This window comes from Anser cygnoides, chromosome 10 (assembly GCF_040182565.1).
Source record: "Anser cygnoides isolate HZ-2024a breed goose chromosome 10, Taihu_goose_T2T_genome, whole genome shotgun sequence".
NCBI classification, from domain to species: Eukaryota; Metazoa; Chordata; class Aves; order Anseriformes; family Anatidae; genus Anser; species Anser cygnoides.
The window spans coordinates 6,495,054-6,636,964 of record NC_089882.1 but is presented as its reverse complement, the minus strand read 5'-3'; the positions used below and the strand labels follow the sequence as shown (position 1 = coordinate 6,636,964).

At 49.5% G+C, this 141,911-nt stretch overlaps 4 protein-coding genes across 5 annotated transcripts; 1 reads left to right on the top strand and 3 right to left on the bottom strand.

The window, feature by feature from the left end:
• Positions 1–1,608: 1,608 nt before the first annotated feature.
• Positions 1,609–22,766, bottom strand: EIF4E3 (eukaryotic translation initiation factor 4E family member 3). Of its 2 annotated transcripts, none has more exons than XM_013180350.3 (7): positions 22,647–22,766; positions 12,238–12,310; positions 10,243–10,337; positions 8,207–8,267; positions 5,053–5,119; positions 3,538–3,693; positions 1,609–3,012 (listed from the first exon to the last, which is right to left on the bottom strand). In XM_013180350.3, the coding sequence occupies exons 3-7, from the start codon at positions 10,266–10,268 to the stop codon at positions 2,966–2,968; spliced, it is 357 nt and encodes a 118-aa protein (XP_013035804.1). In that variant the 5' UTR covers positions 10,269–10,337; positions 12,238–12,310; positions 22,647–22,766; the 3' UTR covers positions 1,609–2,965. The 2 variants fall into 2 exon arrangements, with proteins under 2 accessions (XP_013035804.1, XP_066859244.1); XM_067003143.1 differs by lacking the exon at positions 22,647–22,766 and adding an exon at positions 20,170–20,362.
• Positions 22,767–34,009: 11,243 nt separating this feature from the next.
• GPR27 (G protein-coupled receptor 27) lies at positions 34,010–36,670 on the top strand. Its single transcript, XM_048072694.2, has one exon. It carries the CDS (start codon positions 34,476–34,478, stop codon positions 35,616–35,618), a length of 1,143 nt encoding a protein of 380 aa, XP_047928651.1. The 5' UTR covers positions 34,010–34,475; the 3' UTR covers positions 35,619–36,670.
• Positions 36,671–44,824: 8,154 nt separating this feature from the next.
• PROK2 (prokineticin 2) lies at positions 44,825–53,666 on the bottom strand. The gene is made up of 3 exons (XM_067003146.1): positions 53,409–53,666; positions 49,997–50,122; positions 44,825–47,539 (listed from the first exon to the last, which is right to left on the bottom strand). Exons 1-3 carry the CDS (start codon positions 53,502–53,504, stop codon positions 47,414–47,416), a joined length of 348 nt encoding a protein of 115 aa, XP_066859247.1. The 5' UTR covers positions 53,505–53,666; the 3' UTR covers positions 44,825–47,413.
• A 6,893-nt stretch (positions 53,667–60,559) lies between these two features.
• On the bottom strand, positions 60,560–133,451 carry LOC106035480 (uncharacterized). Its single transcript, XM_067003145.1, has 8 exons — positions 132,304–133,451; positions 125,038–125,142; positions 69,996–70,473; positions 68,874–68,961; positions 66,433–66,692; positions 65,047–65,329; positions 64,435–64,661; positions 60,560–64,090 (listed from the first exon to the last, which is right to left on the bottom strand). The coding sequence occupies exons 3-6, from the start codon at positions 70,062–70,064 to the stop codon at positions 65,324–65,326; spliced, it is 423 nt and encodes a 140-aa protein (XP_066859246.1). The 5' UTR covers positions 70,065–70,473; positions 125,038–125,142; positions 132,304–133,451; the 3' UTR covers positions 60,560–64,090; positions 64,435–64,661; positions 65,047–65,323.
• Positions 133,452–141,911: the final 8,460 nt, after the last annotated feature.

The following is a 141,911-nucleotide window of genomic DNA, read 5'->3' as shown; positions in this document are numbered from 1 at the left end:
GTAACACCACCACACACCCACAGCCTGTTGCAGTGCACGCAAGCACAGCGGCTCCTGCCGAGGAAGCTCCGCGGGTGCTGCGTGCAGGAGCAGCTCCAGCAGCCTTCCTCCCGCAGAGGAGGGACATCGGTGGGACGGTGACATGGAGGGAGGGCTTCCCGGCAGATGGGGCAGCAGCTCCCAGCTCAAACAACGCTCATTTGTCACCTGGGCATCCCCAAGGTGTAACAGCCCCATGGGGACCCGAGGAGGACACCACCACCAGTTTGGGAGAGAACAGCATTTTGGCAAGACAACACAAACGCCGAGTGTGCCAGAGATTACTGAATTCACAGGGAAATTAAAAACAAACAAAATTCCCAAAGCTTTCCAATCTCTTAGAGCAGATACAGTCAGTTATAAAGAACCAAAAAAAAAAAATAAAGGAAGATTTCAGCAGCTGCAGAAGCAGCAGGTGAGGCAGGAGATCTCAAGACCCCAAGGCTGAGACAGCCCCTGGAGGGACCCACAGCTGCTACAGCAGAGGAGCTGCTGAAGGACAGCAACAAAAACCAAACCAAATTGAGTCAAAAATCTTTCATCCTCCAGCAAAGATGTTTAAGTCAGAGCAGCAACTGGTTGGGTACAAGCTTTGGGGCAAAGTCGCCCTTCCCTTGCCTGCTAATTGTTATGCCTTCCAAAGATCTCAAACAAGTTATGTTCAGCAAACTGCTATTTAATTACCAGCACAGAATCCTGTTAATTAGCTCGCCCCAGAAGGCAGCCCTTCATCCCTGTTAAGTGAAATTCCCAACTAATCCCCACAGTTGTGCTGCAGCCGTGTGCTTGGAGGCTGCCTGGGAAGCTGCAGGGCAGCGCAGAGGGGTAACACTGAGCTCCAGGGAGGCGAGGGCAGCCACTGCAAAAGTTCTTCAGTTTTTAAATTCAATGCTTGCAAAATCCCCAAATGCAGTTTGTCTTTTTCCTTATAACTTGTATTACATGTTTTGATCCAAGCCCAGTTTCAGATTATGGAATATATGTTATGGGGCAAAATGTAAGTCGCTACTAGTATTTAAGGGCAGGAAAATGTTTCAAGTGAGAAGTCTTGCTCTTCGAGTTGTTGAAAACTTTTTCCTGTCCTGAGTCTTCCTCCAGCCCTTCTTCCCTGGAAAACGAGGAACCCACTCACTGCCCATAGAAATGGGGGCCCCTGAGTGCCCACTTACACTAAAACCCGCTCAGTAAAAGCAGTGTTAACTGAAGTCCTACTCAGTGCTGCAGTAACGAGTCCACTTCACCATGGAGGTAAAGCACCTGCTCACATTCTCTTATTTATTCTGGGAAGTTTATCTGACATTTTACATTCACAGTAATAGTCTTATTTATTTTGAAACCTCAATCTAACTGCCCCTCAAAAATACCTTGAGTACTAACTGAATACATACAAGAGATAGTACTAATGTACTTCAGGCCTCCTTTCTGGTTTAACAAAAAAATTAAATTTTTTTTTTTAACCTTCAAACAAGATGTAGATAGCTTGCAAGAGAAGTTTTACTGAAAAACACACAGGTTTACAAAAGCAGGTCTGGTAACATTTTGTCTCAAATCAATCACAGAAGCAAGACATTTGATCTAAGAAAATTTCTTTATTTCTTTAATTAATAATCTCTAACTGCAGTTTTAATTCATAAATACAAAGTTGTAAAAAAACCTCATGTGCAATCCTTACTTTTAAATTTGATTCTAATGGCTGCTTCTTAATACTCTAAACATGTGGAAATCAGTGCAATTTGAACAGTCGCCAAACAAGAACTCTTACCAATGAAGTAATGTTGAGCGGAGCACACGTTCTTCTCTATGCTGCAGCTTCTTCTTGCAAAACAAAGTAAATCTTTGGTAGTATAGTAAAGCAAACCGACACCTCATAATTAATATAGACAAACATTTAAAGAGTAGCACAGTTAATGTTCACATTCATGCTGTAAAGCGAAATCCATTTCTTTTCTTTAAATTAAAAAAAAAAGACCTAAGGAGCCCTGATAGCTTAAAAACTGTGAGACAGAATTTCTTCTTTTGCACTGAAATCAACAGCAATTCTGACCTGACCCTCCACGAGTACGGGCCCTAAAATAACTGCAGAAGTGTGAGGGATGGGGATCCAGTTAGTCAAATGCATTAGAAATGATTCATGACTTTTTCCCATAGTGTACAGAAAAATATCATACACTAAAAAAAATAGACACAAACCCTTCTTAAACAGGAGGTGTAGAGTTTGCAGGGTTTTTTACCTTAAGATCTCTCAATACTAGCATGAACAAGAGTTGTTTTGAAGTCATCATACTTTCAACACTCGTTAACGTTATCTCAGAGAGGGTTAGTTCCAATACAAACGTGTCTCTTTAGTTGCTCATTCAGTGAATACTTCACTCTTTACTCTTACAGCATGCGTGCTGTTGTCAGTGCAAGACCAGATTACATAGTCCATTAGGATAATGCAGTGCAACTCCTTCATCTCTTGGGACAAAGACAGTGAGTAAATCTTAGCATGATAGGAATGTCTCAAAATGAAAATTGAAAACACATTTCACCAAGCCAGTATCCCTCTATGCACAGCACATCTAGAGAAAGCAGCGTATCATGTTTGTGCACATTTGCATTTAACTAAGTACAGTACAGAAAAAAACCCAAAGCATTCTATCTTAACGAAATCGGAATAAATATGATCTGATTGAAAAAAATAGTGGCCAAAATAACTTTTTAAAGAAACAATGAAGAACTAAAAACACAACCAAACAAGAAGTAATGAATGGCACATTTGGCAGGCAGGGTAACCATGTTTCCTCATTTTCAGCAGCAATAGCCCAATCTGAAGTGTTAGAAACTCAAGAGGGCCACTGCACGTAGTGGTTCTGCAGGACTTCCAGCCATCCTTCTGCTCGTTCAGACCACCTCAGAACACTAAGTGTCAAGCACAAGACTATGCTTAATGTTTTCCACGTCTGCCTTCAAAAGCATGGTGCTCTCTGTGTGCTAAGGGAGAGAGAAGGGGGGGGGTGGAATAAAAAGAAAACGTAAGTTTTTTCAAGGGGTTGAAAAGATGAAGAGGAAAGACAGTGATGCACAAGCAGTCTAGGAAGACACAATGTGCCAAAGAGTGATTTTTGGGAATACACTATTCTGATTACACATTTATCTAGTCTAAAGAAAGGGATCCCTTAAAAACCTGTCTGTAACTGGTTCCACTAAATCAATACCCACATTAAAAAGCATGCAGTCTTGGCAGCTATCAAGATGTCTCTCACTAACTTTAGGAATCAGGTATATTAAGCATAAAGCTGAATACATGCTAAAATTAAATCTGAAATATTCTATGCTTTGAATGGTAGCTAAGGCACAAGACCATCTGTAATTCTTAGGAAAAAATTTCAGTGCAATGAGAGATGCTGTGTTTCCAAATGGCTAATGAGGAACCAGAGAGGTTATTCCCATGGAAATATCCCACCAGCATCTTGTTTCTCTAAGGATGGTGGAAATTAACGAGTGAAAAATACTTACGTTTATAGAACACCGCTTTAAAAGAGGTGTGTGGCAGAAGTTTATATATCTTTTCTAAAACTTTAGCTTCACTTGCTAAGGAAGCGTTCCCATTCCAGACTTGTATAACATCTTCACGGTCACGAACGCTGACGCTAACCCCTATTACTTCATCATCTGCATAGAAGAGGAAGCATCATTAAAAAAAATACTTGAAAAGTGAGACATGTCTAATTCGATACTTATGTGCTGTGCAAGTGCCCAGAAGTTGAACAAACTGAAGCAACGGAAGAACAATCTCCAATGCAGGGAATACAAGTGTTCAATCCAGACAGAACAGTCACCAGAAAGAAACAAACGCTATTTATAGAAGCTATTGCAAATATTACCTCATAACGGTTTTAATGAAGTGCCGCAAGATTATTTATTAACACTTATCCTTGACCAGGAGGTAATCTTGGGATTCCCTTCAGTATGTTTAGCAATATAAACTACTAAGGGAAACCTACCTTCAGTAAAACACTGCAAGCAAAAGCCTGCAGTGGCGGATTAGCTGCATTGTGTTTTTCCCTCAAACTCTTTTTCCCCCTCTGTGATAAAGCAGTGAAGGAACACTTCCTAACTGGTTGTTCAGTTTCATTTTAACAGCTAGTTTAATCTGGTATTTGTGTTTAGGAGAGGTAAACAGGGTCACAAGAGATGACGCAGAAGTGCCATTCACGTAACCCGGACAGAAGAGCCAGCTCTGTAACTGAGCCTGGACGCACGAGATGGTCACAGGCTCATACTCGCTGCCCGTGACTGAGCAGCAGCACTTGCTGATGACCTGAGGCATGCTGGCATTCCCAGCGCCTTCCTGGAGTCCATTTCCAAATGAAATGTGTAAGCACAGAAGAGACATTTATTCTGGAAGTGATTTCATTAAATCATTGCATCTGAACAAAACCACATATGAACTTCTGGATAATTAATGACTGTTTCCCGGTAAGCCAGCAAGGTATTTCAAGAATTTTACGTAAATTAAATCACACTACAGACTACTTTGACCTAAGCAATGCTTTTAAGTGATAATGAAAGCATCACCTTTGGCTAGAGTGCTAAGCTGGGGTTCAGAAGACCCAGGTTTCCATTACAGCTCTGCTATGGGTTTTAACATCACCACAGGCAAACCACACAGCTTCTCTGTGCTTCAGGTCTGCGCTGGTGCTTCCCCCAAGCAGCCCGTAACCAGAAGGGACCATGAGGGCTAATGGGCATCTAATTTAGTTGCTTCCAACTGTGACAGCACAAACAATCCGGTATAGAAATGTGATTTGGTGTTCCAGAATTCTGGCACTGTAGAATTTAATATTAATCATTTTAATGCTGGCAAAGAGATAGACATTTAAAACCTTGATAATCTGCTGGCTTCCCAGGAACACAGGCTGTTGAGCTGGAGTCTATAGGTAGCTCTGCACTGGAACAGCTGAAATACCTCGTCCTCCTCTTCCTGAGGGTAGGTATGGATACGATACCAATATCACTTTTAAAAGTTACCTGCTGCACAACAATCCATGAACTGTTCTCCAATAGTTGCTAACAGGAGCTCTTTCCAAACTGCTGCCTAAGAAGAAGAAAAAAAGTTACTTTTGCTTTACTATCTCTTAATTTAAAAGTTAGGTTTGCTAGCTCAGTTTTGAGTACGTTCTCTTTCTGAGGTTGTCTAAACAAGAAAGTATTTGTTGCAATTACACGCTATGTGATATTAATAATTTCTTCAATATAGTTGGAGCAAGAGTTTAGACCCTGGAAATAAATACTGTAACAAAGAATTGTTAAAAATATATATATTTTTTAAACTGTATTTACTTTCTCTGTGTCTGTGTCTGTGACGCATCCTGAATGCACTAATCAACGTACAGCATGAAAGTAGAATTCTCCCAAGAATTTCCCATGATAAAAAAGTAAGGCTTTACTTGTGATCATTTGTTTCTGTGAAAATAGAATTACTACCCACATTAAGAAAAGTACCAGAAATCCCTACCAACAAGTTAAATGGATTTATTATTTAAACATCAAGTCTGATTTGCCTTGACTATGAAATAAGGCTGTCTTTCAACAAATTCAGATGCTCACTAGAGAGTTAAAACAGAGGGGAATAACAACTATCTGCCAGTTTTCTTTGGCTCTGTTAGACGAATTACACTGTTATTTGCTTTTGGCATTTATTACCTAAGCAAAAGACCATACAAATTTTGGAATGCCTCTGGATCAACACGTTCAGTAATATGCTCCAAGGTGTGCATTTACAGGGACAGAAAATACAGACGTTGATGTATTCTGTAATATATATATATATTGCTACATCACCATAAAGATTTTATTAATACACTTCTTTTAAGGAATGCCTTTCTGCTATTTGAAATTAACTTGAATTTTAGTACTATTAAAAAGAGGGAGCAATTAAATGCACCAGGGTTAAAACAAAAGCAGAAGAAATAGTAATTAAATGCACCAGGGTTAAAACAAAAAGCAAGCAGCTACAGAGATGACAAACCAATAAACTGCCTTAATGGAGCTTCCAAGTACTCCTAAGCCATCTTCTGGACTACAAAGGACCAGATGTTCCTGTGACTCATTACCACCTCATCCTATCCATAACATGAAGCTATGCTACAGGAAGAACTGCTGCCATGCCTCACAAGGCAGCTTGAGGACGTCAGTGTGAGCCTGCGAAATGATGCCCTTGCCTGCCGGCGTCCAGTCCGTACATTAACGTGCGATGACCATGCACAGTCATTACCGGGCGCAGTGCTCGCTACCGTGAGTTGTCCTCACGGCCCCATGGGTAGGAAGCACTTCATCCAGTAGTAAGCAGTTGCAGGATCAGGCTTATAAGGATCTAAAAAGTATTAGTTTTCGTATTAAAAACCAGCATACAGAAGGGTCACCGTACGCATGCAACAACATTTAAGTGTCAGTATTCTGTCGGTCAGATTTTCACACCACTTGGAAGACTGATATCTTTAGGAAAAAACACATTTCCCTCCCCCCACACCCTCTCCAAGCACTGCTCTTCCAGTGAGGGCTGTACAAGACGGCTTGTCTTGGCCAAGGAGACGAGGTCTGGGCATGCGGTGATTAGAAGCATGAAGCCAAGACTGAGAAACAGGCATAAATAATATATTATGCCATTTACAAAGGTACTAAAAGCTGACTCAGGTTCATCTCCAATTAAACCTTTCAGAGGACACCAGGGACATGCGGTACTTAATTTGAGGTATCAGAAAGTAACCTCATGTCAGAAAGTGGTGACCATTCTACGAAAAACAAGGCTTCTTCGGGGTCCCTAAATTCACCACACAATAACGCAGGCTCCCAAAACCACTTGTCACTGATGACAATCTTCACACCTTGGGTTATAATAGGAAAAAGAAAATTTCAGAGTTTTTTGTGATCACTGGGGATTCCAATTCCAAGGGAAGAAAGCTGCAATTCACATATGGGAAAGAGCCCACAGGCAAAACCAATTAGCTTTTGGCTGAAGTTTCAAGTACCATCTTTCAGCATTTAATGCCTTCTGCAAGGCTGTCACATTTTTCTTACAGTTCGTGTTTAGTATTTAAAGGCCTGATCCAGACCCCACCTGCACACACACAACATGTGAATAGGTCAGACCTCGTCCCTGTGGCAGGTCACAGGAAAAGGCACTTACATGCATCTGACAGCACTGCAACACTCAGCACACAAAGTCATTTGTTTCAGCAGGGCTAGAACGACGACATGCCTGTACGTTTTATCTTTTGCATTTCTAAATTCCAAAAAGAGAAAACTAAGAAGCACTGCGTTCACAAGATGTATGTGTGAGGTGACTGACAACCTCAAACTCAATCTTGCCAAAGGGGATGATCCCACTGTTCTTCTCTCCTTTACCCCACATAGTCATTAAAATAAACTCTCCTGGCTACACACTCAAATTAAAAAGTAAGTTTTTTTAAAAAAAGACTTTCTGACATCATAGTGTGCTAAATTGGCTCACAAAACAGTTTGGTGAGTACCAGAGCCATCACATGGGGGATGAGGAGAAGAGAATAAACAAGATCTTCCCTCTTTCGAGGGAAGACAGACATTAGATGGGACTAGCTACCTGTGGGGATAAAGCCTTAGTCCTCATTTGTCCTGAGAAAAGCACAGCACTCCTCACTCCCACACGCAGTACATACAAGCAGTGCCAAGCACAAGCAGTCCTACTAAGTTCGACACAAAATTTGGGAGCATTTGGCACTTTGTGAAACTCTAGAAGTTGTGCTGAACCATGCGTGCGGATTGCTGAAGAGCATTACTGAGGTTCTGGCTGTAATATTATCAGGAGGAGGTTTTTATGTTTTGCTCTGCACGCCTGTAAGCAAACTGAGTCTTGAGAACAAAGGCGTTTATAGAATACCATCTTTGTCAAATGGAATACAACACTGCAGCTTCCATTTGATTTACAATACCTTGACAAATGTGATCAAAAACAAGAGATACTAAATTAGCTGAAAATAAACTTTTGCTCACTGTCTTAAAGCAAAAGATTACAGACTTTAAAATGGCATTTGGTTGTTGTATCGGATGATGTCAAAACTAGAAAGTCTTACAACAGCTTTATCACATGGAATTTAAGGGAATCCCCTTCCAAACAAAATCCAAGGAAAGAGTCAGTATTACATACCGTACTTTCTTTAGGGACCTTCATTTTCCATATACCTCCCTTGGCGTTGCTTTCCTCTTCCCTGGTTATGGGAAATAGATCAGTGAAATAAGCATTCAGATCCACATCACGATAAGCCTATGTTCAGGGGTTAATTTTCCCAGAAAAACCCCATTTGAAATGCAATTACTAACTCCGGGTAGCATGACTCAAATTATGACTTCTGACATCAGACATAATTCTTCCATTGTTCATATGAACTGTACCTCTCAACACCTAATCCCTCTCCCAAGTTTTGTGTGTTGGAAAATATATACATTTTCCCTGGCTACAGACTAGCTTTGAAGTGGCTGCACACTATATGGGAACAAGCCACAAAGCAATTTTATGTTTTACTATGGTAACCTTTTATTTTGGAAGAACTCTGGCACGTATCATTTTCACAGAAGCAACTTGTTACTCTCAAGTTTATCCATTTTAATAAAAACCACGAGTACACTTCATTTCAGTTTTGTGACAACTAGAAATTAATTGTCTTTAAAAAAAAGAATGAAGTTGTCTGGAGCCAGGACAGACATAACCTTTAAACTGTCTTTTAATGACAAAGGTACAACACAGAAACTTCTTAACTTTTCAAGTTTTCTGTTACAATTCTTTCTATAAAATTTTAAATTTTAGGGCTTTTAGCTTTTTGTTAAGGCTCTGTAAAAGCGAAGTTAAAGGCACAACCTAAAAGTCACTTTTGGAGTAGCTATTATGAAAGCCACAGAGACTCTCCAGGTCAGTGATATCCCACTGGTCCATACAAACACCTGTGGCAGAAGGAGGGAAACCTTTGCAAGTCCCCAGTTCATTCTTCTGAATTTGTTTTTCCTCCTAAAAATCAACACTACGGGGTTAGCCAGTATACTGTAACTGCAATCTGAGAAAAGCTGCTCAGCAGTAATTACCGTTAAGCCAGGGGGCTACCAATGGTATTAACCTCTTGCAATCCCTCCCCTACAAGGCAGCGCATACACTTACTTAGTCTTAAAACCGATGTATCATTTTCAGGAAAAGCCTTTGCATTTCACACCTCCAACAGTGATTTATCAAACCAAAACTAAGACTAGAAGAAAAAAATCCGTTCAAAAATATCAAGGAACTGCACACACTGGCCCAGCTGATTTATACAGACACCAACATTTTGTTCAAACCCAATTTAGCTATTCTGGCCAGTCACTGTATTTTTTTTTTTTTTTTTTTTTAGAAAACTAACAGATCTTCAGATGCGTTTCACTTTAAAGAAGTATTTGCCTCTTCAGTAGATTAGGACAGAAGCCTCCTGTAGTAACTCAACATCCAGTCAGAGACACGATGATCCAGTTAGAGAACCCTAACCCAATTACAATCTAGTGCAAATGATGTCAAAAAGATCAAATCTCTTCAGCAAATGTTTAAGATAATTAAGATGTGAAGGAACTGGATCAGGAAGAAGGTATGCTAAACTCAATTTCTGAAAGGAAAACATCAATGATTTATACTTGATTTCATTACTATCCCACAATCAAGTAGGGACTTGCTGCAATGCACCACTTCATAATGCCTTAAGTTGGTTTTAACCCAAGCCTGTAAGTACATTTTAATGCATGCTCCATAATTTTGTACAGGTGAAGAACAGTTAAGGACACACCAGTTATTTGCATCATTATTACGCTAGCTTCACTGCAAAGAAAAATTTGCAAGGTAATAGCGTGTTTCAAAGACAAGTAACATTCTGCGCAGTCTTGAACCAGATTTCAAAGGCACATTTTAATTTCTTAATTGTTAATCCATAATTTAATTTCTGACATTTATGTTCAAAGGTGGACAATTAAATTACAGCCTGCACTTTTAATAATGGTTCTCTTCAGTACAAGTCACTTTTAAGCTTAACATAACCCCTAGGATACTTTTTGCAAGGTCAGGCATTTGCAGGCAACAGAAAGGTGACGCTCCTGGCCCACGCCTGCCTCCTTTCCCCATGTCAGGTTTTCCCAGTGCCCGCTCCCAGAAGTGTCTGATCATAGCACACTTACCAAAGTGGCCGTCTTTCTCCCCGCATTAAGTGGTAACTACATCTCAGGGGCAAGCTTGTCACAGGAGGAATGTTGTTGTAGACACTCCAGAAATTCTTTATAAAAAACAAACAAAAAACTAGCTGCATTAACACAAGAAACTACATTTCAGATGAATTTACTTCCTTGGTCATATTCTCTAAAACCATTACATCTTACTCCTAGAGACCTGTCATCTTCTGTGTTATAAGTAAATGAAACTTAGTGCATTTTAGTCAACTTACTGCAATTTCACTTGTGTGTTTACACTAAAGTATGTCCGAACAAACCAGCACACTAAGCTTCCTTAACATACTAAAGATATATACTTACATAAAATCTCCACCTTGTGTCACTAACGGCTAGTCTAAAACTTCACTGGGATCATCCTGAACTACAAAGAAACAGCAATAATTCTGTTGCACTAAATCCCTAACTAGCTGTCCAACTGCTCTGCCTTGATCACAGTAACAATTTTCATGAGACAAAGAACTTGAGATGCACGTTAATACAGGAATGGGGGAGAAATGAAAAGATGCAGGATCCATCAGAATACATCCCAGCTTTTCTGGTAGTAAGAGCAGCAGCTGTCACATGTGCTTGGGGTGGATAAAAGGCACCCAGAGGTGGTGGTGAGCAACAGGGAGGGATGATTGAAGGGATCCCAATTCCCTTTCTTCTTTATCCAACAGCCAGGATGAAGAAAGGATTTTAAAGACTTATGTTGCATCAACATGTAGTGATGCAACATTAAGCACTAGTACAACTAATTAAGTATTAGTTCATCTAATACTTAATCATTAGCACAACTTAGAAACAAAGACTGCAACATTATGCGATAAGATTTTGTAGCCCTTGGCAATTCCATCTAACAGCCATTACCATTATCCAGTCACAAGAAGAGAAGGAAAACTATTAAAAATATAAAAGTGGGTATGAAAAATCTGTGAGAAATAGGAACGTTTACAGTAAGTTCTGGGCCACCGTGCAGTGCTGCTCCTCTCACCGATGAATATGGAAAAAGAGGCACAAACAGTGGCTCCCATGGGAGAGCCGACACCAAGCACTGGCTTCAGCTTTCCACTCGCGCTTACCTGGCCTCGTGCCTGGGTCTTCCCAAAGGACCTAGAGGGATTCTTTGTATTTTCAACCCCAAATCCATAGAAAAAAAAACTTAATTTTTTTGAACAATAAAGCCCAATAATTTAATGAATAAAGGCTGGATTCAGAGTGGGAAAATGGCCATTACCAGACACTGTGTATACTGTTTTGTGGTCTTATGCTGACCTTTTTCCAACAGTTCAGACAATAGCCAGAGTAGCTGGTTTTGAAACAAACCCGCTGGTGCTGTCAGCTCAAACTTGACAGAGATGTTCCGCTGCACGGCTGATGCAACCATCCCGCTAACACAGGCATGGTAACTCTGGTATAAAACAAAAATGCAATTTACTTGCAAGAGATGCCCGCTGATGGGCACTGGCAGATGACACAAACATGCAGAATTTCTCATTGCTGCATGATGTAAAAGCATTTTGATGTGTCAGCTGGATAGATTTTTGTTTTTATTTAAAAAAAATTCATGCTCCAGGGTAGAAAGAAGAAAAAAACACAGGCTGTAACATTTAGCCTTTATGCAATGATTTTCTGCATTAAAACTTAGAGAAAAGTCAGGAAAAATACTTGAAAACACATCAAGTATAACAACACAGCACAGGCACAAGTGGAAACTCTGGAAAGTTTATGGGTGGGCTTGCCTGATCAAGCCAATATTTCCTCCTTTTCTGGTCTGGAAAGCCAAGTGAAATTCAAACAGTGACTAAGTAATACCACACACGACCATGCACAATAACGCTTACACTTCCTACCACAGGTGAGCAAAGCCATGAGCGTGACTCATCCGTATGGGTGTTAATGCTGCTTCACGCCTTAAGTTCTGCTTTTCTCGCGTGGCAGTTGCTAGAGCAAAGCCAGCCTTACCTGCACTGTTTGTACTGTATAAATCTTCTTCAAGTTTGAGGCACATTCAGCTGCTGTAGTACCAGGTAGTGACCTTGGGGGGGGAAAAAGAACGTAGGGATTAATAAAAATGTATTTTAACAAGAGGGAAGAAGGGAGACAGATAGGGAGAAGTGAATCACACGAGTGTGAAGATGAAATATCCACATATCAAAGCTACACAGAAAACTCCAATTCTGATTATCATTAACCATTTAAAGAAAAGAACTCCATTGTTTTTATACTTTTGAGTAAGTAGAGATTTGCCAGGTAAATTGGGATTTTAGAATAGAATAGAGTTGTTCGGTTGGAAGGGAGCTATAAAGACGCAGCCCAGCTGCTGTTCTATGAAATCACTTCTAGTAAGCAGGTAAAATTAAGATTTTAAACCAAAAATTTCACTGCTCCTAACTGCCACGCCACACTTTTCAGCTGTTAAGACATCAGGGAAAAAAAAAAGTTATTTGTCTGGAACCTGCAGCCGCTATGCTCGCATTCCCGGCTTGTTTGCCAGTGCCTCCCAAGAGCCAGGGGCACCCCGAGACCCCCGGCACCCCCAGACCCCGGGCACGCCGCAGGGGGGGCAGCGGCCGCCAGGTGGCAGCGGGCTCCAGCCCAGCGCAGCACCAGGAGCCCCCGGCCCCGCTCCCGCATCCCCCGGATGGGCTGAAGGAGAACAAGATGCAGGTGTATCTAACTGGTGTATCGCCGTTATACTGAGCCGATCTCACCGCAGAGCGCTTCCAGCGTTAGTGTTTTATGGGAGACGCGTACGGGCTGATGGGAATGCAGAGTGCCAAGGGACAGCTCCCGGTTTCGGTGCTGCGAGCCACCTAACGCAATCCACGTGGGAAATTTGGAATTTCAGGCAGTCTTTCCACCAGCAATAATTAATTCTTCAAGCCACGTCTGCTGCTGGCACTTGCCACAAAGCCAAGAGGTCCTTGGGCTGGTCTCACTGCCAGGGCGCAGGGCTACGCTGCTGCACACCGGAGATGGGGTGAGCTTCTCCGGGTCACCCTCACATCGACCATTCCCAACCTCCCACCCCAACCAGAGCTGCTGCCTGACGGCACCGCAGCACTGTGCCCTTTTCAGCCTTTGTGCCATCTCTCGGGTGTGTGCAACGCAGGACAGGACATCCACCGTGTCCCCAGGTGTCCTCGCTCCATCACCACCCACCCGACAATCCCAGCACGCACCCTCCGGCACACTTGGTGGGAACGAGGTCAAAATTTCCAGGGCTCATTCAATTTGTTAAAACCACAAGCATTTTCTCCCTCAGTAGCTAACGCGGGTTTTCTAAAGCAGAACAAAGATCACAAAGCAACCCCCCATTGCACAGGAAACATGGCACTCAGAAGACTGAACCCACAAACAGAAGTAACAGAGGAGACGACAAACGGAGGGGATACAGCTGCTGCTCGGGTACCTGCTGAAGAAAGATCCAAGGGGATCTTCCTGGGCAAACCAGACCCCAGTAACCCTCCTGACTCTGCAGCTGCTTGTCCCGGTACATCTGATCAGCACGTAAAACACTACAGCAACTCTCAGTTGTTACAGATATAATTCAGGCTCTGGGGCAGAAAGGGGTATCCACACAGAAGAAAGGAAATAATTAAGCAAGCAAAACTGCTGAAGCAGCACCAGATCTTCAAAACTTTGATACTGGCCCCCAGGTTTCTTGAGGGGCTCCTATCAAAGCAAATGACTTAAAAAAAAAAGTCACAAAAGCAGCAGAGAAACCCTTCTGTCTTTTCCAGCATAGGACAGACTAGCTAATGATCACTGGACACAAGACTACGTCACTGTGATGGACTCGACAAGAAAACAGGGCATTTGATGCCCCAATTTCAGTAATTAATTTAACTAGAGGTTATAAAAAACAGACAAGAAATCAATATAGTGCAGGTTTGAGTCCTGTGGTTCATGAACTACAAAAACTCCCACGGGAAGACTGATAATGTGAAAACAACAACAAACAAAGCTTTCAGTGTGCTCAGAAGGAATTATTATTGTGACTGGTGGCATCTCTGCACTCACCATTAGAGAGCAAAAAGAAGAATCCACAGTACTTAGCAGAACCAAAGTCAGACAGCTTTCGAACACACAAAACAATGAAAGCATTAAGGGGTTAAAGGAGATGGAAAACTCAGCAGGGAGGTAACTGTCAACGAGGAATAGTGGATTTACAAACTATCACTTACTTTTTCCTTGCTGCTGACCAGAAGCAGCACATCTCACTTTGTGTCACGTATTATAGACCTTTAATAGGCAAAACATGAGAAGATTTTGCCTCTTCTTGTTTCATATCACCGTTCAAGAAATTTCTTCTCTTACATCCTACTGCCGGTTTGCTAACTGCAGATCACCGATACCTACGGGGTTAACTTTGCTGTACAACGTGTGGCATCTTCTCAGCACGTTCACACTGATACTGCTCCCGAGATGCTGCCATGGTAAGGTCTACTCAAATGAAAGAGAAATCCAGTCTGTAATGATACCTTTCAAAGGTTACCTAGATAATCACGGTAGCCATGTAGTTATTATAACGCCATTTTAGAGATCAGCTAAGAATGAAAGACAGAATATTCCACTCCGAGGTCATCAAATGGTTCATTTTGATAGCTGCAGATCACATAGTTTGTCTGAAAAAAAAACATTATCAGCTGGCAGAAAGCACCAATCAACCAGCAAATTATTTGTTTTAGAAGTTAAGGTGACTGACTACTCATTTATTCTTAGTAACCTGCCTGGCAAGCACTTCATGCCCACAAGATTACCCTGCATTATGTCAGCCTCTCACCCAGCTCTGAGAAGTGCCACTGATTTATGGGTCTGAGCGTGAACCCCTAAACCTTATTAAGCAAATACTACTGAAGGGACTGTAAATGACAAAATGACAGCATGCACCAATTTAAAAGTTTCAGGACCATTTGCTGCAGAAGTTACACCTGCACAAATTGGGTTTAACGCATGAGTATAGGACAGAAACGGTATTTTAAATCACAGACAGCCAGAGAAGGAAAAGTGCATTTTATTCAAAATTACAGATTGCTGACAGCAATGAACTGCAGCTGTTCTGCAATAGCCACCCAGAAACTCAGCAGGTAACAGATGACAATTGAGCGGGTTTTGTGCCTCGAAACCCAGGAAATAGCGATTTTTTAACCAAGTACAGAGAATAAGTTTAATCTAAACTAGCACAAGTGTTAGATGACTTTCTAATGAAGAAACCTGTAGATACTCCTATTTCTGTAACTATTCCGACAAACGCTTGCAACATAAGCTGGGAGTAATAAGATGTTTGTGTACCTTGCTGAAAAAAACTCACTACACACACACTACTACAAAACAAAGCTTCGTTTAAGGGTCTGTATTTGCAGGTCATTATGGGGTTCCTCCCTTTGGGATAACTTTGCTACCATCAACAGTAACATCAAGCTGATGCGCCACAATGAATTTTGAATTATTGCCATGGTGCTGTTTTGAATCGACTCAACAAGCACTGCAAACCCCTAGGAGCAGGAGGAAAAAGGCTGTGTCAGAAAGCAGCTGGACACAGCTTTTGGAGGTGGGCATGTCAGCCCACGGGCCACCAACCCATTAACGCACACCCAGCTTCCCCACGGAGCCTGCACATGAAATATTCAGCAGCTCTCCTGCTCCATGCCCTGCGATTCCCAACACCTTCCTGCACCTTCAGAATATTTATGGGAGAAGTTTCAGTGCAACTTCTGGAAGAACTGAGTTGCCTAACGAGGTCAGGCCCACCCCAGTAAACTGCAGGGGCATTAGTTAGAAGTGGAGCATGGAGACAGAAATAACCTACCCAAACCGAATCCTACTGCCGGCTTGCTTAGCTGCTCCTTTATTATTCCAGCATGAATAAAGAACAAGAGACACAAAGATAAATTCCATTGTTTTATGTATGAATAAACCTCCAGGTGGTTGTGCTTATGTTAATGTGACGCTGAACTGTAGCTCTTCTGTTTCCCTGCAAAGAGCCAAGGATAGAAGTTTTTTTTCATATGTACTCACACTGGCCTTTGTTTCCCAGCGGGAATCACTCCATGGCTTTAGCGGGAGCTTTAAAAGCCGCCGAGTACTTTTGAAGATACCACTGCCAGTACTTCGACACAACTGGTTTGGGTACGAATAAGCAAAATATTTACTTGCAAAGCATAAACTCAAAAACATGCTGTGGCAACTAAATCAATCTGGCAATCCATCCTGAATACAGACAAAGACTGATTTCAAGCCATCAAAGCCTGTCAAAATGCATTTACCAGGTTGAACGTTTTTATAATATTAACCATCATTTTTCATTGTAAGCCACCTACTCATGAGCTTTAATAGATGAAATAGATGATTCTAGATAAATAGGATTTTGTTATAGGGAAGAAGGGAAATTATTAAGTTTAGTTTCCAATATTTGACGTGTTCAGTTATAATGATTCACAATTATTATGAAAACAGCTCAGTTGTCTACTAAACATTATTTATATAGATCTCATCGCTACAAAGTGGAGAGAGAAAAATCAGCATATAGGGGTATATTTATGTGAGAATGTTTTCACTTTCCTGGAGTTGTCTATTAACATTGCATTACATTTGACAACATTCATTAGCATATTCTTCCTCTCAAAGATACAGAAGAGTTGAACCATAAACAAAATTACCTAAAAAGCACCGTTGAAGCGAGGCAAGAAGAAAAGGCAGACAGGCCCCTACAATGAAACCTGCACTGTTGCGTGCATACACTCGCACACACACTTCCACTGACACGAGCACATCTTTGACAGCGCTGATCTGGAAAGGAGACTTCTGTACTAGGCTTTTGTGATCTGCGTTCAATTTCTGATAGCAGCGATTTGTAAAGAAGGGTACCCGTATTTTCCTCGCTGTTGACTGAAAGCGGCACGTCAGCAAAACTGTCAGCTTAGATGCACTTAGATCTTCAAAAGATGTCTTTCTGCAAGGACGTGCAACATCTTCATCACTGCAAGTGCATACACACACTCTGGACCACAAACTGTAACCACCGACAAAACCTCCAGCTTCTCATTGAGAGGCTGAAAAAAGCAGACAGCTATTAGTACAGTACTAGTATCTTCTATTATTTTAGCAGGGAAAGGCTCACTTAGTGTAGCTTTAATCATAAAAGGGCATACAACGCCAGGTAAGATACTTGCATTGTGCCCAAAAATACACATCAAAAGGAAAATCAGTTTCACCATCTTTGTATTTACACAAAGATTGCATCTAGATCTACAACCCCATTAAGGGATAGTTTCAAGTGCCTAACCTGGCTTGTTATCCATGACATCCCAGCCTTTGATGGTCATTTCGCTTAACTTCTCCTTTTGTGTAATCCCCATGATGAATGCCCTACACAACATGGATATAATGACCAGATTTCTAATCCCTGTTTTCAAATTATTACTTTCACTGAGGCATAATCACACTTTGTTGTTAAAAAATAGACTGCACAGTATTGCAAAAACTTGAAATGCAATCTTTCATTTAAAAGCCAGAGACAACTATGGCAGAACTGTGCACTAATTCACAGCCACACTGAGATGAGCAGGAGTGTGAAGGGCCACCAGCACGAATCAGCTTCCCAAGGTGGTACCAAAGGCATCCGCAAGACCTGCTGAAATTCCCCAGGCCTTGTTACATCACCAGTGCACGGCACGCAAAGCACTACGAGTAAGACATGCAGGTATCAGCTCGGAAACCTGCAGGATGGACACACAAAACAGCAGATCTAAAGACTTGGTCTTAAAACATTTGGTACCATTTGGTAACATTTGACCTTTAAACATTTTAACATTTTTTTTTTAAATCTCATTTCTTTTAACAGGAAAAAAACAACAGCTTCTAGCTTCTGTCTTCGTATGTGAAATGGCTGGCCTGTGAGCATTTGAAGATCATTCACGGGAACTTACCTGTCAAACTAGTGAATAATATTTTCCCAAACACTTTCATCATTCTCACTTTCCTAAAGCATATATGGGGTCAGATATAAGAAAGTGATGTCAGACCGTTAATATTTTAGACACGTACTAAGAAAGAAGGCTTAGCACTTACAGGAAATGCAAATGGCCCATGACATGCGTGAGATAATGACAATGAACCAGAACCCGGTCACAGGACTGCAGCCCTCAGATGTTACACCTACGCCAAGGCGTTTAGAGAAACAAGTGCTAATGTGGATAAAACAAAGGCATTTACTTCTGAGGTGGGAGATGAATCCGGGACACTAAAGGTAAAAATGAGGGCATTAAACCCAAGTGAATCACTTGGAAGCATGTCACAAGCTGGTAGAAGAAGTGCTGCTTCCTGGACATTTACTGTAAGAGTGTGCCTTAATGAAAAGACACATGCTGGAGATCTCAGAATGTATGCCACGGATCTCTCACCATAGTGACAGAAAGATGCCGACCTCTACATATCCATCTCAACATCTACTTACCCTCAAGCCCCACTTCCTCCTGCATTTCAGCCCCAAACCAGTGTAATGCGTAGACGCACTCAGAAGCAATACCATCTCGTGGCACAACACCACTGCTCCACACTAGGAGTTACTGAAGTAAGTTAAAAATGCTCAGCTGTATTCTACAGAAAGTTCATCCCATACAAGCCCAAGCACCAGTCCCCCAGCAAACCCTGTGGGTGTACCAGTAAACAGTACAGATGCTTCGGTGGAACTGTGTAGACACACAAACCTCCACACACTGCAGTAATCGAAGTTCCTGGTCGTGCATTAAGAGCTCTCTCGTGTGCTTTTTAATGACTTACATTTAAAAAAATAATAATGTTGCTCCCTGTCATTATTCTGCTACTGTTGCTGGTAAACAAAACTGTGCAGAGTGTATATAAGGCTAAAGACATGTTGGTGCCTGGTCACACTTTTTTTTTTAAAATATACATTCACTTTTGGTTTTGTAAGGTAAGGAAGAACAACACTACCTAATTAAACGCACTTAGAAGGGATCAGAAAGAGGGAGAACAAAAAGAGAACAGAATAACTGAGTTTTAAAGTCTGAAATGCAGCTGAACCAGGACTTGGGGGTGGGGGGGGATCATGATACAGGTCAGTAACTTGAAATGGATTTTAACTTCTGGCATAAATTATACAAGCAGGACACGCTTATCTCCACGTGCCCGTGTAAACAAGCAGATCTTTGTGATAGCTTGCTTCGGAAGTGGTCCAAATCCTGTTTTTTAGAAGTAACCAAACAGAAAACACGATTCCGACCCTGAACCTGGCCGCAACTAAGTCACGGTTCAAACGGGCGAACCGCGAGTGATTTGTGGGGTCACTTATAAGGTTTGTGGGACCTGAGACCATCCGCATGCTTTCGTCAATTTCATGCTATTTCTCCATCAGCAAATAAAAAAGGGACAGAGGAGGGGAGGAGAAGCTCAGGGCAGTGCGAGGAAGGCGGTCAGTCAGCCTGCGGCAAGGCTCGCAGGGGAAAGAACTTCTCTTGGTTGAGGGAGAGGAGAAACACAACAGAAAGTAGAAGGGGTGACACAGAAGGTTAATAACAAGACAAAGGCACAACCCGGGAGCAGGCCGGGATTTGATCTTCAGTTTCGGCCTGGGCCCGGCACGGTGACCCCAACCCCCGGGCAGGCCCGGGCCCCCTCCCTCGCCTCCCCCTGCCCCGCCTCACGTCTAAATTTAGGGCTTAAAGCAACAGCCGGGGCGCCGGCACCGACAACTACAAAAGCAAAACTGGCTCGGAAAGTGACTTTATTAATAGTGGGCGGAAAGTGTGTGTGTGTGGGGGGGGGGGGGGGGGGGGGGGCAGCCAGCAAATTGATCCGTTACATCCAGAAGTTCTCCCCCCCGAAGGCAGTCCCCCGTTAACCAGCCCCCCCCCCCCCGGCTCCCCCACTCACTTGTCGAGCCAGAAGGTCCAAGGCGAGTGCAGGGGCAGCGGCAGCCCCGGCCCCCCCGGCCGCCCCTCCGGGGAGCTCGGGGGCTGCGGGCCCGGGGGGCCGGCGGGGGGGCTCAGCGCCATGTCCCTGCCCCGGCCGGCCCCGCAGCGCCGCCCGCATCGGGGGGGCGGGCCGTGAGAGGGCGCGGGGAGGGGACAAGGGACGCGGGCAGGAGGAGGAGGAGGAGGGGAAGGGAGGAAGGACGGGAGGGGACAAGTCGGGTGCCGGGGAACCACCCCCAAAAACCAGACCCCGTGTCTGAGGGCGGTGCCCAGACGCCTCTTGAACTCAGGGTTGGGAGCTGTGACCGTGTCCCTGGGCAGCCTGTCCCAGTGCCCGACCACCTCTGGGTGCAGAACCTTTCCCTAACCCCCAGCCTGACCCTCCCCTGTCCCAGCTCCATGCCTTTCCCTCGGGTCCTGTCGCTGTCCCCAGAGAGCAGAGCTCAGCGCCTGCCCCTCCGCTCCCCTCGTGAGGGAGCTGCAGGCCGCCATGAGGCCTCCCCTCGGCCTGCTCTGCTCCGGGCTGAACCCCAGGGACCTCAGCACTCCTCACATATCTTCCCCTCCAGACCCTTCATCATCTTAATAAATCTCCGTTGGACAGTATTATGTCTTTCTTACATTCCGGTGCCCAAAACTGTACACATTGAGGGACACGGGGACCAGAGGAACACAGGGACAGAGAAGTGGTGACAGACAGCGATAGATACGACTTGAGCACACAGCTGACTTGGACAGGGTGATATTTTTCCATCTTCTAATCTTCTCTCCCTGCTATTTAATTTACATGCTTGTTTTAAAGGGAGAAGTTTCTCATAATACAGCATGGATGCGTGCTTTAAAATCTCACATTATTTTTATAATAGTATTTCTTAATTTAAGATTCTCCCCAGTGGGACTATGCACAATAGTAAAGTTAAACACCCACATAAGCGATAGCAGGATCAAAGACCATGAATCACATAGGATTCCTTGCAAACACATTTAGTAGGATGAATAATTTTATATGTACTTCTTCCTAAAAGAAAAATCAATGAAGCCACACTCCTTTAAAAAATGAAATCTAACAGTAAGTAAGGGCAGAGATCACCCATAAAAAGCAGTCTGTACAGTGACAGTGAAGAAACAAAAAAAAAGTTAATGATTATGTTGTGCAGATGGAAAATGCTAACTGCTTAGCCAAATTAAATAAGATCTGGAAAACCAGTTGCACCATCTCTCACAATTTAATTTACTGCTCTTTAAATAGAAGACAAGATAATGACTGCTTGGGAAAGCTTGGAGTCTGAAATTCATTGGTATGCCCACTCCAAGCTTTCTCCCGCTGTGTTAATGCTGAGCCCACCAAAAACGTTCATCCTGAACAAAATACTACAATAAATGGTTGTACCTAGGCACAGCAGGCCTCGGTTTTCACAGGAGAGCTGGAGAAGAAGAGAAGGTATGAGGGTGCTGACTTCCTGAAGGGCACACCTCGCCTCTGGGCCTGCGGCAGACAGCCTCCATGCCAGTGCTGTTTCCAGTGTCCTCCCACTAAGGTTGCCAGTGCAGTGCTCGTTTTTGTCTATGCAGCCAATCTCACTGGAAATAAGGCCAAGACCACAAGCATGTACTACGCAGCTAACTCCCTTGAATCCACCGCCTGCCTCTGACAGGAACCACACGCTGCAGTGAAAGCCTCCAGCTTCCACCATCAGAGAGCAGCTCATCATTTAAAGCATTATAGCTCAGGTCGAAAACAAATTACCATGTTACAAACAACCTGAGCTGTAAGGAACAATATCAAAGTACAGCTCCCACACCTCCAAGACACTGAGTGAATACCAGGCAGCAGTGCCTGTATCATTACTCCAAATAAGACATGTAAAGCCTCTGTTTGTTTCTTGTTTACAGCAGTAAACACCAGGCCTCGCAGTGGCACAAGGTACGTCATGGGGATCTCAGATAACAGTAAATTAATCTGGTTGTGGAGGAAGGGCAATCACAGGATGCATTGAATTAGCACACTCAGCCCTTGCATACAGACATTTCTAAGAAGTCGTGACACAGAAGCAGGAACAAGTCTCCTGAGGTGGATCTCACAAGGAGAAACAGTGGTGAGAACAACATCCTGATCCTGCTCAGCCTCCCCACATTGCCAGCATGCCTTGAACAAAAACAATTCGGAGACTGAGCCCCAGGAAATTACTAGCACTTTTAGACAGATTTATGAGCTTTAATTAAAAATGCATTTCATTGATATTTGCCTCATATCTAGAATGTTCATTTTTAAAGAAACCCTGCTGATGCCATCTCCTGTGCTTTTGTACCTTCTCAAGCAGATCTACAATACACAAATTGTGTTATGGTGCAACTCCATACTCCAAGGCAGCACAGAGACAAGGTGACTACAACTCACCACCACAGCAGGACTGCCTGTCTCTATCCCTTACTTACTTGTCCCATCCCAGCCACGTCCTCACTTCGCTTGCAGAATCTCTAGGCAAAGAAAAGAGTTTCTGCCAGGAAAGGTCTTATAAAGCAGAACCAGGCAGCCAAGAGCAGGAGTCAGCAGGCAGATCAAATCAGCTGATTGCAGATGGGTGACAGCTGAAATGTTCCCAGGTAACCACTGGTGGGAAAGAAAAAAAAAAAAAAAAGAAAAAGAAAGAAAAAGGAAAAATAAAATAAAATAAAATAAAATAAAATAAAATAAAATAAAATAAAATAAAATAAAATAAAATAAAATAAAATAAAATAAAATAAAGTGGAGTGGGAAATACCATTCTGGCCCACTCCGAGTGGGCCACTGCTTTCCTGCACTGAGTTTTAAGCACGTGAAACTCTTTGCCACAAGGGTCCAAGTACTTTCATGCTGGGGCTATTTAAAGCTGAAGCAAGCACACTGTAGCTGGAAGAAACACTGAACATAACTCTTTCCGTGGTCTCACTTGACATTTAACACCCTGCCCTTATCATCCGTGCTGATCCCAGAGCCTTGGCAGCGCCGGCTGTATCACACGTGCTTGAGACGTTATTTCCCTGCTCGGGTGGCTCTTTGCACAGTCCCTGCTCCCAGCTAGAGGGGAGGATCCCTGCAGCGTAACGTGGCCGTGGCTGGAAGGGGCAGGCAGCCTCTTCAGACGTTCAGGACCATCCCTTCCCTTGCTGGCAGTTGTATAACATCGCTGTGGCAACTACAATGCCTGCATGCGCCAGAAATATTAGCGAAGCATTAGGCTTATTTTAGCTATGTTTTAACACAGTTTAGCACCTGCGAGCGAGGAAGAGAACAAGCGCCATATGAGCAGTCATGTTGCGCTTCCACGCTGGAAGTCTCCCACGGCTATTTCCGAGGCGATAGGTATGGCACCTCGGCAAACGCCCAGTAGATAACCTGCTTTTGTCTATTCGGTGCTCCTAATAAAAAAAAAAAACATGTGAAATGTTGGGAAAGACCTCTGCCTAGCCGAAGCTGGTCTTTTACTTCGAGCCAGAGCCAGTTGCAGCATAAAACCTTCATGGACTTGGGAGCTGGCAGGCACACAAGCCCTGGCTGCTGTGCCCAGCTGCTGCTGCCGGTGCCCCGCCGGCTCGCAGACTGAGCCAACAGCCATGAGATGTAATTTCTGTACCAAACGCTGGTGTCATGATCGCTGGCTCTTGAAACACTGCCTGTGACTTCAGAAGCATATTAAGTAACGCAGGAGCTGCTTCTGATAGCTTCCCAGGAAGATAAACTGATCAACCGAAAGCCAAAGCAGAGGTGAGGAAGGGATTTGATTTGATATTTGCTTCCAAAGGCTTAAATAAATGTTTTTTAAAACCTTAAGCATGATATTAAAGTGTTGAATCCAAACGCTTTTGGCAAAAGCTCCCCCATCTAGGAATGATTTCATATCAGCCAAGCTGTTAAGCGGAGGTTGTCATGGAAACAAGTTATATTCAAATGATACGGCCAGAGATATACTGTATTTAGTGAGTTCTTCATTTGCTGCTTATTGGGAACATGTCAGAACTAAATGGTATTGCATAACTTTGTTTTGTTCAAAACAAACTGTCTCGCTGCCCCAGTTTTTCTGGCAGGCTTGAGCCCGGTCCTGCCTGGGACAGCAAGCACTGAGCACTGCTCCACGGGGCGGGCTGCTCGCCCCTCCGACTGCTGCACGCTGCCGTCCGCCAAAGGCACGAACCTACCCAAGCCAGCTGACACATCTGGGGACATCCCGTAAGTGTCCATAACCTCCTCGCAAACATAGGGCTACTATGAACTTTCTGTCTGTGAGTGACGCTAGAACAAATCTCAGGCAGGAGTATGTGCGTACCGAATTTCTACATCCACTTTTTTAGCTGCGGAGCTGTGAAAAAAATTGCAGAATTTTTGACCCACATGCTAGGAGTAAAGGCCTATTTTTTTCACATAAACAAAATTAGTTGCTCAAGTTAAAAAGCAAAACCAAATCACCTTTGGCCCAGACATTATATGTGGAAATTTCAGCCTGAAAAGTGAAAACAAAAATGAAGGACAAAAACAAAAAAAAAGGCTGCAAAATAACTCTAATAGGAACCACTGTGCAGCTTTTACACAGCAGCGTGCAAAGGAAAGTGTTTTAAACAATCTCACGAGGGATGGGGAAGTCCTGATTGCCCAACAGAAGCTGGCCATTAAGTAAAAGTCAAACAAAAGTAAAACCTGACCCTTAAAGCTGTTGCATAACTGCACGCACTGTACAGCGCTGCACAGAGAGATGGTGGCATCTTACAACCTCCGGTTCCAGGGGCCTATGAAAATTGAATGGGAGCTTGCTCACTCCTGGGGCAGGTAATCCTACATTTCTCCAAGCTTTCTCTCTGCTACAGTTCATAAAGCAAAAAGCAAGGCCAAATAGCATCCCTGGTATGCGAGAAAGCAAGGAAAATCCAGGAGGATTTTTGCCAGAAGTGAATATGCTCACAAAGAAGGCAGCACCAGCTCTCTACCTGCCTCAGGTTTCTGTGCTAACTCAAAGGACATCAGTCGTTCCAGGCAATTTGATGTATTGCAGAGTCACAGCCCTGCTGGTTACCATTGCTCATGAAGGAGGGTTCAGCCTGGTCCAAGGCCCTTTACAGTTAAGTAAAGGCATTTATTGAACTATCTATGCTTTACATTAGATCTTTATTCTTGACCCAGCCATTTTGGGGAGCTGAACTGGCCCATGCATCAGGTGTTAGACCTGAATTTCTAACTGAGCTTTGGATTGTAGGCTTCTGCTTTCATCCCTCTACCTTCCCATTCCCTCCACTTTTAAGGAATTGGATCTGTCTTAGGTGCTAAAGAAACAAATGCCTAGCAAAGATGAGATTACAGGCAGAAATGAGAGAAACCTGACGGACCTCAAATCTGAGCTGCATTATACATTGGAAACAAGCTCCAAGCAGCTTTCCTTTCCTTATTTCCCAGTAAAATATCTGCAGTGTTTCACTTAGATATTGCTTCCCCAAACACGGCGATCCCAAAATAGCATCATCCACCATGCTATTCTGTGTTATATTAAATCAAAAAGAATGTTATTGGCACCACATCTGGCAGCTGCTTTGATGTGGAACATGAGATTAAATACTGATCTTTTTTTACAGGCAGCCTGGTGCACAGCTGAAGGAAACAATGTGCAAGAGTCGCATCCTACACACCGAGCAAACATGTTAGCCTGGACTGCAGAGTGAGCCAGGGATGGAAAGCTTCGTCTTGTACAGATATCGCAAGAAATATAAAAAATGTAAAATAGAAAAACATAGAAAATACAGTGGCTTTGGTTTTGTTTTAGCAGGTTTTATACTCACCTCTTGTACATTGTTAGTTTGATACTGCTCATAGAGGGTCAATGGACTTTCTGCATCACACTCCAGCAAATTCTGTGCTCACTGAAGCCAGTAAAACCAAGGGCCCCTCTGGAAATGAACCACTAGAGGGAGACTGACTTCATACTGTGACATTGATCCTGCACCTCCAACGACATCCAGCTCCAGATAAGAAGTGCTCTGTATTGCTCAGGTCAAAATTACTCCTTGTGTTGCTTCTTCTGAAATAAAATAAACTACTGGGTCACGTTTGGCTTAGTTGATGTGACTGAGAGAATGCCATGTAAATGAGATCAGGCAGTCACATATTTTATTGTTTGCAAGAGAAGTGAGGACCAGTCTATTAAAAAACAACAACAAACAAACAAACAGAACCCACCAAAAAATATCCCAGCCGCTGAAAATACTAATAGCTGTATCCTAGCAACATCACGGATTCCTTGTGGACTTTGTTCTGGAGCCTACAGTCTTATTTCATCAAAATTATTGACTTTCTCAAAGTCTCTAAACAACCATCAAAAACCAGTTAGTGCTTAAAAAATACAAACATTTAATTAGTTGCATTAATAAGAAAAAAGAAAAGGAGCACCGCATGCTAGCACTCCCTTTTCATGGAGCTCAGTTTAGCTCCCTTTGAAATTGGTGTCAAAATTTCCACTTTATTTATCGGCAACAGAGCCGGGTCCCTCCTTGGGGAAGAAAAGCTGCAAATGGCCTCAAAGAACACGGCAAATGGGGTTTATTTCCCAAGGCTGGACCCACGCATTGCGTGGATGAAATCCACACAGCTCTCCATGGCCCTTCCAATCACCGTGTCCTTTCTGTAAAGGTAAAAATTGCATTTAAATGCTATACAGAGGCTTTGTACTATGCACATTACCAATGCCTTTTTTTTTTTTTCCTAAGCTTTGCTTTTATTTAACCACAACAATTTTTTCAAGACCACAGAAAATCTGAAATCCTGCTGGGTCTTCCCGAAAGGTTGTACCCTCCTCCTGCCAGGTGCCTAATCCTCCCAAAATAAAAAAACTTAGCACAAAAGGAACAACCAAAAAAAAAAAAGGAGGAAAAAAAAAAGGGGGGGGGGCAGGGAAGAGAACGTCAAACAAATAAGCTGCTTGTTATCCTTAACAGCTTGCATGATGATCCGAGGAATCCTGGGGCATTTTGGCATTTAACTCAGGGCTTGGGTAGGCTCGGATTTTGGTCGCAATTTTCACTTAGTTCCAGACTACATCACAGCTTTGCTGACAGTTTTTGTCTGTTATTTCAAGCTCTGCTTCAATAAGCTAGCAAGACCTTTTTTTCCAGAGAGAAAATGCTATTAAAATAATAAATTCCTTTTCATCAGAAAAGCCTTAAAAAGCTCAGTTGATGGAATAGCATGGTAAAAAATGTTTCTCACACTTTACTTAGCCCGCAAAGTTGGTTGAGACCCACAAACGCTCCCAAATTGCAAATCCTTTTTACGTGCTATTTCTATAGTTCACAATTAAACGATGAGCCTTTGTTGAAGAAGCAATTTAAACACGGAAGGGTTAGTTAGCGACTCTCAGTCCTTGAACATGAATCCAATGACGGCTTGATTTTAATTCCAGACATCGAGCTGAATTGGTTTTACTGCTTCAGAAGTAGTTTGGGAAGGAGTTGAACTGACATCTGAGCACCTGTTCTGCTCCACTTAGGTCACGGTAATATGCTGCGGTGATTGGCATCCCACTCCTACACCCCAGCAAAGGCTTCCTCTAAACAGACAGCAGCAGTTTTCCTAAGACCTTAACACTGAACCAGTGCTCGTGGACTCACTTATGCTGTTAAATCTTACAGTTTTAGTCACACGGAAAGTTTTTGCGTTGCTTGTCCTTTCATTTCAACCACCCGCGTGTGGGGAAGGCAGCAGGAAAGGAAGGGGTGTCCATTTGCACAGTGCTGAGCTAGGAGAAAGTCCTTCTGGCTTCAGCCTAAGCCGTGCACCGGGTATAAATCAAGAGGAAAGGTAACGTATAAGGGCAACACAGCAGCAAAGACATCAGATCTCAGATTTTATTTCCTCAAGTTAAAAGATGGTATCAGAAGGTAAATGTGTATGGAAAGAGCATCATGTTAGAAAAAAGCGCAAGCAGTATCACCCTTTGGAAAATTTATCATATAAAAAAAGTGAAAATGAGAGTTGAGGTAGACTCTGTGAACAATTACTGAGCACTGGAAGTGGGAGCAAAGTGAACCAATGCCAGCGCCCGATGTCAGTGTGGAAAAACCTTTGGACAACAAGCATATTAGAAAATGTTAGAAAATGTTAGAAAAATATTATCTATGCAACTATGGTGCAAAATGCTTGCCTGAGCACTTTCTATAGAGCTACAAAGAAAAATAAAAAAGGAAAGAAAGAAAACAAAAACCACACTGTATAACTGCAACTTAAGTCATTATTTCATATGGCCTTTCCTCACTAGAGGTTATATTGAAAGATTCTGACTGGTAAGCCCACTGTTTAACTGATGTCACCAACAGCGCGGGATCCCAGTACCAGCACCTCCAGTAACCCTCCCCGATGGTTGCATTAATCCCAGCACTGCTCAAAGGTAAGCAACCAAACAAAACGCTTAGAGATGCATACGGAGTTTTTGCTCCTAGTTATACCTTGCAAGAGTGCTGCAGGGCCAATTTATACCCAGCTAACGCATAAAAGGTGGAGAAGTAAGACACACCACGTCTGCTTGTCTCACCCAGCGCCCCATCCAGTCGCTCGGTGTCCCCAGGACAAAGGTGTGAAGTGCAACCCAGGCAGGCGGCCTGTAGCCAAGGGAAAAGGAAGAGAAGAAACAGGGGGCATGGGGAGATTCCCCCCGAAATTTTTGAGGAATGACTCTCTGTAATTTTCTGTAACTGTGGGCCTGGAGCAGCAGCTAAAAGCTCCCGTGGAAAGCCGCGATGCCGGTGACATCGCCTGTCTCGCTGCGGCTGTGCCTCGTGTCACAGGGGAGCTCTTCCACAAAAGCGCTGCTTCTGAAGAACAGCGTGTCACCGACACGCAGAGGGTTACGTTTCGAAGAAGCAGCAAGGGAAGCGAGCACAAGGAGCTATTCTTCCCCCCTGCTTTTCTTCCCTCTCCATTGAGCAAACTCTTTCAAGACCAGCTCCCTCCGCAGAAGGCTCTGAACTTTCAGCAAGTGGCACGCATGGAGGCATTCACAGCCATGATACCTGTGTCTGGTTATTTCCAGTCAAAATAATCTCCTACTCAATTATGGAGAAGAATAGAGAAACGCAGCCTGACTCACAATCACATGGGGGAGAACTGAGAGGAGTTGCTGGAGTTCAAAACGTTCAGCTCGCTGTGGAGGAGGATTAGTGCCGGCGTGGAAGTAGGCCGGCTCTCCCCGCAGCGGCACAGCGCTGAGGGATGGAAAAGACCCGAGTCCACTTCCCCGCTGTGCCAAATACACTCCTCCGCTCCTCTCTCCTCCCTCCCCATGAGAGCGTATGAAGTATTAGACAGCGGGGCAGGAGCCCCTGCGCGGTGCGATAGCTGGCTGTCAGGTAGCGCTCTTGCAGCCACACGCAGCTCGGGGACTGCTCGCCCGCAGGGTCAGCGCTGCCATGCAGCAAACCTGCATTCCGCGGGGACGTTAATACCCCCGCCCGCCCTGGTGTCATCTGCGCGCTTCGCACAAACGCTTCTGTGAACGAAACGGCATCCCGAGCCCTTTGTGGCTGCTCTGCTGACCACCGACCCGCACTCCCGCAGCCCGATGGCAGTCCCCAGGGCCCCATCCCCGACCTGACACCTGGACGCTCTGCAAGCAAGGAGTAGGACCGGAGGTTTTCACTCGTGTTTCAAAGCCGCCCTCGTTCTTTGGTGGCGTGTAACGTGGCTGTGCCCTGCTTTTACGGAGGGTAAGCGTGACTCCTGTGCAAAGCAGTTATTTTAGGTAGTAGTGCAAATTTCGCAGGCTTAAAACTTCTCACGCTATTTTCACCTTAGCCATTGCCCAAACATTACCTTAACGTGTCATTTCTCTGCTCTGCCGCTGTCACCAAGCATTACCATGATCCTTGTAAACACCCACAAAACTGCCTCATTATCTTCTCGCGCTCCCTCCTCCCTCGGCAGCGATGAGCGATGGCCGTGGCAATGCCGAGGCCGTTCCCAGGGCTGCAGCCTCGCTGCGCGCTCCCGCTCCCCCTTCTCTCTCCAGGGCTCCGCTCTCTCTCATCTCACAGTCAGATTTTAGGTTCCCCTGGAAAAGGGAGAGCTTTTTGTTTGGCTTCTGTAGCATCCTGCCCTTGACTCACATAACACAAATCATGAATGTCACAAAGAGTTGTCTGGGACTGGCAGCGAGTTGGTAAGGAGGGTCCGGAGCTCTCCTGTGCACTCTCAGACTCAGGCCCCTGTTCTCCTTCGCTGCTACAGACAGACCTTTGCATCTCCTTGGTCGCTCTGCCTGGAAACTTCTCCTTGCCCCAACTGTACGTGATGCCGAAATTGCCTGGGCTGCCTGCTCCTACCTGCCCCACTTCCCAGCAGCGTCTCTGCCACGGCAGGGGCTCGGTTCCAACCTTGGGGCATATCCCAAATTCCCTGCCTCTTCTCTTAGATCACTCAGGAGGTAACATTTTGATTTCTGCCACAGTGGTGCCAAGGGACACAGGGTATTGCTCTTTTCCAGAAGCATTATGCAGAGCTCCCAGGTGCAAGAACACAAGTAACACCAACAATAATAAATAGCAAAGAGCTCAGTAAGAAGACCAGGGACTGGTGGAAAAAGGCAACGCGCCGCAGTATTTTCTTTAAGGTTCTGCGTTTCAGCTGCCTTTCTCGTTTGAGGCAGGGAGCGCAGAACGTGAAGAGGCAGCCAATTCAAGCAAAGCACATTGAAAGGTCAGAGGAACCCATCTAGCTCGTGCAGCACCATTTTGTGGGCAGAGAATAGCTCTTCATCAAACTCGTTCTGTGGAAGCGATTGGAGTGAGCAAGGGAAATAGCTTAACACGCTCATTACAATCTCTGGAAATTAACTGTTCCCCATGACTGCTGCGATGGATTTGGCTCGTGTCTGGCTGTGCCCAAATCAATGTACGCCTTGTATTGTCCATCCCTGCCTGGGCACAGCGAAGTGAGAGCCGGGGTTTCGGTGCCGTGCTGTGTCCAGGCCATGCCAACCCCTCACGCCTCCCCAGGCATCCCGGTGCCTGCTGGAAGAGCTCCACAAGCAGCTTTGCGAAGGGGTCACTAAATATCCCAGCTCTCATTTTTGGGCCACGCAGCCAGTTCTGAACTGCAGGTACTGTAAACGTGACACTGCCCAAACGTCTGAACAGAGACGGAGCCTGGGCGAGGCACTTGCTGGAGCCCGGAGGGTCTGACACAGAAGACGTGGGGTGCCCCGAGGTGTGGGCATGTCCTGTCCACATCAGCACCGAGCACCTGGCTGGGCTCTGGGGTGTAACGGGTGGTTACTGTGGCTGCTCTGCCCGACCTCAGCCCCTTGGGGACATGAGGAACCTGCTCCTACGAGGACTGTTAGCCCCCCAACTTCCCTGCTCCTACGAGGACTGTTAGCCCCCTAGCTGCCCCTTATTTTCCTGTTCCTTTTAGCTGTTCCCATAGCACTGCACCTCTCCGCAAGCTGCACGAGGAAATGCCACGTCCCTGGCTCGCGCCCTACAGCGCCGTACAGCAGCACCATCACAGGAGCAGCCGGGGGAGATGGATGAACCACGGATCCCCACCAGCCCTCCCCTTGCTACAGGTGGGAGAAAGATGAGCTGGCAATTTGCTGCCGACCTGGCAGGAGAGCAGTGAATTACGGCAGCTCCTGAGCCAGCTCAGCTGCGCTGGCGGGCGTTCAGCGAGAGGAGAAGCCCTCCCGTGGGCACGGAGGAGGGAAGCAGGTGTGCTGCGCCCTTTCGCTCGCTTGATCTCAGAGATGGCAGAGCTCTCGGAGGCCATAAGGTCTCCTCTGCTCCTCCAAAGAGCCACGCACCCCAAGGACAACCAGCCCTGGTGCTTGGGCTTGGCAAAGCGCTCGGGCTGCTGGCACCCCGATGTGGGAGCGTCCTGTAACCCGGCCCCGCCTCGCGCTGGGGACAGCCCAGGCTCGAGGTTCCCCGTGTCCTCCAGAAAGGCTGCTCCCGGTGCCAGCTGCCGAGGGGACACCGCGCACCCGATGCTCGTCACTGCCTGCCGCAGCGATGTGAGAAACGCCTGGGAAATCGCACAGAGCACTGAACAACCCGTGGGCAATTCCCTGTCACAGTACAACCTCGGTGCAAATGAGAAACTTAACAACTGAGAACAGCTCAGATGTGCTGGTAGGAAGCAAAAAGCAGCCTCAATTATCTGCCTTTTTTATTTTTTTTTTCCCCTTTCAGGATTTCTTTGCTCTCTGAATGCTAGCAATAAAGAGCAGATAAAAACCTGACCCATGTGCGAGCGAAGTCCTGCATGTGATGGAGATCTCAGCCAAACTTTGGGCCAAAGTCTGCTGTTGGTCCCACCAGCGTCTGGACACCGAGCTGAGCTCTGGGCAGCCGGTGGCAAACCTGAAGCCAGCGCCTGGCCCCTGGCAGGCCCAATGGAGACTTTCTGCAACCAGCCAGCAAGCTCTGGGGCTGATGCAGGTTTTGGGGCTGATGCAGACGATTTAATTGCTATTGTTTCTGGAATAATGCTGAATTTACTGATGGCTTTTAATAGAACGCTTGAAAGCGTTTCAGACTTGCCCTTCACAGGAGGCCATGAAGGAAATTCAGTAGCAGTGCAATAATTGCATTAGCATCTCCAGCGCCCAGGGCCACGGGGCGGTGTGTGCCTTGCAGGGCGCACGGAGAGGCCTCGCCCTAAATACACAAGGATGGCAAAGTGGGCGAGAGAGGACAAGCGCCTGCATCTCACCGGCCTGTGCTAATTAAACTGCTCATTGTGAACCTGCACCAAGAGTGCAGGGGCACCAGCGCCGTGCAAGTCAGGCCAAAGGCATCTACCCGGTGCACAGAACCCACCCCCAGCTCTCCCCGTGCCCCATACAGAATTGTGCAATCACAAAACTCAGCCCAGGAGCTGGGCGGGCCCCTGCACAGCGCAGAAACACAGAAAGCATCGATGTGGCTTAGTGACATTTTGCTGCCTCCCCTCCCTTTGCCGTCTCCCCTCCCTTTCTGTTTAGGAACCCGTGTCAGACCCCAAATGTCAGCGTTCTGACTTGCAGAGGCGGCTTTTTCTTGGCGTGCACGCCGAGATGTCTGCACGGGAGCTCGCTGCAGAGCTCCGTCCCCTTCAGCCCCCCCCAGCACAGCGTGCCTGGGCGCTCAGCTGCAACAGGCTCCGACTCCTGGGCTCGCTTCCCCTGCGCACCACCCTTGGGGCTACCTAAATCCGGCCAAAGCACGCTCGTGGCTGCGGCACGGGCAAGGTGTGCATCCCCCTGCCTCACAGGCACGCTGCAGCAGCCCGCATAGACGGCGGGTCCCGGCGGGCACGTCCGTGGGTGCAGCCATGTGCCGACCTACACCCATCACTTCGCCCCTGGGTGCACCCTCCCAGGGGGCTCCTGGGGACCACCTGGAGGGCGGAGACCCCACATCCCCATCCCATAGATCCCGCCCAGCCCCACCCAACCTCACCCCGTCCCATCCATCCCATCCCATCCCGTCCCATCGCATCCATCCCATCCCACCCCGTCCCATACATCCCATCCGATCCCATACCACACCATACATCCCACCCCATCCTGTCCCACCCCATACATCCCATCCCATCCCATCCCATCCCATCCCATCCCATCCCATCCCATCCCATCCCGTCCCACCCCGTCCCTCCCCTCCCTCCCTCCCCAGCCCCTCCGCAGCAGCGGGACCTCCGCACCGCTCCGCGCCGCTGCGCGCCCGCCGGAGCCCCGCGCTGCGCAGGGGGCGGAGGGAAGGCGGAGGGAGGGAGGGAGGGAGGAGAGGAGGGAGGGCCGGGCGGACAGACGGACGGGCGGGCGGGCGGACGGACGGACGGGGCTTTAGCCCATTGTCCTCGCCGGGAGCCGGGCACCGCCGCCGCGCAGAGGCTCGGCCGCCCCCCGGCCCCGCAGCAGCTGGCTGGGCGGCGGTAAAGGGGCGGGGGGGGGGCGAGCTCCGCACCGCTCCGCACCGCTCCCGGCCCCCAGCGCCCCCCTGCATGGGGCGGCGGCGGCGGCGCCGGGCGCGGCCCTGAGGGGGCGGCGGAGCCGCATGGCCCGGGGGGAGCCCGGCGGCAGCGCCGCTCCTCGCCCGGGGGGCGGCGGAGGAGGAGGAGGAGGAGGAGGAGGAAGAGGAGGAGGGAGGCCGGGGAGGAGGCCGGCGGCGGCGGGCATGGGGGCGCCGGGCGGCGGGGGGGGTCTCGGTGCGCTGCCGCGACGCTGAGCCCCCGGCCCTGCTGCGAGGAGGAGGAGGAGGAGGAGGAGGAAGGACCCGATGGCGAACAGCAGCGAGCTGGGGAGCAGCAGCAGCCCGCACCTGCCCAGCGCCGGCGGCCTGCTGAGCGCCTCCGGGCTGAAGCTGGCCACGCTGGGCTTGATCCTGTGCGTGAGCCTGGCGGGCAACGTGCTCTTCGCCTGGCTCATCCTCAAGGACCGGCACCTGCACCGCGCCCCGTACTACCTGCTGCTGGACCTCTGCCTGGCCGACGGGCTCCGCTCGCTGGCCTGCTTCCCCTTCGTCATGCTGTCGGTGCGCAGCGGGGCCGCCTGGCCCCACGGGCCCCTCAGCTGCAAGGTGCTGGCCTTCCTGGCCGTGCTCTTCTGCTTCCACGCCGCCTTCCTGCTCTTCTGCGTGGGGGTCACGCGCTACATGGCCATCGCCCACCACCGCTTCTACGCCAAGCGCATGACGGGCTGGACCTGCCTGGCCGTGGTGTGCATGGTGTGGACTCTCTCCATGGCCATGGCCTTCCCGCCCGTCTTCGACGTGGGCACCTACAAGTTCATCCGGGAGGAGGAGCAGTGCATCTTCGAGCACCGCTACGTCAAGGCCAACGACACGCTGGGCTTCATGCTCATGCTGGCGGCCGTCATCGCCGCCACCCACCTGGTCTACATCAAGCTGCTCTTCTTCATCCACGGCCACCGCAAGATGAAGCCGGCCCAGCTGGTACCGGCCATCAGCCAGAACTGGACCTTCCACGGGCCGGGGGCCACGGGCCAAGCGGCTGCGAACTGGACGGCTGGCTTTGGCAGGGGGCCCACGCCGCCCACCCTCGTGGGCATAAGGCAGGCCACCCACAGCCAGATCAAGAGGCTGCTGGTGCTGGAGGAGTTCAAGATGGAGAAAAGGCTCTGCAAGATGTTCTACATGATCACCTTGCTCTTCCTGCTCCTCTGGTCCCCCTACATCGTGGCCTGCTACCTGCGGGTCTTCATTAAGGCCAGCTCCATCCCCCAGGTCTACCTGACCACCTCCGTCTGGATGACGTTTGCCCAGGCTGGGGTCAACCCCATCCTTTGCTTCATCTTCAACAAGGAGCTCAGGGTCTGTCTCCGAGCCCACTTCCCGTGCTGCCAAAGCATCCAGAGCACCCAGGGCACCATCCTTTGCGATCTCAAGAGCTTTGGGATGTAGGGGGGCTTTTCTCAGTCTAAAAAAGAAAGGTGGACATCATTTTCCGTGTTTTTGCATATGGTCTCGAGAGAGTGTTACCTGTGGGGGATGTACTAAACCACCACCCAGCATCCAAACCTTAGGCTGTAAGAAGCTATTTTATTTATTTTTCTATATTTTGCGTATGCTCTCTTCAGAACATAAAGATTGCTGTCTGTGGGAACAGGTACTCGAGCAGAACACCCCCAAACCTTAGGCTGTAAGAAGCTGTTTTTCTTTGTGATTGTGTGGTTTTTAAAAACAAAACAGGGCTCCAAGTTTCTGGTCTTGCTTCTAATGTTTCTAGACATGATTCCAACAGATATGGATTAAGGCCATGACATTTTTTTTTCCTATTCCTGTCTGTTTTGATAAAGGCTTAACAATTTTACTCATGTAATATTTGATAAAGGCCAAGACAATTTTATACTAAAGTTATTTTTGATGACCTCAAGAGGTGTTGTTTTATTATTATTTGACTTCCAGTGAAGAACAAGAAGAGGACATTCCTAACGTGGTCAGAAGTCAGTTTTTGGTGGGAGCTTTGGGTTCATTCATTCTCAAATGGTTTGAGTATTTGAAGCAGTTATAACTTTTGCTTGACATGCAAACAGCGTAGAACTAATTTAAATTTTCTTGTTGCACTATTCATTTGGTAATATTTCAGAACTATTTGTGAAATGTGATTTTAAAATACCAACTTTAAAAATAACCAACTATAGCAGTTTTTAAAACCTAGATTGAAATTCATATTTTACTGCCTTTATAGGAAGTTATCTACAAACCTGGGTAATACTTGTACATTTTGACTGTTTTCTTTAATAAAACATTGAAAACTTTTACTGTATGTAATTGTTTCAGAATGGCAGCATTCTGCTTTTGCTGACAAATAACTTATGTATATGGAAGGTTGTATGTCTTGTGTCTGAGTAGATTTCACAGCCGAAGTTATTATGGACAAGCACAATCCTTATTTGCTGTTAGATCTCAATTTAGGTGTTTATACCAATAAAAGTGACTGATGCTATTTTTAAGGAGACTTAAGTTCATGATGGGCAACAGGTTTAAATAGCGCAATTCTCTCTGTCTACTGAAAGCAAACTTCTGTTTTAGCTAATTGCTCCTCTGTTAATGGTAGACAAGAGCAGATAATTGTGGATCACTAATTTTAGTTGGCAAAGCAGTTCCGTAACATGGTGGCTTGGTCGGTGCTGTATTCATTTGTCAACTCTTAACGGGTAATTTAAGTTTAATAAGCATGGCAGTTTGACTTGCTTCATCATTCTAGAAAAACTTGTTTGAAAGCACTTTAACTGGCAGCCTGATGGCAGGATCCTGACACAACTTTTTTAGCCGTCTCAGAGGAAGCCGTGCCTGACGTGCTTGCTTTCAGATGTATCATGTAACATTTAACAAACATCGATCATCGCAGTTCTGTAGCCAGTCGCACACAAAATGACAGAGATGAGCTCAGTTTCCATGAAGAAATTGCATCTGTGCTGAGAGCATTTCTGCAGAGAGTAGTCCAAAGTCGTTAGACGTCAGCGGAGACAAAGCTGTAGTGACTGCGGCGCGAGCGCAGCAGAGATGTGCGCGACAGCTGGAGCAAGAGGGGGCAAGGTGGCAGCTGCAGGGAATAAGACCAGGCACGGCCTGTGGTTTGCTGTCCTGCCTTTTCTCCTTACCGCCTGTAACTCAGATTCGAACACCGCAGAGGCAACGTTTCTTGAAGGAGAAGTTCGCGGTTCGAGCTTTCGGTGGTACCGCAGAGAAGGTGGGCAGGGGCCAGGAGCAGCAGTCGTAATGATAATTTCCAAAGCTGTTAGTGAAAATGCATCTGGGTATCGAAGGAAAGCTGTCAATACCTTCAGATCACAACAGCAGTTGGCTCTCGGTGCTAATTAAATTTTCATCCTCAGAAGCTGGATCACAGCTTAGTAAATCTTGATGAGTAATCAGGTAGAGTTGCATTATGGAGATGTACATGCAAGGCATCAGTGCTGTTACGGGGAACTGTATTCCAAGTATCCCTTTCATGCCTGTTTTAGGTCTTTTCAGTGGAATTCCAACTTTTGCAGAGTCGTATTTTCTTAAAATTTAAGAAACTTCTTATGCAGATAAATGTATCTATCAGGGGGCTAGAACTGTGATCTCCAAGTAAAGTCTTGCCTTCTGGTACCAGCAGGATTAGGAAACAGTCCACGTTTTTCGTTTTTTTTTCCTCTTAGTCTATTAAAAGTGTCAGATGTTTTGGCATTCGAGCTATAAGTAGTATGGTTATGATTCTATTTAAACCACAGAGATGGGAGAATAGTTATTTTAAAACATCCTTAAAAGCTGCATGATTTTCACTTCTAGAAAGATTAGGCACAAGTTGTACAGTCAATCCTAGACGCGGGATGACAAGTCGCCTTTGGGTGACCTGCTGGGTGTATTTACACTCGGGGAACTGAAGCCACGCTGCCGAATTGAGTGCCTGCCTCTGCTTTTAGACACCCCCACCTCAGCAGTGCCCTCGCAGGGGCGTGAGGCTGGTTCTTACCTGCCAAAAAGAAGAGATGCTTTGCTGTCACCATCGGTGGCAACCGGACCTGGCCTTGCTGCAGTGACAGGATGCCAAGAAGTTTAGGATGCGTATCTCTACTGTACCTTTTTCTTGCATGTAGCATTCCGGGCTGTCCCAGGCATTCTGATATACTCTGAGAGCAGAATTGGTGCTGTTTGAGGTTAATTTGATATTTTCAGTACTTTTAATAAAAGGCAGGTTGTGATCCTGGCTACACTAGTACAAACGAGAAGGAACTCCAGTAGCTTTAATTCAAGGCTCAGGCGGGTGTTGTACAATAGAGCTGCACTCCATAAAATGTGAAACTAAATATCAAGGGCAGATAGATGGTGGAAAATGAAACAGTGCTCGGCACAGACACACCAACAATCACCACTGCTAGTCTAGCCTGCTGGCTGAGCGTGCACCAAGAGAGCATGCCAAGCCAGGGAGGGCTGGAGGGACACCAGAGGCTAAGTATTCCTTCTGGAATCTGAGAAGAGATAAGGAACTTGTGGAAAAAGCCAGCACTTCCAAAGCACAGCACCGACACGTTCTCGCAGCATCTGCATGTGGGGAAAGTGGGTCAGAGATTAACTGCTTTGGCCAAGATCAGAGAAGGGGTGTCAGAGGGACTGCAAACCTGCTCTGAATAACAGCAGTAGAGAAATAAAGTGAACGAGAACGGGCTGAGCACAGGGAGCCCTCCCTGATGCTGCTGGGCCCTCTGAGGAGCAGCTGCGAGCCTCCGTGTCCTCAGCTGCCCACCAAAACACGAGTGCTGCTGGTCTGGCTCAAAGTGCTAATGGATGAGACTCAGCAGGAGCTGGGTGTTAACAATTACTTCCCACATCCACATGGGAAGCTATTGCAGCCTGTTGTGCAAGTGCTGAGCTCATCTGCAAAAACTCAGATGCTCTGAACCCATCCCCAGCCCCTCTGACCGAAACGCAAAGTCCTTGGGGGCTTGGTGAGCTGCAGGGCTCTCACCTCCTCCACCTGCCTGTGGTAGACGCAGATCGAGTCCTCTCTGTACCCCTCCTGTACAGGACATATACATGATAGTTTTCTCTCTTCTGGGCAATAGGAGTAGTCAGTATCACGGGAAATACCATCATCATCTCCCCTGGAGACTTTCCACTGTCTGGCTCAGAGGTCACAGCACGCTTGCTTTTGCATATCTGTGGTGAAGAATTGCAGTTGCGCCGTGAGCTGTGCCGCACTGGAAAATCTTGATCGCTGCTGGCATCTTCACTCACTCACCAGGTATTTAACACATTCCTTGCAAACACTCCCAGTAGAAATCTTGCTGTGCTGAAGTCAGTGGAGGTTTTAGCATAAACTTACATGTCAGACCAGCGTGAAAAATGACACTGATCTGAAATCTCAACGAGTACTGGCTATGGGGATCTCTGCTTTGCAACACTCGAAGCTTGAAGTACTGCAGGGTGCCGCTGTCTCTGCTGTTCAGATTTGGAAAGTTTTCTGGGAAAGGGGCTGAAATATTTGACCTCAGCCAGATTATGATGTTGGGTAAATGTCACATATTCAGCGTTGGAGGACGAGCAGGGGATGCGTAGCCCACGAGCTCTCTGTTTGCTTTGCCAGTGCCAGGTCTGCACCAGGGGAGACAGAGCTGCTTCCCAGAATGGTGTGAAATCAGTAGCCTTAAGGAAAAGGGCAGGATTTTGGCTTATTCTGGTAGCAACAATTCCTTCCTAGGGCTCTACCTGGATGTGATACAGCTACACCTCCAGAAGGCTGCTCTGCCATATGCTGCGGGACTGCCCTAGGACACGTTGTGCTGAGCTCAGAGGAGAGCAGAGCTGGCATCGTCCCTCCCTTCCCAGCAAAGGATGCGCGGGGCTTGGCTGGATCTCTGCCACTTGCCCACGCGGTTGCACACAGTTACCTTGCTCAATGCAGCGCCTGCACTTGCTCAGAGTTGCCAGCAAACCACCCCAGCAGAGCAGTGGCTCGGACAGTGACACAGACGTACTGGCAGAAGGGGATGTCATCTCAAGGCACTGCACCAATTTAGGCTGCAGATTAGGTGATTCTGTGATAGCAGAACACCCCAGAAACCTTATTAGTTAGCCACGCCTCAAATCAAAGTATTACCAGAAACACAGCAGGGGGCTATTTTCTGACAGGGGTCTGCTAAAATCTGCAGCTTTAGCACAGCTTCTTTTATAGTTGCTCAAAACACTACACATGCTACAATTAACTCTGCTGTGACATGAACCAGGAAGCATCTCCCATGCGGTGGGGTTGGTAGGCTTCAGAGTATCATAACACGTACAGCCACCCAAGGAATGGAGCCAAAGACCAGCAGTGCAGATGGGCTCTAAAAAGCTGGCACAGTCACGTTGGGCTGAGGCTGTGCTGATGGAAGCCTTACCACAGGTCCCTTTCCATGCCGGTGACCTCCAGCACTATGTCACTCAAAGCACCTTGTGTGGATTAAATCCTTACTCACCTGTCAGTTGTAGAGCTGGCAACCTCAGGCTGAATTTCAGATGGGCCTGATGTCTGCACCACTCTGACTTTCCCCTAGGGCTGATGATGCTGAGCAGCCCTGAGCCTGTTTTCACTTGGTACGAATCATTGATTGCCCCATGCCCCGGTGCTTTATCCGACAAATGATTAATTATTCCTACTCACCTTTGTAAAGCCCAGAACTACTGGTGGCAAAAGCAGAGCATTATCAGGGGTGAACAATCACTGACTACATAAGCTTTCATCACTTCACTTTAAAGTCAAGCTAAGCCTTTAATGCAAGCTGTTGCATTTCTGTATTTCTATTCATGTTTAATGACCTTGGTACTTGCACTGTGTCTTTGATCTTGTGAGTCATGCATGGTTTTACTGTGGATGTATTTATCGGAAAGCCACTTTCTTCAGTGCCACATTTTTCACCTCTGCTGTGACCAGGTTGATACCAGAGAGCACTTCGTGTAGGAGGCTTTCAAGTTCAAAGCTAGTCTTGCAAGGGCAAGGGGAAGCTGTGAAGTCCCAGCTAATTTTAGGCAGCCATCACAGCGCTAATGGAGTAGGAAGAAAAAAAAAAAAAAAAAAAAGATCTCCTGGTGAAGAGAAACCCCTTCCTAAAGCTTCTCAATGTTATTGGCTGATGTGTCATTAAAAAATAAAACCCTGTGTTTGTGTGAGAATGATTAACCGTTGGAACAAGTCATCCAGGGAAGAAATGGATGCTCCATCTGTGAGCTGTGCAGCAGGAGCCTGCGCGCCAGCCCACGGCCAGCCTGCCTGGGAGCCGGGGCAGTGCCCGGGGCTCAGCCTGGGCACACGGGGTGGCAAAATTCAGGAACGCCAGCAAACAGCATCAGCGTCCTTCCTTTCGCTGTGTTACAACACCCCTTTTATCTTATAAATACCAGCACTGGCTTCTCTTGGAAATTTTAGCAGAGGTAGAGCTCAAACGGCTTTGTCATGAAAAAAATCCGGAGGGGGGAAACACACCAGGCTCAGAAGCCAGGGCCGAGGTCTGGGCGCTTTCAGACAGTGAGAGAGAGAGGAATGATTTAGTGGAATATTACCTCCCTCCGTCGAACCGCTCAATCTGTTCCCATCTGTCACCCGAGCGCTCGAAGGAGGGTGATGGAAAGGAAGCAGTTGACGAGCTCGATAGCCGAGTAAATCAGCTGGGCTCTTTCTGCTCCTTCCCCCCCCTCCACAGGCCTCGCACACCAGCACCAGAACCAGGGGAGGGTGCAGAGAGAACGTCCCCGTGGGGCGAGCCGCCCCGGCAGCGGGCCCCGCAGGAGACATCTGGGTGTGGAGGAAGGCGGACGGCCACGCAATCTGTTCAGCCATGCCTCACGGTGACTCAAGGGGGAGAAGGCGGGCACCCGAGCCAAGGAGCCGGCAGCGCCGCCCGTGGGGGCACAGCTCGGAGCCGCGGCATGGCAGGGAGGAGGGCACGACCAGGCCGACACCACTGCTGCCTCCCGGCACCGAGATGGTGGAGGCTGCAGAAACCAGGCCCCGCAGGACCTGCCCACAGCCAGGCACCGAGGTCCTTGCGATTCTTCCCAGTAGATCTCAAACACTCAGCCAGGAGGACTTCTCCTTGCTCCGTTTATGCAGTATCTGAGCATAAGTGCTGCTGGAAACCAAACCCGGGTAACGGAGGGCTCTGTGGCAATACGTGAAAGGTTTGTTAGCAACATCAGGGAGTTCAATGAAACCGGGGTGGAGGTGAGATTATGACAACGCAGCACCAAGGAAGCTTTGCCATGGAATTGAAAGGAGCAGGGGTACGTGCCTTCCTATCAAGGTTTCAGCCACGTGAGAGAAGAAATTTTTGGGGAAAAATCTGCTGACTTGACAGGATGCAGAGAAATTTTTGGAAAGGCCAAGCACGCTTGCAGCTGCCTCAGCAGGGCCTCCCCTTGGGCTGGCCGTTCCAGAGATGGGCTCTGCCGTAGCCTAACGGAGGAGTAAATGGAGAGCGGCCCCAGTAGGCACCCCCTGAAGCAAACACCAGCTCTGCTCGTCCGTGAGCTCCTCACAGCAAGACCGCGTCCACCCGCACGAAGCGGCACACAGCACGCTCACGTATGCGAGGGCAAGAGTAAATAAGGCGGGCTGGGTCCTGCTCGCTTCGCTGGAACCCGGCCACATTTCCAAGTCTGCCGCTGAGCAGCCTTACAGCCGTGGGGTTTACAAAGCTGCCTTACATTTAAAGCCACATCTAATCCCTTCCACGTGTTGTGAGCTGGTGGCGGAGGCTCAGCGGCGGGGAGGCCCCGGAGGCCTGCACCACGAAGCGAGGCACGCCGCCCTCCTGCCTGCACGCTGGGCTCGCTCGGCTCCAGCCTCCTGCACCTGGAGGCTCCCCCACAGCCCCCGGGGGCCCAAAGGCTGCCGTCCTCCCAGGCAGCTGGATCACAGGGAATTTCTCCCCACCAAACCAGCAAAAAGCAGCCTGCTGCCCTGGGCTGGCTCCACATGCAGTCACGGCTCTCCCTGACAAGCGGCAGATGATCTGCTGTAAGTTTGATGTGCATTAAACTCATCTCCCTTCCCGTGCTCAGAGCATTGATCAGTCTAACAGCTGCACCCCTGCTGCTTTGGCATTTCGTTTCTATCTAATAGAGAGAGGCACATTGATTTTGCTATTATCAAAATCCTCCTGTATTTGCACAGTCTTTTCTCTTCCTGCAATTTTCTAATTCCTTCTGGAAAACATGTTACACATTGTCAAGATCAAATTCCTGAGACATCTTGTTTAAATCAAGGGACTCTTAGCACCTTCTGTTTCTTTTGAATTTCCATCTGTGCAGTAATAACAAATCAGAGAGCTACTGGGGTGGGAGGGCACCCGCGAGGACCTCAGGCTGCAGTCCCACTCGCTGGCGCTGTATATCATTACGTATATCATTACGGCTCGTTATGCTGACAAGGCAGGCCAGCAAAGGGCCTTTTTATGAGGTATATTATGAGATCACCCTACATGCTACAGTTACAAGATAATGGGAAGCGCAGGATTTCCAGGTTATCTACACAGGCACATGAACAAAACCACAAGCATCCATTCCACTTACCTTAGAGGTGCCTCACACAGGTACATACTCTTCTTTAGAGCTTTCCAAACCTACAGGATGACCTCTACCCCTATACTAGCTGCTCTCCCTTCAGTTACCCCTCCTGCACAGCCCGTGCAGTTAGGGTGACCTGCCTCCATGCTAAGGACCTGCTCAGAGCTGAGTCCCACTTGCCAAATAACCAGGATTTATTTTGTGCCACCCCTGCACCCAAAAACTTTGCAACCTTTTTTAAGCAGTGACAGCATTTTCCAGGGGGGGAATTGTGGGCAGGAGGATGCAGATGAGGCTGAGCTTCAGCTGGGTTTTCTCCTGCTCTCCTGCCCCCGGGCTTACAGGTGCACACCTGCCCTCCCACCTGTGCACCCGCAGACCAAAGCACCTCCCTTCACCCTTCCTAATAAGCATGTAATCAAATGAAGGCAGCAGCTTATCGTGTATGGTAGTGTCCTCTCCTGCAATGGCTTTCTGCTGAGGCAAAATCTAGTGAAAAACATGGAAATTCCTCCAGTTTGGTGTGATATCACTATTCTGTAACATATCTGTAATATCAATATTAATATAACATTAAAAATTAATACACATGTTTGTGTTAATAATTAATAATATTGCTCCAGTATTAATCAAATTAAGCTGAACATTAGCACAGATCTCCTAAGCAGAGCGAATAAAGCCAGGCATTAACACCAGGCTCTCTAACACCTGACAAGCTGTGTGTGCTGCAGAATGAGACTTCTCCTTTCCTCAAAGGTGTTTCTGGGGCTGTGGGAGTTTTGCACTCTTTTCTTGTCTGATTTCTGCTGCAAGGGCCTTCCCCCTTCCCTTCCTTGCAGGCATGTGAGGAGGCTGCTCCTGGCCTGGGGGTAGTGCTGGGGTGATGTAGAGGCAAACTGAGTAGCACAACCCTCCGAAAAAAGCCTCTAATAGCAGGGCTGGCTTGGGGCTGGCCACCTTTTCCATCCGTCACCGTGGGCAAAGTGCCCCTCAAAGCAAAAGCTTGCTCAAGGGAAAAGCAGAGGGACACACACGGCCATTTATGTTCTGAAATAACTCTGGTAGTCACTGGTTTATCACTGTAAAGCAAAGTTAATTTTTTTTTTTTTTGCTCACTCCACTGCAGAAAAAAAATAAAGGACAGGCAGGTTTTGCCTTTAGCTCTCCTGCTCAGCAGCTGCAGACAGGGCAGCTGAGGCAGGGAGGGCGGGAGAAGCCCCTCGAGGACAGCAAGGGGGTGGCATCTCTCAAAAAAAACCCTTCCTAATGCCCTCACCGGGATGGGCTGCAGGGCACGAGCACTCCAACCTCCTGACCATGGAGTGAATTTTTCTCTAGCGTAATGGGGGCTCTTCTCATTACCCAGATAAATGCCTGATCCCACAAGTTAATTGGCATGAATTACAACTACAAAGTTGCTCTGCTCTTGTGTGATAAACTCTCCTAGCAGCCCTGCTTGGCAGGTCTAAGGCAGTCATCAGATGTAATTGCCTGCTCGCTTGCGCTGATATAAACCAGGATGATTACCTTCACTGGGGTCACTGGTGATTTACGCCCGTGGAAGACGAGGAGCAGGGCTGGTGGTTCCTGCTGTGTCTCATCGTTTCGAACACCAGGACAGTGTGCTTTGGTGGAGATGAATGGAATAAGAGACGGGACACACACATTTGGGCTGCTTCTGTTTTCGTTCCTGATTTTCCCTTGGGTGTGAACTGAAGCCCGTGGTGATACTAAGCAAGCTTTGTGCTGGTAGAAGAGGACAGAAAAGCAACACCAGGCTCCTGCTGGGTTCCTCCTCTTCAGACTCACTCTCTGGGGAGCCCACTGAGTGACAGCAGTAGGATCAGGTTTTAGTTTTGATTTTAAATCCAGGTCAAGGCTCTCTGCAGTGCTCCCAGGTTTCTGCATTAGGATTGGAACAAGCTGTTTTTCCATCGACAAAGCCAGCCCTTTGGGTTAAGAGCAACTCCCCCCCCCCTAATCATCGCCTCACAGCAATGTCTGTGATCTCCAGGTCAGGGCAGGGCAGCTTTCCAGAGTTTCCATTCGTGACCACATGAATGCAAACCATTTTTTTTTTTTTTTAATTTACAGAACTGGAGCCTGCTGCCCCCTGCACAGCTGCTCTATCCCCAGTGCAAAGGATAAAGCAAAACGTGTATGCTTCAGAACAGGAGCCCTGGGTTTGGGCCACTTTGAGGCAGGAAGATGCAATCCTAGCTCTCTAGACACCTACTTTTCTAATGCGTGCAAGATGAAGAAGGATCTGGCAAAACAGCTGCTCCGGTGGTTCCTTTCTGTCTCTGGAGCCCAGTGTCAGGTGCCTGGTAAACTCACTGGGATGTTCTCATCTTCTCTAAGTAGTGCAGGTGTTTGCTTTCATACAGGCGTGCTAACTTCCCAATCCCCCACCGCCACCAGCAGCAAAAGCACTGATTGTTGGAGGATGAATGACTTCACTTTTCCAGTTTCAGCGTATGTTTGCATGTCTGAGAGCAAAAAATGTGCGAAGCTCACACAAACTATTAGGATTCCAACTACAGGGACTGGCGAGTAAACATGAAGTCGCACGGTATTTCATAGAAAACCCACAAATTACATGTTCGACAGGCTAAAGTTGATCCTTTGAGGCACGTGCCAAGAAAAACCTCTCGTGTGAGCTCCACCAACATTCCCCCTCATCTCCATCCAAGAGCGCAGCTCGGCTGAGGCGTTCGTGCCTTGTAAACTGCTGAGCTTCCCTAACAGCAGGCAGAGGCACACCATCTTCTCCTAAGCTACCTTTAAGGAGCTCTGCTAGCTTGGGTGAATCGAGTACGTGATAACAGAATACACTGAATAAAAATTGAAAACCACAGTGACAAAATAATGTTATAATATTAAAATAAATCAGATAACATACTGCCATTATTCTGATACAGAATTTTTACACAGCAAATCCATACATATACAAGAAGTCAGGCAGCCCATTACAAGAAACTTCAGGGTTCCTTTTTTAATATAAACTACATCTTAATACATAGTTTGAGATGATCAGGTAGTTTTACACCAACTCAAGTAACAACGACTTTTCCTCATCTTAGAATACTAAAATAACAAAATATTTAATGCTTTGAATACTGAAATGCTTTGGTTCCATCTCCCACTTTTTAAAAGTGTAAAATCTACATCTATTGGTTAATCTTTTAATGTCGAGATGCGCCTAACTTACAAGTACAGTTATATTAATAAAGAAATGAAATGTAACGTAAATACAGGTTTTTGGCAATCATCGTACGCTTCACACCATAGAATTACTCAAATCTCAGTTCGATTCAGGCATCCCAAAGTGTAAAAACATGGCCAAAATTTTCCAAAGGTGACAATAATCTTGGATGTTCTCGCTCTGGGGCTGTGCTGGAACCACGGGGACAGCAGGACCGTCCTGTGATTGAGCTCCTGCCCTCAGAAAGCAGCGTCACATTAGCACGTCTCGCTTCACCCACCCCATCACCGCCAGCCCCTCAGAAAACCTTGGCCACTACAGCACAGCATCGCATCGTCGGTTCGAATGGTGGCGAGGCGGGACAGTGTGTGAGAGGGGGGGTTCCCCGGTAAGTACCTTGTTCACCACGACAACAAGAACAGGAACACATCGAGCGGCCCTTCCTCGCGCCGAGCAGCTCCTGCTAGAAGAAGACGTCCTCTTTCCTGAAGTCCGGCAAACACCTGAACTTGCTGGGAGAAGTCCGTGCGCACGCCAGGCTGGGGAGGCAGGGGCAGGTGTGGTGCATCCTCCGCCCCGGGAAGGGCACCTGGGCACAGAGAGAGCGGGCGTCAGGGTGGGGGGCACGGGGCAGCGGCCGTGCTGGGGTGGGCTTGGGGCACGCAGCATCGCAGGGAGCACACACTGAGCATAGCAGTGCCACGGCACCGCACTGATGGTGGGTAACGACTCGATCGTAGGCTCTGCCTTGTGCAGGAGCTTTGCCCCCGCCAGCACGAGACGGGCTGGGATGTGCACTGCCGTGCCCGTGCTCAGCGGGATGTCGTGAGAGGTGTGAAGCCACCACCTGCCAGCCGGGCACGCGGCCCTAATTCCCTCATTTCCCAATTTCTGGGCGTTTTGAGCCCCGAATTTTAACATTCTGACATTGCTTTGCTGTGCAATTTCTCTCTTTAAGAAAGACGAAGGGAGGAAGGCCCGCAGGCTCCCCGTTTATCACACCAAGGTCCTCAGGCCAGCACCAGCCGGTGCCCAGCACCCCCTGGAGAGGAGCCCAGCGCGAGGGATGCCGCGGGCTTCCCCCCGCCCCCCGCCCCGGTGCCTCCGCACGAGCACAGAGGTCACCGGGCGCGGAGCCGGGAGCTCCCCGCAGGGATCACACCTTGCGGGTGCCCACGCACAACGCTGCAGAAAAACCTAAAATCTCAGCTTCTCGTGCTGGCACGGCTGACTCAGAGGTGCCTCCGACAGCTGAAGGGGTTTATTCAAAGCCTTACGCTCAGCAAGGAAACAGCTCTTTCGGAGGGACGCCCACGCTGGAGCTGGGGGGGGGGGACGGACACACCTGGCTGGGGACAGGGGGTGGGTGGCAGTGCTATGGGGATGGGGAGCATCGCCCCACCACGAGCCCAGCCCCAGGTTTTGATGAGCAAGGGGGTGACAGGAGTCTGGAGGTGACAAGGGAGGGACACGGGGGCTGTGTGCGAGGTGCACAACGGCAGCGAAGCTCCCCCACGCTGCCAGCTCTGCCTGCGGTCCTGCCAACCCTCACCTGCTGCAAAGCCTGCCTCTGCGGCGCCAGGAGGGGCTGCTAACAGCATCGAGCCGACGCCATCTAGTTGCTGAGGAGGAAACCAGGAGGTGGAAAGCCATCCACCGGCCATCTCCTCCGGGCACCTCTCTGGAGGTCCCCCAGGAGGTGGTGCGGCCGTGGGGCCACCACCGGCGGGACAGCCGCGACAGGGGAGCACAAGGCTGGCCTCCCACCACCACTAATTGCATTCATTTACACAGCCGTCAGCGGGGGAGTGCAAACGCAACGATGGCACGGCAACATGGGCTGAGGCCGACCCGGTGCTGCTGCTCCATGCCTGGCCTGCAGGCCAAGGAAAGGCGCTGGTGGTCGGGGCTACTGGTCCCCAGCAGCCCCCTCCCAGGTATTTAGGGGAGAGAAACTGCTGAGCGAGCTCTCCGCCCTTAAAAATACGTGATTTCACGTGCTACGGGAAATCAGTTTTCCTTGTGTTTGCCATGAGGAGCAGCGCGATGAGGGATCTGAATCTGAAATTAACCTCATAAAGCTCGTAACACCCATGACTGCTACCGTAAGCCCAGGGTGTCAGGCATCTTCCCTGACTGTAATTAGCCTAAAACATATCAGACAGTATAAATTATCTTGCAATAGCAATAAGCCCATTTAAAAAAAAAATAATAGAGGATAGTTTCTTTTATCCTGAGATTCCTGTTAATGTAAAGAGGCCTTACAAGAAAAACCTGCTACATTTCACAGTAAAAATGAGAATTTGGTCCCCAATGCCACAGTAGAAGATTAAAAAAGAAATTAATTGTGATAGAACAGAGTTTTGCACTTCCTAAAACTGAGAAAATTAACTAGAGAAACAGAGCTGAGAAGCCAGGCAGTGAAGGAAACTGTGAAAGAGGCAGCTGACTACCTGTACGGTTCTAAACTAAATGCATTGCCTTGGTGTCTCTCACTTGTGATGGCTCTTGGGCCGTGCTCTTCTTCATCTGGTCTCCGCACCTTCCCTACCGCCTCCAAAGGCACCAGCGGCTGTTGCCCCCGGGGCGCAGCGTGCCATTGCTGCTCGATGGCAGGGACAGCGCTGCAGTGCCGCACCAGGTGTCCCAACATCGCCTGGTGACACGTCTGTGGCCGTGATGGGATCTCGTTCGGATCCACGGAGCTCAGCAGCTCGCGTGCGAGAGCAGGGCTAGGCTCGGGAGCTGCTCGGGGTGTTTCAGGTCACGTAACGGAGCAAATCAGCAAGAACTAACTAATGAGGAAACAAACCGAACAGCGCGTAGTATCGGCTTCAGAATAATTCTGACAGCAATACATTTCCTGAGGTATGTACCCTCAGCACTGTTTCCATACAGATGCAGATGGCTGGGCATTGCAATGCACGTGATGCTTCCCCACGTTTCCGCCACGTATAGCCTTCATGCGACGCGACTCCCAGGGCAGCGTATCTGCAGCTGTCCCTGCCCTGCCCGCGGCGGCCCGCAGCCCCGGGGAGGTACTCACGCGGTGACTCAAAGGATGGCACTCCTCTCCCAAATTCCCCATCGGCGTGCACATTCGCAGGCTGCGGATCCACAGGCTGACCGCACAGCACATCCCTCCTCCGCACTGCTGGTCTCTGTCGCAGGCCTGCAGTTCGACAAGGCAGACAAAATTAATAATAAATGCCTTCTACAGATAGGACAGGTCAGGTGCCTGACAGCTACCTCAACACCCCATGAGTTATCGCAGCTCCTTAAGGCAGAACAACGAGGTCTGAGGAGGATGTGTGGGCTCCTGGCACCTTGCAGGGTGGAGCACAGCTGTGTTTAAAGCCAGACCCCAGAGACAGGATCAGCCCCGGGACTGTCACTGATTTGTGGTGATCATGGCCCGTGCCACCATGCTTCCCCAAATGGGAGCAAGGACCGAGGGCACCGATTGCAAAGAAGTCTTGCAGAGAAGCTAAGAAACAAAATGATCTGCGAACTTAAGGACTTTTAGGTAACTATTCCATCTACCTTCTTATGACGATATCTTATGGCTGAGTGCCTTTCAAATGCAAGAATGCTCGATAGTTTCATCAGCAAACTCCCAGTGGAGGTAGACAAAATAAAAGTTTAAATAAGGATTTTGTGGTTATTTGGAATTACGTGAGGTCTCAAACGTGTAGCAGAAAAAGCTTTGTGTAAGCGTCCACACCCAAGAAAAAGCTACAGTGGAGGCACTCACCCTGCAAGAGGGAAATAAAAATTTCCCTGCAAGAGGGAAATAAAAATTTCAGCCACTTATCCAATACACTTCGTGGCTTCGTTAAGCACCAACCAAAACACAAACTATTAGGGATATTTCAAAAACCAGAAACCATGAAGAGCAATTGATGTATTAGGATTTGGAAAAGGTTCTTATATGTCTTTTGCTTATTTTTTTTTAACCAAAACGATTACCAGACTTTTTATTATATGGCTTTAGTGCTAAAGCTGGTCTCCTTTCTTCAGTGAGAAATCCCGTTAGTTAAAGGCTCTGATTACACCCCAAAAGTGAGTTTAATTAACTCGCTGCCCTCCTCGTGGCTGGCAGCAGGACTGGTAGACCGAAGGCTCTGGTCAGCAGTACGTAAACAGGCAATTTCTAAAAATGTACATAACAGACGATAAGGGCTCTGGGGAAGGCTGCGTATCAGAACAAATACTCACTTGAGGAAAAACGCTTACAGGTCTTACCTTGGGATTTACATAATAAATGCCACTAGACTGTAGTCTGCTGGGTAAATATTACACTATTTCAAACAGCAAAACCAGACCAAAATATGTATTTACAGATCAGCTAGTAATTTAGGAAAAAGCTGTTGCATTAGTGTCAAGCCACTAAATAGTGCGTGTAGCCCAAAGGGCCAGCACTCCTCCTGGACACACATTTAGCGAAGTGAAGAGCTCTGTGCTACAAGTGAGCCCAAACACACAGAGTATTTACTTAAAAGAGTAATATGTCCGCAAAACTGCCCGTGCAGCCTTCCAGGTAGATAGTGTTTACTTTCTAACCTCTCTCTCAAAAAAAAAAAAAAAATATCCTTCTGATGTTCTAATTTTCGCCCTGGTCACAAACGCTGCAGGTCAATGATTTGGGGCTTGGCGGTCAAAACCATCAGGGAGAGAGGCAAGCGGCGAGCAGCACCCGCAGGGCACCTAAAGCCCCGCGCTGGGCGACGTTTCGTTTTAAAGCTCACGCTCCCGCACACACATACACACATCTGGCAGGAGTTTTCAGGTTCCCCTTCCAAAAATGTATGACAGGCTAGTAAAATATTCATCCCAAACGCTGCTGCCCACACCTTAACTCCAGTGTGTAATTCACACCGAGCCTCCTAACGTGCACAGGACACAACACGAAGGACATTCCTCCTCAGCACCCCATTTAACACGGCTTTGCGGAAAACGCGGCTCGAGGGAAAAGTCCCTGCTGAAATGCTGGCTCCAAAGCCAGCTGAAGTCAGAACATGGGCAGCCACAGAAGTAAGGAAGGTTTGAATCGAGTCCTTAAATTGCAGAGGAAAAGCACTTTCAGGCTCGGGGAATGCGGACGGGAGCACCTACGTCAGCTCTCACCTGAGATCTGCCTGCTCGTTCAGGAGCCCAGCGTGCATCCCAGTGGCTTAAGCAGAAATACACTGCAGTATTAATAAAGTCACATTTGCTATTTCTAACCTATTTTTACTTTTTGAACACATTGTCTCTAATCTTTTATTCAGTGCCTCACAATTACTTCATTTAATTTATTAATTATGTTTTAAAGGCGTAGCCACAACTTTAACAAGACTTATATAAACCGCTCCTCCATTGCTCGAAATATTTCCATATAAAAGGAACCTCCGATTCTCAAACTTTAAAAGATTCCTTCGTGCTCTCTCCTCTGTAAACCCTGTCAGTCCGGGAGCAGATCTGCCAGCCAGAGAAATGCCCACGAGCTCTTTCACGGGCTTCAGGGAGCTCGGCACCGGGAGCACGGGCTGCCACGGAGCCCCCGCTGCTGCGAGTACAACTTCGGAGGGTTACAAAAGACATGTGAGCTCTCACAAGAATGCAAGCGCCGGGTTATTAATCCAAAGCAAACACGAACAAAAAAAAAAAAAATCATTTTACTTAAGAGTGATGCAACGCTTCGGGTTAAATAACGTCTTTGGAAAAAAAAAAAATATTTTCACAGGCAAAGTAAATCTCGAGCCCGACAACAACAACAACAACAACAGAGGGCTCATCTGCGACGGGCGGCTGTTGAGGGAAAGCAGCAGCACGGTCATACTTGGGGGGGCAGAAATAAAAGGCAAAGAGGCGAAAAGCAGCGTTTGGTGGTGCTTGCAATACCGGCGCCTGCCTTGCGAGCAGGCAGGGCTGCAGGAGCGGGGCTGCAGGCAGGGGGGGACCCCAAGACCGGCCCCGGGGGGGGGGGGCAGCCGGGGCTGGGGGTGGGGGGGGCACGGGGCGGCTGGGTACCCCCGGCCAGACCCCGTACCCCCGAGACAGCCCCCACAGGCCCCAGGACAGCCCCCACAGCCCCAGGTAGCCGCCAGCCCCAGCACCACCCGCCGCACCGAGACCCCCTTCCAGTGGCCCCAGCCACCGCAAAGAACCCCCCAGCTCTCCTGTCCCCCACCCCAAGGACCCCCCCCATCTCCGCTCACCCCGTCCCGCAGGGACACCCTCCGTGTCCCCCCCCCCCCCCCCGGCACGGCAGAGCCCCGCCACCCCCGTCCCGTTCATCCCCCGGCGCTCGGAGCATCCCTCCGGCAGGGAGACCCCCCCCCCCTCCATCCCCGCTCCCCGGCAGAGCCCCCGCGGCGGCACCGGCCCGTCCCGTCGGTGCCGTCGGTGCCGTGCCGGGCCGTGCCGAGCCGTGCCGAGCCGTGCCGAGCCGTGCCGAGCCGTGCCGAGCCGCTCACCCCGGTGATGACGGCTCCGCGCCCCGCCGCCAGCCCCAGCCCCAGCAGCAGCAGCAGCACGGGCAGGGGCGGCGGGGCTCCGCGCAGGCTCCGCATGGTGCCGGCCCTCGGCCGCGGCCCCCCTCGCTCCCCCTCGGGCTCGGAGAGAGGCGCAGAGGAGCCGGGCTCGGTGCTCGGTGCCGCCCCGGCCGTTATAAAGCTGGGGGCTGCCGTGCGCCGCGCCGTGAGTCACCCCCGCCCCGGCAGCGGGATGCTGCGCGCACCCCTCCGAGCCACGGGGCTTGGTGGAGCCCGGGGGGGGAGCACCCGAGGCAACGGGGGCTCGCCACGGCTCGGGGGGCAGCCCGCGGAGGGGCTGGGGGGGGCGTCCCGGGGCTGGCGAAGAGCATCCCGCAAAGCGCCGGGGGCAGCGCCCAGGGGGGGCTGCGGGGGCAGCCTCCGGGAGCGGACTGGTAAATGCGGGGGGCGTCCCGCACCGCAGCAGGTCTGGGGGGGTGTCCTGCGGGGGGCTGGGGGCACCACACGGGGGTGGGGGGCACCCTGCGGCAGGTGGGGGCACATCCCGCAGCAAGTCGGGGGCAGCCCGCAGCGGCTGGTGCCAGCCCGGGGCTCTGTCCTCGTCCTGGGGCCCTGTCCTGGGGCCCTGTCCCCGTCCTGGGGCTCTGTCCCCGTCCCGGAGCAGGCTCTGCAGTTCTCCTGCCAGCCCCAACCCCAAACTCCCCCCCGCTCCCCTCCACGAACGGGAGCTGCAGCCCCCTGTCCAGCCTCTGCCGAGCACCGGCAATGCAGTGGACGTGCCCGTTTTGGGGATGCGCAGGCTGCACCCCACTTGGGCTGAGGAAGAGGAGCGTTGGCCCAAATTCACCCCGCTGGCCCTCTAGGAACGGAACCAACACCAGCCGGCCCAACGAGTGCCAGCGCTGAGAAAAAAAGAAGCGCTTCTGTGCACTTTGCCTTAGCCCTTTGTGGACCTGCGTGAGCATCAGGGTGCTCTGCTGCCCAAATCCCCTCAAAGTCCTGCACCCCTCCTGCCTGTGCTTCTTCCCTGGAGCCCCTGCCCCTTCCCAACCCTCCTGGCAGCCCCAGGGACATGGGGAGGGGGCAGCTTCTCCCTCACACCATTCGCTCCTTCCAGCCCTAGCACCAGGCTGTGGTCTGAGCAGCACAGTGGGCTCCCAAAGTTTAAGGACTGATGGTGCCACCTTTGGGAACCTCTGTCCCTGCTGGAGAGAGGGCATCAGAGCCCAGTGAGGGTCGGTAAAACCTCCAGAATCACTGAAACGTGCAGAGCCCCCTTCCCTGCCTCAGGTTTTCTTTGTCTCCATTTCCTTCTTACTTTCCAGCTCTCTGTACTTATTTCCTTTCACCTTTCCTCTCTCAGAACTCCATTTCTGTCCCATTTTCTGCTGTTTTGCCACCACCTCGCTCCATCTTCCCCGTTCCTCCCTGCTGCCCCCCAGCTCCGGTTTGCCCCGTTCTCACACGTAGGTCCCTGTTTTCTCAGATATTTCAAATTCTCTTTTTTTTTTTTTTTTCCAAACAGGAAGGCTGAGTCTTTGCAGAGCCCATATTTACACGATTCCTGAAACAGTCTCATTCTTTGGCTGAAGTGAGGCTGAGCGCAGCTGAAGGGGAGCATATAACGCACGTATTGTCTCCGCGAAGCCCCGCTCCGCTCAGCTCTGGTCGGGAGCTGTCGGATCGATTTGCTGGACGGCATCCCCCGAGGGGGTCGGTCTGTCTGGCACGGTTTTCATTACAGACGTGGCCTTTTTGGTGCTCGTGGCTATTCAATAAAAGCGCACTCAAGACAAATACGGTCTGAGTAAATAGTGTCTTACTCCAAGGATGCTTTAAAAGCAAGTTGGGATGGGCCAATTTTGACGCACAAGTATTAAAAATAACTGGGCCGGATCCTTAGCTGTTGTAAACCCGCATGGCTGGCTTGAACTGTCGCCAGCTTAAGCCAGCTGAAGGGACTAGCATGTTTTAATTCTTATTTGTATCCTAGAAACAAAAAAATTAAACATAAAACATGAATTATTACTTTCATAATCCCCAGGTGCCCAGAACTTCAACAACAACAAACAAATAACCATTTTCAGCTCTAAACCCCCATATCCTTCCAAAATGCTGCAGAATTTGGGTGAGTTGAAAGGGGGGAATTGAAGGATTTTGTGCAGTTTTACATGGATGCAGTAAATTCTTGTAAAAGCCATTTTACATGAAAGGTATGACTCATGAAAGGTTGCCAGTTGCCAGCCCAGAAGGTCAATAGTGTACCCCAAGGTGGGCACACTATGGACTTACTAACATCCACCCTGACACCAGTGTTCTTACCACCAACATGCACTAGAGCTGATCTGTTATTAGAAAAGTGAAATTTACCCCTTACATCTATAAGGCCTTTAGGTGATTGTAAAATTGTAATGAAAACTAAATTACCCAACCAAAAATTTGATGTTCTAAAAAAAAAAACAAAGCATAGGAGGTAAATCTCCAAATTTCAGTGTCATTACTTCCTAGACAGTTTTCCAATTACAAAAGTAATGAAAATGCACCACAAAAAAAAATCTTACCTGTTAATCTTTACATTGCCCATCTCACAAATACACCTGATTTTCAGAACTCATTTCATTTCTTTTGATCCTCTTTGAAGGACAACCTCATATTAGTTTTCTTAATGTCAAAGTTTTATATAGCTGTTTTTTACTGAACTACTTCATTCTGAAACCTGTAACATTTCTCCCAATATTTCCTTCTAACTTTGCTGGAGCAGCACCAAAAATGCCCCAGTATGCACGGGGGACACGCATGACAGACCGGGCGGTGTGTAACCCGCTAACATTATCGCAACTAACACAGCCACCTTCCCCATTCCTCTGTGCAGGTACTTGTCCAATTGGTGTCTGCGATGTTTTCCCAGTGTAAGTGAATCTACCCCATAAATACATTTCCCTACACACGCTCCGTCCCTGCAGGATGCAGGGCTTCAGGGGAGCTACACCTCCGGCTGTGGTTGGCAAGGGCGAGGTTTCTCCTAGAAGGGACCCAGGAAATCCCACTTTCAGATCGCCTTCACAAACCCACTGAACATCTTCTACTGTAAAAACTCAAACATCAGAATCAGGAAATATCATTCTAAATTAACCACAACACTTGGGTTTGACACAGTAAGTTAACGATCACGTTAAAGTCCTCGTTGCTGTAAGAACCCGGAGTGAAATGCCTATTTATAGCTTTCAATGAGGTTGGTAGCTCTCTCTAATTCTTCTCGGAGCCGCAATTTTACTGAAAGCTAACTGTCTGTGAGTAGGCATTCAAATAATTATTTGGCCTATTCAAGTGATAATGCACTACAGAGTTTACAGATTTTTGAAGACTAAGAATGTGAATAAATCAGCTATCTAAAAAGACAATTTTCTCATAAAAGAAATGAGAAAAAGCATATAATGTGAGACAGGAGAATTAACTTGTCCTAAAAACTCTCTTAATAACAACAGTATCTAATTTGTTTAATCTTCCCCGCTATGTATCAAACAACGGTCTGAAGTCAGCAAAGCAGTGCAAGTTTGCTAACTCTGGTACGAGATGAATATCATCATTTGTATCACAAATTCTATGGATCAGCACAGGGCTATGACCAGCATTCCCTATAACTACATGCTCAGTTTTTTTTTTTTTTCCAGAGAAAGACACTCCAGCGGGGCACATTGATGTCGAGAGGTGCAGCTGCACTTTTGTTACCATGAGTTTTTCAGCCCATCCTTGGTTTCATTTAAATAGAGCCCCATGAATAGGCAGTGCTGTCACAATTAATTGAGACAAAACGACTCCCTTCTGCCATAAATGTTTCTTAGTAAACTAGAAAATTGAAAAACGTGTTCAAACAAAATGAAGCAAAAATTCTTTTAAGACAGGGAAAATGAAGGGCTGGGAAGCTGAGAAGCCCTCCTTGTTTCTCAGCAACTTAGGGCTTAATGCATACACCCAGGGTATGGAAGACCTCAAGTCACTTGTTTCCAGTACCTGGAGTAACCTCAACACACAGTTCATTCAAGAACCTCATTTCTAAGCTGTAAGCCAGGTTGGGATGCCGTCCTCCTCTCACCCAACATTTCTGTTTAATGTCAATAATTAATGTCCAGTGGAACAGGGGGTCACCCAGCTCATCCCCTTCACAGGCAACTGGCCCAAGACCCTTCTCAGTCTTCGGTCCTCAGTCCTGGGGACTGCACAGAGGGTGGAAGAGGCCCCCTCCTGCTGGTGTGGGCAGTAAACGAAGGCTTCATGCCTGCAGCTCTCGCTGAGGCTCTAAAACCCAGCTGGATCTGCAGTAAACTGCTTAGCAAGTCTGGGCACCCACAGGTGTGATTTTAGATTATATACACAGCCATTTGCGTAATGGTGCAACATAAAGAGAATGAAAGGCAATTTAGGCTCCTATACGCAACCTGCCGTGACGCAGGGAGACCGTCTCGCATCTACACTGGAGTCGCCTTTGGATACGTCCACAAAGGCTGCTGCCTGCATGAACTTGCGTGCAGGTCTGCGCGGTCAGGCGTAGCAGCCCATACGGGGTATGGGCCATAGGTGAGAGCAGGGGTGGAGGGCAGCAGCACGTCCGCCAGCTTACCGGGAACGAGAAACTGGTTTCCAGGAATGGGACAGCTTGCCATCCGCAGGTCAGCGCGAGCCACGACCGTCTTTTTTGTGATTCCTGCACCACAGGCTCACTTCTGGCCTCTTCTGACTTCAAATGAACTAACTGATTACAAAAAAAGTCTCATGAGATTTGCAAATTTTAGGATTAGAAGGGGTGCTGTGGTCTCAATTCCTACCAAAGCAAGCCATAAATTTCATTAGTGAATCCTAAATATAGAGACAGAGCTTGTTTTTTGAACTAGAACATATCTCGAGAGAAATCAAGCCTTACTTAAAACAATGAAGAATTCGCCACGTCCTTTGGCAAACTGCTCCAACTCTTAAAACCTCATATTCTGGCTGAATTTCACTGATTTGGACCAGTGGATGGTACCATGCCCTCGAATATCAGGGAATTCCACCTTCTGCAAGTAATTATAAGGTGGGAAGAAATTCCACAACGCCTGTGTATTGATATCAAGCCCTCTCTTTTCTCTCGCTTTGAAGCCACATTTTTGTCACCATCAGATTATTCTGATAGCTCATCTCCAAATCTGTCCCAGTATATCCACAAACTTTCTAAAGTTTCTGGCATTGTGTCAGGAATCTCCTCACTCCATGAGAAGAGCCACACAGCTCTATTCTTAGTTATATATTCTTGCAGACAAAGCAAACTGAGCATATAAACAGAAACAGCCTTGTGGATACACGAGTGAAATGAGAGTTGAAAAAATCATTAGCAACAAAAAAACATCTAAAAACGTTTTCATTTCTGGGGTCAGGTAAGAATAGTTGCAGCGAGCCGCTGTTCTAGCAGTATGTTCCTAGTGTTCCTCGTGTCTTATTATGCTGCTTTTCAGCGCCGTTGTCATAGTAGTCTACAAAGAACCTTATGTAAGAAATAAGATGATGGTTCTGCACAATGTTAAAAAAGAGCATTTATCAGATAAGTGCTAATGTTCTAGATTAGGGATTCTTGCTCCCTCACCCTGCACTGGACCATGTAACTGCGTGAATCATTGTGATTGCAAAGTACACATTCCCTCATCAGCTCGGAGAGATTAAAGTGGAATATTACAGTCTACTCGTGAAACCATGGCATCAGTAGACCAAAAAAAAAAAAAGCTGCAATCATACAAACAAAACTAACAATTTCTAGTTTCTCATGAAATATTACTCCTTTGACTTATACCCAGATTTTCTTTAGACTTTTACATGTTTTTGTGACTGCATTTGCACATTCCAGGGCAGCACAACTCCGAATGATTCAGCGGGAACTCTGGATTTATATGACGGGCAGGGACTCAATGTCTTTCCGTAATTTTCAGATACGTCTTGAAAAAAAATGTCGAATTTTTGCCAAGAAGATGCAGTGTTGGTTTGGGGAGTTTGCTGGGCTTCGGGGAAACATTCTTTCAGCCTCTGTTCTTCCTATTGATTGCTTTTGGTAGGAAACTTCTCTCCTCTGAACGCACGCCAGCGCGGGCTCGGCGCTGTGAGCTGCGGGTAGGGACCCGGCTGGCGGAGCCGCGTGGCCTCATGGTGCAGGGAGAGCCCTCGCTGGCTGTGATGGACACACGAGGCTGTCGGGGAAGGCGCTGGGAATGCTTCTGTAGCCAGAAAACTGCACCGAAGGCAAGAGCGGTGGGCGGGCTGTGCAGGAGGGCACTGCTGTGGATGCCGAGGACGGGCTGCGTATCACAGGGCTGCAGCAACGTGCAGGCCCCTGCCTGCTGCCCTGCACAAGCGTCCTCTGTGCCCTCACCGTGCGAGCTGGCCGCAGCGCTAGGAATGCTGCTAGCACCTGGCTGCCCCCCATCTCCGAGGGGACCAAGAAGAGGTCACTTGTTCACGTTTTATTTACTGTACTTCACTCAGGCGGCATGGCTTCCTCTGATTGCCTGCAGGGAGCAAGCAGAAACGTTTTTTCTCCTTAGCACACAGCTTAGTTTCTGTTTGGGTTCTGCTGCTTAGATTTCGCTGGGCCCTGCTGGAGCTCGGTCTCTGCCAGGGCACAGCCTGGGTCGTGCTGCCGGCCCTGCTCGCACGAACCTTGCGTAGGCCTGGCCACGCGGACACCCCCCAGCCAGCTCTGCTCACAGGCACCACAGGCAGGACACAACAACCTGACATTTCATCCCTCGTCTGGCACCTCTGAGGTGTCCTGCTGTCTTCACGAAGCTCCTCACGGCTGTAGCTTTTCTCCTGTGATCCGGGGTGGTTAGAGCAGGCCTCAGGCCGTGGAGTCACCTGCACCAAGGGCAGAGGCAGTAGCGCTGCTGGGACCACGTCTCTGCCTGTCCTGTTTCTCCCTTCACCTCCACCACAAGGGTTTTCTTTGTTTGTTTTCCACTCACTTTTTCCCTCATTTTTCTCATTTCTGTCCTTTTTCTCTCTCCCATGCACCTTGTGCTGCTTTGTCTTTCACTGCCACCACCACTAAAATGCTGGGATTCCCAGCTCGGCACAGCTGAGGGGCCTCCAGCACCACGAATCCCTTTCTCTCCTTTTCATCCATAAGCCAGATCGCTATGAGAAGTGAGAATTCCAGCGAAATGGCATGTTAGCAAAAAGCATGCATTAAAAGCCCTGTGGGGATGGCTGCAAACTGCTTCACCTCACCAGAGCCATCTCCAACATGGAAACTTCACTCCCTGTTCTCCTAACATGAACTTCAGAAATGTTAACCTCCTTCTAGTGACACACCTCTCTGAAAACCCCCAGAGCCCTTAAATTGGGGGAAATTGCATTCTCCTGAATTACTTCAGCTGTGGCTGGGGTGACAACTGGCACCTGTGTCACTTCCCAGGCCTGCAGCAAAGAACAGCTTTGGACGAGAAAAGAAAAAATCTTCCCTTAGCTTGGTGGTGGTTGGTTTTTGGTTGTTTCCTTTCTGTTGTTGCCATTAGGATGCAGAAAATAAAGCACTAATATGGAGCTTAGATGTTCTGGGAGTATTGGCACTATTCTGAGGGAAAGCAACGGTGTCTTCCTCACCATCAAGAGGTCAGCATCCTGCTCTCCTCTCTCACCCAAATTTCAGGGCAAGCAGCAGTGCTGGAGCAGGCACTGCAGAGATAAGGTGGGCTCTGCTGGGCTGCCCCCCTGCGGACATGGTCCTGCTGACGATGCTGGGGTCCAGAGGCTCCAGGGGACACCGGGACCAGCTGGGAGAAGGTGGCAGCGGGGAAGCCCCAGCTGTGAGCGCAGCTCCGTGCACCTGCCCAGCTTTCGAGGGAAGAGCGTGACCTCCTGCATCACCTTCTCCGGGCAAGATGCTACAAAGGACAAATTACCCAGCTCGCCCTCCCGCTCCCGGCTCTGATCTTCTGCCAGCTCACATTTCCACAGCCACTAGTGCAAAGGGCAGTTCATTGTTGCAGGAATTCGTATGGGTTGCTTTTATGGTGAAGATCAAATGAAAAGAAAACCCCAGCAATGCAGGCTGGCGTTGGCTCCCTGCCGCAGTGACGAGCGCCGTGCTGGGAAGACGCCCTTCGTGCCCCGAACAGCTCGCTGTCTGGGGAGCTGGGGCTGGGCCACAGATGGGCAGGAGCACAGGGAGCAGGGGATGAGGGTCATTCAGCCACAGACAGACCCATTTCACTGCCCAGGTTCACTCGGTACATTTTCCCCTTTTACTAGCTATGCCCAAAGAGCAAAGCAAGCCCAGGGGCCCATGGCCATGAGGTTTTCCATGCCACCCTGCTCGCCAAAAGACAACATCCCCTATCACTGAAGGACACAAACTCCTGTGACCCGTGTCCCACAGAAAGAGCTCTGCCCAAGGGTAAAGTGGTTGTGGGCAATGGCTGAACGAGACCACAACGTACTTTCTTGTTGCCTTGACAATATACTTGCACTCTAGAGCTCTATTTTAACCCTGTGCTGGGGTAATACCAGCTGATGAAACACTGCTGGAAACCAGGCAAGCCACTATACTTGCAAAAACAAGTTTTCACACATGCGGTACATCGTTAGAGTAAGCAGCCTTTTGCCCCAGGAGAGGGGCTGGGTGTAGGGGCAGGAAACATCTGCACTCTCACTCTAAAGGATGGATTTTCAAACATTGCATAGCAAATCCCTTCCTGGTACACTGCCTTTTTTTTTTTTTTTAAATATGGTTTGAATATACAAAAATAATCCAAAACATTCAAGATGCTCACGTTCTTTAAATAGAGCTTCATGCAAAATCTGCTGAGTCCAAAGATGGCCTGCAGCTGACTTCCCCGGGTGCAGCACGAGCAACCGGCAGGTTGCTGCTAGCAGAGGGCTGTAAGTCACATTTTGCCAGCGGTGTTTCCTTTACATTACTATTAACTCAAATCATGGCCCATCTAATTTGGGAATCCCTTGGTGACCAATACATTTCAGTACCGTGACGGTCGCGTGCAGCAGCTCGGAACCAGTCTGTCGCAGGTTCCTAAACTCACGCCACTGCGCTGCCCCCGGGGACAGCCTCATTTCCTAAAGCTGCTCTTCCCGTGGCTGGCCCAAGCAGCAGATAAATCAGAAATGGGTTTTCTTATGAGGGTCACGAGAGGACCATTGCTCAGCCAGGCTTTTTGTGCAGGACTGGAGGTTCAAGAGTCCTTTCCTGAGAGGCACTGGGACATCTGCTCGCGGCCCCTCGCCGTGCAGTTGCCTCCAGACCTGCGGATGCACAGAGCGCAGCGGGCAGGCAGTGCCCCGGCTCTTTCTAAAACCAGCTCTTTCTAAACCCAGTTACTCAACTTCCTGCAGCAATGAAGAGTGACCACACTCCAGATGAAGAAATATTTCCTTCAGTTTACCCTAAATCCCAGCCAGTGCTGTAAGCACCAATTCCCTTCGTTTTTGCACTGCTGGATGCTGCGACAAGCAGGAGGCCTGGGTTCTCAATGGGCCTCTGCGACGTTCAGATCCCCCTGTGAAACCTTTTCTCTTCTGCCTATTTCAGCCCCCGTTGTCATCTGCCGTCACAGTCCTTGCACGCTTCGTCTCGCCAAGGGGAGCAGTCAGCTCTGGGACGCTTCCAGCTCGTTTTGTTACCCTGTCGGAGATGACATTTTAAGCTGAAAGTGCTTTGCATTTACCTGGCACCACGTCAAGCAACTTACCTCTCATCGCCCATGCCGATCACTTACTCAGTCAGAAACCTGCTAAACGGCTTGTTCACATAATTACGGTAATTGCCTGGGAGAAAAGATCTTCCATTGTGCATCTTCCATTGAAGAAAATGCATAACTGCTGGCCTACACTGACCTTTTCCTGCTGTTTCCTTCCCATATGAGAATGGAGGCTATTAGCTGAAACTTCCCCACGTCTGCTCCTTGTTCTGCCCTTCCTGAGCGCAGCCCGCTACAACATGGCCAACAGTTTGCACGGATCTGAAAGAAGCACCGGCGGTTTTCATAGATGTGGATTTTACTTTTCCTTAACTGCATAAACAGGATATTCTGCTTAAAATACAGCTAAATGGAGCCACATAGCCAATCGTGCACGTAATTTTCTCCAACCGAATGGTGCTCTTTGCTTGCTTAAACACTAACCCAGGGAAACACAAGCGTACGTTTCAATAAATCAGGAACTTAATGAAATCACTTCATACATTATTATCTTTATCGGCATCTTAGACAACTTCCCCTACCAGAAAAGTTGCCCAGAATGAAGACGGGAAGCGAGAGCTTTGCCACAGCCAAGCCCTCACTAGAGCTCATCCAGCAGCATCCTGGAATTAACTCTGCCTCCCCGGGGAGCTGGGGCTTTCCTTTGGCCTTGGGAGGGCTGCGTTTATTTATGTTTGTCTCTGATCCGACGTCAGCCGGGGGAGCTCTGGAGGGTTTCTGTGCACAAGGGCAAGCTCAGCACCCCTCTCGCTGCCAGCACAGCAGGGCCTGCAGCCCTGCTCTCTCCCCTTGGAGCCGCCAAATGCCACGCAGCGTCCCAACATCCTCGTGCCTTCAGGAGATGCCGAAATTGTCTCCGCAGGCAAAAGTGTGGCTGCAGTGTGGGGAAGCCTTTGAAGTTGACATTGTCAGGGTTGGAGCTGGTTTGAGCTGCAGAGAGGAAGTGATATAGAAAGAAAAGGCTTTTATTCTGACAGTCAAGCTTAAGCCTGCCCTCACTGCATGTGAAGTGCGAGCTCGAAACTTAAAGAGGGGAAAATGAAAGGGCTGGATTCAGCGGACAGTCAGGTTGGACTCAAGCTCGGCTGTCAGGGGAACAAAGCCTTTGAAAAAGAACAAATCCCATCCTCAGCCATTCCCCTGGGTGGGACCAGCTTCAGCAGCTTCAAAGGCCGGGCTGTGCCACCGAGGAGCTGGAGGTGAGCACGGGGCCGCCCCAGCACCCAGCCTCGTCCCCCAGCCCGGCCACGCTGCTCCCCTCGGGGTGCACTCACAGCAGCGCTGGGTGCGGGTCGGGACCACCTCTCTGCTCCTTCGGGAAGCGAGTGATTGCTGTCGCTGCGTCGCCCCTCCAGCATCTGCTTCTGCACCCACTGGTGGTCAGGGTGCAGAGGGTGACCCTGGCACCACAGCTCGCTCCACGGCCCGCTGTAGCTCCAGAGGTAAAGGGCCATTCAGGAAATGTGCATGTAGGGACGGACAGCACATCGAATAGGCAAAGCTGGGCGTCGAGAAACACACACACAAAAAAGAAAGCAGCTTGTAATTACTTTGGTTGTGTTGCCTCTCCAAAGGGCATAACATTTTACGTGATTCATTAAGATCAGAGCCCTGGGTGTGTTTGTGAAGGCTGTGCTAGTACAGAAATTAATCATCTGGAGGCACAGGGCTGAGCTTTGATGGTGGCTCCTGTGCGGCCCTGCAGGCTGGCCCTCGGGGGACACCGAGGCAAAGCTGGTGCCCAGCTCCTGGCCACGCCAGTCTGCAGCAAGCCCCGAGGTGCCTGTGTTATCTCCTCTGCAGCCCTTGGGCTGTTTTAATAGTGACTGAAGCAGATTAATGAAAAGGAAAGCACTGAACCACTGCTGCTGCAGTTGTAATCTCACTTGTGGGTATTTTTGGTCCCGGTCCCCACAGCTGGTGCTTCTCTGTAATGGCCAGGATGGGATTGTTGAGGCAGCGGATAGGATGCACTGGCCTGGTCAGCTGTCGAAAATCTGGAGGCTGCTGATCCATTCGCAAGCTGGACGGTGGCAGGCACTGCCTTGGGCACGAGGCTGCATCCAGGCAGGGGCAGGTCTGGGTCCAGGCTGTGGGATGCTGCACGTGGGACACACGAAGTGCCCCGAGGCACACGTGGGCCCTTCCTGACGCATTATCTAGTCACAGCTGGGGGAAAATGATTCACATATAAAATATTTGATTTCAGCCAGGGTATTTTTAAGATCGCTGTATAATAAAATCAAAGATTTATTACTGTTCTATTCCTGCATAGATGCGAAGTCCGTGAGTAATTATGGCTTTGCAGCAGCCTAACCTTTCAGGTATTTGCATTTCACGTTGCATCCTTACCGGGAATAAGAGGTAACTGCACTCAACTGCAAAACGCCTCGGGTAAGACTAGATCATCAGGAAATTGGCAAAAGGTAAGGTGCACGCTGTGTGTGTCGCAGCCTGACGTCCCTGTCACTTCTGCTCAGTTTATTAGCAGGAAGGGTACCTTCACTGCACCCCCTTCAGCTCGAATCTCCTGCGGGAGGAGCACAGCCAGGGAGGTCTTTGCTCCCTCTGCTTTGCAGTGTGATGCTGAGCGCTCTGAACCGAGCCTCTGCTCCAGCAGCGGGGCTGCGTGCTGCCCTTCTCGCCGGCCGCAGCCGGTGCAAGCACCACGGGGTGACGTTTCTTTTGGCAAACAGCAAATCTCTGACAAGTTTGCTCGGTAAGATCTCGCAGACTTTCCACAAACAAATTCCTGACATAGCAGGAGTCGGGAGACAACTCCTAAAACCTTCAAAAAGGTGACATTTGCTCTGTTGTTCCACATAGAAATAGAGCTTAGTCCAAAGCTTGTAGGAGCTTTTCTGCAAACCTTTTGGTCAGAAAGCTCCCACCCTGGTCTTCCCGGCACAAACCTCTCCCCCCAGTGCTAAATCTCATTAGGACTTGAAAAGACTGATGGAAACCGCACTGCTGTAAGGGGAGGAAGTGCTGGGGTTGTTGCTCTTGTTTCCAGAGCATGAAATAAGGTATTGAATAATGAGTTTTTCCTCATGTTGCTTGAGTTGTGTGGGTGGATTGCTACAGCTGATTCCTAGCCGCATGTCTGACAAGCTCACAAGTGAGGCCCCTTGGGGCACATCAGCTGGGGGAGACCCACGCTCGTCTTTTTCCACTGAGAACTGGAAGCCAAAGAGCACGAGCACCCATCCCTGCCGCAAAACCCCCCCTGCCAGACAGTGCCAGCAGGAAACGGTGCCCTGAGCCCTCCTCACCTGGGCATGGCCACGAGCAGGACACACCACGACGTTTGCCCAGACACTGCCTGCTGTCTGCCCGGACACACCGTGCTGTCTGCTGCGCAGGCTGGTGCTCTCAGGACAGCGATGGTCATCCACAAACACCCCACAGGAGGAAATAACAACCGCAGACTTTCTCAGCTCGACACCGCAGGGGCTGGCCGCATTACGAATGAACTCTTCCCATTCATGCTCAGGTTTCGTCACATTAAGAAGAAACAGAAGAAACACTGGAACTGGGGAGGGGATGGAAAGAAACAAAGAACAGAGCAAAGTAACGTTAGTCATTAGAAATAACACTTCAGGAGATCCTCTTCAAAAATAACATTAGCAGCTCACTTAACCTCCTACGTCAGAGAGGGCGATTCCATATCTGTTATTCTAGAGCAAGGACTGGGAACTGTTAATAATACATACAGATATTAAAGAAAGCAGAGGAAAGATATCACGTGAATAAGGGAGCTAGAGGACTGACGATACATTATCTTAAGCAAATTTGATTACCGTTAGGCATTTAAAGCGTGCTTTGTCAGGCTTGTGCCAGGACAAGCCCTCCTGCAGCAAGCTGTGATTGTACCTATGACAAAACCCAATTTTGCTCAGGGCAGATGCTCAGGGGCACTGGTCAGGGTGGGCAGGTGTGCTGTGCAGGGCTGGCCACAACTTCCAAGAGACACCCCTCGTATTTCAAACTCCCTCTCTTGTTTCAAATTCAGCCACTGCTCTGTTCTGCCCGCCCATCCCTGACTCAATAGCTGCCAAAATAAATCTCAAATTGTCCAAAAGAAAGTCAGCCAAAGAACAACAGGGCGAAGACAGGAGGGGAGGCGACAGCCCTTTGCAGACAGCTGAGCAGCAAGGGGCTGTCGGTCTGGGTGGAGAGCAGACCTTGGAAGGGGCAGCAGCTCGAACTGTTTGTATTTTGCTGTTGGAATGTTTTTTCCTCCCTTAACTTTACAGCCCTGAGTCCATTACTCCTCCTATGAGATTGAAATTATGGAGAAAAATGGATCAGTGCATTTACTTGGAACCATTATGTGTCAAGTATTAAATTGGGAAGGAAATTTTAAAACCATTCTTCTAATGTGAGTCACAGGAGTAAGCTATCAGGAGCCGTGTCAAAGGCACTGTAGCTGGCAAGAAACATATAGCATCTTTATGATTCTTCCTTTTACAAAACCCAGACCATAAACAATAGAAACAGGGGAAGGGAGAGAATGTAATTTCATTAGAGTAAACGTGACATAAATTTAATAATGAATAATAGCCGTTATCTATAAAAATATGAAAAGCCATTTTCAAAATCATTAGCTCTAATCGCAAATGAATTTTGCGGCTTCTTTTCTATTTTGCACCTCTGTAATGAACTCTGATAAATTCAAGGGACTACATGTTAAATAAAGAGATAGAAGGGTCTAATTTGCTGCTTCATTAAACCGGCTTATTTCTAGAACATCTTGCTGTTGCTCTGAATTTCCCATCTCTGAAAGGTGGAGACAATGGGGCTATCTGTCTCTAATGTAGTGTGGCACACAATTAGGGATTCAAAAGGATGTGAATCTCTTTCCATCAGAGATACATGCAGCGATTATTATTTTATTACCAAATACTGTCAGCATTACATATTTCCAACAGCTACTGTGACACCTGACTTGCATGTTAAGTTTGCACGAAGCATTATAAAAAAAGTCAGATGGAGTTTATTTATACCACATTATTCCTTCTTACGTAGGCCTTCGCAGAATCTGGTGCAGCAAAATGTTCGCAGAGTTCAACACTGAAGATTTGCAGTCAGCCAGGATATATAGATGGTGGTTTGCTATTTGGACGTGTTTTTAAGGCAGTGATACATCACCAGCTCAACCTTACAAACCATGACTACAAATCAACAGAAAGCATATCTGAACCTATCTCTATTTATCAAAGCACTTACATGTGAATCTGAGGCACTGTCCTTCTTAGGGATGGACTTTAAAATAATTAAAGAGCTCTGAACTTCAACTGAAACTTATTTTTAACATTAACCCCAAAGTTTCCTAACCTCTGCTTGCACAAACTGGCTCTGACTAGGAGCGAACACGCAACAGAAAGGTGGTTGACACAGTCCTGGAACCGCAAAGAGACTCGAAAAGACCAGCTTTGAACTGACAGGATAAAGATGTTTTCTTAGCTGCAGTATGGGCTTGGGTTTTGCCTCCACAAGCAAATCACACCCAGTTGCCTACAGGAGGGACTTACCTGGCATTCTGAACAACAGCAAAAGGAAACAATTGAGGCATTTAGGGTGGTATTCTGCCTTCCTAAGTCCACTTCATACATCCATATACATATATCACCTTCACATACCCACTGCGCAGTCAGAATTGCCACCCGTGTACCAAGGGGGTGCCAAAACAGGTCTGCAAAGTCCTCCTTACCTCCCAGGTGCTGCCCAAGGCGCTGTACAGCCTCTGCTCTGGATTTCACCCTCTTAATGAGTATCTTCCCAATGTCTGAAAGCCTCATCTGGGAATACAAAGTAAGAGTTCAAAAGAGACATGCAAGTTTATTATCACAAAGCTGGCAGAGCAAATTGGTGGGACAACGAAACCCAGCCCTGCCCCACTGGAGGTGCACCTAGGCAGAGGGTGTTGAAGGCCATCAGAGCATCCCATGCAGACTACTAATGGCATGTGCTTCCCTGTCTCACCTTTAATGCTAGTGGTGAGTGACACAGATCAGCTTAAGGGTTTGTGCCACAAAGGAAGCTGGATCCAGCCTTGAATAATCTACGAATAATGACTGCAATCACTTTCTTGTGAAGAAGAGAGTCTTCAGCCAATCACATAATCCAAATTGCTGTGCCAGCATAAAAGAGACCAAGAGCTGTAATATAATTTATAACTACAAAGTGCAAAAAGGAGAGAAAGAAACTACCCAGAATATTGGACTGGAGAATTTAAACTCACAAGTCAGGACATTCAAAATCATGGCTCCCGCAGCACCCATAACTTAGCTCCCTGCACATATGTAGCATGTACTGCTGGGTACGAGCTTATATTTATGCCTCGCTCCTTCTCTGCCAGGGGCAGAGTTATGGCTGTTGGGGGAACCGTAAGTTTGATTTTCCTGACTTTGGTGCACTGAATCTTTAAGAAAGGGAAAAAAGCCACCTGTTTGGGTGGTAGCGAATGTCTCTCTCCTTTTGCCTTCATTCCCACTTTCTCTTCTTGCCCTCTGCCTCTGCAGGCCCCAGTAAGAAGTAAAACTATGGATTTTACATACACAAAGAGGGATAGTTGTTAAAAGGAAGCAACCCGTGGCTTCTTTGGAAGAGGCAACATCTCTGCATACAGGCCCAGCCCTTACAGGACCTTGTTAGGGAGGCTGCATTAAAAACACTAAAGCCTTCTAAGTGAGTTTTATTTACAAAACGGTGTTTGCAGCCACCTTTTAAAACAAATTCTCTGCCCTGCCTGCATTGTAAGGGCCTTGCAATAACCTCTAAGACACAGCCAACCCCATCTGGGAGATGCTTACAACACCGGTTCGAAGCTCACCGAAACGCACACATTCTTTGTAGCTGGAACAAGCAGTGGTGAAAGCCTGTGCCTCGATTTCAGAGCCATTTCCCGGCACTAGTTGCGCCGTGGCACTGGAGAGGTGAGGAAGGCCTCATTTTCCTTTTCTGTCTGCAGCGGTAGTAGCTGTTAAGCGGCCTTTTTTGCTGGAAATGCTATTTGGGAGATTGGCACATACTTTCAAAGAAATTTTCTTCTGTTTCGCTACTCAGGGTTATTAAGTAACGCCTGTTGCAGGGGCTCAGATGCGGTTACAGTGAAAGGAGTTGTGTCTTCGCCGAAGGCTGCAGGAGCCAACGTGATGCTTCCCGATGACTTGGATAGCCTTTGGATCGAGTCCTGCACCGCTCCGGCTTCCCTGCTGCCTGCCCAGCACTCGCAGGCTCCGCGCTGACAGCCCTCGTGTAACGGCAGCAGACACAACAATGCGTGTTTCCAGGCATTCGGTCACAGATAACTGCAAGAGAGAGAGAAATAAGTAGCACTAACGAAGTTAATACGTGGCATTTTGCTGTTAGTGGCATACCGCTGTGATGGTTCACTTTGTAAAGCCTTTTGTTCTGTTTGGTCATTTATTTATAGGAGGAAGAAAAGAAGAGAAAAGAAAATTAACCTGGATGCTTTTGCTCTCTGCGCAGTGATACTTTCCTGTGGAAGACCTACTGATTAGAAAATGCTTTTGATTTGACTTCCTGGAACATTATGTTATTTTCTACTCCAATACGGGTTTATGTCAGACATATTTCAGAAGCTTTCAATGAACAAAGATGCAAGGAAATATATTACATTTGGGAAAATCATACAAACGGTAAATGCCTTTTCAAAGAAGTTATAATGATATTTCAAGGGCAGTTTAGACCTATTCAAATCGCATACTCTCATTACCATTCTTAGCAAGAGGCATAAGTCCTTCAATCTCTACGTAGTTTTGCTACTCTCTCTCCACAATTTTCAATTTCCTCACAACTATTCATCTGATTTATTATTTCCCTCCTGTATTTTAAATGCATTGTAACCCCATACATTTGTTTCACTATCTCAGCTTCAATACTCAAGGTCGTTAATACCCCCAGATATCCTTTGTTTATATCGCAACTTCAAATGTGCTCTTTCTTGCCCAATGGCTTGTTACATAATTACCAGTGCCAATATCATCTTGTTTTTATAGTTTTACGATTAAAGAGATAAAAATGAACTCAACTGAATAAAATGTAAGAGCATACTTGCAATATCTGTGGCAAGGCTGCTGCTGCTCCTACTGCACAGACGATACGGAGAGATGCAAAATTAATCTCTCAGCATGGCGCTTGAAAGTTAACTAAGACAAAATGAATTATGTAGTACTAACGTTTGGCCCTTCTGATTAAGTGCTGCTTAAACATGCATCGAGTTTTAAATCGATCGCCCTGTACAGGAAGGCAAGGTGCATGCCAGCCAGGAAGGCTCAAGTTTGTCTTCAAAGAAGGAGCATCCTTGCCAGCCACGTCCCCAGGCCCACCTCCGTGGGTCCCCAACCTGCTGCTCTCAGCCTCCGCATCCCACCCAGCACCCCTCCACCCTCCTGCTTCCCCCATCATTGACCCTCTACCCAAAACACCCCAAGGAGGAGGGCTGCGGCACACCCAGAGGCACAGAGCCTTCGGGGCAGCTCACTCCATCCACCCTGCATGCAGGACAGGGACCTCTCCTCTCCCCCCACCACCCCGTGCTCTCACTCTGTCTTTTCAGGGCACAGCAGATGCAGGAAGCCCCAGGAGCTCTGCCTGGGACGGGCGCACTGGGGCGTGGGGAGGGAGCACGTTCACTGGACGGAGGAACCCCGGCGCTCAGACGCGACAGGAAAGCATCCGCTTTCACTCCTGCTAACCCAAACCCTCCCCTTGAATCACAGCCTTGGCTTACGAACAGGAGGTTTATGTAAACATATAGCTCGCTTTCAATTCGAAGTGCACAATTCCTTCCTCTCTACTAAAAGCTTTTTTTTTTTTTTTTCCATGCAACTCACAGACCCGGAGCCTGCAGTTCCAGACAGCCAGCCCTTAGGGCGGCGCTTGCGGGGGACCGAGCAACACTCCTTATTTCTTGACTGGTGCTGAAACCCTCCGTCCCGTCTGTAACCACGCTGGTGCGGGTCCCACACCTCACAGCTCTGGCGTTTCTCCAGGCAAACGCAGTCCCAACTGGTGCCCCTGTGCTCGATGCACCCACTGTGCTCGATGCACCCACATGTGCCCGATGGCACCCACTGCAGCAGCCCCCTGGGACCCCGAGCACGTGGGGCAGCCTCACTGAAGCAAGTCTCAGTCCTACCTTTGACTCATGAAAACAAACCAGAGGAAAATACCACCCTGTTAGTCACTCCTGGGGAAGCGGGCCCATGCTGGACGTGCTGCTTGGCATGGCCGCGGGTGGTGCGGCCGCAGCACCCCCAGCCAGGCAGCTCTGACCCACCCGCAGCCGCTGTGCCGTCCCGCACATCTCACCCAGACCTCAGCCTTCCCCAGTTTTTTTCCCCTGGGGCAGCCCACAAAAGCCCCATCGGCGGTTTTATTGCTCAGAGAGACTGCTGCAGCTGAGCCCCCGCTGCCCTGCTTGCTATAGCACGTCCTCCCCAAATGGGGTGGTTTGTAGAGGGGAGTTTTAGTAAACTAGGTGTTAGGAAAAGAAAACTCATCAATCCCAAACCCTACACCTACTTACCTACCTACCTATTCATCCTCCCTTCCTTCCTTCCTTCCTCCCTCCCTCACCCCTACAAAACCAAGCAAATTTTGCACAAAATTGCTAACTCTTATCAGAGCAAGAGGAGGCACGGCTGCACCCACTCTCCAGGAGCGACCCCTTCAAGCTGCAGCTCCCATCCTCCCAGACCCACTAATTTAGCATTCCCTAACGAGGGCCACAGCCCCACGTGGCTGACTCGCTTGATGTTATCAGACCATTAAAGCACTCATTAGAGAAGGGCTGTTTGCTCTTTGGCCTACGGAGCTCGGATGAGCTGCTGAGTAGCCCGCCAGGCTCCTGGAGGAGCATCTTTAAGAAAATAACGTCTGAGGATAAATTTACAGCTACGGCAACTGCATATTAAGTGCATTTTACCCCAGCTAGTTCTGTGTCACAAGTTGTCAGTACAGATTGGTGGGAAAAGAGTATGAAATATTCATGAAGTTATCAATGGCACCAAGATACCCAGCTAATTATGCTGCTCAGCACCTCCTCGCAGGCTCCGAGTACCCCGCGCCCGACTTGCTCGTTAGCGCGACCGCGCTTTGATTGTGCCTTTGTGGCAGCGCTTCCCCCGTGCCACTGCCGCACCTCCGTGCTCTTGGACCAGCTCCATCTTAATTAGCTGTGCTGCCACTGGAATTAGGCGACATGTTGTAGAAGTCACTTAAATTAACTTCTGACTCTTCCTCAGACAGATGGGGCCTCTGTACCCGTGCCTGCCTGTTCGGTTTGGTTAATCATTCCTCAAAGGGCTGTCGCAAACAGGCAGCAGGCCGCACCGTACGGGCGCGTCGGAAACGTGACCTTGCCTTCAGCTCTGCTGTTTGGAAATGAACGTGTTTCTTAGAAGGCATCTGCATCTCTCAAGGCGACTGGGTGAGGTATTTGGGTCACGGCCCGGAGGTTTCCAGGTAGCAGGGCCCTGCTGAGCTACTCACAACCCAAACAGCACCGGTTACGGAGCTCCCCTCCCTCCCGTGGCGGTGCCTGCTGGGTGCACACCGATGGGCTGCAGCATCGCCTTCCCACCATCATCGCCTTCCCAAAACTGTCTGTGCTGGGCTAGGGACTGCAGCTGGGAGAAGCTCAGATGGCACAGGGGTATTCTGGGGCATGCCAGCCTAAGTTTTAGATGGAATAGAATTTAATTTGAATTTTAAAATGTTTAAGTTTCCACAAACGTTATGGTTGTAGTTGATGAAAGTCTTTTCCAGCCTAAACGATTCTGTGATTCTGTGATCAGCAATGCTGGGAGCAATGCTGCTCTGCCCCACAAAGGGAGGATGCAGCTCCAGTTGTACCCCTGTGCTTGTGTGCAGGAGGGCACCCAGATGAGTGAACTAATGCTCATTGCAGGGACTTTTCTGAGATTTTCCCATCTACTAGGCTTCATCTAGAGCTGTGAGCAGACAGTGCTCTGAGTTTGCAGAGTTTTCAATTAAAAAAAAAGTAATGTGTAAGAGTTTGCCTTAGTTCCTCCCTGGAGGTTTGCTTTCAAATTTTCCCTTCAGTCAAGCCCAGATTTCAAAGTTCAGCTGGCTCCATCAGCACGCTTTGTGAGCATGCAGGGCAAAGAGCTTCCCCACAGATTCCAGTGATGCTCAGCCCTGGACGATCCTGCCCGATCCCGTGTGCTGCAGAGCTAAATAGTGCCATAACTAAAACCCTCACCTGCAGGAGCAGGGCTGGCGAAGACTAGCGTGAACATGGGTTTGGGGACATTTTTCTCATTTCTCTCAAGATGTGTTGCAAGATACCAGCAGTGCTGTGCTTCTTGTCTGACACGATAGCGTCTTACTGGTAGGACATACCGCAGCATTTGAGAAACTCGCCGCCAACAGCTTCAAAAAGCATCGCTTTCACCAGTCTCTTGAAACACTTCACCCTACCGAAGGCTTAGTTCAGTGCTGACACTGCTGCCAATTTATTTGAATAGCTTTACCTTTGGAAGGCAGGCATTATCTGCCATGCTGTGGCCTGCCTGTTGCACGTTATCTTTCTTTACTGCAAGCACGGCACTTCAGCACATGCTTCAGTGTCACCTCACCGCATGCATTGCTGTGGCACTTGCTGAGTCAGGGTTCCGGTGCTGTAAAATCCTCCTGCTGCCATGTGGACAGGACTGGACGTGGCGTGGTGTCCCCTCCAAGGGGAAGGCGCTGTCACTGCATTACGGTCTCGCTGACTTGGGGCCACCTTCCGAGCACAGTGGGTTTCTGGGGAGCGGGGGACGGATGCTGCCTAGCTGCAACCACGTTTCTGCAGGCTCTGGAATGAGTCTATCAAACTGAAGCGGGTTTGGAGGCCGTTCTCCCAGCTCTTGCTCCGTGATTATTTGCGTTAAATATTCCCACAGAAATACTTGTGGTGTGGCATTCATTCCCTAGCCCATGCTGAGATCTCCCACTATTCCTGTAGTGATCCCCATGCGCTGGCCCCCTCATAGTTGCTGTCTGCAGTCCCACAGGTCCCGTCAACTCACTTTTCATGGCTCCAGGGTCACCATTGCCTTCCCTGGGCAAACTGCCTTCCCCGTAAAGGAAAGAAACAGCTATCCGCCACACAATAGTGCACAAATAAGAACATGATTAAACCATGCTGGGTGCTGAGAGGCAAACTACCGCACTATGAAGTTCAAAAAGCCAGAATAATGTGATGGTTATAAAGACAGACAGCTCAGGCAAAGATTGCCTAGAGCACAAAATGATTGTCAGGATGGGCAAAAATGTAGAAAATCATGTGAGTGTGTAAGCTGCCAAAGCCAATTAATCCTAAGAACATTTTGCAACCATTAGGCTTCTATTACTGTGCATGCATCATAATTACGAGGGGTCTGCGTGGATATGATGGCAGATCTTTAACGATATCGAGTTTCCATTTGACCTTTAATTATCTTCATTGCATTTGTTTGTGTTGAATCGTTGCAGCATCTAAAGTTTGAAAGATTGACTCATTTATAATTCGTCGTTTCAAGCGGTGCTGCAAAAGATCACCGAGCTCCTCCTGGCAACGAAGGCGAGGAGCCTGGAAGGGCTGCTCGGAGGAGAGGGGATGCTGCCCTGCCTCACGGCACTTTACAGGCAGCTCACGCCGCTAACATCAGAGCCTGAGAAACAGCAGGAACACGGAGATCAAGGAAACTTCTGCTGATAGAGAGGTACAGAGAGGCATTTCACTCGGCAGCCTGGACTTGAGCATCCTCCTCTGTGGTAGGGCTGGGGCAGCCAGAGCTGGGAAATACAGGTGAATGCAAACCGTACGGGGAAGGATGGGATCCACCTCTTGTGGCTGGCTTGAACCGGTGGCACAGCAACCGTGAGCTATCAGAAACGCTGCGCGGAGATTTCAGCTTTGTTGCCTGGGCTTATCTCCTGCTCAATAACAAACAACAGGGGGTTATATCAAAATTAGCTTCACACTTCCTTTAGCAACGCATCCTACCCCCAAAAAAGCTCTTTTATTCAAAGAACGTGAAAAGATGATATTTCTCAGCTTGCTGTACTGCTGACCTGAGTACCGTGACAAATATTTGCCACTTCTAGGGAAATTAGATGGGGCCCATTTTTAAAATCTGGTGATTTTTTTTTTTTTTTTATCTTCTATCCATTTGGTTAAAATTATTGCAAAATCTTGATAGTAGGAAACAGGGATGACAGGGTGAGAGAGCTAAATAGGCTTTGGTTTATCCTAAAAAATTAAGACAGAAAACCCACTGACTTGCCATTAACTGAAATATATTAAACTTCTCAAACTGAGCCCCAAGTCTGTGAGCTGCCCACCAGATCTTGACCTCCGTGGAGCTGACATCTCTTCCACACAGTGGGTCGCTCATGGAGCGTCTGTCCAGTTAGGGTTCTTGTTTTAGTTCCTGTCCAAGGAACGCTGACCTGCAGTCTCTGCCGCCACTGTTACCTTCCCAAAGCTCCTTTCAGCCTAAAGCTCTTTTGCTCTCAGCTTCCCAGTTCCTGCTGGCTTCAGACCTGCCCAGCAGCCGGGAGCCCCATGCAGACTCTGAGTTCTCACCCCTTAACATTCACCCTCTGGGGCTGTTTCCTTACAGCCCTGTGCTTCCCGACAAACCAGGTGCTGTCAGTGCTTCCAGCCGCAGCCTTCCCGCTCTGCGTGGCGCAGACACCCTGCGGGCGAGCTGAAACCACGGCGATTTGGGGCAGCACAGCCCTGGGGCCGGTTCAGGTGCCTGACACATCCCCGCTCTCCCTGCCCTGCGGCGTGGCGGGGATCAAGCCAAAATCAAACCACTGCCGTTAGGCAACGCTTGCTAAGGCCAGCACACGATTCCCAGCAGAAAGAGTGGCCAGACCCTCGTGTTCCTCCTGGCCTCCATCTCCCCAGTTTCTTTGCAACCAGTCACCATTTGGTATACAGTAAAGACAAGCCCATAGGTGGGACTGGAAGACTTGCTTTCTGTTCCCGTAATGTTTACTCTCCTGCTGTTGTCCCCTCACCCCCAGGGAAGTCAAGCAGAGGACAGACTCCGGGCCACTGGCCTTCGGGTTTATGTAGGGGATCTGCCTCTCTCTTCATCATCCTCCCAGATTTTTCCTCTCCAAACCTAGCTGTGACGACCAGCCTGAAAACAAAAGCCAGTCCTTCAGAAACGTTCCACTGGGCCAAAAGGAGCGCTCTTACTTTCACGATTAAAAATAAATAAATAAATAGAAATAAAAAAAATAAATAATTCAACATACATCGGAACTGCAGCACCTCTGGCAGAAGAGGTCATCTCAGAGCATTCGCTTAGTCTTGCCTTTTTGAGGTCTCAAAGCAATTAAACAGATGGATTTCTTCAGACAAGCCATTACCTGCTAATCTTCTTTCTTTTTTTGGGGGGGAACTGGTTGTGAACCGTGAGTTACACTTTGTTTTGTTTCCTTACCCAGATGTTATTTTAAGTGTCTGAGTTCTATAATTGCACAGCGCTCTGGGCAACTGAGACAGAGAAGCAGCATATAAATAAGGCTGCCTCGCCTTCCTGCTAGCGGTTACCCAGTCCCATTTGCTTTACGAGACGAGCAAAAAGGAGAGAGGCGAAGCAGCCTGTGCATGGCAGGCCGGGAGGCAGAGCCTGCGGGCTTCAGGGAGCGCTGGGACGGGCAAGGACACCTCTTCCAGGAAGGAGATAAACAGCAAAATAACCTTTTTGCAGGTCAGAGCGCATTGTGGGATTTTTTGTTGTTGCTGGTTGTCTTCTTCTTTTTATTTAAAAGAAAAGAAAAGAAAAAAAAAGCCTTCTGAAAGAGTCCAAAGAGTGGGACTCTGCTTATCTGCTGCATTTGCACATGGGCAGATGAAGCGTTCAACATGATAGTCAAGCAAGCAGCTCCACGGGCAGCATTTAGCATTTCATTTCAATATGCCTGCATTGCTTAGGAGCAGCAGAGAGCCTTGTGCCTGACCAACCTCACGGCGCTGTTCCCTGCCCCTCTTGCAGGCCAGCCCTGACCCCAAACCCTGCAAGCAAACCACCCCCGAGCTGCTCCTCTCCATCTCTACCACTCCGAGCTTCTCTTTTCCTTTCCTGTTTCTCTCTAAAACACACCAAAATGTTACAGGCGGTCTTGAGCCCTCCAGAGCTCATCGCTGACCACCGTGGTGTGGGTATTTACAGCCCATTTCCCCAGCCATACAGCCTGCACTGAAGATCAACCAACAACTGCAATGCCTCCTAATAACTGACAGAAACAATTGCTTTAGGTGAAGACTCACAGGTATTTAAACATGAGAAAAGTGCTTTGGAAGCCTGATTGAAACAAGCAGGCCAAAATCCAAATATAATTTTGTCCCCAGCCTTAGCACTGGTCATAAAACACAACTGGCTATCGTGTTATTAATTATAATTACAACTCCTTTCGCAGCGTTACGGAGGCAGAGCACAAAGATCTTTGCTACGAGTTGAATGTTGGCTCTGGCTGAGCAGAAAGCAGGTGAGCCCTCATGGGAGCACCTTTTGAGGCTCTTAGTTATTTAAGCAGTTTGTAGGAAGAATAGGGAGCTGTGCTGGGAAGGAGAGGTAGCTCCGAGCTCCTCGCCATGGAGAGAGCTTTCCTGGTTTGTCTACATCAAAGGCTCGTAGCTTCACCGCCTCCTCATTTGATCTTAATTCAGCTCAAAAAAAGCTCCGCTTCATGCATTTCTAGGTATAACTTAGACATGGAGCATGACGCAACGGTCCTTTGATGAACAAGGAAACGTAGACTGGGTATCGTCTGTGCCAGGACGATTTGATCTGCTTTTGGGAAGAGGTGAACACACAGCCATGCACGCACATGCATGCAGCTATAAATAACGCACGAGCTGCTCGCGAGGGAACAGGAGCTGAAAGCCCTGTTGATACAATTCATTGTCCCAGTTCATCTCTGTAATTTTATCACCCTAAAAATATCCGTGCAGCCAGCATTCTTTATGCAAGCTATGATAATTTCAAGCACAACACAGCGTGCCGGCAGGCGCTGTGACAGAAGCACGGGGACGAAGCCGGGCTCGCCTCTCGCTGCTGAGCCGGCGGTGGCACCGCGGGGACAGGAGCTGAGCTCTGGCATCTGCCCGCTCCCCACCACCCCTGAGCAGCCCCAGCTTCCCAAGGAGAGGCTCCAAAAAGGCTCCCGCAGCACAAAAGCGCTGATGGCTCCAAATAGGTGTCTGGCCCTGGGCTTCGTGTGCTGTATAGGTGGGCTGGAGCTGTGGCATTCAACATATGCCACGTCCTGGGGCAAAGCTCGGGCGAGACCAGCTCCGTACATCCATCCCTGTCCTGGGCAGCACTTATTCCCCGCCCTGCTATCACTGCATGTCCACCTCCAAAGCCAAAGGCAGCTGGGCTGTGTCAAACCCTTTCTGGGCGATCAGCTCCTAACGCCGTGTGTAACTCGCTGGATTATTGAAGATGTGGTGCCAGGCCCTGTAACACAAATCATTTCTGAAAGAAAAATTATCCTACAGTGTCAACAACACAGAGCTCCGGATAGGCCAGAAGAAAACAAGCTGCGAGGCATTTTGCTCAGATGAGGAAGTGAAAAGGCTCTTTGCCTGCATTTTACTTTGCACAGATGGAAAAGGAGCACATGGGCACTCTGACACTCATCACCTTTAATAGCTGTCCCAGGGCTAAATCTTCACTCGTCATGCTGAAAATGTAGGGGCGAGCCTGCAACTCATAGCCTTCAATAATAGAAGCAGCCATTTATAGAGAGATGTGAAATATTTAGACCGAAAGTGTTTCATTTCACTTAATTTAAAATCACTTAACACCTGGAAAACTTCTATAAATGAAATCACTGGAGATTCAGTTTCCTACTCTGTCCAAATGTATCCGGAAAAGAAATGTGTCCATTTTCTGGGCAACAAATGCTCAATTGCAGATTTTCTGGATAATAAAATCTCCAGCCTAGCTATTTAATTATTCAGCTGACTGGTGGAGGAATATGAAGCTATGGAAATCTAAAGCCATGTGCCGGGAACTCTGGAGTAAGTTACAGCAAACGTTTGCTTTAAAAAGACACCAAATAAGCTATTTAGAAGCTTATACTTATGAGATAATGATCATTTAATAATTATGCAAGGAATTGCCATCTTCACTCACATAATCTCTCCTCAAAAGGCCAAAAATATTTTCTTTTTTAGAGCTCCATAAAACAGGCATGTTTTCCGTGCCAGAGTTTTAAACCGAGATCGCAATCCTGCCACGGGAGGCACGTGGCCAGGCTCGTTCATGTCAGTGGGCTCCCGGACAAGCATAAATCTCCTGCCATAAAATCGCGGCGCTGAAAGAGGCCTAAGCACCCCCTTTGTGCTACACTTGCCGAGCTCCTTGCTGCCTCCCTGCCTGCCCCAGGCACCTCCAGGCAGGCGGTCACACCTTCGCCACGCGTCCCCACGCTAACACGGGTCCGGCTAGCCGGCCAGAGCTGGGATCCAAATGTGTTCTCATGGCTCAGACAGTTATTAGCCACAATATACTTCCAGCATTAGGTAATTTGTAATTACGTGACTAATTACATCACCAATGGAGTGCAATCTGCCATTTCTGGAATTCTCTCACTAATCAAACGCTGTCCTCGAGGCACGAGAAATATGCTGACACAGAGCAGCGGGAGCGACAAATCACAGCATCCTTGTTATCGCAGCATCCCCGCTGAGCCGCTGCTGATCAGATGAGCCTGCAGGAGCCTCAGCATGCTCCAGCCGACTCAAACTGTGCCTCTCGTCACGCTGCAGCAGCCAACACAGCCCAGATTGCCAAGGAGGCGTGTGGGAAGGAAGCAGCTCCCGCACCAGGACAAGCTCTGGCCTCCAAGGGCTCAGGCCAGGAGGAAATGCAGGCTCCTGGCTGCTCGCAGGGATCCAGAAGAGACTGCAAACTCTCCTCCCTGCTCTGAGTTTTGATCACCCAGCCCAGGCCACTCTTTCCACAGACTCGTTGCTGTTCTGCAAAACCATTTTTTTACAGCCCGCAGACACGGCTGCTGCGATGAGCTACGTGGTGGCAACCAGGCACCGGTTCGGGATGCGCTGCCCATAAGGCATCAAGGGGGCATCGTGCGCAGGGGTGTCCTCTCCTCCACCACTGCTTAGCCCCAGAGGTGCCCTGGGCCGGCTCCTCAGGCACCGTGCTGCTGGAGAGCTTCCCCAGCCCTCAAACACCCTCTCGAGAAATAACTGGGGAGCCAGCTGCTTCTGCAGACTGGCAAAAAAAAAAAACACAACAGAATTAAATGTTTAGCTAGGGTCTTTCTAAGGCCCTGTTAACATTTTTCAGACCTAAACCCCATCAGTATAATCAGGCTCCTGAACGGCCAAAGGCAAAGTGGAAAGTCATCGTATTTTTGGAGTGCTTCCCCTTCCCCATCGACTTTTCCAGACCTGACTCTACTTACTCGCTCCACCAGTTGTCTCTCAGGAGGTCTCAGGCACCTCTAGATGTGCAATATTGGCTGATTTTGCCTCAATAAAACTTGTTGGAGGTGGCACTGGGGCAAACCCAGCTCCACGGGTCCCACAACCGGGCTGCAGCGGTGTGGGCGCCGCTGGGGACAGGCGGTGACAGAAACACAAATCATTTGCCGAATGAGTGGACAAACTTTTTGCTAGCTGCTTTCACTGGGTTTCCAGTGGAAAAATCTTGATTTCTCCTCCCAGGCTTCTGCTATTGGTCCGTGCGCTTCCTACTGTTGTCGTCATCCCGGCTAGCCCTTGTCTGCTTGGGAAATTCATGGTATGTATATTTTTGTGCATGGTGCTCTTGAGATGTCTGAAAAATGTTCCTGTGTACCAGGCACTGATGTATCACTCTCTGGAGAAGATAAATTTCTGTCTGCTTCCTTCCTCCCTGTTACAGTACGGGGTGAATACAGATTTGTTTGGAAAGGTTGGGTTAAAACAGTAATATGCTTTTCTCTTCTTGTTATGTTTCATATAATGCAGCAATTCCCATTTCACGTTGAAAGTATGAGAGATCTGCATCTGAACAGATCCTTGGCTCACTTAGCTGAAGATGTCTCATAATGGTCTAACGCTAACTTTGCCTTTAGGATTTTCTGTCTGATGTTCACAATTAAAGGGGGGAGAAGACGCTTTATTTTTGGTGGCTGGAGCTGCTGCGAGCTGCTCCACAGCCCCCCTCCTCCTGTCCCAGCCCACCCCAGGTGAGACCCCCGGGCAGGATCAGTGCCTGCTGCCTGTGTCGGGGCAGGGACCAGGTCTCCAGATTTCCCCAGGGTGTCCCAGTCCCACACAAGGACGGAGCAGCGGCACGCAGCACAGCGATGAGCCCTGCCTCCTGGCAGGTCTGCCCCAGGCACCCGGCTAACCCTGGGGCCCATCGCAGCTAATGGAAAAGGTCTTTAACGGGGCTCCAGGGCCGGCCAAAAGTGATGAATGAAAATTGTTTGATGGCGGAATAGCCAGAGGTGTGACTCTGCTGCTTAAATCCCAACAAGATGAATCCTCTGGGGTCTCAGCTATGTCCCCTCACATGCCAGGGCATGGGGGACCAGACACCCACCCCTCCTGGAGGATAACCAAACCAAACTTCTTCTCGAGGCACTGCCATGGGGTGTCTTTGGTGCTGTCAAAGAGCAGGGCAGCTGCTGCCATGCAAGAAAAGGATGGGCATTTAGTTCATAACTAACAATTCCTCTCTTTCACCAGAGCTTTAAGCCCAAGGTGGGAGTCATCTCCTGAGGCCGAGACAAGAAGAACAAACAGAGTGATGGAGGATGATGTTTGAAATGACAAACACATATTAGGCTTTGTGAAAAATAAAACTCCTCATGCTGCCGTTTCCCAGCCCTGGAGGCCTGAGGGACACGCTGCTCCCACACAGGGGACGTCCCTGTCTCTGCTGTAATGGTACTGCAGCTTCCACGCACACGGAGAGCTGATGAATTAACCAGAGAGAAGAGACTGCTGCTACAAGGGAACTTGTGGGTTTTGAGCAAGGCTACATGCAAAGATCACAGCTCTACAAAGTGTTCCCCACCACAAGGCCCATTGCTCTCACCATCCCGGTCCCAAGCAAGCTCTATTCCCTGCGGGCGGGCAGACCTTGTGCTGCAGCTGGAGCAGAGATTCCTGCATTTAGCTCCTGCTGCCAGGCTTCATGAAGCCTGAGCACGGTGCTGCGGGAGGGGACCCACAGTCAGGTAGGATGGCCAAGCTCTTGTCCCTCCTTCCATCCCCTTGCCAACTGTGAAAGGCTAGAAAAAGCACCTCTCAATTATGAAAGAAAGCAAAGAAAGCACACATGTAGGAGTATTGTCAATGAACAGTTTGCAAAGGAACTCAAAGTACAGGACTGCTTTCAAGATAAACTCACAATATTTTCCAGAACAACGAATCCACAGGAAACTCTTCCATCAGCTTGTTGGCAGCTCCAAAGCTGAATGCCAGTAATCTGGCAGCGAAGAGCTGGCATCCAGCACGTTACAGGTTTAGAAGCTCACCAGTTTCACCCCCTCTAAGTGTTGTGGTAACCTCATTACTCATTACAGACATTACTCATGTCTGTAACAAGATTTTACCTTTACACTCATTTTGCACCCAAAGCAACGCACCCAAAACGCCCACCCTGACTGCAAGCAGCTCAGAGAAAAGCTGCCCTCCACTCAAGCCCATAAGAAGGGAACTGAGATCTTATGAAAATTCATTATCCTTCCTTAGAAAAATGCACTAAGAAGATGTTTACAAGCATTGGGCATCACCTAAAATAAACTTTTTGTCTCATGTTCGTGCAGTGCTGACACCAACTTACTCCAAACATAAGGAGATCTTTGTACATGTGCAAAGTCCCAGTTCTTCTGTCCCTTGGTCGCACGGTGTGTGTGATGGAGACCAACACATTGTTTATTTGATAATTAGCCTCATTATAGGCAACTTGAAAGCTCTTCAGTCCACTAAAATATTCCCTGAGTGCTGCAGGTATGCAGCAGCTGACAAATTTGAACAGTTAGACAACGCTGATGCCACCATCCTTCACCAGAATTAACTGGCCAGCTCCCACATGGATATAAGCAAAAAGGGACCTTTCACAGTGAAACAGACCCCAGCTGTCAAAAGTGAGTGGCAGTTAGCAAGGCTGCCCAAGACAAACCGGAGAAAACACAAAAACACATCTAATCCTTCCCTTGGTCTGGGAACGAGCAGCATTTCAGCGGGTGCACTCAAAAACCCTCACCAGAAGTTCGTTTTACTCAGGCAGTTTTCCATAAACGTACACGTTTTTAACATCCTACATGTACATCGGATTTCTTTTGCAGACAAGAAAAACAAGGAGTTCCCTTAGTGATGATGTGTCCACGTAATAGAAAATGTGTCTTAGGAGCTGGGAACACAGGGGAATAGCAAACAGAGTGCAGTTTGGCTCATGACATGTCCTTGGAAAAATCTCTCGTTTTGGCTACATTTAGGGAAAATTACCCTATATTGGCAGCAGATGAGATTTAGATTGATCAACAGTGAGCGAAGATGCAAGGATTTGGCCCTAGCAAATCCTTGTTTCGGCGCCTACATTCTTGCTATACGTCATTTGGTTACTGAGAAGGGTGTAGAGCACTGCACCCCCTTCATCCCCTCACCCACTAGCTTCAGATACTGATATACAATTTACAATTAAAAAGAGAGAACAGAAGCAAAGTGAAGAACAAAATATTTGCATTGTTGCAAACTGCCAGCTTGCCTGAACTGTGAAGTCCCCAGACTATTTTGGGATAATTCGGCACCTTTCAACTGTCACACAGAATTTCATGGGGGATGATGCTTGGCATTGTTTATATGACATTAGCATCACCTTTTCATCCTACTGGGGACCATCAAATGCAAAATTGGATTAAATTTGGCAGATCACATTATATATGGGGAAGTGAGAAATATTGCTATATCACAATTGATTTTCCCAAAGGCACCAGGCAACCTCTGATATTTTGATACTGAGATGATAAATAATTTTCCACTGGTAATTTCCATATTCAGTAAGCTGAGACATTTTTCTCAGTATGCAAATGAGATATATTTAAAGCACCGCTTTATGTTGCTTACAATTAGATTGATTTGGATGGCTGCAGGAGGCTGTTTGTCTTGGCGATACTGAATGGGCAGGAGCAGAGGTTAAGTCCTTCACGCAACAGAGCCTTCAACCTAAACCAGATTTGCTCATTGGACTTGGATGAGCATGAGTTTTATGCCTTGGATGAAGCCTCAAACATCAAGAAATGCTGCTGTGACACCTCATTTTCATGAGCCACGTGCCTGCCTTAGCCAGTTACATTGCAGAGGTTACTGGTGCAAGCCTCCACTTGCTGGCTGAGATGTTTGACCCCTCTCCCACAGAACAAAACCACCGATTTACCCATGCCTTCTCCTAAAGCTTTGGCTCGGCAGGTCACAGGCCCCGCTTCACCCAGTGAAAACCACCAGAGATGGCTCCGATGGCCTCCAAGGACTACATAGGAGATAGAGCAAGAGACAGGGTAATCTTAATATACCTGAGTCTTAATGCACAGAGCCAGAAGGGCTGTGAACAGCAAAAATGAAATAAGACAAAGCACGTGCAGTGGTGCCGTGCCCTGCTCTTCCCGCAGCCCTTGCTGCCCGGCCCCAGAAAAGCCCTCAGACAGGGGCTCTGCGATGCGTCTCAGCAGGCCTGCTGAGACCATCGTCACTCCAAAACACGTGTCAAACGATGCTTGATAGTTTCTTCAGCAGAGGGTGTTCCTTGCTGCCTGGAAACTTAGTGCCCAGCTTGAACGTATCAGTAGGAATTTGCGTTTTCTAAGGAACAAAGCTGCTGCTTTCCAAATATCAAGCCCCCTCTCTACATCCTGAGCTGAGCACCCCAATTTAAAGGCTGTCGTCTGTTTGTCCCCAGAAGAAAACTCAGGAGCAACAGAGCAGCCCATGAGATGAAGCCTGTCCTGCTCCACGGAGCTCAGCCTTCCCCCGAGCTTCAGCCACCACGCAGCACAGAGTTAAAGAGAGCAGAGCCTGAGCCAGTTACAAGTTTCTTTCCCTTGAGGCTGTTATGAATATGATAAACTTTTTTTTTTTTTTTAAGTGTTGTCTAGAGTTTAATAAATGCTCATATGTATTATTAATCTGGAATATTAACCCCAAATCCTATAATAAAATAACTCAAGCATTTCAAGCCATCTCAGAGGCTTTCTAAATCCTTGCACGTTACTAATTAGGCTACATTGGAGCAACTGTTCAATAAATTTTACAGTCAGGTTTCGTCTCTTTAGAAAGGGCAGACTACAAATTCACGCAACTTAAAATGGAAGGTAATGAATTTGGAGCATATTCTGTCTATAGCATGCAACCAACAAGTGGGAATAATAACAGTAACAGCACTTTGAGATAATAGACTATTTAAATTCATATTTGTAGGAGCCGTAGACTAATATACAGTGATCTACAGATGAGATGTGGTTTCCCTGAGGGCGCAATCCAGACTATGCAGGGATACACGTTTTCAAAAGGAAGAAATCTCTCCCGGTTCTCCCACGTTAAGATGCCCTGTGAAGAGGGGCCCTGGTGGGGGTCTCGAGTGCAGAAAGGTCGTGTCGGTTTGCAGGAGGAGCCCACGGTGTGGTCCCCTTAGAGCTGGGACTGCTCTGGTTCAACATCAGATACCAGGTGCTCCTGTCTGGGAAGAAACAGGTTCGCCCTGTCCCAGTGAGGGCCCGGACTGCGCTTAATGGTTGGCATAGGCAGATATTAAAAAGTCATTATAGGAATCTTTAGCAGCACATCTGGCATTTCGGTGCTTCATGCAATGATTTTACTCTCGGAGGCTCCAGAGCTCTCAGCAGCGGTTACAGCAACCCCCAACTGCGTGACGGGAACCCAGCCCCGCTCATTTCCACAACTGGAAGATGAGTTTTGTAAGGATAAAATCTACATCTAGCGGGGCTCAGGTTTTGGTGTCCAGCCAATTCGCAAAGCCTTAGAAAGCCTCTTCTCTTCCTCCATACGCAGCTGAACCAGTACTGGCATGTGATGAAAACAGTGAATCCCCTCTCTGAGCCAGCCAACACAAATCGTTTAATTCCTGGCCTGCCAATGGCTGCATTTTAGCATTGTCTCACCAGACCTGGAGCTGAGCACAATTTGGACAGCAGTTATTATAGCTGTGCAACACCACATCCTGGCTTTTGATCTCCAGCGCTGGCGTAAACCAGGTCCCCAGGGACCAGAAGTCCCTTGGGGTAAAGTTTCTGTGTCCCACATCAAACACTGCTGGGAAGCACAGATCCAGCCTTCAGTAGTTGTATCATGTTTCCAGTTGTCTGCAGCGTTACAATGCCAATGATTTATTCATTCGTTTATTCCAGTCTTTGCATACGGGCTGTAACTCCGAGGGCAAGCACGGCACAGTCTTGCTGCAGCTACGTGCACTGTGGGTTTTGGGGAGCACAACAGCAGGTGATGGATGGCACCTCCTTGCCTCTAATTTCTCCCAGGCAAGCACCAAGACCACAAGATCTACAAGACACATCAAAAATTGGCAGAGGACGAAGCAGAGAAGGGGCGTCCTCAGGGAGCAGCACCCCAGGGGTGGACAGAAGCAGGAAGGGTAAGAGAGAGCCAGGCAAGGGAAAGGAAAGCACAACAATCATCTCTGTGATGAAATTCAGGACTTTCCTGGGATTTTCTTGATGGATTGATGAGAAATACTATGACATGAAGGAAGTCTTGCAATGCTTTCACCCCTTGGACTGCAATAACTGCTCTTTGTTTGTGGTGCTGCTAGGAGAAGAGATAAGTCTGGAAAATGCATCGCTTACCCAATTTACGCCAAAAGGGCACCAGAGCAGGAACAGACCCTAATGGATGCTGTTCTTGCTCAGAAACTCTCTCCAGAGAGCCGTGGCGCTGGGAGCACAACCTTGGGCACTTCTGTCCCCTCTGGCACCTGCTGCCACCCTCGGGTGCAGCCTCAGAGCCGCGGGACACGCTGCCATCCCCACCACACCCGGCCTTGCCCAGGGGATGCCCTTGGCCCCGAGCAACTCATCGGCACTGCATGGAGCCACCTCTCTACCCAAGCAGGTGTCAGGCAGCTCAGGGAAGCTCTCCAGCACAACCGAGGAGGTTTCTGCAGCTCTGACCTCGCAGAGCCTGGTGCTTGCAGAAATCCTCGTGCTGGCTGCTTGCACAAGGCCAGAACGAAACCCTCCTCAAAGTTACAGCTTTAAATTAAATTCCTTCGGCAAGACCTGAGTCATCCCCGTCCTCTTGTGCAGTGTATTAATGTTAACTGTGCTCTCTGATTTTCAGAACCAAGAGTTACAGCTCTCACGCGTTTCCTGTGCTCGGCCTGGGGCACAGGGGGCTGAATGGGAACGAGCATGGGCCACGAGTTGGGGCTTGGATGGGCACAGCGTCTGGCCTTGGGGCACAGGCACAGAGCCATGGCTACACAGGGGTACGGCAAGTCAGAGTAAACATGGGCTACGCTTAAACCTAACAAGTTTTGGTCTAATACTGAAGACGAAACAAAGCTGGGTCAAGTTAAGGGGGTCTTTATCCGAGACAGGAACTCAGTTCAAACAGAGAGCCCTCATTAACTTGATTAAGAATTCACCAAGGCACCTTCCAGAAACATCCCCAAGATATTGCTGTACCAGTGAGAAATTAGCATCATTACTGTCATGATGCAATGATCTTCTTTATTAGTTTTCCCTTTAAAATTCAAAAGGGAGACGTGTGATATTAAACAGCGCATGTACTCAGGGAACAAACACGTTGCCTGTACGCAGAGGGTGCATCAGGAAGTATAACTGGCTTGGAGCAACTGTGCTAACGGGCACAGAGCCTGTGCTGTAACCAATTACTTCGTCATTAATAAAAAAAAAAAATTAAAAGAGTTAGGCATCCCAGTGACGTGAAAAGGAAAATAGGAAGTTCATTAAAGGTAAGCTCGAGCTGGCACAGCAAGCCCCTTTCTTTGCTGCAGAAGGGAAGAGGCCACGCTTTTCCCTATCTGCCTCGGTACCCACCGCAGCACAGCACTTGCCTGCAGCACCGCGCCTCGCACATCCTCAATCAGCCATCCCTGACAGCATCACCCTCTGATGGAAGCTTTAAAGCGTCTTTCATCCAGTGACTGGAGGGCTGGAAAAAAATGATGCTTTTCCTCTCCCTCCTAAAGGTCTGAAAAATGAGAGTAATGAGCTCAGAAAAGGCTCTCCCCACGCTACTCGGCACACCGCTCGGGAGACTGAGGGGCCAAACCGTCTCTAATGAGTTCTCCAAAACTCGGGACCCGCTGGGCAGCATCTTCCCATAACCTGTCCCGTGCCTCTGCGTGACCCTGGTGCCGGCCGCGGCAGGGACCTGGACAAGCTGCAGCAACCATCTCAGTCTGCTGTGCATTAAGGACAGTTTATAACAACCGCCTTGTCACGAACAAATGGGCTTCAAATTTTGAGCGAGCGCCACTAGTGCCAGATCCAGAGCATGTCATTGCTGAAATCCGAGGGCGAAACCCCGACAGTGACAGCGGGCTGATGGATGAAGATCTTGAAGCTTGTCCCAGCTCCCAGGAAAGCCATAAATCAATGACACGGGAAAACCCCAAGCCCCTGAGTGCTTTAAAAGTCAATAGTAAAATTTAAAATCAATGGGAAGGCTGGCAGGGAGGCAGCGCAGGGGCGGGTGCGCGGAAGGGACGGCAGCTATTGTTCAGCTGGGGTAAGCTGCCAGCACGCTGGAGCCTATAAGCCAATTTTACTTCATAATCCCACTAATGTGGAATGACACTGGTTGTAATCCTTCAGTGATTACAGTGCAGACCAGTGCCTCGGCATCTCTGGGAGGATTTAAGGGACAGTGCAGCATCCAGGAAGCCGTAGCCAGATTTTTCCAATCAACGGGAAGCGAATATTCAGGCACGGAAAGCACAGAAGTTGTCTATCTGGCAACAAAAAGGAGAGCAAAGCCAGAGCTTCCTCGCTGCGCTGGCTGCCAAGTGCCTCTGTGAAGCGGAGCCCAAATGCAGAGAAGAAGGAGAAGGGGGATACTCACAACAGGACACCGAAAGCAGAAAACTCGGCCAGTATCGGAGCAGGCCAGGAGCACGGGGACTGCCCTGGGGGCTGACACACAGTGAAGAGAAGGGAGGTGATCTGTGGGATCAAGGGGATTTTGAACAGAGCATGTGAGCTCTCCCTGCTTGCACGAGACGGCTCCAGGAGAGGAGCCAGGCGTGAACAAAAGGGAGCCAGGACCTCTTGATCTATCCTGTACCCCCACAGAGACCCTAAGGACTATTGCTGGGACTCCTGCCCACCCTGAGGAGTCTCCCTCGCCACCAGAAGTCCCCCAGCTTTCAGTGAAGATGACCTTCAGAGTAACGCCACATCTGAGCCTGGAGAGATCCCCATCCCGGAGCCCAAAGAGAGCCCAGGCAGGCCGCCTTGTCTGCAAATTGCTACCGAGAGCTTAAACTATTGCTAATTTATTGGAAGTGTCACTTGTACGTATTATCGATGATGATTGTCAGGCTGAGGAGCGTGAAACTGGAGCACAGTTGGGAGGTTTCAGAAGCTGGTGAGCCACTGAGGGGGGTTGTTAAATTATCAGCTGCATATTGAGAACAGCTGGAACAACTCCAAGAGCAGAGGACAGATGCAAAATTGTTGGAAGGATTGATTTAACATCATCACCAGCAGCCTTGTATAAGCAACGCAGGCCAGGAGGCCTGAAGAACAGCTGGTCAGAGTGGACTAGCTGAATTATTGCAACAAAATTAGATAAAAAAGCACAGAGGAAATGAATGCGGCCCTTTAGAGGGAGGCAAGAGGCTTTCCATGCTGGAACAGCTGGAGGGCTTGGAGAGACTGTTCTCTCCTGATAGTAATCACTAAATTAGTCAAATTCAGCCAGTGAAGATGTCTTGTTACGAGCATATGGAAGTTGGGGTTTAACTGTCTGCTTTGCATAAGCGTGTTCAAAGGCACCGTAACGCCTCTGCTTCGGTGCAGAGGAGATCCGAGCGGCACAGGGTGGCAGGGGGTGGCCACCGCTGGGAGCTGCCCAAAGCAGAGGGCAACCCCGGGACCAGGAGCGACACAAGGGAGGCAGACGCTTTCCATCACCCCCAACAGAAGCGCCTGCATTGCTTTTCCCCAGGTGAGGCACCCCAGACCCTTCCCTAGCACTGCTTCCCCTGGTCACTCCAGTTGGCCATTCCCACGGGTGGCACCAGCCCCAGCTGGCTGACGCCACTTGCCCACGCCACTGGCATGACAAGACGGTCCTCTGAAGGTGGTGGGGGTTTATTTTTTGTGAGACTCAAGGGGAAAACAAACAAACAAACAAAAGACTTTCAGACTGTCAGCTCAAGCAAAAGGCAAAGGACAGTACGCTCCGCATCTCTGCTGGTTGTGAGCACCCAGTGCTGCACCCCTGGAAATGCCAAAATGATCAAGCCAGTGGCTCTCCTCACCCTGTATCCTGGCCCTAAAATGGCACTCCTGTGCAAGGCAACAGCCTTCTAGATTCAAGTCACAGCAAAAAGAGAGTATCAGAGAAAAATCTTCCTATGCTCCAAATAATCAGAGGATGTTGTGCTCCTTGAATCACAAGGGTTAGCATTTACGCCACAAGCATTTTTTCAGGAGCCTTGTAGCTTTTTCCCCTTTTTCTGAAAACTACCGTGCACTTGTCATGAGACGTCTCTTGGGCAGGACCAGTTTTTTCCAGACGTGGTTTCCTGGTGCCTCTGAGGGCAGCGAGGCTGCAGAAGCAGCCGTGTGCTCTGGAGCGGCACCTGATGGCCTGGTAGGACGGTGCTTGAGCCTCAAACAACCTTAAAGATGCTCGTCTGCTGGGAAATGAGTATTGGCCCCTATGAAAACCACTTGAAATGTCTTCCCTTTCAGCAAATGAATGTTTGCTTGGCAATACTGAAACATTTCATCTTGTATGACCTCATTCTCGGCGTTCTTCAAGTTGTGAGCTGTCCCTCTCCATTCAGCACGAGTCCTAATATAGACTCTCTCCCCCAATCACCAGTGTACTGGGGATGAATCATAAGTCATATTTGTGATTGTGAACCCACATGCCAACCTACATCTGGAGAGATGACTCCTTTCACTAGCCTTAAATCTGCAGCTCTCTTTGTTAGGATGAAGTTTAACAGGTTGTTTTCCCTATCTCTGAACAAAGAAGCTTTTAAAACCCCTCGGTGTTCAGAAATGCCTTCTTGTTCCATTCCTCCCGTGTAGGCAGCTTCCGTGAACTTTGCTTATCGTTGTGTTATCTTAACGAGGAGACCAGGAGTGGCTGCACAATAACAGCTTTATGAGTTTCTTGCAACAGGATCGGAATTAACTTGGAAAATTATCTAAAAATAAAACTTTTGTAAGGACAAAAAAAAAGAAACAAACATCAAAAAAAAAAACAAAACAACACTAAAACTTAGCAACCGCAGGTTGAATCTTGTTGCCCGTCTGACCAGAACTATGCATGATGAGAGTTTCTGGAAACGCTTGTGCTTGGTCCCTGATGGACTTGTGTCTTACATTTCAAGGATTTTAGCTGAAGGAAAACCCTGCCTTTGGCCTAACGCTAACCAAAGCATTTTCACAGTTTGCACCACACGGGAAGGAGCAGCCTGAAATCCCCTCCCACCGCAGGAGGCATTCAGCAAAGTCCCAGGTGCAGCTGCACAGCACCCGGAGGCGGCAGCAGGCATCACAGGCACGACGTACCGAGGGCCTCAACACCACGTTTATGTTAACGTCCACGTCTTAGTTAATTCAACCATACTCATCTAGAGCCAAAAGCATAAGTCATCGTGGGGACAGCAGTACATGCAGTAACCAACAGCCCACTAATTTTAAGCCTCACTAAAACCACCGGTCGGCGCTTGCAGATGGGAGCGTCGATGGCACACGGGAAGCAGCAGCACTGCTGTGGCTCAGGGCGTGCTGGTCCCCCTCTTGCTCAAGCAGCTATGGACTTGCCAGTGCCTCCCGCTGTTTATTAATTTTTTTTTTTTTTATAGTCATTTTTCCCCAAGGGACATAGAAAGGGAAAAGGTTTGCATAGAGACATTTGTCTTCTGCTCTGCTTCAACCTTAGACCATTTCCAGAATCCTCTGTTAATCAGTCTGTATAAACATATGCATAAAAATTCAGACCAGGTGCAATGCTACTGCACAAACAAGCAAAAGAAGAACCCAGAAGCATGAATCCTGGGGCCGTGCTGCCCCAGTTTTCACCCACGTACATCAGCACCTGCCACAGTCCTGGCAGGGATTTCTGGAGAAAAACGTGTTTGTGAGAACAGCAGAGTGCACCTCGAGAGCTGGGAGCAGCTCGGGGGCAGCTCTGCACCTTTGGGGGGGGGCCTGGAGGGTGAGGAATGTCACAGCTCACACAGGCAGGTGACAAAAGAGAAAACCTGCTCCGGAAAACAGCAACAAAATCATTTACCTGGTGCTGCAGAGCGCAGACCATCCTTGCCCTCCTGCCCCCGCACTCACAGTGAATGACAAAGCACAAAGCCCGCTTTTAGGAAGAAAGCACAAGTAGGAGTCACCGCTAAATCCCTTTATATGTTCCACTGGACACATACCTCAGCCGCTTCGGATGAGAGGGCTGCGGATGTGCAGACGTTATGCAAATGTCTTGGCATTTTTTTTGCTCATCCCTAAGTTATTTTGCGCGCACGCATTGTATTCTTGGTATTCTCTTCGCCTTCTGAGTATTCCCCTAGAACGCTTCTAAACAATGAATTCTGCACCTCCCCTCCCCGCAGATGATGTGCTTTTATACCTGAAAACATTTAAGTGGGATTTTTGACTTAGTGCCTTTGTTCTTGTTGTTAAGCCGATCAAGCTAGAACACTTCGGAGAAAAAGAGAAGAGAAACAACGTTGTTTTGTCTGCTAACATGATTGATGGACAAGTTTCAATTATTGTACCTTCAACTGACTGGGAAGCACTTAAAACAGAGACAGACTCGTGAAAGATGTGCTCCTTCCCAGCTCAGTGGTTTCCCCAGAAAAAGTATACAAGGTTGCTCTCTGGTGGTAGCTGCCTGCCTCTGTGCGCAGGGCTCTGCTCCCAGCTGCTGTGCTGCCAGTTTCTGTTATGGACTGAGCGGCAGTGTGCTTTCTGAGTATTAAAGAGGGAAATTATATATAAATCATTATTTGTGTTGATTTAATTTGCTTGTAGGGCTTCCCCTTTGGGGCTGTGCCACATCACCTCTGCAGCGAGCACGGCTGGGACACGCGGATCTGCCCCCCTGGAAACTTTCTCGCAGCTCACTCATCTCCTGTCATTCTCAGCCCTTTAAAAAGCACCGACAGACTTTTTACAAAATCGCGGTTAGGTAAATGCTTCAAAGCATCAAAGACTTCTTTTGGCTTGATGGATTTCTGACCGGTGGCCAGCGCAGGCTCGGTCACGTTACTTCCATCACTGCAAGTGTAAGCACGGTTTTCATTTCATGAAGACTGCACTAAAGTTCCTGGCACACCAGTGTCATGAAAGGATGTTTCATGGATCTGTTGTGATCCCCAGGGTGACACCTGGAGCCAACACAGGCACCGGGCACCCTGCAGCCCGCAATCATGGCAGCGAGGTGCACCCTGCCGTCAGCCAAGCACGGGAACTGCTTTGTAGTCACTGATTGCCCTGCTTACGGCTCTGAAACAAACCAAATTCTTGCCTGGAAATGCAGAGCAATGAGCGAAATCAAAGGGACATTTACAAGGACTGGAGATCAGCTGAGGCTTGCTCTTAGAGCAGGCCAGTGGGAGTGCAAAACCACCAACACGAAGCACACTTTGGATGCTGCTTCAGTGCTGCTATCATCGGTACCTTTTCTGCTGCTTTTCCTGGAATTCCCCAGTGCCAGCCTGTCTCCAGCACGCAGTGACATGGTGAGGAGCCCATCTGCAGGGGTCCCTGGGGAGACCCTCCCCGAGGGGTGCTTCAGAGCCGCTCAGGGAGACCTTGCCCTGGGGAATGTGCCCAGGTGATAAGCCCTGCCCAGCAAGGCCGGCATTTGCTGATCACTCCTTCCCTCACCCATCATTAGCCCCTCTCCTCTGATAAACTCTTCCTTCTTTACACCAAGACAGACATCTGCCACCTTCAAAAAGCAGCCCCACTTATTTAAGGTGCTTCTGTTTGCTGGGACCAAGGGATCTCCTCACCCTCCAGGCCCTTTCATGGGGATGGCAGTGCCAGTCCCCACAGGCAGGAGCACCTTGGAGCCCGTACCCACCACAAACCTCCAATTCCAGCTCAGGTTTGAAACCCAGCTGTGCAAGAAAGAAATGCTACAGGTTTGAAACAGCCCAGATATACTGCAGGAAGTGCTTCTCTAAAGTAAGTGCCCAGAAAATGGGGTTGAAGAAGAAAATGCACAGGAGCTCCAGGCTGAAGCAGAGACCAACACACCTGCCCTTCCCATGCAGGCAGCCTCCAACCGGCGTGCATTAGAGAGAGAAGCATCTTAATCATCCACCCTGCTGCAAATACATTCGCAGAGCTTTAATTGATTAACAGGCAGTCCTTGCCAGCAAATGAGCGGTTGGCTCCAGGGAGCTCTTGCTTGCTTGTTTTTAAACAGTGCAAAGTGGAAAAATGGAAGGAATAAGCAGTGAAAGCTCCAGGGAGCGACGCAGCGGGAGGGCTGGGGGGAGGCAGGCGGCGCTGCTCGGCACGCTGACCTTCTTGCTGCAGGGAAATGGGGGTCAAGTGGTAGCAGAGCACAGCACCGTGGGGAACGGGGAGGAGTTCAACAAGCGAAAACCCCAAACTGCATCTCTGCCTCAAGGCACAGGAGCCAATGTTCCTAGCGATGTGTGAAACTTTAAAGGAGCTAAGGAATTACTAAAATTGCCTAAAGCTCAGTAAAGCGTTCATCCCTGGTGACGCAGTAGGAATTGGTGCTACTCCTCGTCAGCCTCCTCCCAGCTTGCCGTCTCTCTTCTTGCAGCCGTGCTCAGCCTGGGAGAGCTGGCCTGATTTTAAAAAACCTTGTAGACCCAAGAGAGGCACAGGTCGTGGTGAAAACAGCTATAGCAGAGTGACAGGAGCACTATTGGCCCTACCACCATCAATGGGCAGAGGGGTCCATTGGTGAAACCCGGCTCTCCAGCAGGCTCCTCACCATCAGGAGAAAACCCACTCAGGAGAAAAGCAGGACTGCCAGTCCCCTGCTGAAGCTGCTCCAGTGCAGAAAGATACACAAGGTGCCAGGCAGAAGAGAATCACCAGAGCATGCCGTGACCACTGGGCTGTGGCTGCCCCTCTCCTTGTGCTGAGCTCCCCAGGCTCCGGTACTTCTTCAGCTGCAGTGAGGCTTTGCATGCCCAGCTGCAGGGGGGATGCCCACAGGCCTCACTACATCCAGAAAATCCCTATAATTAAATTCATGCAATTAAAAATTGGCACAAAATCTGAGAGCATTCATAGCAGCGCACGCAGATACCTGGGTGCAGGCAGCCTGGATGCCCCTCCACCAGTCCCTGCACGGCGCAGGTTTGGTGTGTGGTGGTCGCACCAGGACAGCCACCTGCAGCCAGCATCACCACCTCCCATGCAACCTCCAGCTTTCCTCGCCTGCACCCAGCACAGGGCACCAAAAAATCCCACTCCTGGACACCTCTCCAGCACAAAACCAGCCCTGGCTAAGGCTGCTTCTAGAGAGCAGGTCTAATCTGAGATGGGTAGGAGACTTTGGGGAGAGAAAAAGCATGGCTAGATGCAATCACTGATTGCTTTTGTAAGTCAGAGGGTGCAGGAAAACCACTCTTACTATATTTTCTTGCAATCCTGAAACCAGTTTATAACAGAAGATGAGAGAAGTCACCCATCTGGGTACAAAATCCGCACCACCGGGCTCAGAAGCTCATTTACTCCATGCAGCCCAAAAGGGAGATGCAATATGCTGCAGCGCTGGGAATCTGGGGCAGGATCCAATAGTAGGAAGATTCACATCAGATTCCAAAACGCCATGAACCTCAGCCAAATCAAATTACTCTGATTGCCGAATATATCATTTTCCACCTTAAGTGGAACAGCCTGCCTTGCCTTAACACTCTCCAGCCTCGTACCGGCGCAGCGCTGAGCGCGTTAATAGAGATGTCTCTCCCGGGGCTGTCACGGCCGCCCACCTGCTGTTTGATGACTTTACACACGTGTGACAGGTAGTAATGTCACTGACAGCCTCTCCCTGGCACCCAGTTTTTATTCATACCAGCGCCCTGCCTGTCTGCGCCGTTCCAGGAGAGCTTTTGCTCACCGGCGAGCCTTGTGTTGCTTCCCCGCTCGCTCTGTTGCTTATCTTTGCTGAGAAACGGGACTTAATTTTTCTGCTGCTCCATTCTGCCAGTCTATACATCAGCTGAGAAGGGAAAAAAAAGAAAAGAACAGATCATGACAGGGCAGGATCATGACAAGATGGCACTGGAAGAAATATATCCAGGGTGAAATCCCCCACAGAAGCACCGGGCGCTCTCCTGACAGGGGACGTGTCAGACACTGAACCGACAACACCACGCTTGGCCCGAGCCAAAGGCCAACGACCAGCAGGCCCGGAGGGGAAAACAACATCCTGAACCTCTGCCTGCCCGCTTGCTCGCTAAGCTGATTTCGACAGGGATCCTCGTTAAGTACAGCTGCCCCGAGAGCAGGCCGCGGTGAGAGCAGGCCGCGTCCCCGCCACGCTGCCGGCCTCCCTCCCCGGCCCCCCGGCTCCTCGCTTACAGCAGTGCCAAGGAGGTGGCGACAAAAGCATTTCTGAGACAGAACTGCCTCCTGCGAGGCTGGGAGGGGGAGAAAGAACGCTATTCCCTCCCCTCAGGTACCGCCGTATTAAAATCATGATGAAAAATCAAAGAGTGCTTCGTATGCCCAAAATGCTTGCAGGGAGGTCAGAGCCCTGGTGCTGGGACAGGGCTCCTAAGGCTCCTGTTCAACGTCCAGACTTCTGGGGACTCCATCGGAATGACCGTCTTCTATTGCTGTGTCAAAAGAAAGACTACAAACAGAGGTGATTAGACGTAGAGAGGTTTAAGCGATCTCTAAGATGGGTTCAGTAGGAGAAGTGGAGAGGCAGGATAAAGACAGCAGGCAGCAGTCAAGCAGCAAGAGAAGCTGTTGCTCTGAATAACTGGCTGTGCAAGGACAAGATGCAAAATGAGCGGTTAGGCAGCAGCCCTGCAGAAGAGGAGGTGGGAATTACAGCATGGGGCAGACGTGCTCTGGTTTTGCAAAATACAGAGCCGTTTATCCCAACAGGACCCTGTGCTGGGGTGACACCAGTAAGGACCCCACTGTGCCCAGAGCAGGAAGGGGCGAGAGGAGGGGGGCACCAGGGAAGATCAGGGCTTGCCTCATGGGGACATGTGGGGCAAATGAGGATTATCCAGTTCAGAGAGAGAACAAGTCTCAGCGAAGAGCCTGTGAAAGTCCCCAGGTCCATAAAATGCTGCTTCAGGAGCGCACGGTGTTCGTGGTGTTTGGGGCGAGCTCTGTCCTCTCCTGCTCCAGGCTGCCCTGCTAATGTGAGCCGAACATGGAGCAGCAGCAAAGCCAAGCCCCAGGCCCCACTTCGGCAAGATAAATAAGCGAATATTTAGACATATAGGCAATTCTGCTGGCTACCACCCGAGTATTTTGGGAAATGAAGTCCTGGGTTTGCTTCCCATAGCCGCGAGAGCTGGAGGATCGGACCACGCACACAAGAGGTTCCTCTCCCACCGGCGGCCCCGGGAGCCCACCAAGGGAGTTTTTAAGGTGAAGCTGGGCTCTTACTGCCCACAGACAGCCTGGAGTTAATGAAATACTACCAAGTGCCATTTGTGTTTTAGAAAGCATGATGATGTTAATTAGCGTTCAAATTAAGCAGTAAGATAGAAGTGGGCATATAATGGACCGCTAATAAATGCCTTGAGTGTGTTGAGAGACGTGGGTCTGGGAGAAGAGTAATTTTAATCACCAGGAGTATTACTGATGGCCCATAGACTCCCTTATTGCTGTTCCAACACACTGGAATGCTGCACTTTCCCATTAAAGCACCCATTAGCCTTCAGCCCACTAAAAATTTATCAGTGAAGCTATGTTCTGCTCATTTCTGCTCTATGTGTGAGCTAATGAACACGGCTACGGGGGCTCTAGCACCAGCCCTGGCTCTGAAAGCCTGACCTGGGCAGACCCAGGTGGTTTTGGGATGCGCTGGGGGCCCCCCAGCACCCATCACATCACCGCTGGCACTGTCACCGCAGCAAAACCCGCCCTGCCTGCCTCTCCACGCAGAGCCAATGTCCCGTGCCCAGAGTGATTGATCGCGGAGCAGCATCGGTTAAAATCACGGTGTTTTTCATTTCCATGTGGATAAATTACTTCTCCAAAAAGCCATTTGTGCTTAATGCCATTTATCTGTAGTACGGTGCTAATCAGCTGCACAGACATTTTTTTGCAGAGATTGATCGGCTCCACGCAAGTAGGTGGGACCTTTAATTAAAACACAAGCGCAGACGCTGTGCCCCGGCCTGCTGACAACACAGCACAGACCACTTAAGGGGCTGATTCTACTTTAATCTACCCTGGCATAAATCAGGAGAAAGGCCCGGCTCAGCAAAGCACTTAGCACATGTTTAAGTCCATCAGATTCAGTGAAGTGTTCAAGCATGAGCCGAAGCTCGGCACAGGCAGCGCGACTGCTCCCAGGCTGACGGCTCTTGCTTGCTAAATCGGAGACCACGTGCAAAGAGACCTCCGTGGCTTTTCATCCAGCTGCCTGCAGAGACAGGGCTCAGCACCCGCTCCCAACGAGGGGCGCTTCTGATGGCAGCAGGGGGCCTTGGGAAAACCTCGAGAAAACCTTTGGAGAAAAACTGACGGGGCTCGTAACACATAGCTGGGGAGTGATATTTAACACAATAAAGAGGACAGGAGAAAAAAAATAAATAAATAAAGCCTTGAGGAGGTTAATCACCAAGAGGAAATTAGCTCTGCAGGCTCTGGCTTCCAGCACCAGTCCAGGGTCCTTTCCTCTGCTGAGAAGGGCAAGCAAACGCGATCAACCCCTCCCATAAACCGGGAGCTTGCGTTGGTGGGGTACGGTGAAACAAAGGGTTAAAGCCAGCTGAAAAATATTCATTTTTCTTACTCCAGGTTAGCAAAATAAGCGATTGTAAACATTAAACTTGGGATAATGATGCCAGGCTTGGAGGAGAGGACGCCAGGGCACGCTGACACGCAAGCAGCAAGAGGATTTTGTTATTCGCTTCTGTTTCTACCACTAGACTAAACCAAGCCCGGCATTCGCCGAGTTAATAGGTGGCAGAAAACACAGCTGAAAACGTGGTTTCCTTGATCCCAGGGCTGGATGCCAGCCAAACCCACCGCCAGCCGCGCTTTCCGAGCAGGGGGCGATGCCCCCGGCAATGCAACATCTCCCCGCGAGGTTCGGGGATGGCACACGAAGGCGACGCAGCCCAGCAAGTCGTGACAAGGCACGACAAGTCACGACAACGCCACGCGCAATGGGGAGAGGACCTGGTGTGAAGCACGAGACCAGAAAGAGCCAGGGGACAGCTTCTGCTGGGCTGACCCCGGCTGCTGCTGCTGCTGAGCCGAGAACTAAAATGGCTTTTGACAACTGAAAGGAGAAGAGCTAGAGAATTTCTTTCCAAAATGATTATTCTTGCTCTGTGGCTATTTTGCTTGAAAATTATTAATTTTGTTTCCATATTATTTCATGACACAAACAGTCGTAGCAGTACAGTATGTCAGGTCAGGTCACCGGATAATAATATGTCAGAACATTTTAACTCCGTGTCACGTCAGGCCGATTCCTTTCGATTATTGTATTTTTAAAATCCATTAGCAGCGGCTGCAGCTCAATACCAATTAAATATACTGCCTTGTTTTCTGGAGTGAAGAGCTTTCCTGTGCTTCATAGTGAAGCAATCTGACACTTTGAATAAAATAAGCATTAATTATAACAATTAATGGAGCAAACCTGGAAAGGCGATACCCGGCTGACAAAAGCACGTTACTCTGGCCTAACCAGACAGCAGTGGTCTCGGCGAAGGCACCCTCGGGGCGTGCTGCTGTGTGCCTCCTACAGGAGCCCTGAGGACACCAGCACCAAGCGGAGCAGCGCAGCATGCTGCAAACCCTGCCTGCAAACTCCAAAGTTTCCTCTGAAGCCAATGTTTCTGGACAATTTAAGACACCGGCTGCTGCATGGAAGTGGCCGAAGGAAAACGCTCTCTTGTGCCAAACGAGCTGTGAAGGCTTCCCGCTGGCAGGGGGGCTGAGAAGGATGAGGGTTGATCACCTTTGAAAACACAAGCTCTCCTGTTGTCGGCTTTCACAAAACATCGGGTATTTGTTTTGCAGGGTCTCGCCATCTCTATGAGCTACTGATACTTTAAAGAACAGGGAACTTTATTCATAAATGTATTTAGTCTTTTCCCAATGGCCCCATAACACCCTATAACTGACACAAGCAGTGCCGCTCTGCTCCGGGTGCCCAGCAGGCTGTTCCAGCAACTTTTTACAGGAATTCCATTTTCTAATCACAGCTTTCTGCCAAAACTATTGCCGCCAACCCTCAGGAGCAGGTTCTGTGCCATCCCACGTTCACCAGCACGTCACTGCACCAGCACTCGTGCAGAGCAGGCGTGCCAGAGCCACGTCCTCGCTGGCACTTCTGGAAAGCCCTGGTCTGCTACAGCTGAGTGTAAACTAGCTGAGGACCCGACCTTGGCTGAGAGCGATACAAGCACAGCAAAATAACCCCACCGTACAGCCAGGCTGACTGCCTTTAGCATCGCCATCTTTGCCTTTTATGAATGAGGAGCGATTCACAGGGCACAGCCTGGAAATTGAAGCCCAGGCGTGACGGCGCTCGGCCAGGGCTGCGGGCTCCCTTTTGGGTGGCAGCGCGCGGATACAGCACAGCCGCCTCCCGGGAGCCGCCTTTTCCCTAACGAGGTCTGACAGGCGCGGTTTACCCACTGGTGGGAAACGACGACGGACAGCTTTTCCCTGTGCAAACAGAAAGCCTCCCCTGCGGATCACACGCGGTGTCACAGCCTGTCCCGTGGCGTCGTCTGGCTGTCCCTTGCCGCGGGGAGGCAGGTGCGCTGTACCCAGTCCCATGGGACACGAGTGCGGGCTGTGAGGGTAGCAGGGAAGATAATGCTCCCTCATCACATCCCTTGATTTCAATTTTATCTAATTAAAGCCGCCCATGAGGGAGCTGGAGATCCTGAGTGAAGCATCCCAGAAGGGGATGCTGCTCCCCGGGCAGGTGGGTAGCCGGGCGGCCGTGCTGACAGTGCCCAGAAGCACTCAATGAGCTCACTCCTCACACCCTTAATCAACATTACCTTCTTTATGAGAGCAGACCACCTGAACACTAAAGTTGAAGGCACATCTTCAAAGGCTCAGAGTAGCAACAAACACCTACTGTAACTTTCTTGCACAAGCCCAGCCCAACCGACTTCAGCCTGGGGCACTTGTACGGGGTCACTCGCTTCGAGGGGCTGTGTGCATTTCTGCAAATCACCAGTCTCTGTCACGGATGAGTGACTCGCAGCCTTTTTGTTATTAAAAACAGAACGCTTCCATCTATGCATTATTAAAACATCATGCAGATGTTGGTATGCGCACGAGCCCCTGGCTTTCTGCAGTTGCTCGTTGGCTCGCCGATAGCGGTAGGCTGGGATTCACGGGGTAAAGACCCGGCACAGATTTTTCCCACGGAAACGTGTGGATAATTCCCCTTTCTGCTCACGAGTCTGGCAGTAATCTGATCTGCTCTTCGGATCCAGCGCAGCAGCGTGGGCCCGGGCGGAGCTCTGCTCCAACGCGTTACATCCGTGACTACGAGCTGAGCGTGCGGCCAGCCACGACACCAGCGCAGCCTCACCGCAGCCACCCCGTGCTCACCACAAATGGTCCTCGCGAGCAAGAATTGGTCCCCAAGAACAGGAATGAGCTCTTTGGGGCTACGTGCTGTCTCAAACACGCCCAGCTCCACCTCCAAACCTTCTCATGGCTGGCGTCGTGGTGCCAGGCTGGGCTGAGAGCACAGCAAGGCGCAGAAAATAGAAAACCCTCCCTTGTGACAGAGCTCCGGACAACCAGATCTGAAATTTCTCGTAGTCTCGGTCTCGTTAGGGAAGGGTGAGACATGGTAGCACTAAACGGCGTGTTCAGGGAGGGAGAAGGGCTGAAGCTATTCGCGAATTTGCATTCAGTCCAGACTGCTGAAATGCCCTCGCTAAGTCGTGGAATGGCTGATTGTGGAAACAGACACACAATCAGGATTTTTTTTTAACCTAAATTGCTTGTTTTTAAGTTAAATTGCATTTTATGATGAAACTGAATTTGAAAAGCCTTTAGTGGAAAGGTAAATTAAGAAGAAAATTACGAACAAACTTTGTTTTGGGTCAAATGTCACTTCCGATCTGATACAAGACTCATTTTTTTGTTCTTCTCAGTGGAAAAAAAAAAAAACAAAAAAAAGTCCATTATTATTTCATCAAGCCAATCCTGTTTTTCCACGTTTATCAGGGACCCTTGAATGGCAGTGCTGTGCCCAGAGGGGACCCGGGACATCTCCGTGGCCCACCGGCAGCCCCCAGGCTCGGGGCTCCCTTCCTTCAGCCCCACTTCAGCTGGCAGCGCGATGCCGAGGAGGAGCGACGCTTTGTGGTTTGGGCCCTGCCAGCCGCGAGGCTCCTTCCCCTCTCGTCTGAGGCTCCTTCACCGCTGCCATTAGCGGGCCGGGCTTCCTCAGCCTGTCACGCTGATGTCGTGAGGACGCAAGGCCGTGGCTCCCTTGTTTAATTACAGCTGAAGTGCTGTACCCACGTACTCCAAAGCCTCTGACTCCAGACGTTTCCATTCGAAGGATCGTTTGTAACTCAGCACAGAGCCAAACAGTGCTGGCAAGGCTCTTGCACACACGCAGAGGCTGTGAGCAGGGCTGCGGGTGCCCTCTCTGAAAACCCACAGCTCGGTGGGGTCCCCAGCCTCTGAGATGGGGTGAGGGAAGGTCTGGGTGGGGAGAAAGGTCCTCCCGACCACCAGGAGATTTCCTGAAGGTGGAGAGGTAAATAGAAAGGCGTAGCAATCAAGGGAAACAGAGGATTCAAAAAGCAAATCTCTTGTTTCCCCTTAAATACAAGGGTGGCAGCAGGTGGGGGAGCTGTGCTGCTCTCTGCAGCGAGATGCTCCTGCCCTGCATCCTGGCTCGCTTCCACCTCCAGCTTCCCCGCACTCCCACGTGCCAACGTTGTTATTTTTTGCTCCCAGCTCTGAGGCGTTCAGGTCCACCCAAGAGGTGGCTGCACTTCATTTAGCAGCAAATTGTGTACGGAGCCCGCGTAAACGCACACGTTTTGGTGAGCCTTCAGAGGGAAGGGCACAAAGCACCACGACGACGACAACGTGCGCCCTCCCTGAGCCTGCCACCCATCAGCTGGGTGGCTCCCCAAGCCCCGCTCACGCTGTTTCAGCTCGAGCTGCTGCTAAAACCCCTCGGCAGCAGAGATCTCCCCAGGAGCCGTGCAGGACTGCTCGCCGGCAGGGCCGGGGGGACACCGCCTGCAGCGCAGCGAGGGCACGGAGCCCGCTCGCCCCGCGGCGCTGTCTCCCGCTGCCCTCCCGTCCCCGCAGCCCCGCTCTCTGGGAACTGAGCTTCTCCGAGCGCCGGGAGTGGTTTCCATGGAAATAAAGAAGAATTTCGCAGCCCAACTCCACCAAAACATCGATTGGCTCCCAGTGCTTCGCAGGCCACTTATTAATAATAACAGCAACGACACCGGCGGAGGCAGAGAGACCCTGTGGCAAGGCTAGCTTGGGTTTGGGCAGGGATTATACCCTGGAGCCATCACTGATGCCCAGGAGGAGCCCAGGATTCTTCAGTGCCTGTCCCCCCTTGCTGTGCCTGCTCCCTCCTCGCACCTCCCCATCGCACTGGGATGCGCAGGGGCCTGATCCTGCCCCCAGCCCACGCCAGCCGTCCCTGCAAGAGCTGCCTCGCTCCCAGCCAGCTTACAGCCCAGCCAGGACCATATCCGCTAGTTCAATTACATCCCCTCTGCAAGGCGGGGATACAAGCGTTGTTGTTTATAAGCGTCTCATTTCTGAAAGTAGTGGGGAGCAACAGAACAGAGGAAAATGCCCAAACGAGGAAGATGATGGAAATTAATTGCCAATAAACACATACGTGAGCATCCCGGATGCACCCTTAACGCTTTGCACAGCATCAGCTGCAGCCCTTCACAAGCAAACCCCACCACCTCATCCTGCACCGTGCTCCACCCCTCCCTTACACAGCACAGAACAAGCATCACGGTAAAATACCAGCGAAATACCTTCAGTTGGCAGAGGACAGACAGCACCAGGAATACCCAGTTACTGATCAACAGCTTCGACAGATGCTCGGCTGCAGGAATTCTGCATGGCACCTACGTGACATTTAAAGGCAGTGTGAGGGATGCAGGCACAGCAGAGACCACGTGTTGCATGGAAATTAATTTCGTTTTTAAGAACTAGCTACTGTGGTGATCTGTTTTTTTCCTAAAATGGGCTGTGGGTCAGATACATGGACCCGGATCCTCCCCGGTGCGTTCAGGACCCTCAATATCCTCAGAGATTTTGGGCTCTTGTCCATCATACCTGCATGGAAACAGATTGAATCGGAAGGTTTTTACTGCCATTTCTGGATCATTTGGATGTTGGGCAAAGCTTTTCCTGATGAAGTAGCTGTCGAAGGTGGAGGTCTGGTCCTTATTGCCTGCATCCTGCCCGCTGCTCTCCTGCAAGCCTGGCAGGGAAGGGGCAGCAGGAGCAGCCCTGGCTAGGTACATCACAGCCCCGTACAGACAGAAAAACAAGTGATCTGTTTTAAGGGAACCACTCTCGTGTACGCTGGTCACCTGGAACTAGTAAAACAAAAATCCAGAATAAAAGATAATAACGCAGAATTTCTCTAAAAAGGTCGTATTGGGGAAAAGTGCAGTAAAGAGAGCAATTTTTGCATTAGTGTCCTGCACAGATGGGAAGAGCAGCTCAGCTGCAGGATGCAGCTCCATACTGATGGCCCTTGGGGAGGCTCTTTTCTACATCCTGGCTGTGCACCGTCTTCACGGCTCACTTTGGGGTATGCTGAAGCAGTTTGGGCAGCCAGCCTATCATTAACATGCACATCTAGGAGTGATGTCTCATCAAAACTGTCTAGGACATATTTTAGCACATCAGAGCTTAGAACTGAAGATGCTTACACAGAAATACACAGATGGGTATCGGTGCAAGATGGAAACACTTCAAAATATGTGTGGTACTTGCAGCAAACTTTGTCTCACTGATCCTTTCCTCCTTGGAAAAGCTCGCAGAAGTCCTTGGGGGGACTCCAGGTTGTTCTGAGCTTGTGGGAGGGGAAAGGATGCGATTAATGCCTATCTCTGTAAGGAACGGGCTGTTCCATTTCTGCAAAACTTTGCCCCAGAAACGCAAACACAACCGGCCGCAGGTGGAATTGCAGCACGCTCTGGAGCTCCTGCTTTATTTTCTGGCTCTCGCAGTGAGCCAGCCTGATTACCCGCATTTGAAACACGATTGTTCCCAGAACCGCTGCGTGTAAATCCCGCGCTGCAGGGGGATGCGAAGCAGAACAGGTGGGAGAGCATCCCCCTGCCCACGGCAGCCACCACGCTGCCAGCAACCGAGCCATGCCCGCAAAAACTGGGGGGAGCCAGCGAGTGGCTGAGCTGTAAATAGAGGGAAACAAATCCTTCGGGGAACCCATCCAACAGCCGCCGGCTCCCAGGGGCTGGAGCGCAGCCCGAGAGGGTGGCAGGTCCTGCGCTCGCTCCAAGCACGCACACGCTCGCGCGGCCCCGAGCAGGTTTAATTTGCTGCAACTGTTTCAACAAACCCCGAGCCCTGGTAATGCTGTTACACGCCGAAATTGCTCGGTGTAAAACAACACTGAGTGGAAAACACTGCGGGCACGGAGGAGCCCCCTCGTTTCTTCAGCACCCAGTCTGGTCCCGGCACCTGGGCTTTGTAAGGAGAAGCGAAAAAAGCCTCCAAAAAACACCAAACCACCCCAGAGAGCTTACAAAATGTGTTTTGCCAAAGAAGTCTGATGTAGTACTGGGGGGTGAGAGGAGATGCAAAAACTCCTCAAGTCTTGGTGCGTGCTTGAAGGGCTGAGCTCAGCGCAGAGCTGACACCGAACGTGTTTTTAATTCAAAGTCTGTGTAAGAACACAAGGCGCTTCTTGTCACGGCCGTCCCGTTTGACAGCAGGGTCTGAGTGTCCTGCCCAAGGTTCCTGCCGGAGCCCTGAAATTGCCCAACTTGCCTCATGCTTTCTGCCTCGCTCCGACTAGAGAAGACGCCCTGCAGTTTCACAAGGGTACAAGGGATCCTAGCGCTGGCGGCGTGTTGCTTTGCCAAGCCACGAGGGTGATACATCCCTGGCTGGACCAGTGCTAGCTCCAAACACAAGCGTAGGAGATTCCTGCAGGGGCTGAAACTCCCTGGAGGGAAACCAATGCAAATCCGCAGGCCCAGCCTCCTGACAGCCACCAAAGCAATTTACTTCCCCGCGTCAACAGCTGCCCCCAAGCAAAACCCCGATGCCACATCACAAAGCCACCAAGGCTCAGCTGCGGCCCAGCTGAGTTTTGGCTTCAGCTACGATAACATATGACTGTGTTTCGGCTGGACAGGCTGCGATTCCCCCGTCTGCGTGGGCTTAAGGCTTAATTTCCATCGCCCAAGGCGATGGCCGTGCACCCAGCTCCTGAGGAGGTGCCAGCCCAGAGCTCAGCACCGTGCCCAGAGCCCACGGCTGCACTGCTCGCACACTTGTTCCCTGTCTCCTGGAGACCCCGGTGAGCTCAGACCCGCTGCTTCAGCCAGTTAATCCTTGCGGCTCCTTATGCCAGTTAATCCACTCTGCTCCTTATGCCAGGCCTCCCGCAGAGGCACGAGGAGACCCGGTGGCACCCTGTGCTGCAGTGCGGGGCTCAGCACCGGGATGCTGCAACCTCTCACCCCTCCTCACTCCTGGCCCTGGCATCAGCGCCCAGGGCACACGGGTGAGAAAAGCAGAGAAAAATGGGCTTTCTTATGCCAGCCTCACTGCTGAGGCTAAAAGGGTTCATTGCACCAGGGCTCCTTGCAGGGGGAAGGGAGCAGCCCCCGCACCATCCCCATCCCGTCCCCTCCCCGCGTCACATCCTCACCAGGGCTGATTCAGCTGCACACAGGCCACATGGTGAATCACACAGGGAAACGCTGCGAGCTAAAAATAACCCCTGGCTGTTTTGGTCCTGCCGGGTTATTTTTAAGCTGCTGGCTTTGCCTGCCCGGGACCCGACACCAATGAAGCGAGCACCGTAAGGGCGAGGGCTGCTCATCACCGCCGAGCGAGGAGCTCGGGCTCCAGCTGCCGTACCCCAACCTGTGGGGTCAGCTGCCTGAATTCAGCACAGCCATCCATGCAGCCAGCATGGGATAAGCCTGCAACACTGGCAGAGCTGGGTAAGCAGCCCTTTGAAACCCCAGCAGCAAACACCTATTCCGGTGGTTTCGGCACTTCGCCTCTCTTTCAAGCTGGCAAAGCCACTGCCTCAATCGGGAGCAGCTTCAGCCAAGAAAAATAAGCGCTACCTTACATTCCCAGGCTTGTTTATCATTGTCACGATGCTCTGCTCTAACTGGGAGGCTGCATTATGCATCATGCTGCCTACTTGCAAATAATAAGCTACATGTGTAAACAGGCTCCACTATTTTGAGTTGAATAGCTAACAAATGAGCAAACAAAAACTCCGCAGCCCACCACGCTCCTGTTTAAGTGACGCAACGGATGCCTTTGTGCATCCCGAAGGTGACACATCCGTCACGCTCGGAGCCCCAGCGGCTTCTGCATCACTGCCAAAACTCCAAAGCGCGGGGGCTGGCGGCAGGCGGCGAGCACGGGGCTGTGGTCAGGCTGACACGGCCCCTCGTCTGTGGGCTCAGACCTAAAATTGATGTGGTGCTCGCTCCTGCTACATCATCGTCATCGCAGTTACCGTGCAGGCTCTGTGGGGATGGATTCAGCCACCTGAGGTGCACGTCCTCGCACTGGGCAGGAGGGGTAGGGCACCGTAAGGGTGTTTGGTCTGAACAGGGGTCCCGTGGGCACCTGGCTCTGGATTTGACCACTGCAGCACCCGTGTAATGAGCCCGTATGAATTTGTGAGGGCTCTCCTGCTGCACCGCTCTCCTAAGTCTATTGAACCCTCTGCAAATGGTGTTTCCCTCATCGCAGCTCTGCCTTCTTTTGTATTCTTTAATTTTCTGCCATAGTCTGTATTATTATCTATTGTAAGAAGAGTTATTTAAGAACCTTTGGACTATAATGGGCTTGGCATTACAGAAAAATAAAGCAGCTCTCCAGGAAACTTGCGCTGATTTCAGCCTTCCCATTTACGCCGTGATGCATCACACTGTGCTCTAATGTCTCACTAATCTGCAGCTCAATCTGCTGTTAAACGGGCTGGTGATGCAGAAGCCACTCACTAAGGTTGCTTGATATTCAGCTGCTGATTGAATCATTTGCTTCTTGCGATTTGCAGATGCGCCAAAGAGCCAGAAACCCTTTTTCTTCCCGAAAAGTTAATTGGATCAGAGATCCTCGCTGGCAGCTGGCACCCAGGTGAACCCCAGCCCTGCAGAGGGGCTGCCTGGCAGGACCAGGGTGAGCAGGGGATGGTGACCAGGGGACAGAGCCTGGGGACAGAGCCTGGCAGCTGCCTCCTGCGGGGAGGGAACTCGGCGACGCCTCACAGGGGCTTTGAGCAGGCCCCACGGTGATGCCAGCCTCACTGCTCCGTCAAGGCAGAGCCCCATCCCACGGCACCACTCTGCGGTTTTGCTCCCATCAGACATTCCCCAGGATGAATTTCCCCCGCCATACTTCCAGCTTTGTCGTTTGTGAGAGCTGATTACTGCCAGCGGTCCCTTTCAGCACGTCCCACCCAGCTACTCACAGGTACAGCTCCTTCCTAGCCTGGAAACTGAGACGGCTTCAGCAGCACTCGGGTTTTGTTATTTTCCCAGGCTTCAGCATGCAACACGCCGTTTGCCATCTTCCTCAATAATTAAGCAGTTGGTGCCGTTGTCAAAGAAGCACTTCACTACACTTGTACCAGGTTTCCGACCGACTGCGGTCCCAAGAGAGGCAGCGTTAGGCACCGGGGCTGCAGCTCTGCGATTACCGGGCTGTAAATAACGCCTCAGAATATACGGTTTGTTGTGGTGATAACACACATTTGGTAGGTTACATAAATTGGAGCAATCCTGCTGACAGAGGAAAAATAGTGGTGTGTAATGGTTTCCTCCAGTTGCTAGGAAATAGAGTTAGTGCTGGGCTCCTCACACGCCTCGGTGCACGCTGGTGACAGATGATGGATGCGGCACATGTGCGGCGCCCGGGCTGTTAGCGAGCCCTGGCCGAGGGGAACGCAGCCACGCAGTGACAGCGGGAGCCGTTTAACAACAATATATGCATTTTTCATTAAGAAAATTACATTTGTTTGCCCAAGGCGTTTAGGAAAAGGTAAGCAAAGAATAAAGTTCGATGGAAAGGGACAGGAGGGACAGGTGGTCCGTGCAGGCAGAGCCGGGAGCGCTACGCAGATGCACAAGGTCTGTGCTAGGAGTCCTTACACCTGCCCAAAGCCCTAATGCGGACGGGATGTGATGTTTTAAAAATGGCCTTTTACAGCACTGCAAAGCCTGTGCCCCCAAAGGGCCAGATCCAGGCTCTGTCCCAGGCGCAGGCGGCGGGGCGGCCCCTTCCCCTCTCCTTGCCCTCCCTGGGCCTCGTCTTGTGCTGCAGCAGGAGCTGGGGTTGGATCCAGCTTCTGTGGATGCCTGCTAAAGCCATTGCAGGAGGTGACATCGGTCCCGTGCTCCACTTTGCTGGAAACGGCATGGTACCAGCAGAGCCTGACTTTCTTTTCGGAGCGACAAAATTCTCCTAAAAGTGCTGACGGAGGCAGCTGCAGCCCCGGGTGCCATGGGACACCCGTGCGTCCCCGTGCAAACTGTTCTCTCCCAATAACCAGGGATGGTTCATCACGTCCTCACGAGCCCACCACTTGGGCTCAACGTCAGCGCAATTCCTGATCGAAGCGAGGTCGCCTCCTTTCCCACAGAGAGGAGGAAAGGGCCCGGCTCCAGCCCCGCGTGGGGACGGGAGGACAGCGCAGCTCTGTGTTTCTGGCCCGTGCTCATCCCCAATCACAACCATATGGGAACGGGAACCTGCCTCCATAGCCGGGGGCTCGAGGCAAGCAATCGCTTTCGATTGAGGAGAGGCGCATCATTTCCCCAGGACGCACTATTAAAGAAGAAAAGCCTTGCCAATGTTATGTTTTATAATGCAATAATTTTCCTAACAGCCCAACATGGTTCATCAGCATGTGATCTGGCATGTGATCAGCTTTCCTTTCAGCCATCCGGACGGGCTGCAAGAGGTGAGGGAGAAAACAGACACAGGATCTGTTTTGGTTTTCAACAAATTCTTGCACCCTGCCTTGGCGCGTTTCCATCCCCACGGATTCACACCTGTGGTGTGCTGCTCCGAAACCTGGCCGTGGTCCCTGCTTTGGGCCAAAACTGTGCAATATCAGCTCACCTCAGCACTGCCCGCAGTGGCACGGGGTGGGGGCACCGCTGCGGCGAGCCGGGGAGCCCCGGACTGACTGTGTTTGGTTCATTATCAGCAAGAAGCCTGTCCCCAGACACAGCCATCCTAGCAACCATTTCAGCACCGCCGGTTAAATAACTGCCTAGCATCACCTGAAAATTCAGGTTGGCAGCCTTAAGTAACTTCATCATCATTTCGGGGGGGAAAAGAACCACCCCAAGGCCAGCTTCCACACACAGTATGGAAAATGGGCAACCGTGGCGCCTCCAACCGTACTGCCAAAGCTTGGACCAAAGCTTGCTGCCCCCTGTTGTGCTGCCCCATTGCAGAGCCCACACCGTGAGTGAAATTGGTGATCTGCTGCCATCCTTTCGCACACCCGCACCCTGACATTAGCACCAGATGATGCCTTGGGAGGCAAAAGAGGGAAATCTGCCATGGGGTTTCCTACAAGGAGGTACAAGCTCGTGGGGGAAACATCAGCAGGAGCACGGCGAAAGCCCCAGCATCTGCCCCCCTGCACGCCTGCACACGAGCTGAGCGCTTCAGGCAGCGCTGTTTGGCACGCGGTCCCGCCAAGGCTCGAGCAAGTGGGAGACAACGTTCCCCGAGGGAACGAGGAGCTTTAGCTTTTGTAGCACAGCAAGCATGCAAACACGGTATCATGAGGGAATAAGAAAGATAAGTTATGTCATTTCATCACTGTTCTTGGAACAGAGACAAAAAAGCAAAAGAAAACAAAACAGAGCACCCCCTGGGATCCATAAAGAGGAAACTAAAAATATGATAAATAGGCAGGATCATTATTTTCTGAAGATGACATACTGCAGCCCATGTTATATATCTGGATTCCTATTGTCACTAAGGATAGAAACTTTGGCACGAAGCAAGTAAAGGAGAAAAATGAAATTTCTGCCATACCACAAACCAATGAGCACTGGTAAGGAGCCATCTACTAAAAACACCAGCCAGAAATCCCAGTCCTGCAGGACAGGAGGAAAGGAGGAGAGCACAGGAGCACCAGCTTTCTTTGCCAACAGGAGGCAAAGGGTTAAGCGAAGGTGCAATTTCTTGTGTTAACTTAAACCTAGAGAAAAGCTGAGAATTAAAAGATCAGAAAGCCACTGCAAAGTGTGTAAAGGTACTCATAAATCCAAGGGAAATAATACGTGCTAATAAATGCTCAGGGGATTGCTCAAAATGCTGTCTGCGTTTATAATCAAGCAGGTACCACACTGCAGCCTAGGACACCGCGGTCTGCATTGGGATTTACCCACAGAAAAGACTCCCTGAGGAATCTGTGTATAAAGCAGAGGAGTGAAAAGACAAGCAATATTAAAAATAAATTCAGAGAAGCCAGAAAGCCAGGAATCTGATGCAGTTTTAGAGGCATGGCAACATAACAAGAGCAGCAGCACACAGGGACAGGAAAACCCTCTGCTTTTAGAGTTGCTTGGCACCAGGCATGAAATCTTCAGTTTGAGATATAGGGGAGGAACCTATATATTAACACATCGTGACAAGATCCAACTACCCTGCTGGCTTCCCCAGAAAATAGGGGTCACGCAGCCAGCCTGTCTGCCTTCCGAGCTGGGGGATTTTTCCTCATTTTCTTCCTGACTCCGCTAAATTATCTCGTAGCAAAGCCTTCCTTGGTTAACTCTTGAAGCCCCAAAATGAAGGTTATGAGTTTGTGGTGGGTTTTGGTCCCTAAGGCTTCGGATGTGTCTCCTGCTCCATCCCATCCCTGCTGCAGGGGAAAGGATGGATGGGTGCATCCGGACGGATCCTGCCCCGGAGCCAGCGGCCCAGCTTTCCTGTGGCTTTCCAGAGATGCTGCTGAAGAGCCAGCAACATAACCTCTTAAAATCTTAGTTTTTAACGTCACCGGATGGTAAAACACACTCAGAGCTGGCAGTTTTGATCACTTGTGGCAAAACACTACATTGAGCAGAGGGTTAAAAGCGCACAGATCTCGTGCTGAGCACGAAGGTTTGTGCAGCGTCACCCAAACGCCTGTTCAGGCTGGTTTGTGATTTCTTTTCTCCTAGCTTAAACAGCTCCGGGCAAGCGATCCCCTACTGAAAGGAAGCCACCGCAAGGAGCTTGGGTTGCAGCTACGAGGTGGCTGCGCACCACGATGGACACGTGGCCGCAGGCTGCCCCCGGCTGCAATAGATCCGCTCCGACAGGGCAGGATTCACACAGTGCCTGTGAGCACCAGGCAAACAGCTGATCCAAGACAACCGGGGACAACACAAGGGCTTCCACGTGCCCCAAGCCCAGAGTCGGACACCCCCCTCAATTTTGTGAGCACGTATGGATAGATGCGCCCACGGGTCCGAGGGAGCTGAGAGGTACCCAGGGAGCAAGCTCAACTGCGCATCCAAATGAAAGGGAATAAATCCACACAATCACCTTTTTCTGCCCATTCTGGTGTGTTTGGAAACCTACTTTTCTCTTTCAGAAACACTTACACCCATTTCATAAGCAACACGCGTGACCCGTGACACACAAAAGGCATTTCTCTGATTTTGACGAGCGCCGCAGGGATACCTCGTGTGGGAGATGGGAGGCACGGGGCGCGTTCCCCAGTGGGACTCCAGAGACAGTCCTGCACCCGAGGGCCTTCCTCTCACCCTAAGAAGGCAGCTCGGTGCCGGTGACTTGACCGCGTGTGTCCCTCGGCAGGCTGAGCGCAGCCGCAGCCCCGTCCGATACGCACCGCGCGCTGGAGTTTCGCTCCCGCGTATTACAGCAAATCTCCCCAGCAGAGCGAGTTACCAAGCGCCTCACAACTGCACCTTTGTCTCACGGAGAAGCCGAGTGCTATAAAATACAGGATAACCCCTGCAGCGAAGGTTTCCAGCACAGTTTGGTGGAAAAGAGCGAGGGAAAAGAAAACAATGAAGAAAAGGAGACGATAAACTTCTTAAAGTAGCTCCTGCTGTCAGCCCTCTCCTCCCGCGCGTGAACCAGCCCTCCCTCCTTCACCTCTTAATTCCGGGCTTTAGGAAGGCTTGGTACTACTCAGGCCTCTTAGCAGGCCCTGAAGAGTCAAATTTAATCCGGTAAGCCTGAAATTGAAAAAAATCCAACCCAACTTGGGTCTTTGCACTGAATTTAATACCTGGATAAATCCCTATGGAACACCAAGGAAAAAAAAAAAGCAAAGCGTGCTGCGTATAAAGTTATCTAATATAAGCCATTCCCCCTTATCCCTTCATTTTGCAGCAAAAACACAGACACTATTCACTCTGCAGAGCTTTTCGGATGAAGTAAATACTGCTACATCCAGCCTTCATTGAAAAAACATGGACCTTCCATTTTCACAGGGCTTCATTTCCAACACCACGGCCCCATCCTGCCTTGGAAGTAATTTCTTTCCTTAATTACACCTATAAAATAAAGACTTGCTCCTTACATAATTAAAAAGGGTACAGTTGATAGATATCTATTTCTGGCTGATGATATCACTGTGTTTATGTAGGAAAATTTCCAAAGGGTTCCAAAAAAAAAAAAAGAAAGAAAGAAATAGCCCCCCCTAAATTATTCCCAGACTTCTCCAGTCTGAATGTATTTATTTGCAATAATGATTGCGGCTTTATGCGAGCAGATGGGCAGTCCCTGAGAGGATGATTTGTTTCCCCTCTTTTCTTACTTCATGATGTATTTTATGATTTCAGCAGGTCAGTGGCTGCCATGTGTTTCTTTCTAATCTGCGAGCGCTTTTCGTTTGCCTCATTCTTGGCAGCCGTCGTATTTACCAAAGAGATCAGACACGGACAGATGATGGCAGGGATCCAGGCTCCTTGAGAGTTCAGTGCTTGGATGTTGGCAGCAAGTAAAGATATATGGATTGCTGTTGTTGGTTCAAACTTACAGGGGCTTTTTCCCTCATTATATTTCAGTTTGTGTGTGCACATGTATGTATAGAGGGAGACGTGTGTGCGTGTGTGCACACGTTTTTAAATTCCCTTTGTAATGCCCTCCACCAGATAGAATACAGATGAGCTGTTACACAAAGAACAATAGATGTCAACTAGATTACTCTCCCCCCCCTTTTTTTCTTTTTCTTTTCCTTTTTTTTTTTTTTATAGGCCTGGTTTGTTATAAATCCTCCATGCCCATTAACCTCTGAACCACACTGATGATATCTCTTCCGAGCTAAATTGCCTGTATTTCCAGACATTTGTTTGTTCACTTAGAGGTCTGTGGGCAGTGGGAGGGGGGGAACAGCCCATTGCTGAATAGGGCGCACGGATTATAAATGAAAATTCTTTCCCTCCTTGTAAGATGATGCTCTGAGACCTCTCATAAATGGACGGCTCTAGTTTATACGCTCACAGGTGGAGGCCGACAGTAGAAAGTTAATCACAGCAATACCAAAAATATCCCAGCAGCACGGGGGGAGGACCGGCTCCTTCCCCACAGCCATGTCCTGCCGCAGAGCCTCCGTGCGACGCGCGAGGCCACCGCTGTCCCCGCAGCCAGAGCCCCACGGGGTCTGTGGCAGGGCCAGCCTTGCCCCGCTCACCCCAAGGGGTCACCTCACACCAAATCCCCCGATCACACGCTAGCCTTTCCCTTTTTACCAGGAAGAACAACGCCTCGGTGGCTGGAGGTTGGTTGGTTTTTAAGAGCAAGATGAAATGTACAGCGGGATCACAGAATGCAGAAGCATCCTTAGAAGAAAATTCAATTTCCTTCCCCGCAGCACAGCACGTCTCTGCGGAGCCACAGGCTCGGTCCAAGCTGCAGGCCTGGTCCTTCTGGGGCACTTGGCACAGTCGGGTCACCAAGCTACTGGAGATAAAACCCCTGGAGCTGCCAGCAGCTCCCAAACAGCCTCCAGCGGGATCTGTCTCAGTAAACACGGCCGTAGCGCTTCCAGGAGGCACTCCAGCTCCTGGGAAACATGCTGAGCAGTGTTTCCAGCATCTTGACTTTAAAATAAACCCTTGGAAGCTGCAAGCATGCTGGCATTTCCAACGCAGGCCTCCTGCCTTCCTTACCCGTATATAAATTTAAACTCACGGTTCCAAAATACCATTTTACTTCCATACATCGTCGCGCCCATTTAAGCACAGCTCCCATCTGATCGGTTTTGGAGCAGATTTCTCAGTCTTCCCCGCTCACCCTGGGTCCCCCCAGGTGCTGGGACCAGGAGGGGTTCCCCCAGTGCTCCAGCTGCGTCCTGCTCCCTGCCTCCAGCACCGGGACGAGAAAGCCGTCGGGGTGGGTTACTGGTGAGCGCCTTGGTCGCCCTGCTGCTGGGGTGGTCTCACGCTGCTCTGACTCCTCTCGGAGCTCCCTGCTGAGATGTCCATGCCCAGCACGCTGCTTCAGGGCACCCCTCTCACAGCCCAAAGTTTCCCCAGCTGGTGGCTGAGGACCAACGCTGTGCATGGGCCAGACTCGTCCCGCTGGCGTGGTGCAAGCGTGTACATGCTTCCCTGCACAGCTCCAGCCGCAGCATGCACGCGCAGCTGATTGCCAGCCACTCATTAAACTATTTCAGTGGGGTTTTTTACGCAGAGCAGAGGGTAGGAAGCTGTAACAACCCATGGTTTTTCAGATCATTCATGTTTTTCCTGCTCCCACTAACAACTCCCAATTTCCATGGCAACACTCGCATGCTTCGGTACGTGTTACTTTTTGCTTATGCAGAGCGCTGTTCCCACAAAGCAGGAGGGCCGAGGTCCCCAAACAGCCAGCAGAACGCCCCTTGTGCAAACCCTACACCCGTCCCCATCCCGCTGCCCCAGCGGCACACCCGCACCTTCCCCCCAGCGCAGCGCAAGGACAGGCACTACTGTCTGTTCCCCAGCCAAGAGCTCGTTTTAAACTTGGCTGTGGTTTCTATTTTAATCCCACACACACATTTTTGGAAACACTTACTAAACCATTAACACATTTATATGAAAGGAAAGATGGCGATTAGCGTTCCCCCCCCCCACCGCCATCGTTTCTTTTTGTGTCGATTTTCTGGCTCGCGCGGTGCGGCACAACGTGGTTGCAGCCCCGCACGCAGCTCTGGCGGGTGCGAATTCCTTCACAGCACCAGCTTCATTTACCTCGGCCTCGCTTTGCTGCTCCTCCATTTCTCTGCACACAATTTCACCGCCGCTCCTGTGCTTGTACAAAGATGAACATCACGAGCTTTACCCTAAAGCGTGCTGAAGCCAACACGAGAACTTCATTGGGGCTCAGTAATTTATTTTTAAAACAACCCTTTTCCAATGGCTCATTAGGACAGACAGCCGACTTGCCTGCTCTGGCCCTTATGCATCTTTTTTCTACACCTACAGGGATGTTTTCATAAGTGAGAATCCTTTCCAACGCAAAGCAGCAGCAATTAGTGCATTTATTTATTTTACTGTAATTCACACCACAGCACAGGCAGTTTCCCTGCTGGCCAAAGTGCAGAATAAATAAACAAAGTCCACTAGAGATGTCTTAAATTTCTCCCATACGATGGGACAGAAAATCAAAGCTGCTGCGGGTAGAGATCTCTGACCACTTGAGACTGTATGGGCAGGGATGGAGCCAACAGGGCTGGAAATTCGTGCAAAGGAGAGGGCTGGAGAGTGATGCTGACCGAGCTCAGAGCTGGGGAGAAAACCAAAGCAGAGCCTGCTGCCCAGGTAAGAAGCATTCCTGATTTCTTTCCCAATTGCATTTTTTTTCTTTCCTGCATTCAGATATCATCCGTCACTTCCCAGCAGAGGGGCTGCACTTGTCTGGGAGATGCACCTGGGATCCCAGGCACGCTGTATCAGAAAACTACAGAGGACGGTGTAATAAAATTCTGCCCCAAATGAGCCTAAAGTGTTTTTTTGTTTTACTTAAAAAACAAAGATGGCTGAACATACTCCAGATCCACGCTGGCTTGTCCGAGGGAGCCGAATTTATCACTTGTGAATTAAGAAGAATGAAGTTACAATTACAGGTGGGTTTTGACCTCTGTAATTTTGTGGGCACTTACAGTTTTTCCAGCAGAGGCTGCTGAATGTGGGATTTCCCAGCAACAGGCTTCCCCCACCACGCTGCCTGTCACGGGCTCCTTGGAGCAGCCCACAGCTTCCCAGAGGAAGCGGGAGGTCACAGGCTGAAGCGCAGCACCGGGATCCTGCTGGCACAGCACCAGGAGCGGGCTCAGAGCCTGCTGAGGAGTGGCACGGGGTGGGAGGGCTCACGCCAGAAGTACAGGCTGGTCCAGCAGAGGTAAATTAAACCAGGCGTGCCCGGCCAAATCCTGCTCTCTGCCTTCTCAGGGTTGCATACGCCTGTCAAGGACGGACAGAGCCCCTCCAGGACAAAAGCCACAGGATGACAAAACTTTGGCTGCAGGCGATTTCCAGGGGACACACCACAAGCACATCACAGCCATTTGTGCAAGACAAAACCCTAACTCTGACACGGAGCCTCCACAGGAACGGTCTCTTATGATCCCAGAATGATTTTTGTACTCAGTTTTCTCCCTGAATTCAACGAATATTAACAAGATACCAGGAAAAGGGAGTTTTTATATAGAGCCTTTACTTTCTCTTTTTTCTTTTTTATCTTTTTTTTTTCTTTACTCTTTTTTTTTTTTGAAAGAATCAAAACTAAATCAGCGCTGAGACGGCAGCCCCGTTGGTACAGAGAGCTGAGCGGTGCCTGGGGACAGCGTGTACCACTTTCCTGAGGGGCCTGCACTGAAAACCAATATATTGATTAAAACCTCAGGGCCTTTCCCTTGACTTACGAGAACAAAAAAGCTAACTCCTTTTGTAAAGAGCAGCTCTCAACATGTCTCATCTGTTGCCAGCCCTGGAGGACTGCGTGCACCCTTTGAGAGCTGTTCCCAAGCTATTACATTGGGCTCTGCACTGTCCCACCTTCCTTGGAGGCTGTTCCTTGACACCGGGTGAAATCCCGTGTGTGCCAGTGGAGCTGTGCCCACGAGGAAGGCCCGTGTCAGAGGCCGAACATGGAGAGATGCACAGAGCTGAGGACCACACAAGAACCGCCTGCTCCTTTCGGGGCCGGGAGTCAGGCCCGCCAACGCGCTGCCAGCTGCCTCTCCTTAGAGGAGGCCGTAAGGCAGCCAGCGAGCGTCGCTGGGGACAGAGCTGACAAAACCTCGCCTTAAGACTTTTCTCAGGCAGCAAGGAGTGCTTCGGGCCTACATTCAGACAAAGGCATTTGGGGAGATGGGCTTGTACGGCCTCTACGCACGAGCGAGGCTCCGGAGCCTGGGAAGAAATCTCCCTGGTGGAGAACAAAGGCAGAGGCTGGGCTCTGGCCGTGAGGCCCTCAGCGCGCTGCCACCAGCGGCAGGTGGTCACCACATGAGCAAGCGAAAATGTGCCTGTGAGCGGAGCGATGACAGGTCTACAGTCATGAGCAATTTTCTCTAAGATGCACTTAGGCATCTGCTCCAGATTAACGTTGTTTTGGTTAAAATGAGCATTTTGGAGGCGTTTAGGCAGGTAAGTGGCTGCACCTAAGCAGAAGGAAGACTCATTAACAGGCAGACACGCAGGACTCAACGAGAGAGGTAACTCAGCCCCAGAGGTAAACAGCAGAGCCCGTCGTGGGCTATGCCAGGGGACAGGAGGAGCGGCAATGGCTCAGATAGCACGGGATAGGATCGCTGCAACAAAAAGCCAAATATTCAAAGCTCTCCCAAGTCCTCACTAACTGAAATAGAGAGGATGACAGCTGTTGGCCTACTTCAGCTAAGAACTGAAGTCCAGGCTTTACAGCTCAGAGCCCCACGTTCAAGGCAGGAGATGAGCACACGGACTTGGTCTCTATAATTAAAAGACTTTTTTTTAAAAGACAGCCTGGCTGGGAAGGGGCCACAAGCCAGCACACCGAGGCCTTGCTTACTTCAGTGTTCTGCACTATCCAAGTTTATTTTTAAAGCCTTATGAAAAAGCCCAAAGCCTAAATTAATAACTACACCACTCTGATCCACATAATACCCAAATACAGCCAATAACTGGGCAGATGAATGAACAAGACGCAGGTACGGGAGAGGACGGCTTCAAAGGCTAACTGGCAAGATATACACAAACACCTAATAAATATGACAAAAACCCCATTAGACCAGGAACAGCCGACCTGACCTTGAGGCCAGGGAAGCGGGAGGAAGCCACTCACATGGCTGATGCAGCAGGGATGTAAAAGCAGGCCAGGCGCTTCCCAGAGCCAGCCCTGCACTGCAGCTGAGGCGGGGGCACAGCTCATCCCAAAAGACTGACCTTATTTCTTCACCGGTGCCCGGAGACAGAAGCAATTACAGGACTTTGTGGCCTAAGGCCACGGGAGCAGAGGCAAGAGGAGAGGTACAGCTTGCTGACACTGCACCACCGGTAGCACCGGGGATATACCGGGCTCTGTGTGTATCACCGGGTCCCGCAGCCATCACCGTGCCCTACACAACCCAGATCTGCAAGCACAGGTAGAGCCGTAGCTGTCAGCAAAGGGCACGCAGCTCTCACGTAGTTCCCTGACAGTCTCTTTATTTCCTCAGCATGAGCCGCAGGACCAGGACTGCAGTCCCAGCCTGTTCTTTTTCAGAGGCCAGAGCACAGGGATTTCACTTACTGGTTCTAGTTCAGGTTTTCCTGTCATTTCTTTAAAAGACTTAATTCCTTCAGTGCCTGAATTCCAGGATTTTAATACCTTTAGCTCCATTTCCCCTTTTCCTGCTCCGCATCTAATACTTCAGCCCATAAATCTCTGCAAGCACACAGCACAAAAACAGATAAGGAAAGCTGTATAGCCATAAAACTTACTGGAAAGGACCAACATAAAACCCACCCACTGCAAAGATTATAACCAACGGAAGAAGAGGAAGAGAAAGCCAGATTAAGTGTTGCTGTCAAAGTTCAGGCAAGCCTCAGAAAAGGTGTTGTACGATAGCTTAATTAAGCTTACAGTAGATCACAATCAGCGATGCATCATTCTGCTGATGGAGGAGCTCCAGTGGAAGATGAATAATGGCCAAGCTCAGCACAGGATATTTTTTTGCCGGTGTGGTTCTACCAATTAATGAAGGTTCTCCGGTCTCCTCACCTCCCACAGGTCTGTACCGCTACCAGGACAAGTGCTCAGAGGGGACCTGATGGACCCATCTCCTTTTTAGCTGGTCTTAAACTTTCATCCCCATCAACCATTTCTCCAGTGCGGTGTGCAAGCGAAGCCTCACATGGCACTGCCTCCCACATCTGTGCAATGATGGCCACAATTAACATTAATAACTATTTCACTCCATGGATTTAGCCCTTTTCCTTTGGGTAATCATGATCTTTCTTCCTCTCCCCAACCCTCATTTTAAATCCTCGTGGGTAACGTGCAGCCAGCTGATTCTACATTTATCTCGCTTCTATTTGTTTGACACATTTCAGGCAAGCGCTGCTGAAAAACACTACAAAGCCAAAAACTCCTGCTCATTAATAACACTCACATCACCTCCTTCTTTGCTCCTTTAACATGCTGCTTTTATTTGGTCTAATTGCAACTCTCAGCATGATTAATCACAACATTTTTTGCGGGAAGCTGGGGAATTTGATATCCCTGTCCTCATATGGATCTGATCACATTCATGCTGAGAGTCCAGGCACGCTTCCTGCAATCTTAATGTAAAAGCTTAGTGTCAAATGATCCTCCTTGCCTAGTACACACTAATTACCCACATTACTATATTCACCTAGGTCCCAAACATGGGCAGAAAATGGAAGCCAGATAATCCGGTTCAGCTCTGGGACAAAGCTCTTATGAAGGTTGATCTTCCTGTATGTAGGCTCTCCTTTTCTCAGTTTCACATCTGGACCAAAACCATTTACCAGACAAAGTTAGTAGCAATCTTAGAAGTTTGAAGAATTAAACTTATACCCAAGAAGGCTCGTAATCCAAGGGGCCAAGTCTCTTTGGAGAACTGCAGAAATTATAGCAGGCACTATGAAAAGTCAACTCAGAATTAATCTGCACTAAGCTACATTTTTCAAATGTGGAAAGATAAGCGTCACCAAAGAAGCCTCCTCTAAAACACGACTGATTATTGCAATAGTTGGAGTTTTAAATATATATATATATATACACACACACACACACACACACACACAGAGACACATTTGTTTTGTAGTACTGCTCCTGAAAAGTTCTTCAAGCGCCAATCTTGGAGTATCATCTTTCCTATAGAAGGTAGTGACAAAGCTCCCCTGGATTTTAATGAAACATGAAGAGCATCAGTGTACACTTCTAAAGCGCTGTCTGGAGGTCACACATCAATATTTGAAGACAACACAACCTCGCCTGCGCTTACCACTGCACCGGTAGGAGCAGCACGACTGCCGTTAGCTTCTCTAGGTGTACCTTACCCAGCTGGCTGGTGATGCTGCTTCCTATCCACTCCTCCCCTTCCGAACCTCCCCACTTCCAGAGGAGCTACAGAAACTGCCCAGTTTGCTCACAGGGACTGGGCCTTCCTCCCACTGAGGAAGACAGTCAGACTTTAAAACCACACGGACACCACCAAGCATCCCTTACCTCCAGCTCCTCTCCCAGGCTGCACGTTCTCTGCATCATTTGCCTCACAAAGCCCTTTAATTAAACGGTGAAGGCCTACTGATTATCACCTAACTCAGAAAATACCATTTGAAATAAGGGAATTAGGCTCCTACTCAGTCCTGGGGTTTCATCTTTTCCCTGACGATCTCCTACAAATGCTGTTCCCCATTAGTGCTCCACTGGATGTCACCACTTCTGTGCTGAAAGGCTGAGAAAGCAGAGCGCCAAGGCTTGGCACGGCGTGGGAAGGGGCTGTTGGCCGGATGCAGAAATCAGGCTGTCAGCACCCATTCTCCCCAAGCCCACGATGCAGACCCATGCCTCTCCTCCCCAGGGCTCTGGGGAACATTTATGGCACAAAGGAGCTGCAGCTGGATGAGAAACATACATGGGATGCTCACCCTGCACTGCGGACATGCACGGAGCACAGAGCTGTCACTGCTCCTAAAATCCTCCACCTAAACCCTCTGGCTGTGTGATCAAAATTTCACGTGCACAGGCTTGCTATTCTTCATAGCTCTGAAAACTGGCTGCACATGAAGTGGCGTCTCCAGATTTAAGATATTTGCTGAGTTTCTTCCCAAATAAAATGAAAACGCAGGCTCCGAGGAGCCCCGCAGAGCACCAGACCCCCCTGCCAAAACCGACACCTCGCGCAGCCGGTCGCCACGCCAATGCCTTTTCCAGGTGCCCAGCTCCCAGAGCGCAAACCACCAACACTTGAGCACAATTTGACTCTAAGTCCTTAAAAAGCAGGGCTGTTCAGAAATCACATCGTTTTGTTTGTGCGCTTGGGTTCTTTCAGGTAAAGAGGCTTTTCTCATCTGTGTGTATATGAAAAACCCTACATCACCAACGGTATTCTAAAATACTACAGCTGAAACACATCTAGGGAGACTCCAGGAACCATCCTGCCCTGGAAAAATACCGGGGCCCGTGGAGATACGGATTACTGAGAGGATATCCTCATGAGTGATAGCACAGACTGTACACCGCATTTAGCCTTCTCTCCTTCAGGTCAGCATAAAGAGAACCCAAACCAAACAAAAGCCCTCTCACATCCTTCCTCCCCAGCAGCACCCAGCCCGCAGGGCCTCTGGCAGGTTTCAGATGAAAGCCCACGAGCAGCACCCACGTTGCCCACGGCCACACACCGCCTCCAGGCCAAGGAGCATCAGATGTGGCCACCCACTAGCGGAAAGGATGCTGAGCAAGGGGCGAGCTGCAAAGGGAGCAGACCCTCCCAGCACACCCTGAGAGGAAACGGGCTATTATCATCCGTCCTGACACCCTGCAAGGATTCTCTGCTGGGCTTATTTTGTGAAGTACCGTCACGCAGGTTGTGTTTGTCATAGGCAGAAAGATGAGAAGAAACGCCCGACATAACAGGGATGCTCAAACCAAACCTTTCTGATTTTTCTGCACAGATCACAGCAAAACACAGCTTACACCAGCTGGGAGGTTGTCCCAGCATCCATCCCAGCGCGCCGCGGGCAGTGACCCACCTGGGTGCTCTCCTCTGCTCTCGAGTTCAAAGGAAGTTTTGTGTCCTCCACCGACGAGCACATCAAGCAGTCACTTCTGTGCAGGCTTCCAATGTTATCAGTAGCCTGTTCACCAGAAAAAAAAAAAAAAAAAGAAAAAAAATCAGCGAACTATGATCTGTTTGTTCTCTGCTCCCCCTAAAATATTAACAAGACATTGACATAGTGGAGCGCTTGCTGCACAAAACCTGCTGCGACTGGGGATAACCGGGACATTACAAATGGCTATGAATCAACTCAGCTGCACAGGCTTCAGGTCCTTTTGCTGGGCAGGAGTGAAATATGCTCCCTTACAACCCAGTGACCAGTTCGGTATTTCTACCAGTTACCTCAGGAACATTTATTAGATTAGGAGAAGGTTTTTATTTATGGACTCTGAAACTTTGCTGTTTCCCAGCAAAGAAGGCAGTGCCTGTTTAATGTTCCTTTTGTTCTTCTGGACATTTGCATTTATTTATTTTGATTCATTGCTGCGCTGGTAACAGGCTCCAAGTACCTGCAGTTTTACATACACTCACAGCACACACATCTTAGACACTTAAAATATCTTCCCTCTAATGGTCTCCCAAGAGCCAGGATATCTTCATTCCCGTGTGAAACCCAGGCATTCTAGGATCAGGACTGCTTACACGCAACAGCTAACACTAAGCTTTCAAAACCACTCACGCAACCCTGTACAAGCATGCTTCATACTTTGGCACGTTCATGGGAAAGTCAAAGCTTGTTACAATTGATTTATTTACCATAAGGCTTCATAGATAGGGCCAGTTTCTCCAGTGCCTTACCCTAGGGCATTATTTCCCCCCTGGAATAAGCCAAGCCCATTCAGAACTGGCCTTGCTGGAGGAAAAAATCATGTTTCTCCTCCCCTTGGCAGGACTAAAACGCTGCCCACGTGTGTCCAAGTTATCTAAGTTTAGGACAAAAAGCAGAAAAGCTTCGCCTCAAATCTGCACGCGAGTTTTAGATTAGGCAGTCCGTTTAACACCGATGCAAAGCAAAGGGCAAGCTCCAGGCTGGGGATCTGAGCCACGCTGCAGGATCGGGGCGAGCTGAGAGCCCTCAGCGTGTGCCAGAAACACAGCCAACCTGCAGCGAGGTTCCGGTGGAAACCAGGCGTGAAGAGCAGGTCCACCCCCAGCTGCTGGATTCCAGCTTTTGTTGGTCTCGGATGGACGTGTAACGCAACTCCGAGCAGAAGCTGCCAGCCCCACGAGGCTCTGTATCCTGCACCCTTAACACCTGTTAAAGGGAAAGCCCACTTGCCTGCATCATCTACTCCGATTTTTGGGGACCCTCCTGAGGTGCCATCCCCGTGGGAAGGCACTGCACTTCTTGAAATGTGTATTTTAAATTTCGTGTGGGTTTTTAATGTCTCTCAGAGCAGATCTGGAACCACATAATACACCAAGGCGATGCAGCTGTGACACAGTGTGGTTTGCAAATTTCGGTGGAATTCGGGTTCGTCCTCTGGGGAGCCTTGAATTCGTCACCGTAACCAATGGATTTGGAGCCGCTCAGCAAAACAGTTGGGAAATCGATATATTGGGCTGGCTTTGGGGGTTTTCTCCCCAGCACGACTTGCTGGAGTTGAGTGGCTGCCAGGACAGCAGCCGCAAGGAACAGGCCCCATGCAGTAGGGACATTAAAGGACGGGAGCGACACCAGCAGAGGCACGTTAAACCTCAGGACTCGGTAGCTTCACAGGCAAAAAGCATCTCCCACTTCTCAGGCTTCCTGCGAAGCTCTTCCTATCTCAGCTGCCATACCGGGCACCCAGCAGGGCACCTGCTGCAAACAAAGTCCTCCTTCGCTGTGATGATACCAGCCTTGCTTTTGCGGACTCCAAATCCTACTTTTGAAGCCAGCAAGGGAAGAAGGCATGAAGATACGATCCCAGCTGCTGCTCTACCGTCATCCCGCTCTCCCCAGCTTATCACATTTTGCATATGTAAAGACCTACAGGCAGAACACCTCTGAAAGCAGAAGGACACCAGACCAGGCCGGCAGTGTTAGCTCAGCCAGCAGCAAGCTTTTATCCATGCAAAACGAAAAGCAGGGGGAGCTTGGGACCACTTTGAACTTGCTCAGCACCAGGGGTGGAGGGGCTTTAGCTCTGCCGTGACCAATGAGGGCTTCAGGCTGGGTGTGCAGCCCCCAGAAAGTGCAGCTGTGCCTTAAACATCGCCCGAGCTGGTACCTCAGCACCATCTGTCTGGCAAAGCCACACATTAAAGAGTCACCAAACCGGCATACCCTTCACTTGGAAAACAGAAAAAATCCCCTAACACAAACACGAAGCGTCTGCTTTTATACCTATTTAAAAGAGGAGTAGCTTGTGCAACGTAAATAACGTGGCTTTAGACAGAGACCTGCGTGGGGAAGGATGAGACCGAGGTTGTCTGAGATGCAGGTGGGGAAGAAGAGTGCCTGGAAACGAGCTGTTCTCCATGCTCAACATTTCTCCAATCATTTTCATATTAGCATATCTCTAAGTGCATATAATTTTCACATCAAAGAGTAATTTTTTAGGTATTTAAAAAAACAACAAAAAACTAGGATTGAAGTAGAGAATAATTTCTTTGCTGAAATCTTTCAAGCAGCTCCTCTCCATGGCATGACAGAAAAATTACAGAGGAGACAGGCGTTAAAAAAAACCTCTTCCCTAGAATTCAGATTATTCTTGAAGCACAAGGTAAAAAAGACTCAGCCAAACTGCAACAGAAAATAAGAAAGCCCTGCGTGCAGTCTGTGGTTCAGGTTCAGGCTGCCACAAGAGCATCGGTGGTGGCGGTGGCACAGGGCTGCTCCTTGCAAGCCGTGGCTCAGGAACACGGCGTAGGGGGAGCACCAACATCCCTGCAGCTTAATTCGGGAGCACCCTCTGCCCCTTGCTTGGGGGCTAAAATAATCAGCAATTAGGATGGGGAGGAGGAACTGGGGATGAGCCTGAGCCCTTCTGGTCTCCCTCCCACCAGCCCTTCCAACACCAGCAAGAGGAATTAGCCCCCACACAATACCCAGCGCTTCTCTCCAGCCCCGACCGGGTCCCTGCAGGGCCTGCTCGCTCCCCCCACACTCCCAAAATGTCTGGCGAGGCTGGCCCTCGGTGCTCTGGTCCGGCTGTCTCAGAAACCAGGCTCAGGCAGGAGCTCCCCTTTAACGAGGTTTTATTAAAAGACTCTGTTACAAATAGCCACTTAAGCAAGTGAACCTTTGGAGCCTTTAGTCCATGATGTCAGTGCTGTGGCTGGATGTTTCCCGGGAGCATTAAACCTGATGCTAATATAGGTCTGCGCCGTATGACAGCTATAAAACTCCTTAAGCACACCAGGCAGGAGGCCAGCGTGCCTTTTTGTTGCCTATCGGGGCTTGGTGAAAGGTCTCACGCACCAAGGCAGCGGCAAGCAGGGCCCTAGGCAGGGATCCAGCTCTTGCTCAGCTCCGTTGCGAGGCTGGAGAATCCCCCAGGCTCCGCATCCCTCTCCGGGTGATATCTCGGGGTGATTTCCCATCTCTGAGCCCCGCACGAGCATCGCCATCTCCGCGTTGCAACGCACTGCCTTCTCCCAACGTCCTGACCACGGTCAGAGGAACACCCACCACCTCTAGGCCAAGCAGGCTCACGGGCGCACCCCAAACCACCCATTTCTCCAAGCCTGGCTGCTCGCTGTGCCCTCCCCAGCTCCCTGCTCACTCCCCCAGGGCCACGCACCACCTCGCTGCCCTGCGAGTCACGCCGCAGGTACACGAGGGACGCGAGCCACGTTTGCCACCGGTCACCGATGGCAAAACTCACAGCAGGACCGGCTCGACCCACCCGCCCGCTGGGAAACGAGGTGCAGAGGGCACGACCGCGTGCATTAATCACGTTATTAATCACGTTATAGCCGGCAGCTTTCCACCAATAGGTGGCACCAGCAATTTTTGGATGGGCTGCAACATGGTGCTCGTGGTCCCCTTCCACAAGGCGCCCAGCCCGGCGGCGACACACGGGAGGATGGACGGGCCATCCGTGGCAATGGCAGCACCCAACCCCTCTTTCTGTTTGAGGCAGGGGGAGGTTCAGAGCCCCACAAGCCTATCTTTCTTCCCCCCACACGCTTATTTTAAGGAGTACTTCTTACACGAGCGAGTCTTTCAGGGAACAGAAGTCTGGATGCAAACAGATGAGAAAATTTTGCTTAAAATGGAGGCACAGCCTGAGCCTCAGTGGAAGGGAACCAGCAATGGTACTGTTAGCAAAAGCCAAAGCTTCTTGTAACTGAGTGCTGTGGCCACGCATGGAAAAATGTCTAAGTTATGGTCTAATGTAGCTTAAATACACCTGGTGCAAATGTATTACCTTGATTAGAGAGTCCAACAGAAGGAAACATCAAGACACACATGCCCAGGACACACGTGCTCCACCCTTGTACACAAAATAAAGGAGAAGCCACCCAGCCTGGCCAAACCGAGCTGGCAGCTCCACGAGCCTGATGCTGCGCTGGGGAAAAACAGCCCAAAAATCAGCCTCTGACCAGCAACCCCCCGCAGACTACAGGTGCGTGGTATCTAATGACTTCAGCTTACAACGCCACGCAGCTGAATCCAGCCTGTATAAATTATTAAAGAGTCTGCAGAACATTACACAGTTCATGTAGTTAATGATTATAGTTCAGCGTCTAGGTCAGATATAATTAGATGTTACATTAAAATAGCTTCACAGAGCCATTTATTCTGATTTAATTACTTAAAATGATAGTATAATGAGCAGTGCTTTCAAAGAAAAAAAAAGAAATCTTTTAATGAGCTCATTTTAAGTTAATATAAGGCAAATTAATCATTTACCAAAATGCAGTAAAAAAGACAAGTTCATATTTTTAAAAATGTTGTTCCTATGTCAAAGAGGTTATTTTGATGGCATGCTGGGAAAAAAACATACAAACGGGTGGTGCTTGAGACAAAGCTGCACGTTGTACATCTGGAACATCTTTACAACATGTTTTCTTCCTTCCCCAGATATCCCTGCTATGTCAAAGTCCTTTGAAATACAACCTGAGCTGCAGATTTATGACCATCAAACTGCATCTTTATTCCAATGTGAAAGAGAGCAAGAGCCATGCAGAGCAGCTATCTGGAGGAGGTGAGCTCGTGATGAAGGGTTAATCACGAGGTGGTTCATTAATCATTCAATTGCTGGCTTGGAAAATTAGCTTTCACTTGTTTGTTTGCTCAAGAAGTGATAAGCCCGTTCCCTTGCTAGCTCGTCTATTTTCTTCCCTTTGCATTGTTTTTAGCGATTTTAATCCTTTCCCATTTTTGTAATCAGTCATTTCAGTTTTTAGCAGGACGAGGGAGCAGCGACAAGGAGCGTGAAAGCAGCAGCTCTCTGCAGGAGGGCAGCGGGCTCTGGCTCAGCACCGTGGCAGAGGGCTGCCCCGTCCCACAGCCCCCACACCGTGTCCGAGCCAGGACTGCCCCGCTCCTGCTGCGAGCACAGCTCCCTGCGCTTGCACGTTTGAATAAACAACTATATTGGGTTAAAAAGTGACCAGAAACGTGCTGGTGGGGTCACACTCCAGCCGCCACCACTTGCCCTCCTCCGTCCCCACCTGAAACCGCGGCCCCGCTGATGGCAGCTCAGGTCCTCCCGGCCCTCTCACGGCGAGCCCTGACCTCTCGTCCGCCCAGCTGAGCCTAATGAGACCCAGCAACTACATGAAACGGCAAATTAGCTCTTTTCCCACTGCCCAGACCAGTTGGTTCTCAGTTGCAGAGAGGCAGGGAGCAGTCCCCGGTCCTCGCAGGGCTGGGCTCAGCACCCCGCAGCATCGCTGAGCTCCGTGGATGGACCCGCAGCTGCCGTGCTGCCTGCAACGTGTGAGCCAACCCTTCCCTCCTCAGGTCGAGTTAGAACAGGACCAGATTTTTCCCAGTAAAGCGATCAGCCCAGACCGCCTTCACAAAGCCCCCAGACGTTTTGCACTCGTTCTTTTTGCAAAGAAACTAAGCTAGAAATTGAAGAAATCCGAATTTCTTCCCCAACAGAAATTAGAGAGCTCTTCGGGGGGGCCAGAGGGGATCCTACTCCCCACCCAGACTTTTTTCTCTGTATCAGCAACAACGCAAGCCCCCCTCGATAAGATGTTTGCAAACATTGCTGTCGGGTTGCCTGCAGAATGAGTGGTCTGAGCTCAGACATTTTCTGGATACCTTGGCAAAAAAAACACTAGCAGAGGCTGACTGCAAAGCAGCAACCGCGCTGCTCCCGCTAGGAACATAAATAATTTGGGACTACACATTTCTTTCTTAATGCACAACCTCTGTTCCCAATTAGGGAAGGCCAATGGCTGTCAAAGGCTTTTCCTCCCCAACAGCAGCGACAGGGGCAGCACTTCGGTGCTGTGACAGCACCACGGGGCTCATCCCGTGCACAGGTGCTCACGGCGCTCCGACGTGCCGACCCACCCATTTCCCATCCCGTCCCTCTCAGTTATTGCAGTTTAGGTACAGCAGAACTGGGATACCTCTCTCCCGTTGCTTTTTTTTTGGTTTACTTTTGGTTTTTGACCCCCTACCCAGCCAGCCGCACACCCTTGATGCTGCCCTGGCACCATGTCCACGGCACTTCAGCGGCATCAGCCAGCGCAGGAAAGGTGCCGCAGGGCTGCGCACCGAGCCTAACCACGTCTCCAAACAGCACCACTTCCCCTTCTGGGGGGCTAAAACCTGGATTTCTGAGAAAAACACAACATTTCGGAGCAGCAAGAATCATGTAATGCAGCCATTAATAAGGATTTCCAGACAAATCTGACTGGAGAGATAATGGGCTTAAACAAGTAGGAAAAAAAAACAGTTTCTGCACCAGGATATTTTTCTTGTTGTATTCACTGTAATTATTTTCTAAACGTAGATCATTTTATATGATGCAGGCAGCAGTGTTCCAGAGCTAATCAGGCCATATGTTTTCACATTTTGAAAGGAAAACTAATTAAAAAGAAATGAAAAAGGTTGGTAAGGAGGGCTGTAGGTTTGGGTCAGAGAGGAGCGGTGAAGGAATCCTTCAGGAATGTATACATTCACTCTGCTCTGCGTTTTGTTTTCAGAATTGTTTCTGGCAGAAACCTAAAGAAAAATATGAACCAGATGTACAAGGAAATAGTTTCTTCATCAGAGAGAAGAATAGCTCTCTGTCTGCCAGGAGATTTTAGCCTTTACATTTTAGGAAGGTGATGTTAAAAATACCCTTCAAAGGTGGCTTCTCCTTCGGCAGAGCCCAGGACGTCCCAGCCGCGGGAGGATGAGCGGCTGCTGGGAGGGACAGAGGGACACAGGGGACACAGACAGCCGAGTGACTTCTCTTCCATCACCTCCTCTCCTCCATCTGCCACCGACCTGAGGACACCGCTCCTCTCCCACCCACTCCAGGGACACTGGTGTGGCAGCTGCTCCACACCCCGATGGGTAACCGGGGACCCCGTGTGCCCACAGCGCACAGGGTGACAGCACAAAGCACCTCTCTGCCGTCAGAGATCATCCCCACAGCCGTGCCACAAGAGGAAAGTACCCCAAAACAAGCCGGTGTGCTCCCCACAGCGAGGAGCCCAGTCCCCGAGGAGGGGAGGCACTGAAGACAAAGGGGTGGGGAGAGGAAAAATATACATATATATTATATGCATATATATTCCCTCTGCTCCGAAATGCTGCCTTCTGATGGCAGTAGCAGCAGACAAGGGGGCAGGTGCTGCGGTGCCGCTGTACCTCATCTCAGGGCAGGGGCACCCCACAGGCACCCACCCACCCGCGGGACCCCAAGCCTCTGCGGAGCTCGACGGCTGGGTGTGGGGAGCTTAAGCGGGAGTTAATTAGGACTGGAAGAGAGCAAGGGAGAGCAAACAGGGAACTTTAATCTCGTTAAATACACCTCGAGGATCCGAGTTGCTGTACCTGGTTGTCAGTAGCTTGGCCGAGAGGAGCCCCTCTCACCCTTAGCCTCTCTCCAGCCTTCTCCCGACAGGGGCGAGCCTCACGGGGTGGTTTCCTCGTCTATTTGGGAAGGTCAGAAACCTTCCTGAGCCCTCCCAGCCCGCCCAAGCTCTCCCCTTGCCGGTCACACTTGGATCCCGTGCAGTGAGCAGGGTCTGTCTGCCCCCGACCAGCAATGCCCATCAGCCTCCTCACTCGCTGAGGACTTTTTGCCCCTTCCTTCCCCCAAAAGCCCCCTCCGTTTGGCTGCCCGAGGTGCTTTCCCTTAGCGGCAGTACACACAGGCTCCACGATCAATTTGAAAGGGGAAAAAAAAAATTAAAAAAGATGAGTCACGCGTGCGGGTGATGTTTTTATCTCTTGAAACTGGGGATTTTGGGGGGAATGCATCAGCTCAGATTAGCAGCATCTCTGGTGAGGATTTCCCGTAGCCGGCGTGAAGCGATGGCTCAGAGCAGAGCTGCTGAGATGCCCAAAGACCCGTCACTGCTCAAACGCTCACCCTCACCCCGGCTCCGGTCACAGCTCTCCCACCACAGCACCTCTGCTTCTGTGGCTGGTTGCTGTCTGGAGGAGATGGGTCTCTAATTCTCAACAGTTTTTATTAAAAAAAAATTTTTTTTAAAGTTTCCTAGGCTGTCAAAATTTAAGGTAAGAAAACGCAAGACCTCCCTACAGTAGTATCACAAAGTCTTTGTTTTCTGGCCAGCCCTACTTAAAAACAAACAAATGCTGCAAGCTCTGAAGTTGGCTCGGCATATTTGCTTTGTCCTCATAAGTCCTGGCACTAGCTAACACTGGAGGCACGAAGTTCAGCTATTTGCACTGAAGAAAAAGACAGCTTCATCTGTATGTAAGCCAGCAGCGTCAGCTTCCCAGGTCTATCACAACTCCCCATAAATTTAAAAAGCTTTGCTATATTTCATGAAGCATCTCAAGCAGCGCAGATTTCACTTGGGACACCAAGAACAAAAGTTAAGCAGCGCATGTTTCGTGGTGATTGGCAAATTATCAGGTCATTGCTCCAACTTCCACAAACAGCAGCAGCCAACAGCAATAAAAATACAGGTTTTGGTCCCAGGAGCTTAAAAACTATTTTCCAGAGTTCGACTTCATGACAAGATGCTCGCTACGACACCACAGAAGCACCGAGCTGCTTAATTGGAATAACACAGATGCAGTTCGGTTTTTAAGTCAATCAGAACAATAAATATAGAACCGACAGATTTTTTGCAAAAATGGCTTAAACTTTTAGCTTTTTTTTTTCCCTCATTCTTTAAATGCGTTTTTCTCTATTGCCGGTAAGTAACCCTGAAGACTCCCATTTCTTCTGAGGCAGAGTGGCATTACTGCCGGGAAGTGTCCACAGGCAGCTGCTCTTTGAGTTACCTGGGATTTGTCTTACTCAACTCTTCGAGCAGGAGGAAAAAACTCAAGGCATACAAATTTCATTCACATCCCCATCTGATAGCTGAACCGGCTTCCTTACAGGACGGCTATCTCAAACCTCAACATCTCCCTGACAATGATATCAAGAAAAAAACTCCAGGGATTTTGTTAATAGAGAGGAACTTCAAACACTCTTGATTCCTGGATTTAAGCAGCCAGTAATCCTATAGGGCTGATTTTTCTGTAGCTGGTGAGAGCAGATACCAGAGAGTTGGTTCCCAAAACACTCACAAATGATACTGATGCCTTTTTTTTTTTTTTAATGCTTGCTCGAAAAACGAGAACAACCAGTGGAAGAGCAGCCCTTCCCAGCACCCTGCATGCCACCACTGCCACAAGCCACTTCCCATTGGGGTGCTGCCATCACCCCCACTGGACCTGGCACAGCCAAGGGGAGAAGGGACAGTGATCAGGCACTGCAGCAAGGCTCACACACAGCTGTCAGAAAGTCATCGCTCAGGCAGAGAGGAAAATAACATCTTATTTACTGCCTCTCCTGAGACCTCGCCGAGGGCTGCGCTCCCGGCTGCCAAACGCAGCCCCGAGCATCATCACACGCTCTCCTCACCTCGGTACCAGCACGGCCATTCCCAAGGGCAGCAGGAGGATGGAGCCCTCCTGCCTCAGGCCGTGGCAGCCCAAGGACGCTTGCTGCAGGCACCAGCCGCGGGGCTGGCTCAGCATCGGGCTGCGATGGCCGGGGCGACGTCGCCTCGCCCCTGGCAAGCGCCCTTAGGGATGGGAGAGGAGCCCCCACGAGCTGCTGCCCCGAGGCGCTGCCAAGAGAGCCAGTGCTTTTAAAAGGGACCCTGCCTCCCCGCTTCACGTTCCTGCTGGAAACATCTGGTCCGCTTGGCACCTATGCTCCAGTAAATATAGCACACCATCTTGCTCGCGGGCACGGTGCCACCGCGACAGATGGATATGAGCACAGGCAGCCAAGAGACCTTGTATCAGCATCAAGTGTGTTTGCTAAGGGCAGGATTCGCAGCCAGAAATGTCAGAATGGCTGAGTCTCCATGCCTATAGATACCAGGGAAGCGAGACTGTGCTGAACCAGCTCTGGGCAGGATTAACTTTGAGACAAGGTGGGGGGGGGGGAAGCTACTTTCTGTGGCTCTGGAGCATAAGTTTCTGGTCACGTGGGGATGGATTAGCTTCTGGCTCAGGGATGTTACCGTGGCTTCATCCCTCTTCCAGGAGGGAGAACCTACGTACACGTGGTACCTGGCCCTGAGCATCCTCCTCATGCCCAGCATCGCTGACAAGTGACTGACCCGGCCTTTATATTCGGGGGTGATAGAGAACCAAACGCGCTCTGCACAAAATCTCTGCTCTCTAATCCCACAGGCGCTTCCTGCGGGAAAGCTCGGCCGGTCACTTGCAGCAGGGCAGAACGACGTGGTACCAACAATTCTGGGAGCTTGCTGGAAACTAGGTTCACAACAGAGAGTTTACCATCCCACCCGTGTTATATCTTGCTTTGCTCTTTCTTCAGCTGGTACTTCATGAAAAAAATAAAAGCAACACACACCCTGAATGAAAAAGGAAGGAGAGCTGGCAAGAACCAGCATGTCTGCACTTGCTTTAAATTTTTGTATTTATTAAAATACTCTGGAAGTCTCCTGCATTCCAGCAGCCTCTGGAACAGCACTGAAATAAGTTACATATTAGGAAATGCTCCACTTCCAGCAGCCACGGACAAATGCAGCTCCTGAAAGGACCGGCCAGGATGGGCACAGGACAAGGGGCTGTACCTCACCTCGTCTGAAGCACCCACATTCTCCAAGGAGCTTCGCAGTTTGAGCCCTTTTTGCCAAAGCAGGAGTCAGCCACAAGTTGCCTTGAGCCCAGGCACAAGAGTGCTTCAAGATATCTTTCTTTATTGTTTTGAAAAAAAAGATTAACTTTGTCAATGTATGAAACCAGCACATAGATCCCACTGGAGTCACTGGGAGCCTTTCCACATCAGGTCAAAGCCAAAAGCCCATTAAGGCTGATGGAAATCTTCCCTTTAGGTTTTATGGGATCTTTTGGTCCCAGCCGAGCTGTGTCACTAAACCTAAGCCAGGCTTGGTGCCTATCACTGCTATCTTTCAGCCTGCCTAAAAATCTGTAAACTCTTCAGTCTCCGCTGCCTCACCAACCTCTGCATTTAGAAGCAGGGGTTGGCAGAAAAGGGGCAGGGAGGGGAAGATGACAATAACGGGGGATGCTGAACCTCCAGGCCCCGAGAAGCCCCTGGGGCACTCAGCTGGTGCCCAGGCCACAGCACGCCTTGTAAGCGCACCAGGGGAAAGTCACAGAAGGGGCACGGCTGCCTCCACCCTTCCCAGAGAGCGCTGCTGTGCCCTGAGCTCCATGAGAAGCGTGGACTTGTGTCAGCTTCCCTCTTTGGGGGCTGAACTTTGCACTGGAGAAGGACGGAGAGCGGAAACCTGCCTGTGTCTTCTATAAAGAGCTAGATTTGGGCTTTTAGATGAAAATAGACATTAAAAAGAAAAAAATAGAACTATTTAGGAAGAAATCCAAAGCAGACCTGAGGGATGCAATGAAGGCTCACGCAAGAAAAGAGGAGAAAAGAGCAGGAAGTTGCCCAGGCAGCGAGTAGAAAAGAAGGATAGGGGAAAGCGTCCTTGCAAGTACTGTAGAGGAAGCATTTTGCACAGGAGCAGGGCAAGAACGTCACTACCTGAGCAATAGGGTTGCTCAAGAGCCTCCGATTTGCCATAGGCGCCTTTTTAAAAGGCCTCTACTATGTGAAATGTGGATCCAGTGTTGACTTTAGGAGTCCATAGTAGTTCTGGAGACAAAACAGATGGCAAACAAAAGGGCCTGGCCACGGGTACAATAGGAAATGTACCTTTAGCCTTTCATATCGGGGGAAAAGTACAAGCCTGTGGGTCCAGATAGCTGAATTTCCTAAACTCACACAGCTGGTTTCTATACACCCCACGGCTCTAGCCGACTACCAAAACACTCTGTGAATATCATGAAGTGTCACAAGATAGAGGAAGCATGTGTCCAATAGCCGTGCCCTGCAACAAGGCCTGGCTTCCTTTATCCCCCTGCAATTACTTGCACACAGCTCCATCTTACTCAGCAGCTTTGTAGTGCCCAGACTTTGGAGATTTACCTCTTCCATTCACTTCCTTTTTTTTAGTTCTGGATATTAAAGCCTCCGAGATAAAAAGAGGCCAGGGAGAAAGTAGAAAAGAGAAAGAAAAAAGTAGTCTTCTCCTGGGAGGTATGAAGAAGAGGAATAAAAGGACACCAGAAAAAAAGGTTCTCAGCATACCTTCTTTTCATCCTCCTTTATTTTCCCCAAGACGCACAGAAACTAGTAAGCAGTGAGCCAAAAACCCCTGGTCCCAGGACACACTTCCACAAAGCATCAGAAGTCATCGGTGGTGTTCCCAGCCCCAGCAAATTGGGAGCATCCAGCAAAGAGCAAGGATTTGTTATTGATTGCCAAAATAGACCCAAACATGGTACTGGTAAATAAATAAATAAATAAATAAATAAATAAATAAATGAGAGACCTAGAGATGGATATAATTCCCAAGGTTGGTAGAGGAGGAACCTAACTCAGCTTCCTTCTGGTGCTAATAATTAGAAGGACTTGTGAGGCCTGAAGGGGAGATTAGGTTGTTTACACTTTTGCTTTTATCAAATAAATTAAGGTCTATCTGAAGCCAGCACAGATTTCCCAGGAGGGCCACGTCTCCCGCTGAGCAGGTTATCTGTGCACCTTGGACTGATGCAGAAAACTGCCTTTAAAGGCTACAAATGGGAAGGAGCCTGAACTAGCTCAAGAAGAAAGGTCAGCATCTATGTAACTGCACCCAGAGCTGTGCCTGGAGGAGACTGGAGCATCAGTCCTGTGTCTGCAATGGGACCTCACCAAGGACAAAATAACAACAGTGCTTCTGGTCTGCTAAATAGGTGCAAACCACATTGCCTACCTTAGTTCTTCCCTCCTGCTTTTGGAGGCTTGTATGGCTTGGTCCTAAGTGACACGCTGTGAGATTTTAATAAGACTGCCCCAAAAGGGCGCCGCTGTAACCTTCTGCAGCTAGCTTCTCCAATTTACGTGCTTTACCTCTGAAATTTTGAAGCCTATTTTCTTTTCACTGTAGCTTTAGTGAAAGGAGCAAAGGATTTGTAATGGCAATGGTTACTCTGGAAAGAGGCAAGTGAAGCTTTTAGGATTTCATGCCCTGGACCTCAGGTAACTGCTTCGCACTGCACCCAGAGACTCACTCAGATTTTGACTCTACTGGCCCATTTATTCCACCCAAATTAACACACAGCCCTATTACAGCAAGGTGCTTCCCCGCCCACAGCACAGAGACCCGTGGATCACCATGGTGAGCAACCCTGACACCAGCCCCACTGCCATCCCTTCGGCTTTGGCCACCTTGTTATTACAGCACTCCCTGAAATGGGGCAGAAGAAGGAAGCACGCCTCTCCTTTCCCACCTCCCATCATCCCTGCACCTCTGCAGCCTCCACGCATGGCTTGCCTGTTTTCCCTTCACCCCCAGGGCCTTGAGAAATAAACACCTTTGCACCAAACCCTAGGCAGACAGCAAAGCCCAGAGGTGAGAACAGCCTAGTGTGGCTGCTTTTTCCTTTCAGACTAAGCATCCCTTTGGAAAGCCTTGGCTTCATCCTTAATTTCACCCATTATCTGCTTCTAAAATGAGGCACTCGTGGGCAGGAGCAGCTGGGAGCAGGAGAGCCCCACTGCTGCCGGGCTCACCCAGCCGATGGAGCTAAGCTGCTGGATGGAGAAGTGGACAAAATATTATGTGCAAGGTTGGATTTATTTTACACATATACTTCAAGTAGCCCTGTCTGACCATTTTTTCAGTCCTGACAGGGGTGACCAGGACTGGAGCCCCCAGCCCTCCATCACATGCAGCAGCGCGAGTCCCCCGCAGGGCACTGATGGCAAGCACCCATGCTGCAGGGGCAGCGGCAGAGCCCTCACTCCCACCAGCAGAGATTGTTAAAAAGTAAAAGAAATAAAATATTATGGTTTCAGATTCCCTTACTGTCCAGTTCTCAATCCGGTTGTTTCATAAGCTGAGAACAGTGAGTGTTATTGGGGTCAACCTAAATGTATAGGTGAAAAAGCTCCTGTAACTTAGGAGAGGGGTCTGAGAATGGAGAGGCACGGAGGTGGGAAACGACTTATTGCTTCGCAATAAAGCTTTTAAAGAAAAGAGAAAGGGGGTGGGGGGAATGTGGAAAGAAAAGAGCAGCAGGAGGCCCTTGAACAAAGAAGATTCTGCCCAAATTGCCAGCGAGAGGCCCACAAGTCAGCGGGGGGCTCCCAACGGGGGAAAAACTTCCAGGAACTCTGAGGATGTTGTGAGAGCTCGAGAACGCCGTCGGCAAAGCGGGAGCAGCCTTCCCTGCTGCTGGGGCCCTCTCTCCATCTCCTCGGCACTGAGGATCGCTGTCCGTAAGGTGTTCTGCAGAGCCTGCCCTGCCCCAGGGGCTGGGCACGGCTGTCCCGGCCCCAGCAGCCCACACCTGATGGGTTCGTCACCCCAAAATGTCCCCTTTGCCCACGAGGAGCTCTGGGGCTGCCCGCAGGCAGCGCACTTCTCTCCCTCTACCGTATCTGTTACCTCCCTGTACAAACGTGTTAAAAATAATTTCTCACTTTGTCAAGCGGTGCCTCGACGTACGGACAGGCCTGCTGGTCAAAACGGGCAGTAGAAGCTGACCTGTGAATTCCTGCGTCTCGGTGGCAGCTGAAGGTGGCTGCGAGTCACCGGGCGCCCCTCAGCACCGAGGAGGCTCCGGGCCTCGCTAGGCCCAGCACCAGGAGGACGCTGAGGTCAGGTCCATTCTTTTCTTTCAAGGCACGATTTATGGGGAAGCTCTCCTCTAAGAGATTGATGAACAAAAGGGCTGGATCAGCTACTGTATAGTCAGGGGTGAAATCCTGGATCCTTCAAGGTCAGTGGCAAAACTCTCATTGACTCCTGTGGTCAGCCTTGCTCCGCGCTTAGCTGGCTGCACTTCTACATAAAACCTGTGTGTCCCAGGGACGGATGTCAGCTTCTCCTTCAGCAGATACACACCACAGTGACCCCTCCAGAGGAGGTGCTCGAACTGTCTGAGCTGGGAGTCCATGCACAAACACACACCCTTTTCCAAAGGGCTTTAAATCTTGTGGAGTTGCAGGAAAAGGCAGTACATTAAAAGAAAAGAGCATAAATTATTCCAGCCTTGGGGCAGCAGTGACTTGCCTTCCTGCCAGCGAGCTCTGGAGGTTTTATGTCTTAGTTTACTCTGGTGATTAATAAAACATCCTGCACTTAATGCAACTTGTCAACCTCTGCATCCAGGAGAGCGCACGTGTCCTGGAGAGCAGCGGCGATCTTCTCAATTATTCGTTTGCTCCAGTGCAGAGCGGGCATTCAGGGTTTGTGCAAGGCAGAGGCTAACAGCAGATCATTTGTGCATCTTACACAATCGATATGAGATGCCACGAGCACTGAATGCCAATTTGAAGCCAAGCCAGACAAGGATTAACCAAGCTGCTTTGGGTACGGCCAGGCTGCACTACCCCTGCACCAAGGCTAAGCAGCAAGAGCCCTGTTTAACATGGATCTTGCTGCAGAAGTACCTGCTTGCGGTGCTCTCAGCCTTTTTATTGCCCATATGGTTTCCAGCTAAGCTTCTCCCATGCAAGCATTCATCAGCTCCACGCTTATCTGCATCCTGGCCAGTGCTGACTTTGCATTTTTAAGATGTCAACGGAAGAAACATCACACATGTACTTTAGCATCATCATGTGTCAGAAACTCAAGGTCCACAAATACACTGCCTCCTTCCCCTGCACTTTAAAAAAAAAAATACCAAGTAAGCAGTTTTGCACTTAAATTTTCCTTCCCAAACACTTCTCTCTGAGCTAATCTTAATGCTCAGGAGAGATGCAAGTCAGACGGCACGAGAAGCAAAATTTTCTGCTTCCAGAAGATATAGCACGTTCCACCCCAGCAGGCACGCTCATTACATGTTCTGGTGATAACTACCCCAGAAGAGCCTCCTGCTGAGCAGAAAGCCCCCGCTCCCCTCCCCATCCCACCCAGCCCTTGCAGGGGATACAGTGCAGAGCAGCAGCCCCAGCACCCTGCTACGGAGCTCTGCTCACTGCAGGCTCACCCCCACCTCCCAGCCATAACTCACTTGACCATGTACCTCACCTCTCTGTTTAATGAGCCATGGCCAGAAGCTAGAGAGAAACACATCGTTTTTTAAAGACACGCCAGGCTCCCTGGAGCCAGAGGCTGCGGCGGGGCTGTAGGTCTGTCCCCACCCTGCCGTAGGACACGGGCACCCCCACGCTGTGCCACGCTGCCAGCAAATCTCCCTCAAGTTGGCTTCCGCGGCTA

What these genes read in the sequence shown, in the direction of transcription:
- EIF4E3 (XM_067003143.1), bottom strand. Translation starts at nt 20,291, where the DNA reads ATGGCGCTGAGCCCCCCCGCCGGCCCCCCGGGCCCGCAGCCCCCGAGC. An exon ending in GGAGAAAGACGGCCACTTTG is followed by an intron (nt 8,268 to 10,242) that starts GTAAGTGTGCTA and finishes TCCCATAACCAG; the next exon opens with GGAAGAGGAAAGCAACGCCA. An exon ending in CATGGATTGTTGTGCAGCAG is followed by an intron (nt 3,694 to 5,052) that starts GTAACTTTTAAA and finishes TCTTCTATGCAG; the next exon opens with ATGATGAAGTAATAGGGGTT.
- GPR27 (XM_048072694.2), top strand. Translation starts at nt 34,476, where the DNA reads ATGGCGAACAGCAGCGAGCTGGGGAGCAGCAGCAGCCCGCACCTGCCC.
- PROK2 (XM_067003146.1), bottom strand. Translation starts at nt 53,504, where the DNA reads ATGCGGAGCCTGCGCGGAGCCCCGCCGCCCCTGCCCGTGCTGCTGCTG. An exon ending in GCGGAGCCGTCATCACCGGG is followed by an intron (nt 50,123 to 53,408) that starts GTGAGCGGCTCG and finishes GTCGAACTGCAG; the next exon opens with GCCTGCGACAGAGACCAGCA. An exon ending in GCCATCCTTTGAGTCACCGC is followed by an intron (nt 47,540 to 49,996) that starts GTGAGTACCTCC and finishes CTCTGTGCCCAG; the next exon opens with GTGCCCTTCCCGGGGCGGAG.
- LOC106035480 (XM_067003145.1), bottom strand. Translation starts at nt 70,064, where the DNA reads ATGGCTCTGAAATCGAGGCACAGGCTTTCACCACTGCTTGTTCCAGCT. An exon ending in CAAAGAATGTGTGCGTTTCG is followed by an intron (nt 68,962 to 69,995) that starts GTGAGCTTCGAA and finishes TTGTATTCCCAG; the next exon opens with ATGAGGCTTTCAGACATTGG. An exon ending in CCTTGGGCAGCACCTGGGAG is followed by an intron (nt 66,693 to 68,873) that starts GTAAGGAGGACT and finishes TCCCCTCCCCAG; the next exon opens with TTCCAGTGTTTCTTCTGTTT.